The sequence below is a fragment of the Podarcis muralis genome, chromosome 6 (assembly GCF_964188315.1).
Source record: "Podarcis muralis chromosome 6, rPodMur119.hap1.1, whole genome shotgun sequence".
Classification (NCBI taxonomy): Eukaryota; Metazoa; Chordata; class Lepidosauria; order Squamata; family Lacertidae; genus Podarcis; species Podarcis muralis.
The window spans coordinates 47,175,534-47,319,712 of record NC_135660.1 but is presented as its reverse complement, the minus strand read 5'-3'; positions in this window follow the sequence as shown (position 1 = coordinate 47,319,712).

Here is a 144,179-nt window from a genome sequence, read left to right as displayed (position 1 = left end):
GTGTGACACTGCTTTTATAGAGTCACACTCATCTGCTGAGTTACTTACAGGAGGAACAGGAAAGTTACACTTCCCCTGTCCACTCTAGGAAGTAAAGCATGTTGTAATTGACTGTACTGATGTAACACATGCCACAACCCCCTGGCCAGCCCCAGAGCCATCATTCACCTGTGGAGCATGTAGACAGGGCTGCTGCCACAAACAGCTGTGCAAGCTTTTGGGAGGCAGAGATGTGAGAAGGCATCAGAGGAGGGAGGGAAGGAAAGAGGGACAGAGGCCAGGTTTGCCCGCAGCACCCCTGACCATCATTCAAGGCACCCCAGGGTGCCACAGCTCACTGGTTGAAAACCACTGGCACAGATCAGCAATCAGCTAACTGGGAAGAAGCTGACCATGGGAAGCAGGGCAAGTTTCTATGCTATATAGGCGCTATGTCAAAATCACAAAAGACAGAGCTTTAAGGCAGTCCTTGGGGTCCATGCTGATGAGTTCTCTAAGGTCAGCATGAAGAAAAGACACTTATGACTATGCGCAAGATGACGATGCACCAATTTGACAGGTGGGTTGCTAAGGTTGGGCCACTGATGGAACAAGGGGCAACATTTAGCTTGACAAGAGACAGATGCAATATCAGAGGTTCAGACAACAAGAAACACATACCGTTATTGCTAGGTTTGCACCGCAATACAAAATCAATTTCAATCCAGCCATGAGAGCATTTTGTTGCTGCGGTTGTAAGCTTTATTTATTTATTACCTCTGCGATATTTGCTATAGCCTCTCTGTTTCAGAGTGACGTTTCAGCCATGTCACAAGAGCAAATTTCTAGCACCACACTAAGCTTCCCTGCCTCCCCCCCCCACCCTCTGGCCCTATGACACTCCTTGGGTTTGTTAAAGTTTTTGAGAGGTTGAGAGAACCTTTTTCCCCTTGCCCATTTATTTTATTATAAGATCTGACAGGCCAGACAGAGATAGAGAAAATAGAAACTCACAGTGATTTTTTTTTAAGGCTCAGGATAACAGAACTTTTAAATGTTTTCTTTTCTGGAAAATCAATGTAGTCTTTTTTTATCTGATCGACTGGGCTCAGGCAGAGTGAAGGGCTCCCGTTAGTTACAATGAATGAAGAGAAAAACAAGTTTTCTATGCAGACCTTTGTGTCGGATGGACATTTATTTTACTCCAGATAGAAAGCATGAGACCAAAGCAAAATAAGGATTGAAATTGAAGCGGGTGGGGGTGGGGTAGGAGATGCGATTGTATACCAGCCTTGTTTCACATTTGATTAGATCAGCATACAAATGGTTCAATGTTACTTTACTTTGGCTCCTGTATGTACAACCATAAGCTAAAGTATCAGTGGCTATCAAATAACTTCAGCTGCATTTTAAGCCAATTAAACCCATCTATTATGTGTTGGCAGCTCCTCAGGGGCTGTTCTGCATGTTGTACACAGGCAAACTTAGCAAATTCTACACTAGGAAGCTGCAGCCAACCACAGCTCCCCAATGACCTGCATAGCCGCTTCCAGACGGTTTCATTTTCAGGTGAAAGCCAATCACATACTGGCGAATTCAGGTTTCATGATGAAAGGTGATTTGGAGCCCTTGCACCACAACCCAGCGGGACAAATTGGGATGAATGCAGTGGTGAAGAGTTTGACAAGACGCTGAAAGACAAAAGTTCAAATACCTACTCAGCCCATAAAGCTCGCTGGATGACCTTGGGCCAGTCACTGACTCTCAGCCTAACCTACCTCACAGACATGTTATGTGGATTAAATGAAGAGGGGGAGAGCCATGTACTGAGCCTTGAGCTCCTTGGAGAAAAGGTGGGAAACAAACAAACCTGCTTCTGCCCAACATGCTTCCTTGTGATAAGGAAAGTATTGGAAAACACATTGGATAGTGTGGCATAACACTTGCTTTGATGCAACATCATCTAGCCTCTCCACAAACAACTCAAAGATAATGTTCATTAAATAGTCAACATCATCTAATTTTCCTGCAAACAAATCAGGATGAATGCTTAGTAACCAGGTCACCTGGAAGCACCGGATGATTATATTTTGGGGTACACACTTTAAACTTATCTATATCCAGTGGTTCCTTGGGTTACAGATGTTTCAGGTTACAGACTCCACTAACCCAGAAATAGTACCTCGGGTTAAGAACTTCGCTTCAGGATAAGAACAGAAATCACGCAGCAGCGGCACGGCGGCAGCAGGAGGCCCCATTAGCTAAAGTGGTGCTTCAAGTTAAGAACAGTTTCAGGTTAAGAACAGACCTCCAGAACGAATTAAGTTCTTAACCCAAGGTACCACTGTACCTGTGTTTGTCCCATGTATTTAAACAAATACATACTGAAACCATATAAACTGCTCTGAGACTTTTGGGTATGTTGTTGTTGTTGTTTAGTCGTTTAGTCATGTCCGTCTCTTCGTGACCCCATGGACCAGAGCACACCAGGAACTCCTGTCTTCCACTGCCTCCCGCAGTTTAGTCAGACTCATGTTTGTAGCTTCGAGAACGCTGTCCAACCATCTCGCCCTCTGTCGTCCCCTTCTTCTTGTGCCCTCCATCTTTCCCAACATCAGGGTCTTTTCCAGGGAGTCTTCTCTTCTCATGAGGTAGCCAAAGTATTGGAGCCTCAATAAATTCAGTAAAATGTATCACTTTGAAATTGTAGTGCTTTATGTTTTCCTGAATGAGCTTTTGAGATCTGGAGTTTGCTGGGTGCCCTGGCCCAAGTTTAATGGCTCTCTCTGAGCACAGTGTTTGAGCTGCCTCACCTCAAAGAGCGGCTGGAATGATTGAATGCTCCTTCATTCAAAAAACCTCTATGCTTGTAGAAATATAGGATATTGTGAAGAAACTTGATTAGAACCGTACTCCTTGAAACACTATTTTCTACATGGATGTTTTTTGTTTTGGTACGGAGATGTATTCTATCTGATTGTCCCACCGATATTCTGAAGTGGCGCTGCCTAGATGTAGGTTTGCCACCTCAGAGTTAAGGCAAAACTGGATGAGAAGCTGGGGGAGGCCTGACTGGATCTCCAATTTTAATATTTCCTTTTTAATTTAAAATTTGTTTAGATCAAGGCTGCAGCATAGGATCTAGAAAAAAGAAGCTTCATAGGGGGATATTTGGACTGGGGAAAAAGGCTTAACTCCCTTTCTCCTGTGCTGCAGACCAATTTTTTTTTTGTGTGGGTGGATTTCAGCAGCTGCATTTAATTTTTAAAAGAACTTTCCAGTGATTCATTTGCAGATTTCCCATTGCCTTGTCCAGTTTGGCCCCAGATGTGAGGCCTCAGTTGTAGTCAAAGTGCTGCTAATTTCTTTAGGTTTGCAGAGCGTAGTGTCTCTTATATTGGAGTTGTACAGCTTTGCCTAATGTCTTGTTTAAATGAATGCATAAGTGCATCAGTACCTCTCTGTATGGTACTGCATGACAAATTTTTTCGTGGTTTGTAATTTAATAGTCTCGCTTAACTCTAATGTGTTTTCTGATTTTTCAACTCTCAAGTCCACAGATGGGTTCCACTGCTGAGGAAAACAGAAGAAATCGCTCTCCTTTATTGCTTTTCAGGGAAGGTGGGGGAGGAAGACACACATATTCCCTCCAACCAAGGCACGCCATCGACCCCCCTCCCAGTTGGGCAAACTTTTTAAAATGTATCATTCTCTAGACTTCCATACTTAGGCATGCAGAACGTAAGCCTAGAAATGCAAAAATTATCCGTACCAATCTGCTGCCATACCCTGTCCACATTACACTGATAAATCATGCAGGCAGAAACCATTAGTCAAAAACACATTTAACTTGAATCAAATTTGCTTTGTGTTCAAGGGGGGCACTGGCAAGGTTCATTCTGGCTGAATAATTTATCAACTCCTGATTTGTTTAAAATACAAAACAACAACAACAGCAGCAACAACAACAACAAGACTTCCTGTGCTGAAGTTTCAAGACTTTCTGGATATTTAACTCCTACATCATATCAGCTACCCAGGACATGCATAAGGGGCTTGATAGACATACAATGTCATCCCTGTTCTATGGATGCCTTTAGAAAGGAATGGGAGAAGTTTATCAGGGGCCACTAGCTGTGATAACTAAATGAAGCCCACAGTGGGTGATGGACAAATAATAGGGGATAAGCAGCAGGAAAGGTCTTCTATCTTTGTGTTCTTATTAAAAAAAATGCATTTCACAATATTCACTTTTTATTTTTTTAAATTCTTTTGAAGATAACAAAGAACAAACACAACCAACTTCTGGAAAGTCGCTGTAGAGATACATGCAAAAAATGGGCAAGTATGATTCTATATGTTTGTTTTATACATTTGTACCAATCAGGAAGTCACAATCTTTGATTTGTAAGTGGGACTGAGGAGCAGAAAGAAAGCACTCTCTTGCTTCTGCCACCATCAAGGACTACCTGAAGACATACTTTGTCCCATTCTATATTATTTTAGGTAGGTCCTAAAGACATTTCTTTTTCATTCCCCCTTTGATTACGTAGCTGGGGTGTTTTTAAACTTGTTTTTATTACTAGTATATTTGATGGTAAAGGCTGGCAATAATTATATTTGCTATTTTGGGGTGGGTTTCCCCTGTGCTATTTTTGTTTTTAGGCTGCCATGTTAGCTTTTAAGCTTTTAAATATTTCCAATTGCTATGTGGTTCCTATGATTAGATTGGTAACGTCATTCATTGTGTTTGTAATAATTTCTGATTGTGAGACTCTTTGAAAGGACCTAGGTCCTGATAAGCAGCATAATCAGTTAAATACACACATTCTTAGCTAGTGGAAATGAAGACTTTTTTTATTATGGTGGTTGTAAAGGAAAGATGTTGTTCTTGCAAATAGGAGATAAAAAGCCCTGTTGAGCAGAGCTGCTTTGGTAGAACACAGTTTCTCTTCACAGCATAACAGCTTCTTAGCAAATTTTAATCAAGAATCCAATATGCACTTAACCCTCTTGCTGGAAGATGGAAAGAAGAATCTGGGAAGATTCTGTGCACTACAAACACTCCAAGGCTGTAATTTGGGTCAGATGGATCTAGAGCACATCTGTAGTGTATGAAACCCTTTGGCTCAGAATTGTATTAATTTCAATGGGATTTAATTAAATACATTGTTTCAGAATAAAAAGTCAAATCCCTCCTCTGCCAAATCCTTGTTTGGATGATAAAATGCACAGGCATGTTATGTCTGCTGCAGTAATATGTGCTATCATTTCCCTGGTTAAAAAACAAAACAAAACATTTTCTATACCTATTTTCTTAAAAACCGCAATTGAGAATTATGATCATTTCTCACTTGATGGTTTAGTTATCTTAAATCATTTTAAACAGCACAGATTCTCCTACCTCCACCACACAATCTGTTTAGCTCCTTAGTGTGCCTTAAATGTTTGCTAATTTCCTATTTACCACTTTTTGTGTGTGCATGCCCAATTATAGCTGAAAATGATCTTGTTAAAAAAAAGAAAGAAAGAAAAGACAAAGCCCTTTGGGAGAATGCATTGATGCAGCTTGTGTCTATAGGCATACGCAATTCCTAATTAGCTCAGCTTTTTAGCAGGTTGCATAATTAAGAAGTATGCTGACAGATTCAAACTAAGGCCTTCCTTTGAACCAAGGTGGAGATTTGAAATGAAGGTTGAAATTACTATTATTCTAATTAGCACTTGTGGAAAAGGCACCATCAAGATCAAACACTACATTAGTCCTTGTGGTCTAAGGGAAGACTCTGTAGTTGACCTATTTGATAGTTTGTCAGATTTCGCCTGAAGCCATGCAATCTTTACTTGTAGTGGTTCCAAATCTAATAAGATATGCTGAAACTGATCTAATTAATATTGCATTTTGATGGCAATAGCATCCTCTTAAGGTCATGGAGATTCCATAAGGTGACACAAGCTCTACTTCTTGGGAATGATATTACTGGAAAAGACAAAAATTGTTCATGTATTACATGACTTTTTCTTCTTCTAAATTGAGATAACCTTTATCAAGGAAAGAACATGCACGTTATGCCTTCTTAAGTGTAGTGCAATGGTTTATTGGTGATGGAAACAGAGATTGGTGTACAAGCAGTGATTTTAACCTTTAGGTAGACCAAAAGCCAAAGCGGTGAGAGTATATACTCTGGTACATGTGTGTGTGCATTTCCTCACAATTTAAAACTCCATAAACTGCAGTCCTCATTACATAGCCCTGTTGGCACAACCTCTTAGGTGTGTCAGTGTTCACTAATCTGCTTATGGTACTCTCAGTACAGTGGCGAACTATGGGCTCTCAAATTTCAGTGGTGCCATGTGTGATTGAGAACCCCCTGCCTCTAATGCTCTCTTCTAGAGCATTGTTGTAGTGCCCCCTGCAGTGTGGCACCCAGTACGGCCACACCAGTCGTGCCACCCTAAAACCGCCTCTGCTCAGTGAAGTCTGTGTGCTTTTCCAGGAAAACAGGCCGTCCAAGAGACTGCATTGAGCTCAAGCGACTTTCCTCTGAGTACACATTGCTGCAAAGCTAGTTCTGCAGTGCACTGTCAAATCTCTTGAAAGACTTTCAAAAATGCATCTGTCATCCCCAGCCTTTGAGTCTTTGACCTCTAAAGGTCAGAGTTGACATTTAATTTAATACCCACCCATCCATATTCCTACCCATTATATTTCTATCGCTGAGACAGTGTTCTTGAGAGCCTTGACACATACATTAGACGAGTTCTGCAAGTGACAGATAAGTCTTGTCTGCCTTTGGGATAATGTAGCACCCGCCTAGCTTTACACAAATGAGAAAGGGGAAAGAAATCGGCAGGTGGTGCTTTCCTAATCCAGACACAACAAAACAGGCTTGGATTTTGCAATCTACATGTAGGGAGCGCTTAATAAATAAAAATTAGAATGAAATGGAACTAACCTCCTGGCATGCAGCAAAATAAATAAACAAGCAAGGATATGGGGGAAGAGGGTGATTTAAAGATATTTAACTTACTTAGAAGCTTTTACTATTGCAAGAATTTATGAATGTACAGAGGAGAAGTGAATGCACAGTTGTGCTGAGATTCTAAGTTGCCTGCTGTGGAGCCGAGAAAGATTAAAATTTAACAACACTTCTTGCGTACATAAAACAATAGAGATATTCTATAGGGAGTATAATTGAAAAAAAAAAAGGTTATTAGCATACAGTTCAGGGAGAAAGGAGTTGCTGTGTGCGTCTAAGAGGAAGAGAAGAAAGCAGGTTGACTTCTGCTAAAATAAAATAAAATAAAATTGGAAGTCAAATGCCATGCCTTTCAACTCTTCTTGTCCTCCACTTTTGCACGGGTGGAAATATTTCAAAATGTTGAAACTTAGGATTCAGCAGGCAACTAAAAATCCTTTTCAAATTCAGTTTAGACACTTCAAAACTTTCAAAATTTAGAGCCCAGTCCCATCCCTTTACTTAGCTGGTAAAGGCAACAGGATATTTATTTATTTAAAACCTTTATACGCCACCTTTCTGAATAAAAATTTCTCAAAGGTGTCTTACATATTAAAATAAGAGCACACAAACTGTAACATTAAAAAATAATTGTCCCCCTGAAACTCCAAAGAACAACTCCAGTACGAAAGGGTGGCATTCAAAGAGGCAGGTCTCATTCCCTGACCCTCAGGACTCCCTCCAGGTTATCCTTTCCCACCAGCTATCGCAGTCAACAGCCCTACTTCAACCCTTGTTCAAGTGTTTTTGTCTGGCTTGAATTCCAACAGTGCCTCTTGCTTGCCTGAACAGAATGTCCAAAGGCATAATCTACACTTGTTGCACTACCCACATTTGCTTCTGGCTCATCCCTGGAAGATTGCTCAGAAGGTGCTCCTTACCCACTGCTGTAGCCAGAAAATAAGTTAATATTCTTAGTTGATCAGGGTCCTGAAATGGTGGCAGTGTTCATTTATAGCAGGCAGGGAGAACCTGTGGTCCTTAACACTGGCCATGCCAGCTGAGGCTGGTGGGAGCTGAAGTCTAACAACTTCTGGAAAGTATAGGTTTGTTGTTCCTGAACAGCAGGAACAGAAGTTCAGCCTTTCTTCTTTTTTTTGCAGACGGGAAAAACAAGAGGGGCTGCCATTTTGAATCTCTGCTAAGTGGAAATGTGAATGCTGGCATTCTGGAAAGTTGGCTGTCTCACAAGAAAGGCTGAAGAGGTTTTAGTGTGCCACTGGCCCCATTAAAGTCTGAATAGGTTCCACGTTACTCCCATATTACAAATAATAAATGTCATAGCTCAAATCCATCTTTAATACTCACTACAATATGAAAGTACAACGAGATATTAACCTTGAATATATTAAGAGAGTGAAAGAGAGATGCTGGCACTTAGGATTTTCTTTCAGGTGAATCAGTATGACAGAAAATGGCTTCATGGGATTCCAAAGGTCTTACGTCTTGCGATTATTATATCTGTGTCAGTTGAAAAAGTGTGGTTTGACAGTGTCTTCCTTTTTATAAAGCTGCTCCTTGCCCACCCATTGAATTATTTAGAAAATAAGATATAAACTGTAATCTTGATGTAAAGTAATATTCCACTCAAGAGGGCAAGCAGGTACACTTAGGATGGTTGAATGCGAACCACAGTTCAGAAGACATTACTGTGAGTTTACTGCCTTGCTACTATTATTGGGTCTTTCATTATGATTTTGGCTAAAGTTTCACCTGGTGGGAATCAGGGCCTTTAATGAAACAAAGTTAAAAGGGGGTTCAAATGAGCACCAACAAAGCAAAGGCTGCACATGTTAGGGATTGGGGATGAATTCGATTCAGTTTGCATTTTAGCGTGAACCCACCTAGTTCACACTTCCTAAAACAATACATGAACCAAAAACAAAAAATAAATTCCTTCCAGTAGCACTTTAAAGACCAACTAAGTTAGTTCTTGGTATGAGCTTTCGTGTGCATGCACACTTCTTCAGATACAGTGTGCATGCACACGAAAGCTCATACCAAGAACTAACTTAGTTGGTCTTTAAGGTGCTACTGGAAGGAATTTTTTTTGTTTTGACTATGGCAGACCAACACGGCTACCTATCTGTAACATGAACCAAAAACAAAAAAAATGCCTTCCAGTAGCACCTTAAAGACCAACTAAGTTAGTTCTTGGTATGAGCTTTCGTGTGTATGCACACTTCTTCAGATACCATTCTTATCTGAAGAAGTGTGCATGCACACGAAAGCTCATACCAAGAACTAACTTAGTTGGTCTTTAAGGTGCTACTGGAAGGCATTTTTTTTGTTTTGACTATGGCAGATCAACACGGCTACCTATCTGTAACATGAACCAAAAAGTAACTGTCTTTTGAGATTCATATGTCTCTAGATTTTGTAACAGTTTGCTGACCAAAGAATATGCTCAAAATATTCATTTTGTGGGGGAAATTGCGCACATAAATGCTTATATATTAATGTAAATTGTATTATATCAGGAAAAAATGCTTTCTAAAGTGTGCATTTTAGTGGGAATGCTTGCAGAAATGTGTGCATTTGGAAAATTTTGCACGAATATATTGATGAATTTCCATGAGGATTTTTTTTAAAAATGCAAACAGATGTGGAAATTGGTGAAACTGAACTTAAGAATAGAAAAATGAGAAACCAAGAGCAACAAAAATTGACAGATGCATCCATCCGGTGGCCGGCTGGGCCTTGGAGTTCCCTAACCTATTGGTATTGGGGGACTTCAACATCCATGCTGATGCCACTCCCTCCTCACAAGCTCTGGACCTGGTGTCTTCCATGGCGACACTAGGGCTCTCCCAGTTTGTTTCGGGCCCCACACATCAAGCAGGCCACACGCTGGATTTGATCTTTGGCGTCGGTATAGATGTGATCATGTTTCCTTCGATGAAGGTGCCATGGTCTGATCACTACGCTCTGAAAGCCAGGATTGACGTTCCACCCCCACCCTGCTTGGGTGGCGAGCCGATTTGGGCTCGCCCGCGGAGGCTGATGGACCCTGATAGATTCCGTCAAGCCTTGCAGGACCTTGCTCCCCCTGGCGACTCATTGACTGAGCTTGTTGAGGGCTGGAATACCCAGCTCCTGGCAGCCATCAATGAGATCGCACCTAAGCGCCCTCTGCGACCCTGCAGAAACCGGGCTCCCTGGTTTACCGAGGAGCTCCGGAAAATGAAGCGGGACCTCAGACGGCTAGAGCGAGTATGGCGGGGTGCCCGTGACGGAGCTTCAAGAACATCCTATAGAGTTTTTATGAAAACCTATGAGATGGCAGTGAAGGCCGCTAAGAAGTCCTACTTCTCAGCCTCCATTGCATCCGCTAGCTCTCGCCCGGCGCAATTATTTAGTATAATTCGGTCTTTAACGTCCCTCGAAGGACAGCCAAATTTAAATAACAATTTGACACACAGCTGTGAGGCATTTGCGAGCTTTTTTGCGGAGAAGGTCCTGTTGCTCCGCCATGACCTCCCCGCCAATTTCGATACAATAAAGGAACTGGAGGCCCCTCGACTGTCCTCGGGTCCAGTATTGGACCACTTTGACCGGATATCCCCAGCCAATGTGGACAGACTCCTCCGAGCTGGAAAGCCCACCACTTGTCCTCTCGACCCGTGCCCGTCCTGGCTGATTAGAGCGTGTCCAGACGAGGTGCGGGCCCCCCTGGGGGATATCATCAATTTGTCCCTTGGCACCGGGACCTTCCCAGGGGAACTGAAGGAGGCAGTGGTGCGCCCGCTTTTAAAGAAAACATCATTAGATCCCTTAGATCTATCCAATTACCGCCCGGTTTCGAATCTTCCATTCCTGGGTAAGGTGATTGAGAGAGCGGTTGCGGAACAGCTTGGTAGGTTTCTGGATGAAACATCGGCTCTGGATCCATTCCAGTCCGGCTTCCGCGCTGGTCATGGGACCGAGACGGCTCTGGTCGCCTTAACAGATGATCTCCGTAGGCAGCTGGATCGAGGCGGGTCGGGGCTGCTGATTCTTCTAGACCTGTCAGCAGCCTTCAACATGGTCGATCACGAACTCCTGGACCACCGCCTTGCCGACGTGGGGATCCAGGGCACAGCCCTTCAATGGCTGCGCTCGTTTCTCTCTGGTCGGGGACAGAGGGTGGCGCTTGGGGGGGAATTGTCATCCCGCCACTCCTTGGTGTGTGGAGTGCCTCAGGGTGCGATTCTCTCCCCGATGCTTTTTAACATCTTTATGCGCCCCCTTGCCCAGCTTGTCCGGAGTTTTGGGCTGGGCTGCCATCAGTATGCTGATGACACCCAACTCTATCTGTTGATGGATGGCCATCCTGACTCGGCCCCAGACACACTGATCAGATGCTTGGAAGCTGTGGCTGGATGGTTACGTGGGACCCGGTTGAAGTTAAATCCTTCGAAGACAGAGGTCCTCTGGCTGGGACGGGACGATATGAGATTGAGGGGGCAACTCCCTTCTCTTGCGGGGGTGCAATTAGTGCCAGCACCGTCCGTTAAGAGTTTGGGTGTAATCTTCGATACCTCCCTCTCCATGGAGGTGCAGATTGCAGCTATAACAAAGGCGGCATTTTTTCATCTCCGCCAAGCTAAGCAGTTGGCTCCTTACCTCTCTCGCCCTGACCTAGCCACTGTGATCCACGCGACGGTCACCTCCAGACTGGATTATTGTAACTCGCTCTACGTGGGGCTGCCCTTGAGACTGACCCAGAAACTCCAGCGGGTGCAGAATGCCGCAGCGAGACTCCTTACGGGGTCTTCGCTGCGAGATCACATTCATCCGGTGCTATATCAGCTGCACTGGCTCCCGGTGGAGTACAGGATCAGGTTTAAGGTGCTGGTTTTAACCTTTAAAGCCCTATACGGCCTAGGACCCTCGTACCTACGGGACCGCCTCTCCTGGTATGCCCCACAGAGGAACTTACGGTCTTCAAATAAAAACATCTTGAAGGTCCCAGGCCACAGAGAGGTTAGGCTGGCCTCAACTAGAGCCAGAGCTTTTTCGGCTGCGGCCCCAACCTGGTGGAATGCCCTGTCGCAAGAGACAAGGGCCCTGCAGGACTTGACATCTTTTCGCAGGGCCTGTAAGACAGAGCTGTTCCACCAGGCCTTTGGTCAGGGCGCAGCCTGACTCCCTCCTTTGGCAATCTCTACAAAGCTTTAGTCTATGGTTGCCATCAATTTGTATTTTAATTAATTTTTAGAATGTATTTATAATGTTGTACTGTTTTAGTGTTGTTAGCCGCCCTGAGCCCGGCTTCGGCTGGGGAGGGCGGGATATAAATAAAATTTATTATTATTATTATTATTATTATCCCTATGTCATCATTCCCACTTGCCACCAATATAGTGGCTGGCTGTGTGCTTGGTAACTGTGAACTGGGGCCTTAAACACACATCATGCCAAGTGCATACCATGACTAGTAGGGATGTGACTAGTGGAGGGCTAGTCCACATGACCCCACAATATCCTCACATATGCCTTTAACTACCTCTAATTTGGTTACAATGGATCTTTCCTGAATGGGCTCTTCTCCAGCCAGGTGGGGCGGAGACCATGAATAGGATACACATGAGCAACAAAAAGGTATGCAGCTAGAATGGGCAGGAAAAGAGTGAGAGATCTGAAAGCTTTTAGCTGGATTGGGGGCCATCAAAGGAGGAGCTGCACGTGGTGCTTACTGCCTGAAATAGGAATGCCTGTTTGCTTCTTCTGTGCCCTATTTATATACTTGTAAATAAAGGAAATATTTCAAAGAAACCACTGTACTTTCATCCAAAGGAAACTAAACTGCATTATACAGCCCCTATATGACAGGGGCATGGATATATATATATTTGGTAAATAGGGAAGCAGGCAAAGATTTACAGGGAAACTATTAAAGCAATCAACTTTGCTTGAGGTCAATAGCATCTATGATATTAGACATGTGTAAGAAGACATCCATTTCCTTGCTTTTGCCATGTTTATGCCTAAGGTCTTTTATTTTAATATTATCACTGTTCTTTCAAACAAGGAACAACCTAGCTTTTTGGTGCATTGTAAGGGGGGGGGGGGGGAGTCAGGGAAGCATGAAGCATATTATGTGAAGAAGATTCCCTGCTCCAAGTCGTCAAGATCGACAGTGTTATTTATTGTTATTAGCTCAGCAAAGAGGAATATATTTCCTTGGAAAGCAAAAGAAATGAATTAAAGCCATCGACAAAAACAATGAGCTGTTAAAGAAGAGGGGGCAGTGGGTTGGGTAGCAAAACCCAGTTCAGGATGAACAAATGCATCACATCTGCAGTGCCCTTTATCCCAAGGAAACTGAACATGAGCTACATATTTGCAGCCTTGAAGTCCCTCACCACTTGGAGATTGGGGTACATCTAGTTTTTTGGTTTGTGCAAGGTTCTATGGTGTATATAGGATAAACACTGTAGTTGGGACAAACTCTTTATTTGGGATAAATGAACACGATCTACATTTCACAATAGAAAGTGGAGTTTAAATTGCTCCAGTTGCTACTAAAAATTTTATTTACTTGTGTACATTTTTTTTAAAATAAAAAAGAAAGAAATCCAAAAAGGTGAATTTCATATTCCTGAGTACTGTTATCTCTCTCTAAGCCCTTACGGTCCACAACATTCACATCTGAGATGGATAATTTGATGCAATAAAACTGCAGATGTCTATACACACATGCTGTTGCTGAAGGTACAGAATCTGTGGTAGGAAAAACATGGAGTGGGTCAACTCTAATTGAAGATATTACTTCAGTTAAAATGGAAGATATGCCTTCCAGTACACACACACACACACACACACACACACACACACGAAAGAAAACCTTTAAGCAGTTTACAGAAATATAAAACATTAAAATTCGATGAAAACAGTTAAACACAGGTATTTAAAACATTCAATATCTGATTAAATTCAACAGTATTTGTCTTCCTTATCTTTATATTTCTACTTCACTGAACACAAGTTGGCAGAAGGAACTGAAGATACTGCTGAAAAAATTTCAATATATAAATTTAAACCTGTCCATTTGAAATCATGGCCCAGTCTGCAGCTATTTAACATGCTTAGTAAAACAGATAGTTCTTAAATGGGCTTACATTTGGATGGATTGGTCCCATGCTGCCCAATCCTAATCACATTAGAGGAAAGGCCCACCTGCTTTGCATGCAGAAGATTCCAAGTTCAGTCCCTGGCATCTCCCAGTAGGTCTGTTAGCGATTCCAGTCTGTGTAGACAGTATTGTGCCAGATGGACCAATGGTCTGACTCCTTATAGGACAGCTTTCTATGTGTATCCTCCTTTTCACTTTCTTCTTGGTAGCAGAATGACATGAATTAATTTTCTCAATTTACTCTCTTGGGGAAAAGAATCTGCCATGTATAGCACAGAACCTCCTTGCAAGTACATATACTTAGAACTGTAGCTTAAGGGACAGTCAAAATAAATTCTGTTGAAGTTTGTAAGTCACAGTCCTGCAACAAATAGCAAGGAAATGCAATGATAGCATGTTGCACTCCTGTAGAAAGTCTGTGTAACTAATCAAACAGTGGCAAATGGCTGCCATATCATTTCTGCTGGTGCTTAACAAGCTATGTTAGTTTTTCTTCATTTTGAATCCATTTCCCCAGCATTTATTGGCCATCAACTGCCTAAATGAAGCAGATGGGAGTTTTACACTCTAGAGATTCATTTACTCTTCTCCCCAGATAGCTGTTTTAAATAAAGTTCTTTAAATGTTTGGATTGGATATGGATAAGGAGAGTCATTCATTTTGGAGACTTTATGTGTCCTCAATGATGGCAGATCTTGGTTATTGAAGATGGTAACTGAAAAGCCAAGGGTTCCTTCAGACATTCTCATACTATGTGGTAATAGTGTCAAGATGTGTCTCAATAGCCTGTATTTTATCTTCAGTAATATTTGATATTCAAAATAAAACATTTTCTATTTCAGCACTGATATTTATATTTTATGTATTCATTTTCCAGTACCTAGCATGCAATAACACAATTTTTTGATACAATTTAATATGAGAGTGGATCTATATCTAAGGCTAATGTGGGGACTTCTGCCAGGTTAGATTCTAATTAATCTAAATGGTGTTTTTTAATTTAAATCTTGAACTGATCTTTATCCTATTTATCGTAATAATGTTGTTATTATTAGTATTAATAATGATTTATTTTGAGACATCAGTTCAACACTGGCAGGGAGTAGTCATTGTTGTGCCCTGCAGATGTTGTGGACTAACTGGGAACTGGGAACAATGAAGATTTCGGCTCAGTGTAGAGCAGTTATAAAGTGGGGGGGGGATCTAATTATTTGGTAAGGATCATCAGGAAATTGGTTAGAAAAGAACTGCTGATATAATAATGCTGTTATACAAATCTATGGTACAAATGTACTGGGAATGCTGTGTACAATACTGGTCGCACCATCTCAAAAAGGATATTGTAGAGTTCAAAAAGGTCCATAAAAGGAGCATCTCCACCCCCATCGTTCTGCCCGGACACTGAGGTCCAGCGCCGAGGGCCTTCTGGTGGTTCCCTCATTGCGAGAAGTGAAGTTACAGGGAACCAGGCAGAGGGCCTTCTCGGTAGTGGCGCCAGTCCTGTGGAACCCCCTCCCATCAGATGTCAAGGAAATAAACAACTACCTGACGTTTAGAAGACATCTGAAGGCAGCCCTGTTTAGGAAATTTTTTAATGTTTGCTATTTTATCACTTTTTTATTCTGTTGGGAGCTGCCCAGAGTGGCTGGAGAAACCCAGCCAGATGGGCAGGGTATAAATAATAAAATTATTATTCAATGATCAAGGGGATGCAGGTCACCTATGAGGAAAGGTTTCAACATTTGGGCTTTTTAGTTTAGAAAAAGGGCAAGTAAGGTGAGGGACATGATACAGGTTTATAAAATTACTCAAGGTGAGGTGAAAGTAGATCGGAAGCGGTTTTTCTCCCTGTCTCATAATACTAGAACCAGGGGCCATTCAATGAAGCTGGATGCTATAAGATTCAGGGAAGACAAAAGAAAGTATTTCTTCCTGCAGTGCATAGTAAATCTATGGAATGTGCTCCCACAGTATTTAATAATGGACACCAACTTTGATGGCTTTAAAAGAGAATTAGACAAACCCACGGTGGACAAGGCTATCAGTGGCTACTAGCCATGATGGCGACGTTCTTCTTCCAGTGTGTATGCTTCTGCATACCGGCTGCTGGGAGTCACAAGTGAAGCAAACTGTCAAGGAGCTCATGCTGGCTGAGACTGCTGAGAGTTATAGTTCAAAATATCTGGAGGGCACCTGGTTGGTAAAGGTTGCTCTGTTCCCTCGAGAAAACATGTCCATCCATTACCTCACAGAATGTTCCTTTCAGATTCCTTTATTGCTCACAAATGACCCACCACCATCTTTGTCTAGCAATGCAGTTGCTTTGCAGCTTCTCTCCCTGACTCCCCAGGCCCTGGATTTATCTAGATGAACTGAGGCTTAGCCGGCATTAGTGTAGATGCCATATTTTTCCTCCAGTGCCTCCCTTTGCAAGGACATTTATGAAGCCTCCACTTAATACTCTGACTGCTTTACAGTCCCTCCCTGGTAACTTCATTTCCAATTTTCCACTAGCACAATATTCCCTTTTTTGCTGTATTGGTAGGATTTGTAATGTTGAGGAAACGCTTTATTGGAGTGGAATGCAGCATTTCAATTTTTTTTAAAACCACACCATATTTTCTTTACAAGCCTTGTGGCAACTCTTATTGCAGATATAAATCTAAGACCTTTATATCTTGAATTATATCTATGAAGCCTTCTAAACCTTTTTTGTATTTTTTAAAAAGAGGGAGCCCTTGTACATCATATTCATTTCGTGGTGGTGCATCATTGAGAGAAAATAATTTGAAAATTAAAATTGGATTACTGTATGTATAAGCACTCAGTTATCTCTGGACTTAACCCTCCTCATGTGGTGCCTGATCTACACATGGAATAGAATGTGGTGAGAATTCTGAGGTGGTAAAACGTTCTACCTCAGGTGCTAGATATGTGTGTCTCATGCTTTTGAATTATCACAATAATTTTCAAAATAGTCTCTACAAGTTGAAAACGAAAGAAGTAAGAAGTAGCTGGAACCATGTTCCTGATGTGCTGGTTAAGCATTTGCTGGCAGGTGTTATTCCCCACAGTATGGTGGTAGTGATTAAAAATGTTTTCCATTTTGGCCCATCTTAGGGCTGGATTTCCCTGGACATTACTGGGATTTCAAAGGTGAAATTGACATCCGGGGGGAATTTTGGAAAGGCGGTGCTTTGTCCTGGATCTTAGGCAAGTCAACTGAAAAAAACACCACGGCATTTTTTGGTGTTTTTGGAAGAAAAAGCTCAACATTTTTTTTTTTTTTTGGGGGGGGCTGATTTTTACTTTTTGACATATGGCACCCCTACCTATCTGAACGTAAAGGTTGAGGCTTGGTCTGCAAGTACTTTCATGTCTCTCTCACCTCATCCCCACAGTCATTTCCTTACCCTCAGAGAGGCACACACTGGTTGACACTCATTCTCAGTCCACGTTCTATTTAACCCCTCACACATTTAACCTAGTTCCACAGCAGGTTTGTACATGTGCAGAGGACACCCTTATGAATCCCCACTGACTAACATTGGCCACAAAAATAAGTATTATTTTTTTAACAAAAGCACGTTCCACAACGATTAGATAAAAGCACACACTAGATATTCCTTTTGACCTAAACCAATCATCCATTTCCCAAAGAGCACAATCCAAACAGAGGTTCCTGAAAAATTGTCCCAGGAAAGTCAATGGTAGTAAAAACACACCCCGTTTCTCAATGTCATGAAACTCATTCAAAAAAGCAATTCCTTATTCTTTTTACTCTAAATTTGGCATTGACCATCCTGAAGCATACATCTCGAGACTTCCAAGTTTCAAATCAGTCTACTGAACCATTTCCTATCTTATAGAAACTCTTCTCCCGAAAATTTTGTGTTGTAATGTCAGAGAGAGATTCAGTCAGCTCACCCTTAGTCACAAGTGTCACCCTATAATTAATTTTCCTGAGTGCTCAGTCAGCTTGTTTATTTTGATTTTCAATCCATACTAGCCTCAAAAGCCCTAGGAGTGTTAAAGCTTCCAGTACTGATAGACTAGCATTTTTAAAAATTAAATTTAAAATGCTAATCAGCAAAAAAATGTATTGTCAAGCTAAAAGCCACTTTTTTCTCAGATTTGTAAATGATATCTAAGTATTGCTTTCTGAAATATGACACCTCCATCCTAACAGCAAGTGCCTTGGTTTAAACCTATCGTCATCTGGGACCCCAATCTGGGAGAACACAGGACAATCCTGATGTTATCACATTTACTCTATCAAGGTTATGCAATGTGATATATCCCTTCCTGATGATGTGGACACAACTTCCATCAGCCCTGGTCTGCACTGTTGATGATGAGGGATGATAGGAATTGTAGTCCACAACATCTAGATAGCACCATGTTGGCTACCCTTGCACTAGGTGGTCCCATATGACTGATCCAAGAAGCATTGCCCTGACTCTCAATTTTAATGGTTTGCCCTCATGGATGTAATGATGTCACTAAATCCCATTTTCTATGTGGACCTCACTATGTGAGTAACCAAGGAAGAAGACAGATCAGAACTGAGAAGAAGAAAATGGCACCAAAGCAGGAACAGATAGAAGATACAATGCCAGCAAAAATTAATTAAAAAAAAGGTGAACAATTAGGTTTCAGAGGAAAACATTTCACCCTACCTCAACATTTTTTATCTGAAAATCAAAATGAGGCATTACAGTAGTCCTGTTTATGACACTTCTTTTGACTGGGAAAGCTTGAAGTGGGGAGATGTATATATCCAAACATTCAGAGACATTTGCTGTGGAGATGCAACCTACACCTTTGAAGATGGATATTTCTCTACACTTTTTATCTTCTGGTATGCAGCAAATATACCTTCTTTCCTAGAGCATGGATCAGCTTTCAGAGTATATGAGATTGTACGCCTTTCGATAGGCATGGTTGTGCATTTACATCACAGAGTGTTGTTACTTTAATAAAATATGATTAGATTGAATGGGAAATGCCAGTAAGACACATTTGAATATATCAGACAGTAAGTGAATGTATTTTTTAAAATAGCTTTATGTACTATCTGCTAAAAAAATAATTCCCTAGAAAGGTTTACAATGGGAAGAAAAGGCATTTCTGAAAATCAATATAATCCAATATTTTGTAAGATTTTTTTTTTTAAAAAAAGGTAGTCACATCTTGTTGGAGGAATAGCCAATGATTGGCAGTTTTCTATTAGCCATAATTTCACTCTGGTGATTTCTCATATGTTATAAGACATTGGATCAGAAAGGCGTTGGTGAGTAAATGGATGTTGTCATGTGAAAAGTGCAGGATATCAACAGCTTTTAAAAGGGATCTTATGTATGATAGGTAGGCAATAATTCCATGTGACAAATTTCTTTAAACCATCCAAATTTTTATATATGTGCAAGTCACCATTTCCTGTCAGATTTATAATCCATGTAACTCCAACCTTTCATCTGTCTCCGTTTTGACAAGAGGCTCTTGGTGAGTTGTTCACGGTCAATAGATTATCTTTCTATAAAAGCTGATAAGTTTTATAATCTGCTTTGGAGAATTTATCAAATGATTACAGCGGGGACTTGAGATAAGGAAATGTGAAGTATGTGCTACAGAAACACATGCCTGCCTCCAACCCCCATGCATCTTCCTTGTAATGTGCAAAAATCAACCTCTGATGAGACATCTTTGTATTCAATGTTCCCACCACCTCACCTGCAATGAATTGTAGTGGGAAGAGAAGAAATATTGGATGCAGTGACATCATGTCATACATATCTTTTGCCAACCATTATCAGGGAGATACTAAGGGTTTGTCTTCTTCTTTGGTGGTCACTCATAGCTGAGTAAGATTGTCTTCCATAAACATGGTTTAACAATGAGTCCTGTGGAAGCCAATTATGGATCCACACATCCTTCCACAGTGGGGTCACTGGTTTCTGGGCGGGAGTTGATCATGGTGTGGATTTGCCAAGCATGCCTTCCTCTTAGCACATTTCTCCCTTGCGTCCTGAGTGCAAGTGTCTTCAAAGCCCATGACACCTTTGGTAAAGGCTGTTCTCCAACTGGAGCGCTCGCAGGCAAGTGTTTCCCAATTGTTGGTTTTTATACTACATTATTTAAGATTTGCCTTGAGACAGCCTTTAAACCTCTTTTGTTGACCACCAGCATTACACTTTCCATTTTTAAGTTCAGAATAGAGTAGTTGCTTTGGAAGATGATCATCAGGCATCCGCACAACACGACCAGTCCAATGAAGTTGATGTTGAAGAATTATTGCTTCAACACTGGTGACCAAAACCCAGGTTCCCAATAAAGTGTAGTTAGGTCCTAGATTTATTTTGCTAGTGGATAGTCCTGAGCAGTGGTGGACTGACATTTTGGAGGCCCTGAAGCTTGAACTGTCACAACCAGCAATGAGGTCTGGGTCACCACCTCTAACTTATTCAATGGGGTTATTTACAATGACCTTTACAACATCTGTGCCACTGACTCTCAAACTTTGGGATTGTTGAAAAATACATACAATTTTTTAAAATCAATTTGAGTCCTCTGACACAAACTGGGTCTACTAGACTGAACATTTCAAAGCAAAGTGAACTGATGTCCCTTCCATGGCCCCTCTGGGATTAGGGGCCCTAAAGTTTAAGCTTCATTAGTTTCACAGTAGAGCTCCCCTTGGTCCTGAGTGTAAAACATAACAGACTGAACCTGGGAGGACACATGTTAAAATGCTCATTTTAAAACCAACTGGCTGGGGGTGGGGGGAATATTGCTACTTAGAATTAGAGGAAGGAAAAAAGAAATGTACTGAGTAAACATCCACCCAATGATAGCTTTTTGTGGGCTACATATCAAGCACTCTGAACAAGTAGAAAACAAAGCACAGCAGTGGTGGGATACCAACAAGCACTCTTTCATAACAGCAGGGTGCCCATCTGGGCACCATTTTAAATAAGGAAAGGATTTCTCCTTATCAGCCACTGAGGATTTATATGATACATGGTTCAAATATGGGTATAAACAGGGTAACTGTTGACTTGTCTGCCTTGGGTTCTCACCTGGAACTGTGTTAGTAGTCCTGAGTGCCCACATCACTTATTTGTGCAGTGAGGGTAGAAAAGACTTCTTTTTATGTGCAGGGAATCTCCACTGCTATACTTTGCCTCTCAGATGTGGAGATAGCAGCTGTCTGATGAACCCCAGAGGGAAGTTAGGGGGCATCTGCAATTGGAATCAGTAGTTCAAAGGTTAACCTATTTTAACTATTTCACCCAATTACTAAACAGCTGAGCTGCATGATTTCCCTTGAGAAGATGGACTGACACTTTGGCTGAGTCATCAGGACTGCTAAGCAGAGCCTGCTGAAATAAAGGTCTTGTATTTTCTCTTCAGAAAGAAAGCCAGTGTTCTATTTTAATTTGAAAACAACAGTTCCATAATTTATAAAACAAAGAACAGCTCTGCTACAAGCTGCCCTAATTTAATAAAATATCTTGTTAACTAACACAACAGTGTCTGAAATGGCTATTGATTTGCTTGCATTTCGTCTAGGGGCAATGCAATTTCCCTTGAGTGGGAAGATCAAGAGACAAAAATGAAGATGAACACCCAAAACACGTTTCTGCTCTCGCCACTCACTGTTTAAGGCTACAGTTAGTTAAAATGTCTGAGACAGCGGCTTCCCCGTTTGCCTGCAGATGTCACACAAGTAAGGGTGGGGATTGGTCAAAATTTTGTTGGGACACTTTGAAGTGCTGTGCAAAGCAGGAACCCAGCACTGAGCAGGATCCCTGCCCTGAAAAACACCAGAGCACTAAATTACCTGATGTCCTTGGAATGTCTGATGGTTGACAGGTGGCTGCTCCCAACCACCGTAAGAGTTGGCTCACGAGGTTGATCCTAAGAAGAATCTAGCCCATAGAATCAAAAAGGCTGCCCACTCCTTTTATAGAAGATGCCTACCAAATCTCTATTGGAAGAGCATTCCACAGGATTGGGCCCCTGACACAAAGGCTCGGTTTCCTGTCCATGCCAAATGAACCTCACCAACTCAGGGGGACAACCAAAAATGATCCTGCAGATGACCTCAGTGACTGAGCTGGGCAGGGGCAGAGGAAGGGGTGGGTGTGGGGTGAGGGCTGTCACAAATTCTTCATGGCGCTTTAGCAGAAATGCTCAGAGTTCCAGGTTCTTCAGTGCAGTATATTTATTATGAGCTATATATACAAATATCTACAGGCTATAATACACAAGCAGTTCATACAGTCAAACAGAGTACCTGGCTGCACCTTAAGGCAAATAGGAAGACCTCTAACTCTCTCTGTCTGACCACACTCTTCTACACCACCACCTTACTGCTGAACAGGTTTCCCTTTTAAACCGATGACAGCCAATCAACTGACAGCACATTACTGCTGAGTCATTCTGACCCAGCACCTCCATAGAAAGTACAGTGGTACCTCTGTACTTTAAGTACAGTACTTAATTCGTTCCGGAAGTCCGTTCTTAACCTGAAAATGTTCTTAACCTGAAGCACCACTTTAGCTAATGGGGCCTCCTGCTGCTGCCACGCCGCCGGAGCACAATTTCTGTTCTCATCCTGAAGCAAAGTTCTTAACCTGAGGTACTATTTCTGGGTTAGCGGAGTCTGTAACCTGAAGCGTATGTAACCTGAAGCGTATGTAACCCGAGGTACCACTGTATTGCAGGTTGATTGCATCAGCCAGTTGCATCAGCTAGCAAACTCAAGCCGGCAGACTTACTATCTCACACAGCATTCTGTGTATCCCAACAAAGGCTGCCCCGGGTGTCACCACTGAGGGGTGTGACAAAATGTCGGGTGGCACTCACCACGGGGCCTGCAGCGTGCCCAAGCCATGCGTCTCTCCTGGGAGAGATGCAGTGGCTTGGGCGTGCGCAGGCTCCGCGCTGCCCAAATGGTCCACCCGCTGCCTCCCCCCCAGCTGTAGGGCGGCTGAGTGGGAGGAGGCAGGCAGACTCCAGAGGTGCTGGAGTGCTCCCTGCCCCTACGGACGGCTCGCCCTGCCCCCGCCCAGCCCCTGTATGCCGACCCAGGCACCCGAGCAGCTTCCTCCGCCACTGGAGCTGGGACATAAGGATTCGAGTGGTCCTTGAGGTAAAATGCACTAATGCCTCCTAGCCCAGGGGTGAAGAATATCTGCCCCCCTGACATTGTTTTAATTCCAACTCCCAACAGGCCAGTGGTCAGGGATGATGGTAGCTGTAGCCCAGCAATGTATTTAAGATTACAGGTAATCTGTTCCTATTCTAGGACACACTGGTTCTTGATAACTTTACATGCAAATTCAATATGAATTTCACAGAGGTATTTTATCACAACATTTGTAATGTTATGTGACCAAACCCAAGTCTACACAGAAGACTTTAAAAAAAAAAAAAAAGATGGAACAAGCTCAGTCTTTGAAACAATGGAAGTAAGCTTTCAAAGCATACTCTCAAAGACAGGCATTAACTATGTATCTGCCCTCCTTAATTCTCCTGGGCAACGGATTTAACTAACTTAAAATATTCACTTTCAGTGCATCATTTTCAAGTGTCGCCTGTTGTCTTTAGAGAAATGATTCACGTTATTTTACTGCCTTCTCCCTTCCTGAATCTCTCTGCCTCATTGACTAGCCATCTCTTTTCAAATCTCTATCCTTTTGTGTGAGTGCGCATCTCTCTCCCCTGCTGTTATTTGTCTTTAATTTATTCACCATGGAACAACTTCAGACCCTTGTTTTCTATAATTTATACAATGTGCTATCTGCTGCCTTGAGTTATTTAATTCTGCAGAGCGCCTGAGACACTTTGCTATTGTGTATAGATTTACACACAGCTGTAACACCGAGCAGGAAGATGATTAGGCCCAGAATTTGGGAGGGGAAATAATTAAATAAAAAGGAACAGGTTAGAATAGGAAACACAAGAGTCAGCAGAAACGGAAACAGCTATTGTTCTTTCTTTCCCATCACTTTTGAATTGGTGCTTTCTCCAACTTTGCCCCACAGTCTCATGTATCAAAATAGACAAAAGGATCAGATACAGCCTCATTGGCTCATCTTTAAGGCAAGGGGAAAATTCCTCGTGGCAGCTCTACAAAAAAGGATCAATGGGTGGGCCCTTTCTTTCTTGCTAATCATCCAGAAGTATGGTTCCTTGGTTAAAAAAAAAAAGGTGGAAGAAATGGAGAAGTCGTAAGATAGCAAGTCACAGTTGCCAGTGCTTCGCTGTTTAAACACTTAAGACAGGATTTTGTACTGAAGAAAATAAAAACAGTAGTCAAAGTAGTTTTGCTAAGGTGCATTTCTTAAGAAAATGGTTTTGCTAAGGTGCGTTTCTTAAGAAAAAAAGTAGCAGAGATGAAACCACACTTGGAGTAATGTGTAGAGTTGAGGTCACCTCATCTCAAAAAGGATATTGTAGAGCTAGAAAAGAGTCAGAAAAGGCCAACCCAAATGATCAAGGGGTTAGAGCAATTTCCCAACGAGGAAAGGTGGCAACATGTGGGGCTAACAAAAAGGCAAGTAAGCGGGGACCTGATAGAAGTATATAAAATTATGCATGGTGTGAAGAAACTGGTAGGAAGACGTCCCCCCCCCCCCTCATAACACTGGAACTCAGGGTTATCCAATGAAGCTGTAGGATGTAAGATTTAGGACAGACAAAAGAAAGTACTACTTCCCTCTCATTATTTCTTTCTTAAGGAAATCCACTTTGGCAAACCTGCTTGCAGCTTTCCACCACTTCGTATAGGAGATATAAAGCAATCTAAATGGATGCATTTCTGTTGCACTAATTGGTTAAATACAACCAAATGCAAAAGGCTTGTGGCACTTGTGGGAAGAGAATCTAGCTGTTTACAACCCACAGTGACCTTTTCAAATTCTGATGGTGTTGTTTGCTAGCATAACACTAAAGCTGTGTGTGATAGTGGAATGGCATTCATTGGCAATAGCGTCTTCTTCTTCTTTGGAACTCTTCCACAGCATCTACCCCACTGTGAAGATTCTTTCAATTCCATGCGTGCTCTTGCATGAATGGTGCATTAATCACACCACAAAGAAACTCCTTATAGCTGGCCTGAAGAATTCACAAACTAGGAGTGATCATATTGTTCTTGGACAAAATATGAAGACTTCTTCCCTTATTATATTTTTAAGGTGGCATGGACCTCTAGGTACATACCGAGAACCATCTTCATGTTGATAGTGTTGATCACAGGCTATTTCCCCCCACTTGCATATCATTTCATATCTCTAAAGCCCTCCTTCAAGAGATTCCTCTTTTCAAATTATACCAAGGAAGCAAACAGTAAAATATGAAAATACTTTGAGCACTGGGGACATGAACTCTTTACCACCTCTACCTGCACCTAACTGATATCATTTTGTGCAGCTCCTGAAACTGCCCCATTCTTCTAACCCATCACAGTTCCTTCCTTTCTGTAAATGACCTCATTATTTCTACTTGCTTTTGGATGCATCAGCCCTTTTTTCTACTTCCACACTGGACATTTACTGTGGAATGGCAATGTTTTGTTCTCTCAGTGTTATGGAACACCTGTATGACATCATGAGCAAAACAAATTCCTCCTATGTTTTCTCTATTCAACTTCTGTTTCACCAATAAAATAAAAGAAGAACTTTTTAAAAACACAATAGAACAACTGAAGAATTTCTCCAGGTGCAGGTGACTCCATTGTGCAGCTATTTTGTTCAGAAAAAGTCTCTCAATACCTGATCTTTACTGATATGAATATACGTAGCTCAGTAGCCAACTGAGCATCTCACATCAAGACTACTACTACTACTACTACTACTACTACTACTACTAAGACTAAATTATTTATACCCTGCCCATCTGGCTGGGTTTCCCCAGCCACTTATTAATTGTACTTATTAATCACCTTTTTCTTTTTTTCTCTCCAAAAAGTAACTCCAAGTGACTTACAACATAGTATAAATATTAAAACCTATATATATTTAAAACAGACTAAAAACTTAAGAATACAGTGAAACATATAAAAGGCAGGTCTAACACATCTCACCACTGAAAGAGACCACACATATCTAAAACCCTTCAAATGAAGGGCCAAAAGTCTCAGTCAAAAGAAATGTTTTTACCTGGTGCTTAAAAGTAGATAGTGGTGGTGTCAATTGTATCATATGGACATACTTTGGATGTGATTATGGGATGGGGCCTAGTTAGGGCTACCGCTGGGTAAAACTGTTCTGGGAAAGCTGATGGAACAAGAAGGAGCCCCAGTCCCAGGTGCTGGACTTAAGCTTTCAGTCACGCTAGATGATATGATACTTGAAGCTCCATTCTGACCATTTCCCCATCATATCTCTCAAGTAAGGATCTGAGGCTTTTTCCAATCCTATACTCATTTACCTGGGAGCAAGTCCTATTGAATTCAACAAGGTGTACTTCTGAGTTGACAGTTATGGTAAAGGTAAAGGTAAGGACTGCTAGACGGTTAAGTCCAGTCAAAGGCGACTATGCGGTTGCTGTGCTCATCTTGCTTTCAGGCTGAGGGAGCCGGCGTTTGTCCATAGACAACTATCCAGGTCATTTGGCCAGCATGACTAAACCGCTTCTGGCACAACAGAATACTGTGATGGGAGCCGGAACACACAGAAACACCGTTTACCTTCCTGTCACTTGTTTATCGACTTGCACTGGTGTGCTTTTGATCTGCTAGGTTGGCAGAAGCTGGGACAGAGCAATGGGAGCTCACCCAGACAAGCAGATTTGAACTGCTGACCTTCCAATCGATAAGCCCAAGAGGCTCAGTAGTTTAGACCACAGCGCCACCCAGGTCCCTGACAGTTATGGTACTGCATTGTTAAACCCACAGATCTCTAGGGCAAGCACCACACTAAGTCTCACAAAACCAAAATATAACACACAAGGATCGACTAGACATGTTCCTCACTGTCTCTCCCAAGTGCACTGAGGTTTTGTTTGCCTGCTGCTGTTTCTGTTACCTTCCATAAACTAAGTAATATATGTCCAATATGCTTTGACCTTGGTTAATAAAAGACATAAAAAAGTAATTTAGATGAATGCCATTCAACCCGTCTGGTTTGATCCTGAAGTTAATTCTAGTTATGGGTTTGCCATGACTGGGTCCCCACCCCCATCTTTTTTCCTGGCGATCACAGTAGATGGGTGGAAATGATAATAGCTTTGCTTCTCATTTCCTATAATGAGAAGAAATTGTTTTTTCCTCCGCAGCAGGAAGGAACTTGGTGGCAATTCCTATAATTTTTGACTATTACATGACATTAAAAGAAGGCAATTTAGCCCCAATTAATGTAATAATAATTTATAAAATGCTTGTAAAATTCCATTATATTATATATTCTTTTTTGCTCCAAGGCTGGGATATCTACACCCCAATTAAGGGGTAAAGCAGAAGGTCATTTTCCTATAGTTCTAATTCATATCACACTGAAAGATTGCATCTCAAGCTGTTTCATTTTTTTTTATTATTGGTCAAGCACTGAACTATTCTCCATGACCATTAGCTCTGATTATTATAGAAAGGAATTAGGGAAATAATAGGATATCAGGTAATTTCTTAATTTGAGATTTAAGGTGTAAGAACACAGGAACTTCCTGGATTGATCTCTTGCTGTTTTAATGCTAAGTCATAATGGTGAGGGTGAGACAGATATAGCCAGTTGTGCAGTGTTTTGTATCTCATTCCATATGGATTTTGCCACCCTACTGACTGATTTCTTTCTCAGTCTACTTTCTCAGTGGACTCCACAGCCTGCTATGCAACTTGTTGGAACTGAGCATATTTAAAGAACATGTCCCTGGCAGAAGCTACATATCCATAGGATCTGTTGGTTCAGACACCTGGTCTCCTGAAAGTATTTAAATGTGGCTTCAAGGGAGTCACTTTGGCTGTAAGACACAAAACTCTGAAGCAGATGATGAGCAAGTAGGGAAGATTCTGAGATGCTCTATAGGAAGCTGTGCAGCCTCCAAACCACATGTTACACACATCTGCCTGTACAGAAAACCTAGGTGTCCTGCTTACTTGCTGCAAGGCAGCTTTGGGAAAGGGTCGAATCATAGAATCATAGAATCATAGAGTTGGAATAGACCACAAGGGCCATCGAGTCCAACCCCCTGCCAAACAGGAAACACCATCAGAGCACTCCTGACATATGGTTGTCAAGCCTCTGCTTAAAGACCTCCAAAGAAGGAGACTCCACCACACTCCTTGGCAGCAAATTCCACTGTCGAACAGCTCTTACTGTCAGGAAGTTCTTCCTAATGTTTAGGTGGAATCTTCTTTCTTGTAGTTTGGATCCATTGCTCCATGTCCGCTTCTCTGGAGCAGCAGAAAACAACCTTTCTCCCTCCTCTATATGACATCCTTTTATATATTTGAACATGGCTATCATATCACCCCTTAACCTCCTCTTCTCCAGGCTAAACATGCCCAATTCCCTTAGCCGTTCCTCATAAGGCATCGTTTCCAGGCCTTTGACCAAGGGTAGTTAACCACTAGAGAATAAGGATGGTTAAATCTGCCAATTTTGATTCTCTCATTTTTCTAGTCTTCAGTTCTTCACATTTCCACATAAATTTGCCTTTTTTAAAAGAAAAGATCCTTGTGAAAATTTATCAGCATTTAATGTGAATATATCCAAAACGAGCACTCACACTTTACATTGTGGGTGCCCTTTGCGGGATCGCACGTGGTGCTTCAGTTCCCAGGGAGGTCACTGGCAAACAGGGGCTGGATTGCCTCTCAGTGTTAATTTTTGGAGGTTCACGCCCAGCCTCAGTAATCAAGTTTCTTGCTGGGAGGTGGGGCCAGCCCCATTTATAAATAGGGGGTGGAGTCAACAGTAGCCAGGCTGTTGGCTCTGGATATTCACCCTCCCTAACCTCCCTTTGTTTAATATTTCTTGTTTGCAGGTTAACTTTTTTTTCCTGTTTAGTGGGTGCTGCTACAGTCTTTGACTGGTTGCTGTTGAAGGACTGGGAATATTTTCCCCCTGCATTGGCAGCTTTTGTCTTCCCTGTAGCAATTTGTCACAACTTTGGCGGTTATGGCCTTGGGGGGAATCCTTTAGTCTTTTCTTCCCTATGGGGGGGGGGGCGAGATGTGATGACTCATCACCCTGCGGCGGGGGTTCCAGGGTCCCCCTCTTAAAGGGGTTATATATATATGGGTGTCACTGGCCATACACTGAAAGGTAGTCAGTGAACTACCCTGCGTGTGGGGATATGGGCTTGGCTGCCTGCTACACTTATGTCTTGCAGAGCACCCCCATATCCCATTTACCCTGATGAGCCCCAGTTCCCCCCGGCTGTGGGGCTGGGAGGGATACACGCCCAAGGCCTAAGCCAAGGTCTTCCTATATTCAGAAGTTTAATAAAGTTGTGGCCTGATTTTAATTCCATATAACGTTGTCAGAGTCTTTATTCCTTCCTTATGTTCCCTGGGGCCTGGGGTTGTCGCCGCCTAGTCATGTAAATGCATACACATTTTTGTATGCATTTTTGCCTAATACACACAGAAATAGCTTTCTGTAATACAATATACTATTGTATGTTATTGCACATTCATCTTTGTATATTCATTTTTGTATGCATTACTTGAACAGAGAACTGCACTGCAAAATTCAGAGAAGTGTGGCTATTCTGTTTGATGTATTGTTTCAGAAAATGCAACTTATATAGGTTTGCCTTTAAACGTGAAATGAATCTATTTTCTCTGCCATCTCTACAAGGGAGTGGAGGGACAGTTGAATCAGTTTCTGGTGAAACTCTTCCTTCCTGCCATTGCCTCTCTTTGTCTGAGGTTCCAGATGTGGTAGTGATGAGGACAACTAGTGGAGCACTTGTGGTAGAAAAGCAGTAGGAGGGATGGTAAGGCACACTTCCTGGAACTTTCCCACTCACAATTACCTTCTCCCATATTGCTTTTCAATAGAAATAAGGCTTTCCATTTGTTTTGTATGGTCAGTTGCATTAAACATGCTCCCAAAATGCAAGGGTCAAAGATATTATCTTGCCTCACTGATGAAGAAGCTTTGCAACTTCTGAGCCATCCCAAATGAGCTGGGGGCTGAGAAGCCCATTCCCTCCAAAATTAGATTAGCAGTTGTGAAGACCCTGGTTCCATATTAAAGGAATCCCATATTTTGAGCTGGAATACACCTTATCCAGAATTTGGATAAATCATATCTGAAATTAAAAGGACAAACATTTTATACCTCCATCCCAAGCATATGTATTCAGAAATAGGACTTCTCGTGTTTAATATAATCTACATTAAAATGTGCCTAGGTTCATATAGAATTTAACGTGATTGATCCTTAAGAGCAAACACTTTGGTTCAAGGGCTGCATTACTAATGTTTGAGTTTATGGAAACTGACACTATTCATAGAATGAATTTTCTTGGAAGATCCCGAATTCTTTTACATTGAACATTATTTTACTGGACAGAAAAGAAGGTTCAAAATATCTGGCAGACCTCACTAGAATAAAAACCTGCAAATGTCATATTTAATAGATTACAAAGATGTAAAAGGGAAGACAAGTGCTTCCCTACCTTCATTGGTAGTAAGCTTTTGTTATCAGGCGAAATAATATCACATTCCTGATATTTTGTAAAATAATTTTAAATATTGCATGCTGTATAATTAATACAGTAGAGCTACAATGCAAAGCACATCAACAGGGGAGTAAGCACCATGGTAAAAAAGGTAAAGGGACCCCTGACCATTAGGTCCAGTCATGGCCGACTCTGGGGTTGCGATGCTCATCTCGCTTTATTGGCCAAGGGAGCCGACGTTTGTCCGCAGACAGCTTCCGGGTCATGTGGCCAGCATGACTAAGCCACTTCTGGCGAACCAGAGCAGCGCATGGAAACGCCGTTTACCTTCCCACCAGAGCGGTACCTATTTATCTATTTGCACTTTGACGTGCTTTCGACCTGCTAGGTTGGCCATGGTACATGCTGACTTTTAGCAAAATAGGCATTTCTTGTAGCCAACAGGAAAAGCTTTCTTTAAAATCAGAAGATTCTGGTCAGTGTAACTCTGGGTATACAGAGTTCATGTGCACTGTCATCCTGTGGATCAGATTAAACTAAAGCAGTTTAGGAATTGTGACTTTACTATCTGGGGAATCATATTCTTTATGGTTAAAAATAATTGGTAATCCCAATTGAAAATTCAAGCCTACAGCTTGTTCTGAACCTGAAGATTAAGGGATTTCAAGTGGGATTTTAGCCTCTGAGTTACAACTAGGTCTTTGCACTACCACTTAGCACTGGTTAAAGCAAGAAACCACAGAGTAATGATTTACAACAGCAAGGTCTGTGAAAGCCCCCCAATGGTCACATGGTAAGGCCAAATTCCAGCCAAGAGTTTCTGGTCAGTGGATGCTGCTGCTCCCCCCCCCCCCCCGTCGCCTTGGCAAAGACTTTCTTTCACCTTCTTGCACCCAGCATTGTTATGTCCTCCTCTTACTTTGTAGGAACATTGTAGTAGCCTCCATACCGACTGATCTGACGTAGAGCTAAAAGAGTAGCCAGCCACGGACTGTTGTTCGATGGTTCTGTTTTCATTCTATGATTACCATACTTGAGGCTCAAAATGGATTTTCACTGATCTCTTTGGTTGGCTGTGTTAAACCTTTCCCCCAGCTCTCTTGCTTATCTTACTTTTAGTAAGGGCTTGTTTAGATGTGCTTCTGGTAAGTTTCATTTCGGTTCCTTTTGTCCTCTGCCTGAAGTTTCTTGTGCAAAACCCTACCAAGTGTATGGTGTTCATTTAACTGAAACTTATTCCTTTTAGTTCCTACAATATTATCCCTTTGTGACACGTTACATAAGTGAATTTGTTTCTTTTGGTTTGTTCCCCATGAGCAAATTCTTCTTTTCTTTTGATACCTGGTATAGAAAATATGTGTGAAACTTTAATGAGCCAAGGTTTAATTATAGATGCAGAATGATCCAAACCTATATATCTCTCCCTGAAAACATTTGTTTTAACTCCTACGCTATTTTAATTTCTTTTTCTAACCTGATTATTTGGCAAGCTGTCTTGAATTGCTTGCTGCATCACATTTATTGCCAAAGAGAACTTTGGATATCAGGAGCCCCCTCTTTATCTTTTTATAATCTGCTTCAATGAGAAGTTGCTGTTTCTGTTATCAGTCACCATATGTTCCAACAGAGATCTGGATTATTAGAATCTTTGTACAGTGACAGAAATGTGCTCTCACCCATATGAATCAGCTTCTAAAAATATTTAGAACCAGCCATACACTGAACACATACAACAGAACCTTAAGATCAGCCAAACATGTGGTCAAGAAAATAAAAAAGGAGCAAAATTATAACAGTTTGTGAAAGCTATACGGTGAAGAAGCAAAGTACAACATTTCTCAAACCAGCTGGGAGATATTATAAAAATCACAAGGGCATTCAGTTCTTCCTTACTGAATGGGCACATTAGGATGGTTTGCTCCTGGAGATTTAAGGGATTCAAAAGATTCCTGGATGCTCAGGTAGGTGGCTGGTGGTGGTTCTGACTGGCATGATAGCACATCTGTTGAGGCCCTGGTCTCACTGTGGTCAGGGAGATGGCAGCTGTAGTCCAAAATATCACCAGGGATCAAGTTTGGGAAGGCTGCTCTGGACAAATCAAGGTTCTGTATTTGACATTCAAATGCTCTTGTCACATACACATTAAAGGTTAGAGAAAAGTGTGTGTCTGTGTAGTGGGGCTATGGTAGCAGCTGTATATGCATTGGGTTTTTCCAGACAACATCTGTAGATCAAGAACAGAGTCTGTGGCCTTAATCCTGCTCTCCCAGTAAACATCCAGATACTCTAAATGTGAATCAGCATTTCAGCTTAAATCCAGTAACAGTTGTTTAACTGGTGATAATTTTATTTGCTGTATATTATCATGAGCCTTGGTGCTTCATTTCATGATGCCTATATTTGTAAAAAAATGATATAGAATTTTCAAATGAAATTTGAAAAACTAAATAAACTTTTGTATTTGGCTAGTCAGTAGACAGATATACTAAATGAATTGGGCAGGGTTCAACTCTAGTTTCTGCTGATAATCCTAAACATTTTAGTGGCATTTCAATCAATTTATTTTAGCAGATGACTATCAAGTCCAGACTTTGGTAAACCATTTCAGTTGAAGCGTGAGTGAATAGAATAGAACTATTGTGAGGAACTGTAAGGGCTGTGTTTTCTGGGAAGCTAATAGAAGAGCAGAAATTTGGAGAAGAAAATAACTTTCATTTGCCATTTTGTCTTGACTCAGAACTCTTCTGGCATGATTAGAACCTGTAAGAACATCATTTTCAGGTCAAAGTAGAGAATGAAAGGAAGGCCGACTACATTTCTTAGCTGAGATATAAATGAGCATGTCCCAGGACCTAATCATACAGTGTGAGAAAGTTTCTTTAAAGCTTTCCTTCCATTCTAAATACATCTCGATTAGCATTACTTCCCTTTTCTTAGCAAAGAGTAAAACCCATCTTTTGCATAAATTAAACTGCACTTTAGCTTTCAACATGATTCTTCTTTGGATAGTGATTCATAATGGAACTCACACTTCTAACTTAGGTGTCTGCAAAATAATTTCTACTTCAGTGAAATAAAAGAGTGAGCCTTCTGGCCCTGCTAATTTCTGCTCAGTCTCATCCAGTGTTCTTAAAGATCTATCTCTGGAAGAAGCTAAATTGAATCAATAGATTCTTGAATATTCTGCAACAGATTCCCTTTTATGTCCCATTTTTCTAAAGAACAGTGGTGACAAAGCAAAAACTGTCTACTGTAGTGGTGGGTGGAGCCGTGCACTTACCTGACCTCCTGTAACTGGTACCCCTGTGGCTTATTAGGAAGGGGAGGGGCAAGGAGGAGGTGAGGTTGGTGCAAATGCACCAGTGGAAGTGCCAGATTGGTTCCAACATTGTATTTGCACTGTGCTGAACTCACAACTGCCTTGCCCTCTCCTCTTTTGATAAGCCATGACGATGCTGATGATGGGAGGTGAGTTAAGTCTGCTTACCTTCTGAAAAAAGGGTGTGCATGTGTGCAGAAACTAGTTGACTGTACTAAGAAAAAATGCATTCATTGCTCTGCTCAGTATTTGTCTCTAGCTCAACCTAGCGCAAGCATGTCTCCCTTGGAAGGTCACACAGAAAGGAATGCAGTGCTTGAACTGAAAGAAATCCCCCAACAGTGAACTAGAGCTCCCACCATTCCTGAACTTTGGTCATGCTGGCTTTGACTGATGGAACTCCAACAACATCTGCAGGACACTACATTAAGGAAGACGGGCATAGCACATGAGAGCTATGGGCACTTGGGTTCTTTCATGGGCGGCAGTCCACTGCTACTTGGCTAAGAATCAACATAGCATTAGCCATTAATATCATTCTGATTGATTCAAAGAAGTCACAGAAGATTGGGTGCTGCTAAGCTAGTGAAGCTAATTTACTGAGAACAGATCACGAATATGTAGGCATCACTGCAAGCAGCTGAGGCATGTGAACATCTTCTGCTACTGCTGCTGGTGACTCAGTTAAGTGGGAGGACCAGCCTAGAAGTGTTCACGACTCCAAACACATCTTCAAAGCATCGGATGGACAAACATGAACACAAAAAGCTGTTAGTCTACTGAAACCTGTAACTTCATGAGAAGAAGGGTCACCACTCCCTGGATCCTCTCTCAATGGCAACAACTAGCCCAACATATTGGAAGGAAAGGGTTCATAACTTGCCTATGTTTTATGAAACAAGTTATGAACCCTTTCCTTCTGATATGTTCAGCTAGTTGCTGCCATTGAGAGAGGGTCCAGGGAGTGGTGACCCTCCCTGAAACATAATGTACATATTGGGAGAGCCAGTTCCTGGTACCACCTCCATGGTTTTAGAACCTCAGAACTGTATGCTGGGATACCACTCCAAAGACCATTGCATAGTAATGGTGACAGTGTGATTATGAAAACCTCAGGCAAATTACAATACCAAACTACTTCAACTTTCTGAGTTAACGTGGTTTCCAATTTATTCCCTTTCCACCCCCTTCCCCTGCGGAACAATTCATATGGAAGTGAGCACCATACTGCCTTTAGATTCTACTAGATTTCCAAAAATAGCTTTTATGGTGTGTGAAAGATCATACGATACTCAAAGGTCAGGAAGATGGAATAAAGTGCCTTCTGAATGCAGCCATGGTTGCAGCACTAATCTTTGAGGCTCTTCCTGACTACTCCAACCGGGTGTGTGTGTGTGTGTGTGTACTGTATTCATGTGTGTGGCCTGTACTTGTACTGTATTGACTTTTTATAGAATTTGAGTTTTGATACAAAAGTTGGCATTTTTCACTGAACGATGCAGAGCACTGTCCTTATGTTTCATTTGGCAAGATTTGCCCAGCAGAGGGAAAGAGAAGAGTGCAGACCTGGAACTGCCACTATAAAGTAGGGCAGTAGGGCAGGGGTTCTTTTTGCCTCACTTTGTAAGCCTCAGTAGGATTCTGTTCTAGATAGGCTATATCTTATGGACAGTGGTGGGCACAAATCTCCTACCAAAAGACAGGCACTTTATGAAAAAAATACTTGGCTTTGAATTTCACTTTACAAGCTTCAAGCACTCACATTTTGTTTCCCAGCACACTTCAAACCTATTCATTCTTTTTAAAGTCCAAGGTGTAGGTCAAAATGTATTATATTCAACAAAGGGCTATTGGAATAGCTAGTTTTCACAGTTGACTCTTTTGCTTAGCCCTATCAGATTCTAACAGGGGAGAAAAATTGTAACCAGGAGTGTGTATTGAGAACGACGCAAGCGAGAATGACAGTAACAATAAACCAGATTATTTTTCTTGTGCTATAGCTGTGCATAATACAATTGATAATGTCATTTTTGATGGATAGTCACATGCAAGTAGAAAGCTCTCTGTGGGGTCCAAATAGAACAAAATCTCCTTTCAGGAGAGAAGAAATACCTTGCACTGTATTTATAGAGCTGTGCAAACATAAACGTTCCATAAAGGGGGAGGAATGTCTAGATTATCCCTATGTGGTGATGTACGACAAAAAAACATAAAAAGAGAACTCTCAGCATCTTTTAAAGCTATGCTTTAGCCACAAAAGGTTAGAAGTTCATCTCAGTGAACACAATGTTGCTATAGGAGCCTTGTTTGTCCCTGCTCATGTTCCTGCCAACTCACACCCACTTCACTCCCCCCCCCCCTCTTCTGGCTTGGGGAATGCGAGCAAATTAAAACACCCACATAGCTCAGTTGGTAGAGCACGAGACTCTTAATCTCAAGACTGTGGGTTTGAGCCTCACGCTGGGCAAAAAGATTCCTATATTGCAAGGGGTTGGGATAGAAGACCCCCGTGAACACCTCCAACTCTACGATTCTATGATTCATGCCCAACATAGAAACATGTGGTCTAGGTGAGGAGCTTGATGAGGTGCTTTGAATTAACCAGCCTCTGAATGCCCATTTCTGGGAATCACCAATGGGGAGAGCAGCTCCTGCTTTCAGGCTTTGCATAGGCATCTGGTTGGCCAATGTGAACAAAGGATGAGCCTATAGCCTGCTCCAGCAAGCCTTCTCTTATGATCTTGGAATGCCACCTATTTTCAGACTTCCCCAGACTGAATAGCTGAGGCTACACACTCCAAATGTAGTATTTTGTGCGGTAAGCATGTGTGGAGTCCATAGTTCTGAGGAAAACTGGGTGTCAAGGGAGAGCTTTCTGTGTGTCTGATCCATCCATATATGGAAGTAGGGAGTCTATTCTTTACATGAAAAGATGCGCACTAGTGAGGGAAATAAAACCTGGCCCTGTCCTTGGCCTTGCCTCAATGTGTTCTGTTGCTCTGAGCAATTTTCTCCCAGTCCACATCCAGCATCAGAGGTGAGCCAGCTTGATAGGAAATCTTTGTCCCCTCTCCCTGTTTTTTCCTTTAAAAAAATTGGTCCCCAGCTCCATTTTTAATATATAACGTATTTAGAAATATGTTTTTTCTTAGCCATATGGAATATTTTTTTTTAAATAACTAAACGGAAAGCAGAAAAGACATATGGAAATCGTAAAGAAATAATCAACAACAGCCCAATTCCACAGAAATGAATCTGTTACACTGCTACAGACATAAGGAATACATAAGGGGTCAGAATAGAAGGGACCAAAGAAACTCGCAGCACAATCTTATATGTGTCAACAGAAGAAAGCCTTTTTGGGTTCAGTGGAACTCACTTCCAGGTAAGTGTGCATAGCAGTGATCAACCTTTGGTTCTCATTAGACCTCCCCATTTGGCCCACAAGGAATTTTCAGTCAAGACGTGGCCATCTAGGGGGCAAGTAAAGACAAAAATGGTCCCAAAGAAGACCTGAAGCTATCACCAACCAGCTTGTATATAGCACAGTAAACAAGCCCTGATGTATAGCAATACTTTCACACAGCCTTCTGCCTCGTAGAATCACAGAATCTTTAGAGTTGGAAAGCACCTGAGGGTCATTTAGCCCAATCCCCTGCAATGCAGGAATCTCAGCTAAAGCATCCTTGACAGACGACCATCCAACCACTGTTTAAAAACCTCCAAGGAAGGAGAGTCCACCACGTCTCATGGGAGTCTTGGTCATTTCACATGGTGGAGAGAGAGAAGAAGAGTTGGGAAAACTGGGGAGGGATAGAAGGTGAAATGGATTGATAGAAGAAGGGAGAGACGCACTTTGTAAATGAACAGCTTGGACCACTGGCGAGAGGAATATATCCTTCACCCAGCAGAACACTGGCCCTCTGCATCCTAGTATGTAGGATTGGAGCCAGAATACTGGCACCTGAGTTTGCTTCCCCCCTCCAATCATCTCCCCTTCCTGTCCATTTCCCCTTATACGTCATGTCTTTCAGCTTGTGGACAGAGACTGCCTTGCTTTAACTGATTCTTAGTGAACTGCTCTGGGAGCCTTTTTGGCTGAAGAGCAGGGTACAAATGCTCCAAACAAATGCCCCAATCATTGTTATACACCCAAATATATGGGTCACGTGGATAAAACACCCATAGTTGTCCACCGCATTTATGTTTGCCCCAAGTCAGGCCAGAATGCCTGTTGAGACAGGAACATCCTCTATTTCTGTGAATTCTTCCTCTGAAAAGTAACTATTTAAATATAAGGGGAAACTTTGACAGATGTCAGATGCCTATGCTTTGTACTTGGGTCTGATCCAGAGTCAAAAAACAATGTAACGATGTTAGAATCAGAGAGAAGGAAGGAGAAACAATATTCACGGCCAAGTGGTTCAGAGGCAGGTTTTTCCTGGTCCAAAACAACAAGACATGCAAAACAAATTCTTTGAGCAAAAGCAATTTTAAAATGCTGGTAATGACCTCAGGTTCCTTCTGATATGGGATTGATTCAAAATGTTAATGACTCTGAGATAAAAGCCTCTGTAGCCTATCAATAATGCATTGAGTTTTTCCGTCCCTGGTGTCAGGGTGGTCTTCCATCTCCATGTTTTTTATAGCTCTCCGTTGGATAAATTCAACTCCAATTAAATCAAGGATATCTAGTATAAATATTCTATGGAAAGCTTGAACCAAGGAGTTCTGACTCAACCACTTATTATTATTTATAATTTCTCCTAACACATTTCCATTTGCTCAGTGCTTTCCAATTCTTATCTCATTTCTCCTAATGCCCGCCTTATAAAAGTAATTGAAGCTGACGGAAAGTGTGTTGCTCAAGGCATCCCAGTGCGCAAAATAGTGCTTAGGGCAGAGGCGGTTTTAGGGTGGTGCAACCCATGTGGCAGTGCTGAGCATTGCACTTCAGGGGACCCCGCAACAATGCTGTAGCACAGAGAATGTCACACAGGGCACTGCTGAAATTTGAAAGCCCCAAGTCTGCCACTGCTTATGGCAAGGAAATCTCATGGCACAACGGGGATCTGAATCTCAATCTCCTGCATGGAAAGGCAACATATTACTGTACATTACCATCATTGTCAAATGAAGTAACTCTGTTTTCTTTGCTGCCACTAAGCAGTGTTGAATGCGAATGTGCACCACTGTTCAATTACATTTGCTGGGAGTTTCCCCCCCACCTATTCTGAAGCTGCCTCTCTTCTCAGTTCATTGCTCTTCACTCCAGGGTGTGCCAAAGAGCTTTCCAAGCTCTGCCAGTTGAGAGGGAATGCTCAACACAATCATGTCAATTGCCTGGGCCATCTTTGTATTGCATAGGTCAATCAGGGCTTTGTTAGAAGAGCCGGCAATTCCAACCGGAAAACTCCTGAGAGCCCTCTGTAGACAGATTAGACCCATTAGTCTCTAGGGATGAACCATCTTAATAGGTCACTGCCCCATGCAGAAGGGAAAGGCCACCAGGGCTAGAGTAACTGTCCAAAGCTTTTATCCATTATCCCATGATGCAGCATGCAGTAAGTTTGTGTGGGAACTTCTGTCCATTGACATTAGCATCCTGCATTGGCTTAGGATAGGGGAACTATGGACCTGGGATAAATTCAGATAGGAGCAGGGAGAGAAAAGAAAGCAGCCTTGTGTTTAGGAGTTTGCCATGGCGGTTTGGAGAGAGTTCATATTTCCTTTTGGCGATGGGCAGTGCTTTTCTGGGGTGACGCAGGGGTATGCAAACCCCAAAGCATTTTGTGAATCGAAGTTTGGCCTCATTGAGGGGCAGTATTTCAATATGAGTAGGAAAATGAGACTTTTTTTTAAAGAAAAAAAGCACTGGTGATGGGTGAGAAGGAAGTCCTAGGGCCAAACTGGATAAGATACAGGACAAATCAGTAGGGATCTCTTACACCTTGTCGAGTTTAACTCCTAAAAGTGGGCGGGAGAACAGAATAAATGAAAGCAGGTTCTGGCTGGAACTTTTGTTTAGATAAAGCACAGCTCAAAGATGAAGAAAATGGGTTGGGGGCCACTCCCAAGGCCTACCTGCCTAGATAGCCACTAGCTGAGGAAAAAGTGCAAGAAGGAATCCTGAGTAGCTGGAAAAAATGTCGTGTGGCCTCTGGCCTCATCTCTTACTTACTCTGTTTCCTTTTCTATTATATGTATATCCCTTTCAGTTTTAATTCATGTTACGAGCCTGACCTGACATAGCCATTGAATGGGGAAAAATTACACAGAGACCTGCAGCCATTATTAATTTGGTACATGTTTTGCCTGAAACCCAGACAAGGTTATAACCAGTAAAATACACCAATATTTTGTTTGTTAGACATTGTGATATGTTTTAGTATCTTTTCCCCTCCAGCTAGGACCCTAAATCAATTCTGCTAAACCTTCCCGTACCTGTGGAATGTATTTTGTATACATTTTGTCTGCAAAGTAATGAAACAGATTTTTTAAAAAGAGGACATTGTGGAAGTCACCACAGTTTATTTGCTTCTGTCACACCATTGAACCAATATTCTCATGTTATCTGTCCATGGCAGATGTACAATATTGCTAGATTAATTATATTAGCTGAATTTCACAACTCAGTGCATTTGAATTAACACTACAGGACTGTAATCGTGTTTATCTACAGAAAACCTGGGGACATTTTCTTTCTTTCTCTGCCTCTGATATTTAGGAACTTTTGATATTAATTCAACCTTGAGGTTGTATATAAAATGACACATGATTCTCCAGGATCTCCTCTGTGCATATAAACTCTGTCTATTTTTCTCTTTTGGGGGATAAAGTTAACAATAAATATGATTTGGGAAGAAAATTATATGATTGCATACTTCCACATTTCTTGGAGTACAATTCATCAATACTGCCTCACTGAAACCATTAAATTCACAAATTTACATTTTAAAACATTATTTTATAATAATCCATCCTCAAATAAACAAAGGCTGTGCCAGGATTTAGCTCATGTAGCAGAATGGTTTAAGATAATGCTTGCATATAAGACATTACAGTTACAGTTAACTTTTCGCTTTGTCATTTTTGAGCTATGCAGAGACCTCTAGTGATGAGTTATGATTGTGGTTTCCAACATTATATCGTTAAGCAAAGATTCATCCTGTTGAAACTAGATGAATTTAAGTCCATAGAAGTCAACAGGATAAATAATCATGTCATACACTGCAATCCTAACTATGTCTACCCAGAAGTAAGTCCAATTCAATTCAATAGAAGTGTGGATGAACCCGAACTGCAACTAACTTAACCTGGATTCAGCCCACTGAGTTAATTGGTTGAGGAGTGGGCTAACCTAATTATTTATGTGGCTAGAGTTATGTGGCACATCACAAATAACAACATATGTTTTAAAAATACTAAGTCATCTTTATGTTTCCATTTCTTGAACAAGAACTAGGTACAACCTAAATTTTCATTTGTGGAATGAAGATAAGAAAGCTTTATAAAAATACAGCTTTGTAATAAATAAAATATTAACTGAGCAGAAAACCGAGTACAGCAGCTGTAGCATCTTCTACAGAGTTTAAACACTCACTCAAAGGAGAGTGAATGGAGGTGCTTCCTGATAGTTAACTCCTAGTGTTACCTAATAATTTATCTTTTACTATAACCTTTTGAAATGTGTTGGGGAGAGGGGATTATTGGGTTGTTCTTGCAGTACTAAGCAAAGTTGGTTCACTTGTATGACATGTCACTAAAAGCAGGACAACTATGTCTTTTGGGCCCGCCTTTTCAATAGTGCCTTCATCCTATGCTCTGCAGGCTTGTTTTAAAATAAAGTTATTGAAACACCTGACAATTCTCTGTTTGTAGCTGCAAATAAACAGAGCTCCTGTTTGAACATTTGTGCCTAAGATGTTTTTGTTGTTGTTGTTGATCAAACACCTCACATCCAGAATTGCATCTGATCCTGCTTAATAGATTTCTTGGCTAGATTGACTTAATAAGGTTTCCAAGATTAGAACTTCAACATGTTATGATACTCTTATATAGTATCTTAAAAAGCACATAAGATGCTTCTTTTATGAAATACAGACGCTTAGCTGCCCATTGTTTATAGATAAGTACCACTTTTTCTTGCCCTTTCGAGTACTCAGAAATTAACTGGGGGGCTCTAATCTCTTTGTAGCAGGGGCAGGGAATCACTGCCCTAGAAGATCAGCTTATATTCAGATTAAAAAACAAACAACCCCAAAACAAAGCCTGGCAATCATATTTACAAGTCTCCAGACAGACCCTTAATCTTCCTTATCAGAAGGATTATGCCACTTGGATCATTAAGCTAAGCTTCTTAAACCAAAGAGGTATTGGGATTTGTCACGCACAAGGACGTGGCGTGAGGTTAAACTGGCATTAAACAGTTAGAGTGATGTTAAACTGCCAAACAGAGCACTAGGAATTGCCTCTGGATGCTGTTTCCCAAATATTAGAAACACCGGTGCCCAACAGGCAGGTGTTAAGGCCTGTGACACAGCTCTCAGGTGGGGAGAGCATTACAAATCTTGCATGCCATCGCAAACCACCTTGCCGTGTAGCATGGCTGGTTGGGGACTCCCAGCACAATCCTTCATTTGACAGTACTGATGTCAGTAGGAAATGAAAAAGTAAAATAAAACCAGAGCGAAGCAGTACTTTAAAGAGCTCAAAATGAAGACAATAGTTTAGCCCTTGGTAGTCACAGGTCTGTAAGTTAAGTGTCAAGTGCTGTTGAGTCCTTCTAGCCTGCCAAGCCTGCCAACTGAATTTCCTAATGAATGTAGGTTTCTTGTGGATGACTAAAGAAAACAAGTCTCTGTTAGGAGCACCAGATGCAATGCCTAAAATTACCAAAATATAACAGGAGGATTGGCAAGGAATAAAGGGAGGAGCTAAGGGGAGGGGGCTTGGGGAATGAGTAAGGGGGAGGGGGATTTGGGGAAGGAAGTTGGTGGAATGAATGAATCGATTTATTTCGGTCCCTGATCAGAGTGCAGGTTGGTGGAGCTAAGAGTTGGTGAGTGAAGCAATCAGGAACATCAGCCCCTAGTGATGCCCTATGGCCACTCTACAATGTCAGAAGTTAGAAGCTTCATTGTTTACATATGACTGCATCATGTGAACATGCCCACCTGATAATCCTGCTTCCTGTCCACTCCAGTGCTTTTTCTTCTTCTGGGGGTACTCAGAGGTATGCAGTACCAGCACGTTTTCCCCCTAGAAAAAAGGCACTGGTTCTCTCTATACAGGAAGTATGGTCATCTACAGCAACAAGCAGGGCTTTTCCACCTATAGCTTCAGGATGGGGAATGACCACTGACAGGAGGTGCAATATGATGCATCTCTGCTGGCCTAAAAATGGTTATGCAAGACCAATCTTTTCAGAAAGGGTTCGGGGCATTAGATGAAGACTGACTTTTGGACTATGAATAGTGAATGGATTTTTTTTAAAGGAATTTTAAAACTTCTATTTTAGACACTGTATGGCTTTTGATTTTGAATTGTTTTTTTATTGTGATTTTTTGTATCAAAATGGACGTCACTCTGATATTTGGAAAGCCAATATAATTCAAGTAAGCAAATAAATGTGAACTGCATTTACCCTACAGCTTATAGGTCAAAAAGTGGGAGGTATTAGTGGGATGCAACTTTTCTCTCAACTTGTATTGGGCTTGTTATTTTTTGAACCTTTCTCATTTTTCATGCTCCGAGGCTTGTCCAGTTACATTTCCCAAAGATTGTTAAGCAAGACCACAAAGGGTAGCATTGTGGACTCTTAATGAATGCAGTGTTGTTCGTTCCAGAGAAAGGCAAATGAATCTTTAATTTGGAACAATGGGTGGGCTTGTAGCACAGGAAATGTCTGCTCCTTTAACATCTAAGAAATGAAGAACAGAGAATGTGGCATTATGGGTGCCCTTTCTACCCATCCCTGAGAAAGATGGCAGGCAGTAAGACAGCTGCTAAATATGTCCCATTATTGTGGAACAGGCTTTATACAAAACCCCCCAGAGAAAATACAGTATAACAGGTTAATTCTTTAGCATCAGTAGCATTTGATAACTTACTTAATGTTACAAGAGCCTTCAAACATAAGGGGCTGTTTCCCATTCCCAATAAACTCCATTAGATTTGTGTGATAAAAATGTATAGCTCTTAATTAAAGTCTTTCATTGCAAATCCTCTCCTTGTGGGTGAGGATTGTTTGCCAATGTAGGCAGCTGGTAGTTGGCTTCAGTCAGATGTTTTCAACTTCTGTGAGTTCACTGGTATCCCACCTGCTGTATCTAAATGGTGTACACCTGTTAACTGGCTAGTTCCAAAATTATAATGCTAAAGACTGCCCCAAAGCAGTCTTCAATTAATCTGTTCAGCTAAAGCCATAACAAGAAGTTGCATTAATCATGGTGTTTACACATCATGTAGACATACCCACATGGCCTCCCCTGAGAGTGAGAGGGGGGGGGGGAGCGAGTTAAAGATTACCTATGGTTGTGTGTCTGGGAAACAAAGGACGTATAATAACATGTATAACTATGCCAGAGAATAAGAGGAGAGGGGACATTTTGAATGGAAAAATCAACATTTCTCCCCACAATTATGTTGAAACAACCATGTAATGCTCAGGAGGTAACTTCACAAACACAGTTAGATATATGGAATTAGAATGGAGATAGGTTTGGGAATGTGGCGACTGATATGAGCATAATGAGTGAGAGCATTTGGAGCAGGTCTGGGGGCCAAATGCAGCCTTCTACCTGGCCATTGGGACTCTTTCCCAGGCCATCTCTCTTCCCCAACCACCCTATCTCTCCCAAGCCCCACGCTTAGCTTGATTTGCTTCACACCCATATTGACTGTTTTTGCCTGGCTTGAATGTGTCCTTGAACTCTGATCATGATTCTTGCTTACCTGGATAGAGAGGTGTGTGAGAGTATTATACAACCATTAGAGACTCCCCACTTGGCCTCATCATGCAGTCAGGGTACTTATTTAATGCTGAGAGCCTACAAGTGGAAAACAGGAATCTTACTTCAGCAGTTCCTCCTTCAGAGTACGGGTGGTGGCAGAGTTAGAGGTTGGGACTGCAAAAAAGAGGGTGTAGTGACAGAATTTTATATTGGGTGGTTCCTAAATAGAGCTTTAGTGTCTAGCTTACTGTTCTGATGACGTCCTCCATTATTTATCTAATATAATTGAGTTCTCATACAACTTCATTCACTCTGTCACGTGTAGAAGTGATTGTCTTTAGAGTTATTTATTTTCTGAATAATGCAGTCCAGCGAAAAGAGCAATGGAGCTAAACAATGACAGGAAAGTTGTTTTCAGGAAGGCATATAACAGCATTTTATGAGACGTTTTTGCTCCCTATTGTAAGAAAGATTCTATACTTTGTCTGATTGTGCTATATAATGTCTGATTGTGCTATATAATGGAAACAGTTTTATTTGTACAAAACTGAGAGTGGAAGATATCTCTCCAATTTCTCTGTGTTTTCTTAACTTTAAATAAAGCTAAAGCAGAAAAAAATAATTCAACCATAGCAACTCTAATTGGCTGTGAGTATAATCCAATAACCTCATTTCACCCATATTGTTAAACAAGTTAATTGGAGCTACATAGCCACTGGCTAAATATAGTGGTGTATGCAAACAATGAATCTAATTTCTTTTCGAAGCTTCCCTTCAGCCAGCAGACAATTTTGAGGAGGGGGAAATGAGGAGATGGTCACAGTGGTAGTGTTACTACAAATTATAAATTTTGTTCTAATTATCTGTTCTGACCAGACGGAGAGGACAGAAATTAACACCAATGTTTTAAATTATGAAATAAAGGTGGGGAAAGGCAAAATTTTCTTCCACCTGGAAGAAATGATGCCACAATAGCAACAAAATAATAATAAAGCAACTGGGAAATTTTGAGAGAACGAGAACTATGGAATATTGTCTGTCCTGAATTATTCAACATTCAGACTCACTAGAAGCTCTATTGTTATGAGAGAGAGAAGCTTTTATCTATCCACTTTCTTCATTCAATGCATAATTTTATAAACTTCTACCTTACTCACCTTTTTGCTAAACTAAAGGTATAGGGACCCCTGACCATTAGGTCCAGTCGTGGACGACTCTGGGGTTGCGGTGCCCATCTCGCTCTATAGGCTGAGGGAGCCGGCGTCATGTGGCCAGCATGACTAAGCCACTTCTGGTGAATCATAGAATCATAGAGTTGGAATAGACCACAAGGGCCATCGAGTCCAACCCCCTGCCAAGCAGGAAACACCATCAGAGCACTCCTGACATATGGTTGTCAAGCCTCTGCTTAAAGACCTCCAAAGAAGGAGACTCCACCACACTCCTTGGCAGCAAATTCCACTGTCGAACAGCTCTTACTGTCAGGAAGTTCTTCCTAATGTTTAGGTGGAATCTTCTTTCTTGTAGTTTGGATCCATTGCTCCGTGTCCGCTTCTCTGGAGCAGCAGAAAACAACCTTTCTCCCTCCTCTATATGACATCCTTTTATATGTTTGAACATGGCTATCATATCACCCCTTAACCTCCTCTTCTCCAGGCTAAACATGGTGAACCACAGCAGCGCACGGAAATGCCATTTACCTTCCAGCTGGAGTGGTACTTTTATGTGCTTTCGAACTGCTAGGTTAGCAGGAGCAGGGACGGAACAACGGGAGCTCACCCCATCGCGGGGATTCGAACAGCCAACCTTCTGATCAGCAAGCCCTAGGCTCTGTGGTTTAGACCACAGCGCCACCCACTAAACTAAAGAGCCCCAAATGCTGCATACTTTCCTCATGGGAAGTTGCTCAACCCCTTGATCATTTTGGTTGCTCTTTTCTGAACCTTTTCCATGTCAACAGCTTTTCAAGAAGAAAGTTTTTTTCTGTTTTGGCATCAATTTATGAGGGTTGAAAGGAGAAAATATATAAGGTATGATTTTGGCGTCTGTTTGTCAGCCATCTCTTCGGGACTGCTGTTTTGACAGTGGAAGAATTGTCTGAAACAACAAATCCCTGTCAGCTCTCGAGCCCATTCATGATGACATATCAACTGTTACGGTTAAAAACTTTTCCCTTCTCAGTGTTCATTCTGCTGCAGGACAGGTAATCCACACACCTCAACTTTCTCACTTCTCTCTGTCTTCCTTAATTCATGAATCTCACTCTAGCTCTTGCAAGAGCCCAAATCCAGCTATTTAGGTATGAACTTCCCCGCTTGCTGGTTTCTTCCTGGTACAAGTCTCCTCACAGCTAAGCTGGGTTTCCAAGGCTCTGCCTCATATTTCTTTAAAACCGTTCTCCATATCTAGCATCCTCTCACTATCTTCACACATGTAACTAATTATATAGGGAGGAACCTGTGTAATGTATAATCCCATTATTCACTTTTCTTTTTATATTTCTGGAATTGTACTTCAAGCCACAAGGTTTTTCTTTCATTCCTTTTAAAGCTATTTTTTGAATAAATATTCCAATTATGACAATTGTGTGTTATGGCTATTTTTTCCAAAGTAAGCAAGATAATATTGGTCTGTTATACATAGTTTTTCCATATAAAAAAATCTCAGCACGATTAATGAAAACCAATTTTATGCAAGTTTAGCTAGCGTTAAGTTCCTCAGCAGGGCTTATTGAGTCTAAGCATGTGACAGTTCTTAAAATTTTTATTTTTATCATTTTTTAAAAAGACAAAGCTATCTACCATAAAAACAAACATATAAGTTGATAATTAACAGTGCAATCCATTCTCATCTGTTTACACCTGTGTGAGTATTGTAGGAATGCAGCCTAAGAGAAATAAAATACATACTAGAATATACATATGATTAAAAACATAACCATCAGAAACAAAAATCAGTTCATATTATCAGATCAAATCTTAGTACAATGATATCCTATAAGAACACAGGCTCAGGAAAATGGGATGATTGTTCTATTTTCCATTGCATTCTCTAGACTCTTGACAGGAAAAGCTGCAAAATTTCTAACAGAAGCTGCATCTTATTAAGCTGCTGTACCCTCTAAGTAATAGCTCATGGTGTTGCAGTAAGGTAAAGCATCATGAAATAGATACTTCGCTGTGCTGCGCTATGAAATAAAATCAACTGCTGACTGCTGTGTACTGTAATGAACTTGCCTGACAGCTGGAGCATTAAGAAAGGCAGCTGGGAAATTTAGCAGAGTTCAAAAGAGAGTCATGATGGATGATACCACAGCACAAGACCACCTTTGAAGAGGAGAAGTGAAAACATTGCTGCCTTCTTTGCCCATGAGGAGATGTTGACCTACCTGAGCTTATTCTGAGAAATGCGGCAGTAGAGTGGCTAATGGCTGCTTCACACACTATATTGTATATATATGTCCATTTATTTGGGGTTATACTCAGAGGGTGAATGCAACACACAGAGTTTTGCTGCCTTCTCATATCCTGCTAGTTGGCCTCCCACAAGAATCTGACTGCCATGAGAACAGGATGCAAGACTAGATAGGCTGATCTAACAGGGTTTTTCTTACATGCTTAAAATTGCCTATAAATCAAAAGGTAGAATTAAAGATCCTGAATTCTAGAAAGTGACTGGTGCAGCAAGAGTCAGCCTACCTGTCAAGAGACTGGAGACAGGAATCTCTTTTTGGACTGCTTCCTTTAATTGTCCCACCACCCATTTTTGGAACTAGGGGCTATTTAATTCTGACAAGGAGTTTTGTGGTTATAACCTTAATATTCTTTCAGTTGCTTCTGCTGAAATGTTAAATAACAATAACAATAATGGTAATAATAGATTAAATTCTTCTCAAGCATGTTATAAGAGATCGTTTCAACAGAGGCTTTAAATTAATATCCTGGCTGCTTTCACAATTCTGACGGGAGCACATATGTAGGAAAAATAATATGATTAAACTCAATTGTTTCCATCAGAAGTTGTTTCAACTTCTATGCAAGGTTGGTATTTTTTTTCATACACATAAAATTTAAAAAACATATGAGAGGGAGATGGAGGATGAATGATAAGATATGAAGAGATAAGCAAAGGGTGAATAAAATGAGGGAATTGTTGAAGGAATTTTTTGAAATTAATGAGAGACATGGGACAGACCCCTTCATGGATCACTGCCTTGAGTCCCATGGACTGTAAGGAGATCAAACCTATCCATTCTTAAGGAAATCAGCCCTGGAAGGACAGATCGTGAAGCTGAGGCTCCAATACTTTGGCCACCTCATGAGAAGAGAAGTCTCCCTGGAAAAGACCCTGATGTTGGGAAAGATGGAGGGCACAAGGAGAAGGGGATGACAGAGGACAAGATGGTTGGACAGTGTTCTCGAAGCTATCAGCATGAGTTTGACCAAACTGCGGGAGGCAGTGGAGGACAGGAGTGCCTGGCGTGCTCTGGTCCATGGGGTCATGAAGAGTCGGACACGACTAAACGACTAAACAACAAGAACATGGGACAGACAGGAAAATCATTTTGGATACCAGTAAAGCCTATATGAGAGGAATTGGAATACAACAAATGGCAAGAATAAGGAAGGATAAAGCAAATGATACTATGGAAATAAATAAACAGATAAGGGTGAATGAAGCAAGATCCTTTTAATTTGGGGCACTCTAAGTCCCATAGATTCTTAGAGTCATGCTAATGACTATGTCCATTTGAAAACAACTTCCAGTCTTTATCAAGCTTTATGTTGTTGGACTACAACTCCAATCTTCTCTGACCACTGCTCCTCGTAGGTAGGATGATGAGAGTTGTCGTCCAACATCTAGGGATCCAAATTTGATAAAGGCTGGCTTAACCAAACAGAGCAGTAATAAAACTTTGTTATTTAATGTGAAAATAATACTACCAGGTGTTTTGATGTTTGCTTTCTTTCCCCTTAACATTCTAACAATTTTACCAACAGACATTTATTTGTTAAAACAGGGGAGAAGGAGGGAGAATCAAAGGGATTGAACCACCATATACAACCTTCTGTTGGGCTTGTGCCAGCAGGACAACAACGAAGAGGAACCAGAGCTCTTGCATTCCTCTATTCCTTTCTTGGAGGGGTGGGGTGCTATAACTTTCCCACTGGGAACCATGCCTGGTGTTATTTCTAGTACTAGCATCCTTTGGATCCACAGTCTCTCCTGATGTGCCCCTACCGTATCCCATTTTTGACCATACCAAAAAGGGCATGGCATGTTAGGGCAAGGTCTACAGAGGTTGCTAGCAGTGGGGAAGAGACATGTAGCTCTGGATCTACTTCATATGGCCCCCAGGGTGCTCTCTTAGTGGCAACAGTCTAATAATAATATTTTTTAAAAAAATATTTATTTATCTATAGCCCGCCCATCTGGCTGGGTTTCCCCAGCCACTCTGGGTGGCTCCCAACAGAATATTAAACAGAATAAAACTTCAAACATTAAAAACTTCCCTAAACAGGGCTTCCTTCAGATGTCTTCTAAAAGTCAGGTAGTTGTTTATTTCCTTGACATCTGCTGGGAGGGCGTTCCACAGGGCGGGCACCACTACTGAGAAGGCCCTCTGCCTGGTTCCCTGTAACCTCACTTCTCGCAGTGAGGGAACTGCCAGAGGGGCCCTTGGCGCTGGATCTCAGTGTCTGGTCTGAACAATGGGGGTGGAGATGCTGGGCAGAGGCAGTTTAGGCTGCAGGGCCAGCATTATAAAATGTTGAAACTGCATTTGATCACTTCTCTTGAGGAAACTGTTTAAAGAGGCATCCAGTAGTTTCTATCATGACCCTAGAGTTAGATTGCCCTTCTTTATTGGATGGGGTCAAGGACTCTGAACCAGATGGGGAAGTGGCACAGTTGGCCAGCCCCAGAAGAGCTTCCACCAGATGAACCAGTGGGGCCAGACCCCTCTGGCTTGAGGATGTGAAATTGCTATTCTTGGACTTGGAAGACTCCATTGCAGAAGCCCCATTGGGATCAGAGACTCCCATTTATATTGAAGATTACTGGAGCAGAATGGGGCTCTTTAACTGAGGAAGCACCTTCCAGTACAGGTAGGGCTAACAACGGAGATGTGGGGCTCAGTCTCAGTTTGTTGTTAAAGCAACATTGAAGCTCTGCGATCTTAAAACACAGAGTTTTGCATCCAGCCTGAGTTCTACCTTGCCTTGGCCTGCAGCCAGCCTAAGCCTAACTGCAGAACAGGACAGAGTTGCTTGCAGTTTGTCTAGGGCTTTTTTTTTTTTTTTAGCAGTTCTTTTTTCACATCCAAATTCTAAAGGCCAGATTTCTGCTCTTTGTTCTTTTGGGTTATTTATAAGCTCATATGGTATGTTAAGTAAACAAAACCCAGCTCTATTTAAAATTCACTTTCTTCCATCCAAACTGTGTGGGTAATTTCATCTAGATAAAAACGGATGATCAGATCAGAGGAACACAAGATTTGGGTTTCTGGAGGGGAAAAAAATTAAATAGCACAACCCAATATCCTGCTTGCTTACATGTGTAACATGGCAGGTGTGATGTTGGCAAGTGACTGAAAAGGACACCAATGATTGAAAACAGCCCAAGCCCGAATTCTCCATCTGTGCCTTTTTAATTAGCATTAATACACTGCAGAGCAGGGCCGTGGAAATGTTGTGAGGCTCCAGTCAGAGCAGCAGCTGTCTCCAACTTGAGCTGCAAATCACCTAGTAGAAAGTTTTGAAAAGCACAGTCTGCACAATTTCCACTTCCAAGTTTGCAGGCCTGCAAAGATAATTCCCAGTGGAAGGCCTTGGGCAGATGTGGAGCTGAAACTGCAAAAGGGTGCTGGCTTCCATGTGCTTCGTTAGTCTGACCATACAGACACACATGCAAAGCCCCAAACAAACAATTGGTTGACCAGATCTATTTCAGGAGGGGAAGCAGGGAGATGACTGGCAAAGCAATCTAAACCCCTCTGCCCAGGTCTGCCCAGCCCCATCTGGCCACTGCCTGTGGAGGGACACCAGCATCACTCCTCTAGCATAGAGCTCCCTCTTCTGCTTCTGGTGCTGCTGGTTATATCTGTGCCAGGGGTGCTGATCACTACGCCACCTCCAGAAAATGACGGACACTATCATTCCTTTAAATGCAGAAATCTGCCATTCTCCAGACTTACCAAGTAACTAGGAAATTCCGAAGAAGCAATGGGTACGCTTGATGAAGCAAGTTTGGGATATAAGACCCCCTACCTGAATTAACACATGAACTAATGCAGTGGGGAGAAGGGGAGAGAACAGGCCTGGTCTACCCATGAGGCTCCGTGAAGCAGACACCTCAGGTGGCAGGCTGGGGACAGCTGGGAGCAGAGCCATAGCTAGGTGATCTTGCGCCCCTGGCAGAACCATCCAGATTGCGCCCCCGGCCATGGACAAATGAACTCTTCTTTCCATCTCTCGTCCAACCCCGCCCCTCCACCCATTCAACTCACCCTCTATTTAAAACCATTTCTTATGAGGCAATAATCAATATTTATATTTATGGACATATTTTAAGCCGATTTTGCGGCCCCCCCCCCATCACCTGCGCCCCTGGCAGGGGCCCACCTGGCCACTCCCTAGCTACGGCCCTGGCTGGGAGTCCCTCTGCTGCCTGTTCTTTTCTGGCCTTTCCCCTCTCCTACCACCTTTAGCGCGCTGGGGTTTCCCGGCTGCCTCCAGTTGCCTGAGGTGATGGTGGCAGAGGAGGAGGTGACTGGAGGGGACCACTTTGTGTTTTGTCTCCAGTGGCAAAACATCCTGGGCCAGCACTGGGGGAGAACAATATTATTTTTATATATAGTGTTGGAGTGTTGAAAGTATTCAACAGACATTATCTTGTAATCATTACAATAAGCCTGTAAGGATGGTCACTATTCATCCCCCATTATTGTAGACATGGAATGAAATGCATTCTCTCTCTGTGTGTGACAGAGAGACTGAGTGTGTGGGTGTGTGGCTTCCTTACATCATACTTTCTTTCTAGTTATCCTGGGAATTAGAGTAGATAGCTCTGTCAAAACAAATAAATATTTCTTATCCTTTCCTTGGGGTCCTAGGAGAATCCAAAATACACTCAGGGATAGCAACAAAGAATTTGTGTGTGTTTCTTTGTAAATATTCTAGGCAGCAAACCATCACAATGTTAGTATGACGTTTTTATTTAAAAAAAATGATATTACTGATACTGTGTTTTTTTTACGAAGTGATGTGTAAATAGCATGTGAAAGGCGTAGACTGTTGTTTTATTTAGCACTTTAGTTATTTATTAACTTTATATCCCGCCCTCCCTCCCAAAGTAAAAACCTCATTTCCCCCCTCCAGCATTTAGTTGTTTGTTACGTGTACATATCAATATTTTATTAACTTTAGTGTTTTATTGCTTTTATTAACATAGACATACAAAAAACCCTATCAAAAACCCACTAATAATTTCCTTGAACATTTGACCTAAATTTCCACTCAGAAGTTCTTTACATCTCAAATTTTAAATATGATATTTCTGACTCTTTCCCCATCAAATATCTCTAAAACTGCTTTTGATTTGAACCAATTTGCATCAACAAAGCTGTCATTTGCCATAAACAAAATGATTTAATCTACCTAATTTACCAGATATTGCTCATTTGAACCTTTGGGATATAAGCTTAAACCCTAAAACTATTCATAGCAGCCAGCTTTCTAGGCCCTGCTTCCTAGGTTTTCTGTGGCATCAGAGCAGCTAAGTCCATGGCAGTCACTGGGACCATGACACTTCTTCACGTTATTATATGCAAAGACCCTGTGTGACTTAAGAACAGGTGAGCTAATAGTATCAGGAGTATCAAGAAAGCTGGGGGACAACTCAACAAATCCCAGAATGTAAAAATGAAGAGGTTAGTGGATGAGTAATTTTGCTTCTGGAGTGACACTGATACATTACAGTGAACTTTGTTTAGGCTAGGCAAGGGTGAATCTGTGAATTTTGGTTTCCCTTCAGTGCTCCTTTTTTCAGTCTTAAGTTTGGTTCCTGGCATTTTCACATCAGTTTGCATCAAAAAAAGAGTCCTCATGAAAACTCATCAATATTTTAATGTGACACATTTTTAATGTAATTTTGCCTAATATACACACATTTGCAAAAAAGATCCCAAATATTTATATTTTCCTAGTATAATGCATTTTTAAATTTATTTTCAACAACATATGGAAAATTGGGCAGTGTGAATTTTGAAAGATGTTCCATTTATTGTTTCACAAAATGCAAATGATGTAGATTCACCTTTAACCCCCCAAATCCCTCGTGAATTCGCCCACTGAGAATTTAAGTTTGTCGTAGTTTTCCGTTCCTATCTTCTTTTTCTGCAGACAATAAGGGGCTCTACTGCACATGTCAAATCATTCTGTTTTGCACTGCAATTCCATCAGTGCAGACATATACATGCATTGATCAGTCCCTGTAAGAAAATTAAAGACACAAGCTGCAAACTACAAAACATGCAACTAAAATTAATTTTAGGTGTTTCCCAAGGCAAGGCAGGTAGAAGGGAATGTGGACCCATGGAACAATAGCAGAATACAAAAGGAAGAATTCACTTATACCCACGTTTGTAGCCTAACATTGCCCCTCTGGTTTTTCCATGCTCCTAGCATGTAGGCTGTCAAATCAACTCAGTCTATGCTGATGAATCTGCGCATGCAGATGAATCTGTATCTGCAATGAAAAGGAGGAGGAGAAAAAAACCCAGCATCGGAGCTGCAGTAGTTTAGACATCATGCTGCGTCCTAATCAAATAAATCCACTGGGTAAATGTTGTTACTTTGAACATATTATTTCAGGGGATGGATATTTGAAAGATGAGATGGTGCATCAGGTTGCAAAAGGTGAAAATGAACTTTCAGGTATTACAGGAAATTAGGAGGAAAGAACAAACATCTCCCTCTTAGCTGAGGAGGCTGGATGTGAATCTATCAGGCAGCTGTGCTATCAATCTTATTATATTAAGCATAAGTGTAAACACTGAAAAATTCATGAAGCAGAATGAAGCAGTAAAGCCTAGTTAAAACCCAGAGCTCAGGTTTGATATATGCAGTGCTGACAGGATAAAGTGAAGGGAAGAAGAAGAGAGAACAAGGGCAGTTTTGCATGCCTTTAAAGAGAGAGAGAGAAAGAAAATTTGCATTCATAAAGTTCAAATGCTTGAGAAGTGGAGTTATATAATATCCACATAAGATGCTGCAGGGACAACCCTGTATTTGAATCACCTTCTGTTTTTCTTCCAGACTCGCACCTTGGAGTTTAAATACAATTTGGTCTTAAGAATTGGGGGCTGGGCATTTATTTGGTCAGAAGAGCTCATGCCCACAAGTAAGGCTTTTGAAATGGTTTGAATGCTAAAAGAATGGTCCAGTGAATGATTTTGAAAACACTCAATACTGTAGCATTGCTGAAATTGAACAGGCCTGATTGGCAGTCCAAGTGTGAACTGGTCTACTTAACACACTTTACCACATCCATCTTACATCCTTGTTTAAATGGAATCATCCTCACCGGACCTGTAACTGCAGCTTATATCAACTTTGGACTTAATATGCTCAGCCCCCTAAACCAAAGGAAAAAAGAAGGCAAAATACTCCTCACACAAAGGGAAAAAACAAAATGGAGGCAAGACACACACCAAACAAATAACCACAAATAAAAGCAGGCAAAGCAAGGATACACCCAGAGGCATTATGGGAAAATGTGGTAAGCAGGTAGGATGATTGGATGCTTGCACTTTGCTTTTTAGGTAGCCCATCACAAGCCATGGTAAAATAAATTAAATCTCATTTTTGTAAAAGTAAAAACAAAAATTGGGAGAAGCAGGAAGCCTTGGCAAGGAAGGTATCTGAGGGTGCTGTGTTATCCGTGGGTGCCATGTCGGACCCCAGTTCTAGAGGGAGCTTTTGTTTGTCATGTAGTTCCATACACAGAAACCTGATAACTAGCTGTATCTCCTAACTTTATTTCCACACTTTTCTTATTGTAATTTAAGCCCCTGACTTCACTTGTACATAATTTGCTCCAAAGTTGGACAATCCTGCTTGGCTCTGGTAAATTCATTGTGTGGATGCTTAAGCAAGGCCTTCTCCACATTATCTCCACCTGTCTTCTCTTGACAATATAATTCTTCATCTCACCCTACTTTTTGTTCTCTCCTTCTCCCTCCCTCCAAAATCAATGAGCTTTCTTATCATGTTGTTCCTACGCCAATAATAGCTTCATTTTTGTTCATCCCGTTCCCTCCACCTGCTCCTTTAACTCCCTCCTCATGACGCACTTCTTGGCCTTTTCCTGAAGTTTCTTCACTTGCTGTTCCGCTGCCACTGAAAGTTTTTCTAACGATTTCTAACTCCTATTGCCTACAGCCCTTTTCTTGTCTGCCTCTTGCAGAATGTAACCCTCCGGCCAGGGACCATCTTGCATTTTGTAGAATACATAGGACATTGCTAAATAAATGTCACAGCGTAAATCACTATGTGTTTAAGCTTAACTGAAAGAAGTCCCAGGTTAGCTGGAATAATAGAATAATAATAATAGGAATCATAGGAAGCACTCGTTCAGTTGCTCTACAGTATCCATTACACTGAACACCAATATTAACTTGACCATGTCTTTTTTGCTCTCTTTTTGGGGCAGGGAGGGATGGATGGAGTAGCTGTTGCTTCTTGCGGAGAGATCTCATATTATGAAGCAGTGAGACTTATTGCCAACCCAGTTGCCTGCTCAAGCTGCTGTGATCAAGCTGCATTTTAGGAAAAGTCATGGTGCTCAAGAGGTACTCTAGCTGTATTCAGTACATTTCTATAGAAAGGAGAATTAAATTCCTCTTCCCATCACGCTATAGCAGTTCTGCCATGGTTATATGATAATGAAAGCTGATAAGACTCTGCTTCCTACGGATGTGCAAACAATGCCAATGAAGTAGCTATAAAGGCTGATAGGGCAAAGCACAATGGAAACAGATGAACCCTGATTGGGCTCCTTGCTTACCAAGTTATCAAAAGAAACCTGGAAAGGAATCAAGGAACAGCAACAAAAGGAAAAGAAAACGTACTCAGAAAAAACGTATGTGAAATGCAGTAATAACCCTTTAGGTATTATTCTTCTAGAATTTTTTTTTTTTTAAAACATTAGATTGGCATTTGCTTATATGACTTTTGCCAGTACCAATACATTTCCCTTATGGCATCATTTGAAATGAAGCAAGAATATCAATTAAAATACTGTTTGGACTTTACTTATTTTTTTGTTGCAAACTTTTCGCTGCATCTGTTTCAGAGGCTGCCAGTGTCATTTTAAAAGACCTTCTTCAGATGTTTTAAGGAACCCTTGCCTCAGGAAATGTGAATGACCCACACTTATTCTCTGGTCTCTTTTGTAGGAGGAAAAAAAATGTATGTTTATGTTAGGGTGATGCATGTTCTGTTCCTGTACCAGAAGAATATACATGTATCAACATAAAGCACTGAGTGAGAAAGTTGCGTGCCTTCTCTTCCATAGCTTCTTTAAATTATCCAAAGTGTCCTTTCATGGGTCCCTCAAAATAGGCATTCTCTACAACCAGGAGTGAAAAGTGTGCTAGTATTCTCTTTGACAGTGGAATTTATTTTGTTCAGTGAAATGCAAACACACACACTGGAAGTACTTATCTATTTCCCATTGAAATCTATAGACTTTTAAAATTGCTAACTGTGGAGTGATCACACCCCATATGAAGGAAACCCAGAGAAATCATCGTAATGCAACCAGTTACTAACAAATGCTACAAAGGATATAAGATAAATAAGAGCAAGATCAATGATGTACTTGACCAACAATGTACTTGGAGATATCAAAACAAGGACCAAACAAACTGACAATCCTCCCTCCACCCCAAAGAAAATTACAGCACTTCTTTAGTTAAAAAAAGAAAGAAGAATTGTCATAAGAATTGCTTCCCTCTGCATGGCTGGATGCCATGTTTCTATGTGTATATCTATAAAGATGAACCCAGTGGATCAGAGGAACAGCATTTTCCCTGCCCAGGTGGTTAGTCTTCACAGATATGTCCAGGATACAGCTAAATGAAGACTTCTCCCACCCCAGTTTGGTAGAAAGAAAAGAAAGAAAGAAAGAAAGAAAGAAAGAAAGAAAGAAAGAAAGAATCACACAATGACCCGTTTTACACAAGTTTGTCTATTGAAAACCAATGGGCCTTCTGAGCTCAACCTCTTCATCATCTTGATTTGTTTGCACAAAGTTTGCAGGTCAGATGACACCCCATATGAAATGTAAAATTGTGATTTTACACTTTCCAGTGCATTTCCCTATCAACTTTCCTTCTCACAAAATAAACAGCCACCCAAAATCCATTGTTTCTGTGGTTTGATGTGCAAGACTGACAGAGCAACTTTAATTGTGCAGCCTGAATTTCCCGGTATGTGATTGAATCCGACCCAGCAATAATGAGTGTCTGGAAGTGCCCTGACTCAGTCAAGTCAAATATCAAAAAGCTGGCCTGAGATGGGGAAGAATCCAAAGGGTGAAGCCTAACAACTTCCTGTGTCTGCCTCGGGAGACCTTTGATAAGGATGGTTCTTTGCCAACTCATTTCCAACCGCTTCATGCTTAACATAAAGAACAGTCAATGAGCTACTTAGCATTCATTTGGCTGGCTGCATTGAGAGCGCCCTCACTGAAGGGTTAAACTTAATTGCATTTCAGTTGAACTTCTTACATGCTGAGGGACCCAGACCTGCTGTGCTTGCGCTTTTTAGCTGCTGAAGCGGGCACAAAGGTGCACTTTTTGCTTCACAGCCTGATGTATTCCTTCCCTCTTTTAGGGCCCGTCACTCTTCCAGCTTCCTGGAATTTTGAGGCACGTGTTTGCTGCCTCCCCTTTCTTCTAACGTAAGCATTTCTTCTGACTTGGCTCTGCAGCATTAGCCAGCTTCGCAGCAGGTGCCTCCGCCATTCTTGGCATCTCGCTGGCATTCTTTCAAGCTGTTTAGCACTGAAGAAAGACCCGCAGTGAGAAAGGGCACCAAGTAATGTTCATTAACGGGGAACACAGTTGTCATATTTCACAGACCTGCCGACAACATGTCTCATTACCCCTGACCTGCATCAAAACATAAACACTAGGAGCATGTTCCACTCCATTAAAGGTTGCAAATTTGCACTGGGGAAGAAAGGCTGGCACAGGTTATGCGGTGGCCGAATCTGAAAAACGTACTGGGCTCTAAGAAATAACAAATTTGTACTTGGATGGAGTCCCATTTTGTCAAAAGTTGCTCACCCCGCCCCCCAAAAAAGTTTAGGAATTTGTCACAGTTTAGTCCTTTCTGGGGAAAAAAGGGGGAGGGGAGAGTCTATGGGCATTTAATTTGGCCTTTCAACTTCTGGCATCAGTCGAGTTTCCTAAAGCCAACTCTATTCTTTCATACATTTGATAGTGACAGAAATTCAGGAAATTTACTAGAATATTAGCTTGCAGCCAAAGAACCAAAAAGCACAGACCCATCTATTTTTGATAGCATTTTTTTTTGCAGGTGAGAAGACATGGCAGAGGTATAATTAGGTATTGGCTGCATCAGGTAATAAACAGAGGTATGTTGTCTAGATAGACAGTACCTTTCATTCCTGACTACACAATCTATATGTTATTACGCTTGTGAAAGTAAAGCCTGCCATGGTTCATCGAGCTGGTGTGATAGCGTGGAATTTTCACCAACATTCCAACTTCTCAGAGAACAAAACTGTCAAAATGAAAGCTCTCAATCCAATTATTTCTCAGAGAGCAAAGGCTCTAAATTCTGGCTACCAGAAGTGAGGGGGTACAGAGGATGTACTAGTATCATGTTACAAACTATAGCATATGTACTTTTGTGATGGGGGGCGGGAGAAGGTGACATTCACTGACAGAGTGACCAACACATCCATGACCAGTGGCAGGGCTTCAAGCTCCAGCAGGGGGGAGGAGCGGAGAGCAGGCGGGGGTGTGGCTGGCACAGGTCCTGGAGGCGTGTCCCGGGGGCGTGGCACGCTGCCTGCAGGGGTGTGGTGTGAGACCCGGGGGCGTGGCGCACCGCCCGCACCCCACCGGGATTGTGCCACCAGGGGCGGTGCGCTCCCCCCGCACCCCTGTTCCTCTGCCACTGTCCATGGCCCTGCCTTTTTGCCATGAGCAGAACAGGAAATGAGGGCCTTTTCCATATATCCTCTAACTGAAAACAATAGAAGAGAATTGCACTATTTCTGTGAACATGTCAGGACAAGTAAGGGATTTTGAATGTGGTGCATCCATGCAAGACAGTTGCTACTCTTTACCCCTCTCATTGTACCCATGGGACATCTACTTCAGCAGAACTTTTCAGCGGAATGGGTGGTGGGTGGTAGTTCTTCCCTGAGTTTTCCCACTGGTCTACCTCTCTCTCTGCTGGCAGAACAGCAGTTACAATGCTTCCTGTTGTCCCTCACCCAGTTTGCTAGTGGGATTTGGACTGCAGCTTTAATCAAGGCTTCCAATTGGTTAATTTGGTTTTGGAGGCTAAACCACCAGCATCAGTTTGTAAGACTGAACTAGGGGTTCCACCAGTCACTTTCTTCTTGTTGTTGCTGCTAGAATCTGTGGCTTTCAAACTAGAGGAGCTATGGCTCCTGAATTTCTCACCCTTAAATGCTCTAGCAATCTCAGTGATATGGTTCTGAATTTCTGTAAATTGCATTATTATTTTTTAAGGCATTGTTGCATTTCCTCTCAGAACCACAACTTCCTAATAGAAAACATCCAGTAAGGGAAAATGCTTTCTTTGTTCTTTCCATTTCCATCTGTAAAGCCTAAAAGAATAAATGCTTTGTGCCTTATTATGAATCATTTGTTTTTTTCTAGTTCTGTCACCCTATCCCATCATTCCTTCTACAGGCCTCCAAAATGCAGATATGCTGTAAGATATTAAGAAACAAAAAAGCGAAAAGATGAGCATAAATGAATAATCATGATTTACTAGTACTCTCTGGAATATTCTAAATGCTTGTTTGTTTTGTGATTTTACCCATCTGGAGACCTAGAAGTATGTATCACTATTCTAACACTGCACAGTTTGGAAACTCTCCATCTTATATATCAGGCAGCACTACTAATTCTTTTGGCACCAGTATGGACCAGCAATCCCCCGCCTATGTCCTGGTAGCATATTTGATCCCTGAAGTGTCCCAGCCAATCTGGGCTGTGATGGAGTCACTGTGGAGCAGCAGCCAATGGCTTGGGGAGTGGTCCCAGTCTGTGGACCACCACTTTGAGCAGCACTGTTGTAGGGAACAGCTTGATAGAAAATGTTGTTCCTCTTTGGTCTTCCTCAGGAGCCTTGTTCTGTGATTGATTACCTATCTGAAGATGCAAAAAATCATAATGATTTGCTTCCCATGGACGTTTCTGTTTTTAACTACTGTATATTGTTATTTTTAGTCAGGAGACTACTTATTTGTGGTTCAGTGTTATAAGGTTGTGATATCAGTAAAATGAAATATGTTACATTACTAATATGTTGTCACAATCATTTTATAGTAGAGTACAGCTATATGTTAGCTTGATAAACCACATTCTTTGCACTTACATGAATTTAAGGAGAAATTTGGACGATATAGCAAGCCATCTTTTACACTTCAGTTTGTTTGGTATTGCAGAGGTTAACTGACAGGGTGCACTAGACTTTGATTTGGTGGGTGAATTTGTATGCTGGGCTAGATTCCAATTTCTTGCTAGCTTCTTGTTTGAGTGGGCATAAATTTCTTGAAAAGTCATTTTGATTTTTGCATTCAATAAATGACTCCTCCAGATCTATTTTTCTCTTCTTGTTTTCAAAGTCTGATTTTTCTTCAGCAATAGCCATTTATTTCCCCCTGGTTATCACTGTCTTGACAAGTGCCAATGCTTTACGTTTTAGACAGGAATTGCTGTTGAGTTGCTCCTGTCCATTCTCTCATTCCAGCAACAATAGAGAGTGAACAGGATTTCAGGAGCACCTTAATTTCTCAAGTTAAAGCTTTAGCATTTGAGACTGACTGAGCTTAAAAACAAACCTATCACAGATGAACCTCATCTGATATATTATCTACCAAGATAATATAATGAACATCTGGCCCAGACTGAAATCTGTATTCAGTGCCTATTAAAACTACTGAGTTGTAGCACATTGGGCTTAAGACAGAGGAGGAAAACGATCCTCAAACTCAACCACCATCACCATTGTAATAATGATATGTACATATTCAAAGAACTGCTGAGAGGAAAGAAGAATTAGAACCATTCAGCAGTATGGAGGCTGAATTTGGCGATCATTTTGGCAAATATGGCACAAAAGACTACTCACGAACCCAATGCTTTTACTTCCTTTAAAGAAACAATAGCTACATTTTGCAGGTGACAGTAATACCTTCTTATTTGGACCCATCTGGTTTATGGCCTGGACCTAATCTAGTGTCTCCAGGCTTCACAGACTTCATAGAGCTAGAGGATAGCTCAGTTGGTAGAGCATGAGGCTATTAATCTCAGGGTTTTTGGTTTGAGCCCCATGTTGGGCAAAAGATTCCTGCATTGCAGGGGGTGGGACTAGATGGCCCCTTCCAATTTTATGGTTCTATGTGAGGGAAAGAACAGAATAAAATAAAGTGGAATATATTGGGAAGAATTCAGTGTAGCGCTAAGGAGATCATTCTATAAGCACCAGAACTTCTGCTTGCCTGACAGAATGATCTCCCTTCTCCTTCCCCTATGTACTTTTTTTTTTTGGAGGGGGGAGCTCCAAAAAAGTCCTTGCATGGACTTCTGCTGATGGAACTCAGCAGTTGAACCCGGCTTTATTAAACTGGAAGTGTCTACAATGTAATATTTTGGGATCAAATATTTTGCTTTGAATTTAAAAAGGCTCAGTGTGAAGGATCATTTTCTTTTTCTGTATTCCCTGTTTTGTTTGCATGCTTTATTGTCAGCATAAATGTGACCTTGGTTTTTCTATGTACCTTTTGTAATCTCTTTAATATCCTATTGTAATCTTTTGCAAATTTATATCCTTCGTAATTAGATACACACACATGAAGTTGACATTCATATGCAACAAATCTGCCCTCCCTCCCCCAAATTAGGCCTTTTACATTAAAGAAAGTGCCTGGAAAGTGCACTGGAAAATGTGGAGTCACAATTGTTTGATGCAACATGGTATAACTGCTTTGCAAACAAATCAGAATGAATACTCAGTAAACAGTGGATGCTATATGACCTTCCTACAACTTTGTGCAAACTTACCAGGATGAATGCTACATAAACAGGTCTGTTTGATTGTTTAAGGGGTTATACTGAAGAGGAGCCAGTTGTAATGGCAGCAGGGGCTTATTGTAGCTTGGAGAAAATGAAGAAGAAAAGACAGTGGGTGGAATGGTTTCTTAGCAGAGTTTTCAGTTAAGCCTCAAAACACGAATAATACCGTATATACTCATGTATAAGCTCACTTTTTCCAGCATATTTTTTATGCTGAAAATGCCACCCTCGGCTTATACTCGAGTGAGGGTCCCACTTACTGTTTGGTGCCGCCACTTGTGCCACCGCTGCTCTGCCAAACATGGCTCCTGTGCCTGCCCTTGTGAGTGGCAGAGGCTGTTGTTGGCAGAGGAGGAGGAACGAGCAGCCCGAAAACAGTCCTTTTGGGCTGCTCCTTCCTCCTCCTCCGCCTTTGCCACCCTAGGCTTATACTCAAGTCAATAAGTTTTCCCAGTTTTTGTGTGGTAAAATTAGGTGCCTTGGCTTATATTCGGGTCGGCTTATACTCAAGTATATACGATACTTGCATTTTGTGGGTGGAAGATTCAGGAGGTTACCATAGGGGTAGTCTGCATGCAAGGAGGGGAGATTTACACTAAAGCAGCAGCAGAAGAGGCACAGATGTGGGAGAGACGATGAGAATAAGGGTGCAAAGTGGGGCCGCAGAATAGAAGAGAGAAGTGGCTTCAAAAAAATAGTTGAGAATGTGAAAAGTAGGATTAGTGGGGTGGGAAAGGGAAGCTCTGGGGGATTAATGTGGGGTGAGTGTTGGTGGGGTTGGCCAGTGGAGTCAGAACCCCTAGTTCTTCACTCTCTGAGAATTACATTGACAGTACCCGCCAACTCTAAAGAACAGTTTCTTATGGTATTTAAGGGCCACCAATACTTGACAGTTCTGTAAAAAACACACACACAGAACGAGGGTTGTCTCATACTTTTTAAACTGGCTTGAGCATTATGTAAAAATGTTGGTAAGGCTGGGTGGCAAAGCAAGCTGCCTTTGCTCACTTGGTTGTATGCCAACTTAGCTGCATTGTAAGACTGCAAGGAGAAGCTAGTTTTATACAACATTTTTAATAGGCTGGTACCCAGCAGTCTTTCACCCTCCTGCTATGTTTCTCCAGTGTAGTGAGAAACTCTCTGCTGTGTTGATTGACAGCGTGAAGCGTCAGGTGCTCTTTCACTTGGCGTGGGATTGTGTTTATCTTCATTATCAAGTCTGATCTGATACACACACACACACACACACACACACACACACACACACACCAGTGCCTCCCCCAAAACTAGCTTCTTTGCTCAAGGTAGCAAGAGCTCCTACAGCAGAAATTCAAAACCTGCTGGTGAAGAACGTGCTGGTACAGAAGGTTCTGGAGGTAAACAGGATAATTACTGGTGGCCACCCCTTCCCCTTAATTGTATGAGCACTGAATGCTTCATTTAATATGAGTTCAGCCATTAAAAAAAAACCAAAACATTGGCATCACAATGCAGAATGTTAGAACTGAAGTATCCCTGTATCACTGTATGCTAATTTGCCCATTGGGCAAACAAAATAGTACAGTGTATGTACTATTTTGTTTTGCTGGCTCCCGGCCTCTTAAGCGAGATGAGCACGCAACCCCAGAGTCGGACACGACTGGCCCATACGGGCAGGGGTACCTTTACCTTTACCTTTATGAAGCTGTTTTGGAGCTCAAAGGGGACGCTGGTGGCGCTGTGGGTAAAACCTCAGTGCCTAGGACTTGCTGATCGCATGGTCGGCGGTTCAAATCCCCGCGGTGGGGTGAGCTCCCGTCGTTCGGTCCCAGCTCCTGCCCACCTAGCAGTTTGAAAGCACCCCCAAGTGCAAGTAGATAAATAGGTACCGCTTTATAGCGGGAAGGTAATGGCGTTTCCATGCGCTGCGCTGGTGCTGGCTCGCCAGAGCAGCTTCGTCACGCTGGCCACGTGACCCGGAAGTGTCTTCGGACAGCGCTGGCTCCCGGCCTCTTAAGCGAGATGAGCATGCAACCCCAGAGTCGGACACGACTGGCCCGTATGGGCAGGGGTACCTTTACCTTTATGATGCTGTTTTGCAGCTCAAAGGGTGCTAGCCCAATCCTCCTCAACCTCCAGATGTTTCAGACTATATTGGCTTCTCCCCCCACCCCTAACTCACAAAGCAGAGGAGGCTCAGCAACAAACACAGGGCTCAGAAGTCATGTTCAGGAGTAGGGCAAGAAGTTCAACTGGTCAGAAGTGATAAAGATGTCCCAACAACTTTCCATGCACCTTCCACCAAATTTTGAAAGGGGAGGTGTGAGGCATTCACTGGAGAGACTTGCTTGCCGTGCAGGAATGTCAGGACTGCAAATGCACACTCCATCAGGGTGTGTGGGTCAGCACCCATCTGTGAAGACAGTGTGTGGTTCTAGGTGACAACTGCACCTTCCTGTTCAGGCTCTTCATGATTCCCTGCTGCTAACTGTTCTGCTTCCGTGCTCATCTGCTCAAAGCCCTCCCCATCCTCCATGGAGGATCTCGACTCTGCAGGAAGGTCATGGGGTGGGGCCAGCATCCCTGCTCCTCCTTGCAAAGCTGCTGAAGTCAGGGTGCAAAGAGGAGACACCCTTCTTCCAACCCAGGTTTCCACCATTCAGTCACCTACATTTCTTCTTCCTCCTGTGTCAGAGCCTTCAAATCCAAACCTGATGCCAACTCAGGAAACAGAACACATCTCTCAGAGTTCAAGGATGGTCCAAACACGACCTCTTCTTCCTTGTGGCACAAAGTGCTTGCTGTTATTTTTACAGATATGGTAGTAAACAAAGATGAAAATCATTTCCCCAGCTTGTTGTTCATGAACGTGAACTTGCTGCATCACAGACTTCATAAGAAGATCAAAGGGAACTCTCAGGGAAACATAGTTAATTCAAAGAAAAACAGTCAAGGTTGGAGCAAAATAACGTAGAACTGGTTTGGGGGAAGAAGAGCAGCTTATTCTTTTACAAAGCTCTTGGGTTTTTAAGGGAAGGGCCCCTCCTTTTTTGTTATAAGAATAAAAGTACTGTATTTTTTAAAAGTCTTATCCAACTGTCACCTGGCTTCCAACAACTTTACACTGATTACACTGATCAATGGATGAATTATTTCCTGCACATGCTCTGTATCCAAAAGGTCACAGATTGAATCTCTGGCATCTTCAGGTAGGTAGTGAAAGACTCTGGTCTGAAACCCTGGTGAGCTTCTGCCAATCTGTTTGGACAACACTGAGCTAGATAGACCAATCTCCTGATCCCCAGCTGAGGCTGTAAAATTACAGTGCATTGTGACTATGTCCACAGCTGCAGTGTGTCTCCATTGCAGTTGTGTGTCATGGACTCTGTGATCAGCTACGTATAGCAACTCTCTAGCAGGTATTTCTTCAAAGGATGCAATATCCAGTGTGTGTGTGTGTGTGTGTGTGTGTGTGTGTGAGAGAGAGAGAGAGAGAGAGAGAGAGAGAGAGAGAGAGAGAGAGAGAGAGAATGAATGCATGCACACTGCTAGACTTTCCAGCAGTAGCTCAGTTTCAGTTAGACCTCACAGAGGATTTTGCAGGAGGAAGCCAGTAACCGCTGAACAAAAATGCTTGCACAATTTTATCAGCAGCCATCTTCATTGGTTTCTCCTGTGTGTGTGGTGGCTTTCCTAAATTTTTAACACTATACTCCATGTGGAGCTGCCCTTGAATATGGTCCAGAGGCTGCATCTGCTGCAAAAGTAACTGTTAGGTTGGGAAGTGGGGCAGCCTGGCAGGATGATGACCACTGATCCTAAGAGCACTGCATTGGCTCCCAATGAGATACTGGACCTACATCCAGGTGTTAATACTAATGTACAAAGCCCTAAACAGCTTGGGACCTTCCCCAGTGTCAATCATCTTGGGCCTTGCTATTGGCAGGTGAGGTCTTGTTGGTGGGGCCACCACTGGGTGCTACCTGGTTGGCATTGTACCATTTCATGGCTTGCTCAGTGGTGGTTCTTCATTTGTGGAATGGCCTTCCTGGTGAAGGGCATCTGTCTCCCTCATTATCGACTTTCAGGAGGAATTTAAAACATTTCTGGGTACCCAGCCATTTGATGGCTGAAAGATACAGCTCCTAGCAACCTTGACATTATTAACAGAGAGCGTATGTCTGTAGATGTTTTTAACCTTTTAAAAATGTTTTAGAACTTTAACATTGTTTTTAAGTTCTTTAAACCTGCCTTTATGCTTAAAAAATTGGTTTCAGCACTGTTGTGTTTTGACACCCTGGCGTCTTTTATGAGGAAGGACAGGAGAAAAGTTTAATCAATGAATGCATAAAATAATTTTCGATTTTGATGCCTCATCTGTTTGTTTTTCATAGGGATAATTGAGAAATTTGTTATGTGCCCATTCTACTGCAAATCGGCCTGTACACATCACCTGTATTGATGCGTGAATTGAGGGTAAACTACGTTTTTGCACTTTCTGAATATTTCAGTGCACTTCTTGGCTCAAAATGTCAAAAATATCAAAATGTGTTTTTAAATGTATATTTTTAGGGGGAAAATGTGTTTAAAGCACATATTTCAAAGTGAATATTACAAACTGTTGTGGGGGTCATTTTGAGGGGTGATTCTGCATGCATGGTGCTGGTGATCATGCCTAGAAGCTGTGTAATGGAATAGAAGCAGACTGCGGTCAAGAGGACTCTGTTTCATTGTTTATGCAGGTCTGAATGTCTACTTTAATGTCAGAAATGTCTCTGTTTGCATGTCCCCTGTGCTGGAAAATGAGAACAGAAGGCTTGGCAAAGCTTAGACAAGCTGAGATCATGTACCAGGGTCCTATTAGCAGCTCCAAGACTATGTACACAATCCCATTTACTCCACATCCAGTGCATTCCAACCACTAGCTCAGGAAGTGGCGTACTCATGCACACCACAATCCTTATCTATCCTGTATTGCTCTTCTGCATAGAGTTAAGCTTAATAGTTAACTTGCATATTCATATTCAATTTACTTTTTAATGTAATCATTATTTGCTTGTTTCCTAGTTCTGCTGGATCTCTCAGCGGCCTTTGATACAATCGACCATAACATCCTTCTGGACCGTCTAGAGGGGTTGGGAGCTGGGGGCACTGTTATACAGTGGTTTCGCTCCTTCCTCCTGGGCCGTGTTCAGAAAGTGGTGGTGGGGGATGAGTGTTCAGACCCCTGGGCTCTCACTTGTGGGGTGCCTCAGGGTTCTGTCCTCTCCCCCATGCTTTTCAACATCTATATGAAGCCGCTGGGAGAGATCATCAGGGGGTTTGGACTGGGTGTCCATCAATATGCAGATGATACCCAGCTCTACCTCTCTTTCAAATCAGAACCAGTGAAGGCGGTGAAGGTCCTGTGTGAGTGCCTGGAGGCGGTTGGAGGATGGATGGCGGCTAATGGATTGAAGCTGAATCCTGACAAGACAGAAGTACTGTTTTTGGGGGACACGGGGCGGGCTGGTGTGGAGGACTCCCTGGTCCTGAATAGGGTAACTGTGCCCCTGAAGGACCAGGTGCGTAGCCTGGGAGTCATTTTGGACTCACAGCTGTCCATGGAGGCGCAGGTCAATTCTGTATCCAGGGCAGCTGTCTACCAACTCCACCTGGTACGCAGGCTGAGACCCTACCTGCCCGCGGACTGTCTCGCCAGAGTGGTGCATGCTCTAGTTATCTCCCGCTTGGACTACTGCAATGCGCTCTACGTGGGGCTACCTTTGAAGGTGACTCGGAAACTACAGCTAATCCAGAATGCGGCAGCTAGACTGGTGACTGGGGGCGGCCACCGAGACATAACACCGGTCTTGAAAGACCTACATTGGCTCCCAGTACGTCTCCGAGCACAATTCAAAGTGCTGGTGTTGACCTTTAAAGCCCTAAACGGCCTCGGCCCAGTATACCTGAAGGAGCGTCTCCACCCCCATCGTTCTGCCCGGATGCTGAGGTCCAGCGCCGAGGGCCTTCTGGCGGTTCCCTCATTGCGAGAAGCAAAGCTACAGGGAACCAGGCAGAGGGCCTTTTCGGTAGTGGCGCCTGCCCTGTGGAACGCCCTCCCATCAGATGTCAAAACGATAAACAACTACCTGACATTCAAAAGACATCTTAAGGCAGCCCTGTTCAGGGAAGTTTTTAATGTATGATATTTTAGTGTTTTTTGGTTTCTATGGAAGCCGCCCAGAGTGGCTGGGGAAACCCAGCCAGATGGGCGGGGTACAAATAATAAATTATTATTATATTGTATAATATTCTTTATTTCTCCTTTCTCCAAGATTTATTCATGTATCATGTGCTGTTGATTTCTGTTTGATATTTTTATGGTTGTATATTTCATAAAATGAAATGCATTCACTGGTCTGCTGATATGATTAAAATAAATCTTTCCAATCAGATTTTAGCCTCCTGAGTCCTGTCTGGTCACCACTTCCCCCCCCAATGCGGCAACTTAAGAACCTCATTATCAAAAACAAACTCAGATGGAACCAGATGGAAAAGAGGGAACACATGCACTAGAAATACCATGATTCATCTAGCCCTTGTATTTTGGAAAGCAATTTTCTTTCCTAAAAATGAAAAGAAAAGAAGGTAATTTATGGTTCTGGGAACATCTCTAGAGGTCTTCTGGGAACAAAACAAAATATGCTCCAGGCCCATAGAAGTAAATATTTGCCTATGGGCTTTCTTTTCACTTTTCCAGTTAACCCAGTTCACACAATAGAACATTACACCCTGGCTGAAGCATTAGTTAAACTGGAATACTAAGATTTCAGTTTATTTAATCCCATAACCTAAAAACTAAGTATTTCAGTTTACCTGGTTTACAGACTGCAATCATAGACTTTTTAATATAATGTCTCATTTAATTCTTTTACACCCGGCTGAAATTTAACTTGAGCAAAAACATTTAAGCAAGTGATAGCAGGGGCTTCAAAATTGGTTAAAAATGAAAACAAAATAGCTATTAGTCTATGCTGATGTGAATGGTAAAATATGTAATAAAGGGCTTGGAGTAAGATTGGAAAAAAGAAGAGGAAAAGCTATGCTCCCAGCAGGCAAAATATTGCTGACATTTTTAATAATAATGAAACATAAGACCTCACCAGGGCAAATCTAAAATCCATTTTGCATGTCAAAGAATAGGTTGCATTTAATTTGTTTAGGATATTTTGCCAGGTTTCCCATTTCATATGAAATAAGTTGAAGGTTATGAAGAGAGTTATTAAAACTAAATGATTGCAAGGAGTTTGAAAGGAAAAGGTGGAGGAAAAGCCGAGAGAAATGGCTTTCTAACCTGGTATTTGATTGATAGCAACCTTTATAAAAAGGTACTCTCTGCTGGCTGTTTAAACATCACATTTTATTTCATATGCAGAAAAATCTAATGGGCAATATTGGTAGGTTAAAAATTCTAATTCATATGTAATTCAAAAGTTGTTTAATTTCCCCTCATTTCTTTGGATAGCTGGAATGGACATGTCTACTGTCTGAAAAAAATCATTTAATTTAATCATGAGCCTTCCTGCATCTATTTTATTGTATTTAAATATTTTATTCAAGTAAAATTCAGTCCCCCCCCCCCTTTAGACTAACTTACGCATGTGGCCCATAGATACCAAAATCAGCTAAGGGTAAATTTGAAAAGGTTTTAAGAGGTGATGCTATGCCCCTGAAATCTAGAAGATTTCAAATAACCTTATTCAAACAGTCAGAGATGGCTCCCTGGACTCAGGACAAATAGGGCAAATGAAGGAGAAGCAAAGAAAAGGCTGGTCTTGCTCATTTTACTTATGCAAATAAGGCTGCTGAAATCCATAGGCTTTGATCCAGATCTGCTGCACTGCATTCAGTTGAGTCAAACTGCTGAGAGTAGTATGATATGATAACACATTGGGTTCCTGAATAGCGAACCATGACAAAGAAAGAACGTTGGATGGGATTTTTCAATAATCCATCTGACAAAATGTCAGGCCTGGCTATCACAACACAACATTTTTGGGGCTCCAAGCATCCTCTTCTGCAAAGCAAGATGGGACTCAGGCTGGGTAAGGTTCGGGCTGGATGAAAGGGAAACTTAGGCAACACTAGATACAGAAGGGTTCAGACTGTGCTCCTGGAACATGGGGCACATGTCATGGATGCCTCCCTGGTGGTGGTAAGTGGTGATGCTCCCACCCCCCACTCCAGTAATCCATGTCTCTTAAGCCTGGAAGCTGCAAAAATGGAAATCAATGTGGTGAAATCCCTGTCCCCTGAAAAGGCAAGCAGGGAGTATAATGGTGCAGCAGATGTAATTGACAGAAAACTGCTCAGCTCCAGATCTCACAGCAGCTTTGTGGGTTGTAAGCCATGTCCCTTGTGATCCTGTTTTAATGCAGTGGTATCCTACAAAAATTGGGCAGCTCAGTTCATGGATTTAAATTATTCTCAATGACTATCTTGTTCTCCTTATTATTTATTAACTACTTACTTTTTTCATTTTATCTGAAACTGCCTATCCCCCAAATGCTGGAAAGAATGGAACCTGACCTTTTCTTTATGGATGAATTAAAGATCTAATAAAGATCTGAACATACCAAAAGTACATTCAATTTCTCACTGAAAGGGTTTAATTTTAGTAGGACATGAAAACAGAGAATCACAATTAATGTGCTAAAGAGAGAATCAATACAGATGAGGCATGTGTTCTGGGGTGAGAGTAGAGACTTGAGAGATAACAAGTTGCTCTCTGTTTTCTCCTTGCAATTGGAATCAACAGCAATGCAGAACGTTAATCGTTCTAATTGAGAAGGGGAAGGTTGGCTCTTAGCATTCCCAGCACTTGTTTTTAAACAGGCGGCTTTGATTCAACGTAGCTTTGCACAGCAGGAAGATGTCACAGCTGATTCCAGTCTGTTCTTTCAACTGCAGCACATGCACACAGATAGACACGTGGGACAACAGGTCACAAAACCTGAACTATTCATTAATGTGGAATATCAGCTTTTTGTATTGAGACTGCAGCAGTCTCATTTTTCTATGTTGTTGTTGTTTAGTCGTTTAGTCGTGTCCGACTCTTCGTGACCCCATGGACCAGAGCACGCCAGGCACTCCTGTCTTCCACTGCCTCCCGCAGTTTGGTCAAACTCATGTTGGTAGCTTTGAGAACACTGTCCAACCATCTCGTCCTCTGTTTTCCTCTTCTCCTTGTGCCGTCAATCTTTCACAACATCAGGGTCTTTTCCAGGGAGTCTTCTCTTCTCATGAGCTAGCCAAAGTGTTGGAGCCTAAGCTTTAGGATCTGTCCTTCCAGTGAGCACTCAGGGCTTATTTCCTTCAGAATGGATAGGTTTGATCTTCTTGCGGTCCATGGGACTCTCAAGAGTCTCTTCCAGAACCATAATTCAAAAGCATCAATTCTTCAGCGATCAGCCTTCTTTATGGTCCAGCTCTCACTTCCATACATCACTACTGGGAAAACAATAGCTTTAATTATACGGACCTTTGTTGGCAAGGTGATGTCTCTGCTTTTTAAGATGCTGTCTAGGTTTGTCATTGCTTTTCTCCCAAGAAGCAGGCGTCTTTTAATTTTGTGATTGCTGTCACCATCTGCAGTGATCATGGAGCCCAAAAAAGTAAAACCTCTCACTGCCTCCATTTCTTCCCCTTCTATTTGCCAGGAGGTGATGGGACCAGTGGCCATGATCTTAGTTTTTTTGAGGTTGAGCTTCAGACCATATTTTACACTCTCCTCTTTCACCCTCATTAAGAAGTTCTTTAATTCCTCCTCACTTTCTGCCATCAAAGTTGTGTCATCTGCATATCTGAGGTTGTTGATACTTCTTTCGGCAATCTTAATTCTGGCTTGGGATTCATCCAGTCCAGCCTTTTGCATTATGAATTCTGCATATAAGTTAAATAAGCAGGGAGACAATATACAGCCTGGTCATACTCCTTTCCTAATTTTGAACCAAGCAGTTGTTCCATATCCAGTTCTAACTGTAGCTTCGTGTCCCACATAGAGATTTCTCGGGAGACAGATGAGGTGATCATTTTTCTATATAGAAACCTAATTTGTTGTTGCTGTTTTGGCAAGACCACGCTCTGGACTTTTTCAAACAATATATTAGCAATAAAGCCAATCCTGAGATTTGAGTGATTTTACCAATGTGACATACTAAACAATATGATGTATGATACAAAACATGCTTCTTTTTTTGGTGTACCAGTAAACCATTTTAGTTGCACGTCTAATTCAAATGGTCCAGACAATATTATTTCCCATGTGCAATGAAAAGAAGTATTTTAACTTTCTCCCTCCCTCAAATGCATAAGGCACTGGGTTCCTAAACCTGGGATGATGGGATTGAAGCCCATCTGGGGTGGGCCATGGCTTAACGATGGAACTCATGCTTTGCATGCAGAAGGTCTCAGGCTCAATCCCTGCATCTTAAGGTAGTGCTGGAAATGCCCACTGCTTGCAAGCCCATGGAACCACAACACCTGTCAGTGTAAATGGTTCTGAGCTAGATGGACCAATAACTTGGTATAAGGAGCTTTCTTTGTTCACCCACTCAGCCTTGATTCTGATACTACAGGACATTCATGCATGGGTGTAATGTTTGCAATGCAGGATTCTGGCTAGCTTTCATAAGACAGAACTTTGGCAATTGTTACATGGGGCAAACTAATAATCTAACCTGGGTAAAATAATGTCTGTCTAACCCTAACATATAGCATCTTCCAGGTCTGCACAACCTGGTCACCAGATGATTGGCAAGCCCTGTTTTGCAATCCAAGGTTGGCATCAAAAACAATGAGTTTATTAAGTTCGTGTCAGTCTCTGTTCAGATTTGCAGATCAGATGTTGTGCAATCATGGTCAGTTCCACCAGTGTCCCTTTTTCTACCTGTGGTCATCTCAATGGAAGTTCTCTCCCTGCTCCAATTAGAATTCGTGTTTAATGTTCCACACAAATCATTTTTTCCTTTCTCTCTAGCTGGAAACAGCATTGGGAGAGTGCATAAACCATGCAGACAATGCTTCTTTTCTTGTTCAGCCACAAACACATCATTTCATGTTAAAAAAAAAAAAATTCAGAGAGGGTGAAAGTTCAATTGCTTTCTGTGTCTGAACCCAGTTGTGACCCAATGATGAACTGCTAGCTGTGTCTCCAGTGCTTGCAGCATTATATGTATTAATAGCCAACCAAATCACTAGTGACAAAACCTAGTTACGTTTGCAGTTGATCTGCTGCAGGCAACTGGTTGCAATCAGTTTTCAGTTCTAGGCAGCTACTTGCCATGCAGATGGCAAACTGTTTGCTTTGTATCTGAAGAATAGGTGGCTTGAAGCAAAGGGAAAGCTAACGACTATAATGCGAAACACAACACGAATGTCTGCTGAGATATAAGTAGCTCTGCTATCTGAACAAGATTCATAGCATGCCCACTGTCTGAAACCATAACTACTTCTTAATGGGGAGCAGAGTGACAGTAGTATTAATTCTCTTGCAGGATATGACTGGAAGTAAAGCAAAGGCATTCCACAAAAGCTGAAGGCAATGGTTCACAATCTAATTGCTATAAAAGACAATGGCATTGACAGTAATCACTGCCATTCCCAGTCTGCCAACAATTAGGCATGGTAAGCATTCAAGCCATTAGGCATTTTTGTTCTCCCTTTGTATTTGTCTCAATTGGCAATCAGATTCTGTAAGTATAGACTTGCCAGTAGGCAGTATCCAACCTGTATCTTTCCCAACACATCAGATTCTATAGACTAGGTGATGCCCAGAACCACATCACATCTGAAAATGCAGGAAAGTCATTGTCAGTCAAAGTAGAAAAGACTGATGTCATGGACTGGCTGGATGCAGAGGAGTATGAGAAGCACCAGTTGGGGAGACCCCAAGGGACCCCTCAGGGTAAGAAGGCTCAAAGCCAGGGAATTGGTGGTGGGGCAACAATGAGTGGTCAGAGGGAGAGGAGGGAGCAGACGGGGAGGAGGGAGTGCTGGAACCTGAAGGGGTAACAGGGTTTAGTGAGCAGGAAGAGGCTGTGACAGAGAGCAGTCCGGAGGCAGAAGTGGAGGCAGGCTGCTGAAGAAGCCAGTGAGTCTCCCCCTCCTACTGTGATCAGCTCCCTTCCGCACTGGAATAAAGAGAGTGGAGCAAAGAGAGACAAGATGAAGGAGCCTCAGGTTGCTGGGGAAGGACCATGGGCAGGAGGAGCCTTAGTGGACCTTAGAGTCCTCACAACTGCATCATTGGGGCAAGATCTACTGGAAAGAGTTGCGATCATCAGACCTGAGCTGTTTTGTTTCTTTAATTTCAATGACACCTTGTCACTTGCTCCCGACTCCCGCTTTGACAACTGAGCTAGATGTATGAACAGTATGAATCAGTCTAAGGTAGTTTTCTATGTTCTATTTGGCTTTGATTTGCCCAGTGCTGAAAGAATGATCCTTCAGAGAAATCTAGATCATTTGGTGTGGCTAAAAGGAAGAAGGGCACAAGAAGAAGGGGATGACAGAGGATGAGATGGTTGGACAGTGTTCTCGAAGCTACAAACATGAATCTGACCAAACTGCAGGAGGCAGTGGAAGACAGGAGTGCCTGGCGTGCTCTGGTCCATGGGGTCACGAAGAGTCGGACACGACTAAACGACTAAACAACAAAAGGAACCAGTGTCATGCAGTCTCCCAGTTGAGAGCTGGCTGTGAGCAAAGATTCATTGAGGTGGGGGGGGGGGGCAGAAGACAAATGAATTCTTCTTGCCATTTCACTTGTAACCGCAATGAATTCAGAATGCGCCAATGAAAGATTCATTAGTGTTGTACAAGGCAGCTTGTCCTCATGCTAATAAAGAGATTTGTGCTTTCTAGAGAACACTCTGCTGTTTAGTCGATTGTTAAGAAGAAAATGAGACGGTAATACAAAAGGGATTTTAACCTAATTACTATGGAGACTAAATCATAATTTTTAAAGGTCTTGGATAATAGTAATAATAAAAAAGAATAATTAACAATTAACTAGGCTGTCTCTCTCCCCTTTGCCCTTTTGATGATGCATATTTGGATATATTCTGTGTCTGAAGGCTTGGGAGGTGTAGTACTGCTCCATCTACACATTCTCAAGCAGGAACACCTCCTGGGCACAGTCAATAAAACCCATTCACTGGGGAAATGGGGCTGTAGGGTCAGAATGGTATTGGAGGCAGTGAAGAGTCCAAATGGGATAAAACATTTGCACTTTAGAGGGACTTTTTGTGCATGGATACAATATAATACCAAAGTAATGATGGGCATATCCACATTTAAAACACACCTCAAGCACATGTCCCCTCCCAAAAGAATCCTGGGAATTGTAGTCTAAAGGTGCTGGGAATTGTGGCTTTGTGAGAGGTAAACTACAGTTCCCACGAGTCTTTGAGGGAAGCCATGTGGTTTAAATGTCTGGTGTAGATGTGGCCAGGGTCTACACAGCTCCCCTGATTTGGGTCAGTCCATTCAGCTCCATGGGCAGTTGTTGAGTGTGATTCAGATTAGAGTTGGTGGTGAAGGTGGCGGGAAACAGCTGGAACTTTTGTCAGAGGCTAGACCTACTATGTGAGCCAAAAACCCTCATGTTGCAACTTGAGAGAGGATGCCCTACAAAAACAAGAACTTCATATCAGTGGCGGAGCTTCATGCTCCGGCACTGGGAGGCGGAGAGCAGGCAGGGGTGGGGCTGGCGTGTGTCCCGGGGGCGTGGCGTGCCGCCCAGCATTGGGGGGGGGGGGGCAACCATTATGGTACCCCACCGGGATCGCGCTGCTGGGGGCAGTGCTCTCCCCCCGCATGCCTCTTCCTCCACCAGTGCTTCATATTTCCTAAAGCTCTACTCAAAAGACTCTACTCAACCAAGAAGGCTCTGTTCAAAGCAAAGTTGGTTATTCAAGTTTTCCTCTTTTATTTTTACTACAAAAATCTGTAGTAAATGCAAGCTGAAAGTGACAGGAGCCCTCCAAATAAAAGGTCAGCTATTTTAAACAATTCAACAAAAAAATCCCATAGTTTGTCTCCTCTTGTCTCTTTCTCTCGACAGGCAGACAGACAGGCAGGCACTCAAACCCAGCTCTAACTATTATGTGTTTCCTGCTCAGCTGTAACACCCTTCTCCTTTCTATCTTCTTTATTATTAAATATTTTATTTTGGCTTTCCATGTAGAATGGAGCAAGGTTAAAGAGTGAAAAAAGAGAGAAAACTATCCCCTTCCCCCAACAATTTCCCCAACAAGCCCATTTGAGGATAGCAATTGTACAGTATAAGAGATATTCCCAAGCTGCAAAAGCATAGTGTTCTATAATGTTCCATGAGTCTTTGGTGGTCGATATATGTGTTATTTTGTTAAAACATAAGAAATAAAATTAAACCAGTTAATGCCAAAGTTTTTCTCTTCTTCAGGCCTGTTGCTATATATAGTTTCCAGAAAAAAAGGCAAATATAGTTGCCCTCCTGCTTACTTCTGAAATGGCAGGACACCAGGCATCTCAAGCCTGTTATGCTTTATCAATCTGACCATAATGACCCTGCTCTGCTTCCATAGCTGGAGACAGTAATGATACCAAATAACTGTTGCTGGAGACCACAGGAGAGGAGAGTGCTCTTCTGCTCAGATCCTGTTTGTGGGCTTCCCACAGGCATCTGGTTGGTGAGAACAGGATGATGGACTAGACGGGCCATTGGCTGGATTCAGCAGGGCTCTTCTTATGTTCTTGAAGCAGTGGTACAATTTAAAATCAAATAATTACAATACCAAGAATACAATTATAGGTTCTATTATACCTCATATACATATACCACCATTTCCCATCAGTAGATTCCAAGGCAATGAACAAGTACAGATAATGAATGGTAAAACACCCGTAGATACCAAACACACACTGAAAAGCAGCTGTGTTGGTCTGCAAAGTCCAGTATAAAGGTGATCGTGTTTCTTTCTACAGCTTTTCCCCTAGCCAGGAACCTGCGTATTTTGCTTAAGGCGTGAGGCAGAACTGTGTAACAGCTGGGCTTTGTGTTTTCCAAAAATGGGGGATCAGCCATAGCCCAGAATCCTAGTTGTAACATAACACATGTTCAGTCTTCAACCTCCAATTTCAGACTGAAGCTAATTAGAAACTTCAAGGCTTCAATACTTCTTGTAAAAATAATAATGCAACAACCTCCCCACATTCTCTTCCTGCTTTGTGTAACAACACACCTGAAGACATCTTATGCATCATTTTGTGACATTTTGGTTGTTCCTAATAAATATATTGCTCAACAGTGGGCTTTAAAATAAACCATATATACTGCGTAGTGAAGCAAAATCAGATTCTGTCTTCTCCTTAATAAATATGTAATAACTCAAGAGTTATTATAGATAGCTGCTTTATTTTCTTCTCCAGAGGGCTTATTTGTCTGACCTCAAAGATTATAATTATAGCCAATCCCATAAGCATATGCAACTCACTTAGACCGTGACTGGCTTTCTCACTTCAATTTGGAGTTTCATTCTGGATACACACATATTTGATTGTGTGGAATGCATTCTAAGTAATTACAGTGATTTGTGTTAGTGTGAAAGTCTTCAAAAAAATGGGTAAAAGGTTTGTGCTAGAGCAAGGAGCATGTTCAGTCTCTAATGTAACATGAACTTATTCTGATATCTCCTATATCAGGCACGTCCAACTTCCAAGAGACTGCAATCTACTCCCACTATAAAAAAAACTGGTAGTGATCTACCCATTGACCAGAGTTGTTGAGTTTTCTTTGATTAGGGTTGACCAGAGTTATTCAGCTTTTTTTTTTTAATGGGCAATCAATCAGGATCCAATGATCAACCAGGATCACCCAGGGACACCCAGCGATTAACTGGTAGATCGTGATTGACCGGTTGGACATGCCCATCCTATATCAACCACACACAAGTAGATATAGGTGTTGAGATGAAACAGGTGAGAGAGATGCAAATTCAGCCATGGTTGGCTCATTTTCTTAGATTCCTTAATGCACCATGACAAAAGGTACCAGCTAAGAAATCAGCCCTTTCACAATTGATCTCCCCTCCAGCCCTTTCATTGATTGTCAGTGTTAAGAATGTAAGGGGAGCTGGATCAGGCCAGTGGCCCATCCAGGCCAGCATCCTGTTCTCAACAATGGCCAATCAGATGCATGTGGGAAACCAGCAAGAAGGAGTCAAGCACCAGAACACCAGGAAGTGTTAGGAAATGGCCAAATCCATTTTTTTAAGGGTGTGTGTTTTTATTATTCTTTTTTTCAGTATAGCAACACAAGAAGCCCCCATCCAATAAACCTAATCCTTTCTCCCCTCATGAGAATAAAATGCAAAAGTTAGCAAAAGAACACAAAGAATGTGTTCTTGGGCTTTGAGCTGAACTAGGAAGAAAGTTACCTCTGTAAACAAGTTGGTATACTCAGACTGGGTAATTATTAGGGGTCAGAAGAAAACCAAAAAAGTTACTGAAATGACTGAATTTAACTTTTCAGAATGTAAACCTTGGGAGTCTTGAGCACTTGGTATTCCCCTGAGGAAATATCATGCAGCAAAGTGGAATGGCTTCTGAAATCTTAATATTAGATTGTTTGTTTCTCAGCTGCCACACTATGTTTCTTTAGAAAGCTATGTATTTGGTCTGGTTATAGTGCTATTACATTTGAATATTTATATTGGGGCTGCATTCATATAATCCTGGGAATCAAATGTCACTATGATGTTCTTGGTTTTTGTGTGAAAATCAAATTATTACAATAACATCACAGAAGAAAGTCTAGCAACATTAGGCAAAGTCGGTTTGTCACGTCAGTTCAACATAGTGATGTGTGATTTTCACCAGCAGAACATGTGCTATCCTTAGAGCTCATAAAGGACAGTATGGAATATAACCAACCCCATTTGGAACCATTGCCTGTATGGCATTAAAATGACTTCCTGTCAAGCAGTTGTTTCTATAAGAAGAGTCCATGTGTGTCAGTTCTAACGGCAGAGCAAGCTGATTTCTTGTAGGCTACTGGGCTCTAGGAGTGTGGTATCATGATTTGTTTCCTACTCAACTACAACTCACAGGTAGGAACTTCTTAAAGAAATGACAGGAAGTGGCCATCTGTTTCCTTCTCTGACCTTGGCTGAAGGAATGAGAAAAAGCAATAATGAGGAATGGTTTGAGACTCACTGTTAAGACTGTGTTCATGGAAGACATTCCTACTCAGCTACGAGTGATCACCAAAGAAGGTAAGAGCACAAGGGAGGTGTTCATGGTGAGTTCCGGCACCTCTTTTTCTAGAAAAATAGCGCTGAGTAAGAGTTACCAGGGACGCAGGTGGCGCTGTGGGTTAAAGCCTCAGCACCTAAGACTTGCCGATCGAAAGGTCAGCGGTTCGAATCCCTGCGGCGGGGTGCGCTCCTGTCGTTCGGTCCCAGCGCCTGCCAACCTAGCAGTTCGAAAGCACCTTCGGGTGCAAGTAGATAAATAGGGACCGCTTACTAGCGGGAAGGTAAACGGTGTTCCGTGTGCTGCGCTGGCTTGCCAGAGCAGCGATGTCACGCTGGCCACGTGACCCGGAAATGTCTGCGGACAGCGCTGGCTCCCGGCCTCTAGAGTGAGATGAGCGCACAACCCTAGAGTCTGGCAAGACTGGCCCGTACGGGCAGGGGTACCTTTACCTTTACCTTTAAGAGTTACCAGTTTACACCCACAGACAGTGTTTTGGTATGCTAAGTGAACATACTGAGAGGGACAATTACTTTCAGCACAAGGAAAGATAACCCCAGCTGCAATTCAGTCTGAATTCAATGAATAAATAATTCTGTGAATTCTCAGTGTAATTATTTAATCATGTTGGCTGCCCTCTCCTCCCCTATAACTCAAACTAAAGTTTCCTATGATGTTGTGGAGTCTGCTGGGGGAAAGGTAGTCCTGTAGGTAGGTAGGTAGGTAGGTAGGTCATTTGGTATTGCTCAGTGAACTGTAAAGAGATCAGCACACAGACACACCACACCCCAGCTATTGATGTGTGTACCTCCTAAGAAGCACACTTCAGAAGATTAAACTGAAATAATTTCACTTTTGGCTACAAAACCAGAAGCAACTAGAAGGCAAAGATTAATGGACATTTATATAAACACCTTTCTGCACCAAAAGAAACCTTCTTAGTTTAATGATGTGCAGCCACAGTTCTATTAAGGGAAACCTGGGCTGTTCTTTAAGACTGGCTCCAAAAAGCAGTAAATTTTATGTGTTTGACAAAGATGGGAAGCTTCATTTTTGTTTCTGTGCAGTTAACATCTGAGTAAGTTTTGCCAACCACACAAAGAGACTTGGGAAAGTATTTACTCATCCCAAGTCTCCTGTTTTAATTGCTGTGTTGTTTTAATGGAACTGCTTTACTTCCTTTATTTAAATTATGGATGTTTATATTTTAATGTTGTAATGGGATTTTATTTAATTATGGATGTTTATGCGTTAATGTTTGTGCCATTGACTTGTATACTTGTAAACTGCTTAGAAGCCTATTTTGGCAGTAAGAGGCATATCAATTAAATAATAATAATTATATCACCAACCCTCTATTCCTTGTTGCTCTATAAAAGGTAAAGGTAAAAGACCCCTGGATGGTTAAGTCCAGTCAAAGGCGACTATGGGGTGCAGCACTCATCTCGCTTTTCAGGCCTGGCATTTGTCCACAGACAGCTTTCCGGGTCATTTAGGCAGCATTACTAAACCACTTCTGTCGCAACAGGACACCGTGACAAGTGCCAGAGCGCACAGAAATGCCATTTACTCTACACCTGCATATGGAATGACTAAATAATTTCAAAGTCCATTTGTCTTCCTCTTCTGTTATTTCCCCTAGACTGATGACACTTAATTCTTCCTTAGACTACTTAATTGTTGGGCTTGTACAACCAGAACTTTCCTGCTTAATCACTGGGCTTGTATAACTTGGTTTACACCATGCTTTTCTCTGTCCCTTTCTATGTCCATATAGCAACCATAATTCTCCGCTATCAACTCTCCACTACATTTACTTATCCATTAAATGAAAGGGAAAGCCAAAGAACTCTGGATTTATTTTGTCTTGTCACCTGAAGTAGCAATGAAGACGCCAAAAGGCTAGTCATACATTGCATACCTAAATAAGTTTCTAGAAGCCTCCCACAAAGCCTCTTCTATAAGCAGATAAGTTGTGGCTAGGCTATTAGATCCCAATATGTTTTTAATGGTCCATCCCTTCCTCATATGCTTTCTGATGCTTCCAAATTCTCACTCTCGGCCCTTCTGCAAGTATGGAACTGAGTCTGGGTATTCCTTAAGTTGCTTAAGAAACTCCACCTGGGGATTAAAACATCATGGGAAAAATGTTACATTTATTAGAATATAATGTTTCTAGCAAACCTTTTATCTTGTTACCTTTTCTTAGCTTATTTTTTAAAGTGATGTTGCCTGCTCTAAGGTCTCAAAATGGATACATTAAATGGGGCCAAAGCCTACTGTTTCCATGATGTCTAACAGGAACAGGATGATTATGTCATCCATAGTGGCCCATGCCCCACTTCTTCATTTTCAGTCATGCTTTCATTATCTTTGCAATCTGCTGAATTGTCTCTGGACAGTCTGGTGTATATGACAAAGTTACTGTAAATACAAATGAACTTTGTCCATTCTTATGCCCGTGCTGCAGGATGATCACTGTTTTAAATATAGTGTCATTTCTGCTTAAAAACCAGTGACCTGGAAAAGTCTTTTATTGCTACAGATTACAATAATTCAGTTGAGCTCTAAAATTGGAGTACCGACCTCATATCACTGTTAAAAGTCTCAGGATATTAGCTGGTGAGGTGAAAGTGGACGTCTTGGCCAGATTCCATTTTGAACAGCTACATTCCCGTCTTCTGAACGTCATTTTTGAGGTTCCAAATTTAATTGGATACGGTAGCCTTTCTCAATTTCCTGCACTGAGATTTGCACTGTTATGCCCTTGCAACGGATGACTGGGTTTCTCAAGTGGAGGCAAACATTACTGCACATACTTTCTTTGGCACTATTCAATATTTATGTAATGTTTTTTCTCTACAAGGCTGAACAGAACAAGCAAGCTTTAATTCAGGCCAGACTCTGGTGGAAACGAGGCCATTTCATATCTAAAGGAAATCCATTTTATGAATGTCGGTCCATTTTGGCACTCTAATACTTAATTCAGCCTTCCTCACAGGGCTAAAGGGAGTTGGAGTTCAAAATCTTTGCAGGGTACTATGCAGGGGAAGAGTGTCAATGTATTGTAAGCTATTTACCACATGTAGCAGCCTGATTATATGAAGAGACACTATCCCGGTGTTAGCAATCACTGGGAACATACGCTTCAGCCAATATAAAACTTACATTACTAGAATCATAGATTTTTATTTTAAATTCCAAGAAGCTCTGTGTGGTGTACAAGTTCCCCTTCTACCTTCACAATAACTCAGCAAAAATGAATGGTGGTCACCCACTGTGCTTTAGGGCAGTGGTGGGGAACCTGATCTGGCCAGAGAGCCAGACCCTTCTCATGTATTCCTTGTGGGCCCAATTGGACAGTTAGCTGAGGATGCTAACCTGACAATCCCTGACTTGGGACTTCAAAGCACTACGCAGGTTTGCAAAGAGCCTGGTGCAGTGCTCTGATATGCTGCTATTCAGCAGACTTCAGTCACCACCTATCAGCTGAGGGGCAGTGACTGCAATCTGCAGGGATCAGCTGTGCCATCAAGTATTCCTGGCAAAAGTCCTCCCCTCTAACCTAGCCACTGTGCCAAATATTGGTTTTTTACATTATAGCTCTCTTGTGGAATACCATCATAGAGAAGTCCTTGTTAGGACTAGGATGTGGAACCTGGAGCTTTCAAGCTGGCTCAGAGTATGGGCTGGTTTTACCAGGCAACCCTTCTTCAGTTCAAAACACACTCTCTTGCAGTCTATTGTTCAGGATTGAGGAGGCAAGAAGTGTAAAACATTTTGGATACGAACAAGTGCCAAGGAGGTGATGGTTCATCAAATTATCCCAACAGGACCGAATTAGTTGTCGCTTCTGTGAGAAGCAAGGTGTCATTTAGAAGACAACAGCACATCAATAAAAGAGAAAAGGGACCATATCTAGTCTTGTTCAGCATTTACATTATTCTGAGGCTGAAAATAGAGCAACAGGTTTCAAAGTGAAGCAGGACAGCAGGGAGCCAGCAAACTAGGCCAGGTGTTTCATGTAACCCTGGCAGTCCTGCTGTCTGGCGAAGGACTGGAATAATTCAGCATGGATAAAGATGCCAGAATCAAGCTTGCCATGGCAATTTTAAGAACAACTGAAACATTTTGAAGGCGGCTGCCTTATCCAGTTGTGGGGTTTTATATCCTTCAAATTGAAATCTCCCCTTGAAATCAGTAATTATCTGTGGAAATGGGGATTTTGAACAGATGTATTGGTAGTATAATCAAAGGTGAGGGAGAAGGTCCCTTCTGATCATCCATATGCTTCTTTTCTCCTTGTCTTTCCCCAAACCAGAGCCCCTGCAAATCCCATTAGTCAAAGCTAAGTAATTGATGCGTTTTTGTTTCAGTCCATTTCAGCCTTTGAGCTACACTTGGAAATCAGGACTTAATCCCATAAACTCAGAGCACATGTGATGCCAAAAACATAGTGGGGTGAGGGAGGGGGGAATGAAGAAGAAGTCACGACACTAAACATGTTCATCTTTCAGGTGACACAAGACTCTTTCCCCCTTTTGCTGCAACAGATGAACATGGCTACCCCCTGGAAATTTCGTGCCACTGTAATTTATGCACTTGCCCCTGCCCTGTCATTTATCCAACCTTTAAGGGTAGCGCTGGGTTGCTGATCAGACTGGGAGAACACTCTGTGCTTACAGCTGTATGTGATAGGGCACCTAATCTTATAATTAATAATCAGAGGCAGAGCATTTACTATCCCTCTCTCTACTTCCCTGCCTGGTATGCATTCACATTTATCTCTGAAATGGGCATTAGGTCAATGCTTTGTCATTCTTCTTTGGCGATCACTCTTAGCTGAGTAAGATTGTCCTACAGGAACACGGTCTTAAAAGTGTGTCCGTAAGTGACTGTGAAGGCCAATTCTGGATCCACGCATCCTTCCACTGTGGAGACATAGTTTTCCGAGCGGAAGTTGATCATGGTGAGGATTTGGCAAACTTGCCTTCCTCTTTGCTCGTTTCTCTCTTTTGTCCTTCTTCAAAGACTCTTGAAAGTCCCATGGACTGCAAGAAGCTCAAACTTATCCATTCTGAAGGAAATCAGCCCTGAGTGCTCACTGGAAGGACAGATCCTGAAGCTGAGGCTCCAATACTTTGGCCACCTCATGAGAAGAGAAGACTCCCTGGAAAAGACCCTGATGTTGGGAAAGATGGAGGGCACAAGGAGAAGGGGGCGACAGAGGATGAGATGGTTGGATAGTGTTCTCAAAGCTATCAGCATGAGTTTAACCAAACTGCAGGAGGCAGTGGAAGACAGGAGTGCCTGGCGTGCTCTGGTCCATGGGGTCATGAAGAGTCGGACACGACTATATGACTAAACAACAACAAATTCTCCAATTGGAGCTCATGCAGGCCAGTGTTTTCCAGTTATCTGTGCTTATACTGCATTTTTAAAGATTTGCCTTGTGAGTGTCTTTAAACCATTTTTGTTGTCCACTGGCATTCTGCTTTCCATTCTTAAGCTGGGAATAGAGCAGTTGCTTTGGAAAACAATAATCAGGCATCCGAACAAGATGACCAGTGCAACGAAGTTGATGTTGAAGAATCATTGCTTGAAAACTGGTGATCTTTGCTTCTTCCAGTACACTGACGTTAGTTCACCTGCCTTCCCAAGTGGGAATGTCCTTGTCCTCAAACACTCTGCACCTAATTGGGAGAAAGCTGCACTCACACAGCTCAGGTGATACTGGATTTCGGCATCAATGTCGGCCCTTGTAGAAAGATAACTGCCCCGGTAGGAAAAGTGATCAACACTTTCAAATGTTGGAAAGTGCTGATCACAATGCTTTATAGCCAGCTGTGGGAGAGAGTGTAAGAAGCTGCAGTTGGTGTGGCAGTTTATGGGTTTGTGGGGCAATAAGGAGATAAATCATATCCTTTTTGCAACCACGAAGAGGCAGTGGTGGAAGGAGGAGTAGCTTAGCAAGCAGTGTGCAAGCACCTTGCTACTCTTGCATTATAATAACCCAGGAGGATAATTTTATCTTCCTTAGTCATCTCTGATAGGATACAATCCAGCTGAGAATAAAAAAGGTCAGTTCCACACCATGCATTTAAAACATATCCAATACATATTTAAAGCACAATGCCTGCCCACAAATAATCTTGGGAACTGTAGTTTCCCTTTTGCAGAGCCAGAACTCTGAGTATTCTTAAATGAAAGCTCCCAGGATTTTTGGAGGAAGCCATATGCTTTAAATTTGCATCAGATGTGCTTTAATTGTGCTGTGTGGCTCTGCCCCAAGTTTCCTCTTGCTATCACCTCTGCCTCCTAGCTTCCTCCTTTAATTGTGTGTGCCGTGGTGCATGAGTCCCACAGGTGAACCGCCTCACTCAACTGCACAGCAGAAAACTGGAATGGGAAGAGAGGAGGAAAGTCTTGTCATCTCAGGTCTTTGCTACGTGTAAAATCTCTTTGCCAATTTTTTAATCACTTTGCACCGCCATTTTGCCATAAGTTGTTCCTCTGCCATTACTGTTCTTTCCCACACATTGCATAGATTAATGAAATTATCCCTTGTGTAGAATAAAAAGCCATATTTGTTGCAGCTCTGGCAGCTTCTAAGCCCCTATGGTTGCCATCCTTTCAGAGTACAGTACTTCTCAGTAGTACTGATGTATCTAGCCATTGTGATTTACCAGTCATTTGAAATGGGAGTGGAGACGGGTTCTCTACACAAGGGGAGGAAACATACATAAGAACCTACACTTTTCAGACAACAGTAAGCCAACCAGCAGGGAATCACAAGCACGACTAATTTTAAAAGATAGTACAAATTATAACAAAGGCTATTACATTTTTTAGCATGCAGGAGATAAGAGGGAAAGTGTCAAAGAGCACAAATGTTTTCTAGTAAGACGGCAGATAAAATTAAATCATGATTTAATAGAGGAGCAACAGAAAGGCTCTTAAGTGAACTCACATGAACTTGCAATTGCTGAGTGATAATCTTGTTCAAGTATTGAGAAAGAAACTGTACCATTACATATGGTGGTTGACCTCATGACACTCACTTATTTTGAATATGTAGTGCTATTTTTTAGGGAAGTGCAGCATAGATTAAAAGGTGGGGTTCTGTGTCAAGATCTCCAGCTGGAGAGCTAGCAGCAGCATATTTCAAGACGGAGGCTTATTTCATTCAAGAATGTGTTTGCATCAGGGATGTTTTAAAGAAAATAAAGTCTTCCCCAAGAACTCCAGATTGCATAACATGATTATTTAAGATTGACACTTTTATATATTTATATAGAAATGCTCACATTAATTTCAACTATATGAAAACATATAAATATTTATTTCAAGGGGGGAATACTAATCCATTTTCTTCCTCGTTTTGAAATAAGATTATTTTTTTAAAAAATCCTCTGGAAGGCTTACATTAAGAAAATGAAAAAATAGTTTCTGCCCGATTGCAATCTCTGTGGGAGCTCCAACACATATGCAGGATCTTTCCTCAAGCAGGAGCTTTCTATTGACTTCTGGGTCAGGAATAAGGGCAAAAGTTCATGCAAAGCTTTCCCTGGCACGCAAATGAATGAAACCCAGCCTTGAGCATAATGTGCACATGCACTGTCATTCCTACATGTGTAGGGAATTTCTAGATCAGGGTTCTTAGTTCAAAAATAGATTAATATTTCTACCAGCAATATATTGCATAGGTTTTGAACAGGCATTGTTCAAATAATTTCTGATTCAAATTGCACACAGTCAAATAATTTCATATACAGAAATAATTTGATTTCCGTGCTGTTTTTTGGTTTCCATCTCTACCTTACAAATGAACTTCAGCAAACGAATTCTAAAGAAAGGACTCTTCTGCAAGTGGTTCTCTTACATATTGCCCACAACACATTGTAGACCCAAGAGCCACACTTATAGAGGCCTTCTGCAGCTTCCAAACACCACATTAACCACAGTGTTACTCATCCTCCATTGGCCTGAATTTCCTAGCATCTACAGAAAGGAGATGATGCTGGGCTTGCCCCCACAGGCATATGCTACAAATATATGTCACATGAACCATGAACAGTCTGTATATGGTTACAGACAAGATCACTGGATTTACCGATGTATGCATTCACCCACCATGGCAGTAGAACTTGTGACAGCATCTGAAAGGGAGTATCAAGAATGTTAAGGTACTGGCAACTTCTTCAGAGAATTGTTTGTGTACAGGTCATAGCCATGTACTCATCCATGGAAGCTTGAGTCCAGTTTAGAATTCCATATTTCATGGGTTGGTCCACCAGAGTGTTATCAGTTTCTGTATTTTTGTCATAAGTGTGTGCAGATATGGAGATGGCTCCAGCAGCTGGAAAATCTGAATGTGAACCTTTGGAGTCCTCTCACTGTATTCTGACTCATGGCATTCCTTCAAGTCCAGATGTGTGCTGTGTAGCATCCGGCAATATGCTACTTCATAACTACACCATAACATTCATGGCTCTATATGCTGAATCCAGATGGTACAGAATTGCCAGTAGTGACTGAATTGGATGCCTTTCAGCCTCTTATATGACCCATCATTGAAAGTCACTAATAAAGAGAAAACTCAATAGCATTGGTGTGATAAAGTGAACACTATTAATTAGAAAAGCAACTTCATCATGCTCATTAGAACTGAATGCAAAGAAAGTAAGTAAGTGCATAACTGGGGGTGGAAGAAAAGAAATTATATTACCAGACCAATCCATTTCTTCATGGAAATTTTGTTTTTGTGTTAGTTAGTAATTAGTATGAATAATGCTGACTGTATTTAAATGTTGCGGATAGGAAGACAAATAGAGTAGATGATAGCAAGCAGATGAATCATTTAATTTATTTTCCAATTACAGCTGACATGTTGGGTATAGAAATATGCAAATCATTTATTATTTTTATGGTCCGTTTACAGCTGTGTTTATTGTTATAATAAATAAGTATATTAGCACATTAGGTTGATACTGTAAAAGCCTTATGATAAACAAATATTGCATTTTCTTAATACCTCTCTTTCCTCCCACACTTGTAAATTGTTAAAACAATACAGAGGTGGCTGTTGTTATTGTTATTAACCCACTCTTCAATGTCCTAGGACATGGAAACACCAAATTTAAAACAATTTAAAACTTATAATCACAAGATTAGGCGGGTCCTAAAACTATACACCTCAAGTGTCAAAAGCCAGAGTTACCTTCATCCATTTTTACAATTTCATTCCACTTTTGGCCGCTTACTGTTGCAGACAGGCAACCCACTTACACGTGACATACTCCTGCTTGACCTTGTATATGTGTGGCACCAGGAAATAAATAAGTAAACAGATTCCAACCAGGAAATGGGGGGAGAAAGCTGGAGAGTCCTTGTGGCTCATGAGGAGACCTTCCCCGGAGCCCTAAGAGGACTTCAGTGAGGGCGGAGGAAGCCGCAAAGCGTCTAGAGGCACAGCATGGCTTTGTTTAGGCTGGTCAGCCTTCCTGCCTAGCAGCTGACATGTGGGAGAGTGCAGCAGCAGCCGCCACTTTCCCGTGTGTCCTCCACGCAGCCCCAGAGCTTCAAATCTAGTTGAAGAGAGAGTTGTGTGGAGAGAGAGTGAGAGAGTGAGAGCTGGGAATCAGGAGAAATGGTCGTTTAGAGGCTTTGTAGAGGCTGCTCCCCACTTATGCGCACAGGGGCCCAGAATATAACCCCCACTTAAGTGTACTGCCTTTCCGTATTGCTATACACAAGACAGTTTACAAGCTTAAGAAACAACAAAATACACAACAGAGACCACACATCTTATAACAATCTGATCCAATACAAATAAGTCATATTAAAAATATGAGTTAAAATAAACAACTTATATCAAATAACGTAATATTCAACAATCCATTAGAATATAATAGTACACAATAAAATTAACTCTCATAATATCAGCAAGTAATATAATAATAAAATTTTGTTTGGGGTCTAAAGACAAAGCATTTTTACATTTTTGGAGCTGGCTAGCTGAAGCTGTCTTGGGGGCCTGGGAAGATATTGTTGTATTTGAAGAATGATAATGCTTCAAAACTAACAAGGGCTTCCTGTGAACCTACTTGCCTCCCGTCTGCTGTATGTCCAAATTGCAATTATATCACAATTGCCCAGTGTATTCTGTTTTGAGGGGTTTTCTTTGTCTTTATTGCATCAGACGGTTTTAAAAATGCATTTGTCATTATTTCTCTCTCTAGGGCATAAATCTTCATTGCAAATAAACATCTGTGACCACAGATCAGCAATAAACTTTAATGTGTTTAGATTTTAGGCTGCGTATAAAGCAACCATCTGAGCTATGAATTCCCCCTCCCTCATATGGAGCAAGCCTCTGAAATGATAAAGTTTAAATACTATTATTTATGTAGAGTGACAGGTATTGTATATATTTTTTGCATCCAAATTGGCCTTCCCCCCATAATGCATTATCATTTGGGTAATCAGAAAGCAAAAAGGGATTCTTTCAGGAAACGTGCTGAACTTGGGTTAGCACTCGAGTAAAGATTGTAAGTACAAAATAGATGTGTATATAATAAACATTATGAAGGGCAAATTTGTGCAGAAGCTGTGACTTCTAAAAGAAGTCAAGGAAGCAAGAACTGGGTCCCTGTTTAGCATTCAACACTACAACACATATATCACAAACTGGCCCTTGTTTGATCCAACACATAGCTCCCAAAGCTGATGTCTCCTGAATTAAATAAACAGAATACAAAATGCTGAGTGATGAGCATCCCATCTTTACATATCAAGAAACCCTGTATTATGTTAATCTAGAGAGCCAATATTGTTGCGACCAATATATAATCAGCAATTTTCAAAAGTTTTGATTTTGCAGAGGGCAACAGGTGCCACTAGTGCAATGAGACTTGCCCCACTGCACTTTCCTCACTGTCAGTGGGCCAAGGGAACCCCCAGAACAGCACATGGGATGAGGAGAAAGGAGATCATTCCAACAAACAAGCTGAAGGAACATTTGTGTTAGTGTGATATTGAATTCCTCCTAGTATTTCCAGCATGGTTGCACCATAGATTTGTATAGTTGCATATGAGACTTGTAGTTTTATTTTCTTGAAAGAGGAAGTTCAGTAGGCACCAGAAAGACAAAGGCGATGTCACCTGCCAAATATGTAATTGGAGGGGATTCCAGAAAGTGGACACCACCATACTAAATGTCCTATTCCTATATCATAGGGAACAGACCTCCTAAGAAGATGGTATCTGTAGGAGGTTCTTTCCTACATAATGCAGTGATCCATTGGGTATACAGTGGTACCTTGGATTAAGAATTTAATTTGTTCCGGAGGTCCGTTCTTAACCTGAAATTGTTCTTAACCTGAGGTATCACTTTAGGTAATGGGGCCTCCTGCTGCTGCTATGCTGCTGCCGCCCGATTTCTGTTCTCATTCTGAAGTAAAGTTCTTAACCCGAGGCACTATTTCTGGGTTAGCGGAGTCGGTAACCTGAAGCATCTGTAACCCGAGGTACCACTGTATAATGAGGCGATCTTTTAAGTGGAAATATAGAGATATATGCAAAGGAACTTGCTAAATAGCATGTTCTATAGACAACAGAAGGAACAAACAAACCGGAAACTTGCCAACATTTCCCATAGAACCTATACACTGGTCCACCCTGTGACATTTTAGCATAGACAACCAATTTATTCTGAAATAATGAAAAGATTTTGAGAACAAAATTTCAAAAAATGGAGGATCCATGTAACTGGAGAGAAGAGTTGCAAAGCATCGTTCTTTTGAAACTTACTTGGTCGTAGGTAGTATTTAAGCTGTAAATGAGTTGTTTTCTTCTCATCCTAGAAGGAGCCAACAGAGAAGTTGTGCTGTAATGGAAGAAAACATCCAGCTTAAATCCAAACTTGCCTCCATGCCACAAAGAGGAAGCAATACTAAGAGCAGTACAAGCAAATCTTTAGAATGTTCCAAATCACCTAACAAGAGTGGTAATTTCATCTGTGACAGGAGAGGTTTATAATTTGAAACCATAAAACACATTCCTGACACAAGACTCATGTTTACCATCATATAGTCTTTCAGTGAATATTTAGTACTGGTGAATCATGGTTTCTTATTTTTTTTTTTTTTGTAAGCACAGCAACACGAGAATGGCTCATTCACTCCCATCATTCCTATTAGAAGAATAACAGGATATAGCAGTTACCTGTATTGTCCTGACTTGTTGGTAAATTGAAAAGGATGCTGCTATTTACTCCATCAGAATGTGTTTCATAAGTTACAATGGCTACAAAATTGTTTCATATGGACTGAGACTTCTATTCCTTTCTCTTTTGAAGGCAGGTCTGGTTTGAAAATGGCTTTTGCAAGATAGAGTTAAGAGGGGGATATTAAGGTCTTGCACATGGTAAAGACATTTTTAATACCTACCATCAAGTATCAATGCATGCTCCTAGCGTTTGTGAGGCACAATAATAGCAGGGATGCTGTATTGTGTACCAGGTGAGGTTGGAGGCTGAAAAAAGTTGCAAGAGGGTGTTGCCACTTACAAAAAGAATGAGGCCATTGGAAACAAGATCATCAAAGGCAAGGCTAACCTATTTAGAAGAAATCTGTATTGTTTGTGTGATATATGCTATGTTAGGGGAAATATATATATACAGTATTACTTACACACACATACACATAGGTGCTGGCTCCGTGGGGCCCTGGGTGCCCAAGCATCCACAAAATGCCCCATGAAGGGACCAGGGACCCACAAATTTTGGCTCTAGGGCCATGCACGTTGCCTGGCACCCACAGCCCTGGACTCTCATGGTTACGGGGCCAAGCTGGCACTCCTGTACACACACACACACACACACACACACACACACACGAAACAACCTTGAATCAAAAGGCAGTGAGAAGGTTAATATATGGTTAAGAGAACACCATTTGTGTTTGCAATTCTTAGAACACCTTGGCATTTGAAATAATAAAATATCTCTCTCCTTTGAATTGCCTTTAACATTTTGATTTTAATAGTGCATTACTGTGGCCCAGCCATCTGTGTTTAACTTTGAAGGATGCTATATTTGCAATTTTTCTGGTATTTAAGGTTTGTGTTCATTCATGTCATTCACCGCCTTGTTCACAAAAGCATTATCTGCACACATGCAAAACATTCAGAACTTTCATCCATTGGTCATACGGCGCTTACATTCAAGAGAGCCAAATGTAAGCTTCCGCATTTGAGGAGGAGGGCAAATGAACAGTTTTAGACTGGGAGAACCTGGTTTGCCAGCAAAACACCTGAAAAGTACCTTGAGATTGCATTTGACACAAGCTGATGATGATGATGGTTGGACCAGACGACCCACCCAACTGTACAGTTCTATGATTCTATGATATGGCTGCATGAAAAGCACAATATGATTTTAGGCTGCGTTAACAGAGCCATAATTTCCATGATCTGGGAAATAATAGTTCCACTTCTATTCTGCACTAATTAGACTCCATCTGGAGTACTGTGTCCAAGTCCGGGTGCCACTCTAAGTTTGAGGACAACTCAGATTGGGTTCAGAGGAGGGCAATGATATAAAAAACAGCTGTATGAAAACTATGTTCAGTGGTACAGAAAACAAGTCCTATGAGGAAAAGTTGAAAGAATCAGAATAGCATTGATTGAGTTAGTCCATAGACCATAGCAGAAGGTTGAAAGAAATGTGTTTGTTTAGGTTGGAAAAGAAAAGTAAGGGGGGGGAGCTGAAATATGATAGCACCCCACAAATACCTAAATGGCAGTCCTATCAAAAAGGACAAAGACTTGTTCCCTGATGACCTAATGGAATTAAGTCACTTTTTTTGTTAAACCTGAGGAAAATTATCTTCATGGTAAGAGGAGTTTGTCAATGACACCTGTTATCTAAAGGAGTTGTGAGTTCCTCTTCAGTGGAGATCTTCAAGCAGAGTCACGTCAGATATCTGTTGGGGATAATCTAATTGACTTTCCTGGGACAATCAGGGCCCAGAAGATGCCTCCATCCCAATGATTTTATGACCTCTGGGCTTACACACACACACACACACACACACACACACACACACACACACACATCATGACCAGGGTACAGGGATAAAAATGTTTCTCAGTTAATGGATCTCTATTGGGTGAATACATGGGGTGGGGGACACACCACACCTCTCGGCCCTGTTCCCAGTGGCTACAAGCAGTGTTAGCAAAAAAGGACCATCCATGGTTTGGCCAGGGAATGTGTCAACAGTTTGAGGCAAGAGCAACCAGGAAAATCCCACCGTTCTTCAGAGTGAATGTGTGAGCTCCAGGGGTGGAGGAGTTGTGTGTGCAGTGCCTGAAGAGGAATATAAGGTAGTATGAACTCCTCTGGATCCTTCTCACTCATTGTCTTAGCCCCACAGTGGAGATTACATGTCCAGATATGAAGCACAACCAGTGAAGGGAAGTAGATGACAGACCATGGAGAGAAGGGAGTGAAACTGTAACTCCCTGGAAACCAGATTTTAACTTGAGATTTAACAGGCAATGATCGGTGTTGTGGGTAAGAGATGGCAATCGAATCTCTTGTTTGTAATGTGGTGACAACAATATATGAGAATGGCCAATAGGCAGAGCAGCTAGCTTTCTGTAATAAGTCAGGAATGTCAAAAATGAACAATAGATAATTTAAGGAACTGCTATATGCAGAATTGCACATGGAGATAATTTTTAAAGAGAAGAGGCAATTGCCCTGAGACATAATGCTATTTGCCACAGCTGACAAAAATTAAGTCAGCATTTTTAAAGAGGAGAGCAACTCCATTTGTTGTCAGTATTGGTTAAATTTAGAATAGGTTTCCTAAAGGGGAAATTAACCAAAGCAGTGTATATTAATCATTCCCACCTGTCATTTGCTGAGACAGGAGTGACTTGCGGGAGCACTCTGATGCCATTAAATCTAATGTTAGAAGTGGATCTCTGTAGTCCCTGAAATCAGAGTGTGCAAAGCAAGGATTCCAGGTTGCTGAATATGTGGATATTGAGCCACACTAGGGTTTGTAATTGCTTATTGTATTAGTTTAGTTGCTTGTACTGTGTACTGCAACTGTAATTTAATTCAATTAAGAGAAGATGGATGGCCAAGTAAAAAAGCAGAAGATCCACTGTATAATAGAGAATTGCCATAGAATTATGTGATTGCAAGCATCCTGCTAGGGTGAAAATAGCTTTACCTATAAAAGAGGGACCAGACAGGGCTGGCCCAGGATATCAGCACCTGAGATGAACCACAAAATGGTGTCTTCCCCCCTCACCAGGGAAGAACGGGTGAGTGAAGCTCTACATCAGGAAAAGGGGTGGAGGAGGCCAGCAGCACCTCCTATTTGCCAAGGGGTGGCATTGGGAGGGGGGGCTGCCAAGGAAACAGCAGATCTGGCCTCCAAGGACTATGCATCTGCTGTTGCTGCCACCACAGTTGGGGCAGCAATGGTGGGCGAGGCAGGATTTGTTGCCTCTGTGGATTCTGTGACTTGAGGTGGTCAGCTCAACTTGCCATGTGGGCCAGCGCTGGGACCAGGATATGTGTGTGTCACGTGATGTGCATGTGTGCGTGCACACGTGCGCCAGATCAGCGCATTGTCTCCAAATAGCATTTCCCCTCAACTATTTCCCCATGGCTTCATCAGCTGTCTACAATACAAAGCTCTTTTCATGCAAATGTCAGTTTCAATAAGAATTCTTAAGAGGAAAATGCAAAGTACACTGTTATACAATCAGAATGGTTTCAGAACGGAACCCTTGACAACTTGAAAATAAATATTTTCTTTCACTTCACTGTGGATTACTGTTCACGTTGGCATCCCAGAAAGGGTTGAAAGGTAAGGAGGCAGGCTTAGGGAGTTTTGGCAACAGGAAAAACAAATTGGAGGAAAATTGCAAATCAAGTACAGATTGTGAATAGTTGTAAAAGAAAACACACTGTAATGCTGGCAAATTAAACCAATGAAAGGAATCCTAAAAATACTAAGTATTGAGTAAATGCAACAAAGAATCCCGTGGCACCTTCAAGACTAACAAATTGAATTGTAGCCCTGGGGATGAGAGCCCACATTATCAGATGCATATCTTCAGTTGTTGGGTATATACATTTGTGTGTGTGTGACTGTGTATGTGTAAAGAGAGAAAATGCAAAGGTTCAAATTAAAAGTCTAAAACAGCAAGGAGACGTCTGGGAATGAATCTGTGATGCAAAGAAATTCATTGTTAAGATATGTGGGTGAGGGTTTCACACATTTACGTTAAAATATATGGCAATTTCAAATGAACAATTTCCATCTTTAGCCCTTATTAGACGGCCTTGAATTTTACCCTACTTGGTATTGAATGCATTTAAAAACAAACAAGTAAGGAATTTCAAAATTTCCACCTTTGCCATGACAGCCTTGCAATACAATTTGTGTGCAAATGTCACACTATTACCTTTTATACACACTATACACGGTTAATTTAAATTTTCTCCATATCCTGTTGCAAAAATTCAGGGGGAGGGAGAAGCCACTTATGCTGTTCAGCTTCATAACAGCCTCTGATCCAGTACCAAAACCCTGTTAGATACCTGTTTTATCTTTTTTAAAAGTCTGGGGGCCTGAAGGCTGAATGCTACATACTGAATACAGACATTTTTGTTCCTGACATATGTAAGATATAAATGAATTTCTTGTTTGAGGCCAATGTCACTAATGTTCAGAATTACCTCATGAATTGTTCCATTTCTAATGCATAAGTGGTATTATACATAGAGTGGCATTTCCACAAAGGTTCTTCTCTGGCTTAGTATGTGAAATGAGTGTTCAATGTTTACTCTTTTATTTATTTATTGCTATTATACCCCAACTTTTTCCTGAAGAGCTCAAGGCGGCATACATGATTCCTATTTTAATCACCACAACAATCCTGTAGACTCAGCGCCATCTGCTTTGGATATGTATATTGGGGGGGAAATCTATAATATGAATCCCTTCCTCTTGCTGAAATGCTTGTTGATTGCTGTGCAAATACATGGGTTACAAAGCCATCTGATCTGCAGAAGCATTTGCAAAATTTATTTAATGCTAACCCTACTCAATAATGTTAATTCAATGTTACTTTAATATTAACCTCACCCAGTGTACATTAACTTATGTTAACATTAACCTTACTCAATATCTTCTCTCTTGGGGGCAATATATTTCTTGCACATCCTTCAAGACATTCATTCCATACACATAGGTGGGGAAAAACTTGTCCATCCTTGTTGCAGCTCTTGGATTCATTACCCCCGATTTCTATGCCATCTGGTGAAGGTCAGAAAGGGAAGCCTGTGTACAGTTGTAGAAGCATGGGCCAATGACCAATACTCAGTTGAAAACCACAACAATAATAACCCTATTGGAACCTTATTCTGGTTCCCTTTGCTTTAGTAAGTGGATGAACAGATGAGGCAGAAGACAGAACTCCTATATCTTTCATGGTAGGTGAGTTCTATCCTCTGTTGCATCTTCCATGGCTATATAGAAAAAGGGCTACTGTATTTTTCCGTGTATAAGACTAGGTTTTTTTACCAAAAAAAAATAGGTTTAAAATTGGGGCTTGTCTTATACACAGGTAGTGCTGAGGGATGTTTTCTTAATTTGGAGTTCCCAAAAATAGGGGCGTCTTATACATGGAAAAATACAATATTTCTCTGTCTACTATAGGAGCCAAATCCTAGGGGTTGAGTTTCCTTCAGTTTCCCCAATAAAATATTTGAGGGGGCTGGGTCCCCCCAAAGTTGACGGACATTGCCATTCAAATGGTATTTGTGTACTGTATCTTGTGACTGAATATGCGGGCTGAGGCTCACCTGGACCCCCTCAATATTTTGTTCAAGTTGGCACCCCTGCTCCCTATTCACTTAACTAAGCACACATGAAGTTTTAAAACCCTCAAAATATCCACGAGTGGAGTATTGTATACAGATGAATAAGTATGGTCTTCCAGGCAGCAGGGTGAGATAGTGGGGGGGGGGGGGGTTGGTGACAGGGAAGGCTCTATTTTTAGATACCCACCACGGTCAGGAAATAAACAGTTGATTTAATGATATTTCTGTCCCACCATAAATGTAATCATAGAGGGAGGATGTGGTAGACAGGCCAGGGTTATAACCTGCACATCTATAGGTCATGCTTGGGGAAATGATCAATGACAGTTAGTTGTTGACTCATTGGAACTTGATCTCTTCTAGAATTGCACGAATAAGCTCAATTTGAAAGGCAGGCTCAGCATGTTCACTGTATTGCCTGGTGAATTTGGGAAGCTCATTTAAGACAAACTTGAACATGAATGATTCAACACCGAATCGGGCTGCGTCATGGAGAATTGTGAAAGGCTGAATATTAAAGAATAAATAATAATTGGTTAGATTTTCCTATTAAGTTCTTTCATTTGGAGGCTGCATTCAGCTTTTGAAATGTGTATTATGTCACAATCCATTAGTATTCAGTCAGAAAAACTTGAAAACAGTACTATTCAGCATTTTGCATTGACAGTTTGTAGGTTTTTGTTTTTTTTTAATGTAAAGATTCACTTTTGTCTTGGCTCCATTGAATCAGGACATTTGTCCTGACATCAAATCTTAATGCTGATGTCAATTATTTCTTTCTAAGAAATTAGTGATTGCTGAACTCTAGGCATAGTCATAAAAAAACTCACTTTGGAATCCACATTGATGCTTTGGATAGGGTACTACTTTGCTTAAGATCTCTTTTGACAAATTGTGCTTCACCTTATATTTGATTGGGCCAGAGCTTCACTTAAATTAAAAAAGAGAGCTGTAACATTCTCCTTTTTGGCAGAAATGGATGGAATGTGTAGGCACAGCAGCAGCCCTTTCTTTGGAGGATGAAGTCCGTCAAATTTCAGACAGATAGGTCCAGTGTTTTTTGTGAATATTAACTGGTGAAATTCACCTCTGCCTTTTCTCCCACAAACTATCAAAGCCTGCTTCAGCCTTGATGTAGGGAATGACACTTCAGAAACTAAAGCAGAGCTTGTGTACAATATAACACATTCACAATCCCAATTCAGGCATTCTAGTCTAGGCATTTTAATTAGTGAGATGATGAAGGAGAGCTCTGACCTTCATTGCCTCCCCTGTTTCCCTCCATGTGTTGGAGTGATAACATGTGAAGCAGGCTACTCCTTCCTCCAGCAAATTCTCCCTGCTGCTAGTTGACTCTTTGGCCTTTTGCTTTTGCAAAACAAGCTTTTGCTTGTTTACAACAGAGAGGGATGGGCCAGAATGGCTGGCTAATGGGGACAGTAGGGAGAAAACACATTATAAGCAACACCAAAACATGGTGAGATCCGGGTCTGCCTTGTAATGGAGTGAGAATTTCCAGATGGTTCTGAACTCACTGCTACTGCTTGAATCTGTGTTTACAAAACATCTCTTGCCTGCACACGTCACCTTTTAGGAGAAGGTAACTTCCCTGGGGATTTGTGGTTTCAAAGGTTAATTCAAAGTGAAGCCCAAGGTAGGCAATACACTATAAATCATGCGAAGAATATAACTCACTTTATTCAGAACTTTATTTTCTTCACTAAAGCTGAAGTAAATATGGCTTTTCAAGTTTATGGATCAAATTAGAAGATTCATTTCTTTGAAGGTCTTTTCCAATTTTAATTCCCCTGTCTTACAACATTCCAACAAAATTCAGTTTAATTTATTTGCCATGTTTAACAAATCTGATTTTGAGGCCTGCTTATTTTTCAATAGGGAGCAGAAGGAGTCCAATGAATTTCAACCCTGCCAAACATGCCAACTCAGCTCGTTAAACAAAGCTGACATTTTATATCTACTTCTGCTCATGATGTGCGCTGACAACAAATGAAGATAAATAAATGCAAAATGTCTTACACTTAAAGAAATAATAACCAAAAATAATGAGTTAGTAAATACCAGAGCAAATTTACATCTAGGAAAATAATATAATACCAAACTAGTGACTTAATGACTAGTAATAAACACCTAATTAAATAAGAGTCTAGAAACCTCATATAACAGATATGCATAACTGCCACAGGGTACAAAACAACATGCCAAAACAGAGCAACTTGTGTGATGGGCAAGACATTCTCAATATGCTTAATGGAAAATATTACTATCGTATATCCATGTGCAAAGGTACACAGGCATCTCTGGCTCTCTATTATTGTTATTTTATTAATTATGATTTATTAATATAATTAATGTATTAATATAATTATGATTTATTAATATATAAAATGAGAACACGAAATAGAGAATAAAAACAAGAACAAAAAACCCTCATGGCTGGAGGAATGGCATATAGATTAACTGTGCCTAGTTTTGGCCTTCTGTGTGCCACCTTGACCTTATTTTGTCCCACATGGCAGTCTTTTCACAGCACTGCTCTGCTATACCCGGACATCGCCTACCTGCAAGCCCAACATCCTAGGGCTGGATCTACATTGACCTATCTAACGTTATTAGAACAATATTAGACATAGCATTCTAAAACGTCACAGGGCATACTTGCAAATTAAAAGCGTTTCTTACCTGTTTCCTATGTCAAAATGCCGTTTCCCTACTGCTGGTTCCTTGTTGCTCTACAGCGTTCTCTGGTGTCACATTTTAATAATGCATTAGAACATTAAAAGTAGGACATAATGTGTCCATCTATGTGTCAAGATACTGTCAGTGGATCCCGGTTGGTGGCCCAGGAAAGTATAAAGACAGGGAAAAGTTTCTTACAGTCCTTTTTTATTTCAGTCTTTACAGAGAGGCTATAGAACCCAGCCTCTTGGATAATGGCACTGTCCTTTGTGAATCTCCACCCCTTGTCTCTCCCACTTCCTCATTTGTCATCATCATCACCTCCTCTATGGGTGCTACTAAGTACCCTTTGTCTTTGAGCTCTTTGCTCTCCTACATTTAAGGCTCGCTGGGTTCTGGGAGATGAAGGGTCAGGAATGCTTTCTAATGACAATGTGCCAGCCAGGTGTTGCTCTGGCTCTTCCATGATTTCCCAACTTCCCCCCTCATCTGCCTCTGAGCTGCCGCCTCCTTCAAACCCCTGTTGTAAATCTATACTGTCTTCCTCTTCGTCCTCCCTGGAAGGATTGGGAGGCGATTTCCACCATTCCGCCTCTGCCCAGTCCCTGACACTACGTTATGGAAACCATTCCTTAACCTTTCCTTAACATTATAAACCATAAGTGTAGGTCAGCTTGAGATGAGGTTGTGACATTGTGTTGTTATAGCCAACCTTGTTCCCTTTGGGGGAAAAATATTATATGGGCAGTAGCTCACACTTCGTCAGAGGCTAACAATTTTTAACTGCCAATATATATAGGAGGAGCTTTTATTGTGATATTATGTTGGCCCAGAGATTTATAATACATGTTAGGTGATAGGTCAGCCCTGCTGGGGGTGGAGGCATAAGGAGTGATGAAGGGTGGGAAAACATTGGAGCGCAGTGGAAGTGGACACAAAGTGGAAAGACAGGTGGTTTGGGAAAAGGTTTGCTGTAGAAGGAGTGATACTTCATGCTGAAGAAACAAAATGGCAGAAACAATCATGAATGTTGATAGCCATAATACTCTGACATTAAATTGAAAGTTCCAGGTTAATAAGAACTAGTTGTTAATTCTGAATTAGTTGTAGTTTCTGAGTTACCTTCAAAGGTAGCCCCATGTAGTGTGCATTGCAGTAGTCCAAGTGGGAGATAACCAGAGAACGTACAGTGATACCTCGGTTTTTGAATACCTCCATAGTTGAATGTTTCGGAATTCAAACGCCGAAAACCTGGAAGTAAATGCCTTTGTTTTTGAACACGCCTCAGAAGTTGAACAGGAAACACAGCTTCCGTTTTGAGTTTTCCATATTGGGTCTTCTGTTTTGAGGCTTCTGCTTTCAGTTTTTGGTCTTCAAACGTTTCGGAACCCGAACGGACTTTTGGAACGGATTATGTTTGAAAACCGAGGTACCACTGTACCACTCTGGTGAGGCAGTGTGCAGGCAGGTCGCAGCCAGAATATCAGATGGAGCTGGCAGACAGCCACCCTGGACACAGAGTTGACCTGTGCTTTGATGGATAGCCGTGAGTCCAAAATGACCACAAGGCTGTGCACCTGGTCCTTAAGGGGCACTGTTACCCCCATTCAGAACCAGGGAGTCCCCACACCCTGTCCCCAAGAAACAATACTTCTGTCTTGTTGGGATTCAACCTCAATCCATGGACTGCCACCCATCCTCCAACTGCCTCTAGACACCCACACAGGATGCTCTGGGCCTTCACCAGTTCCAGTTTAAACTAGGGGTAGAGTTGGGTATCTTCTGCATATGGGGGAACACTCAGCCCAAACTCCCTGACAATCTCTGCCATGGTTTCATATAGAGGGGGAGAGGACAGAGCCCTGAGGCACCCCACAGGTGAGCACCTAGGGGCCCGGACACTCATTCCCCGACACCACTTCTGGACACAGGAGGAAGGAGTGGAACCACTGCAAACAGTGCCCCCAACTCCCAACCGTCCTAGGTAGTCCAGAAAGATACTGTGATTGATGGTATCAAATGATGCTGAGAGATCCAGCAGAACAAGAAAACAACTTTCACCTCTGTCCCTAGCCTGCTGGAGATCATCGATCAGTGTGACCAGGGCAGTTTCCAATCCATGGTGGGGCCTGAAATCTGGAAAGGATCCAATCTCTCTCCAGGGAGCCATGCCTGGTTCCATGCAAAGACTTTGCTCTTTAGCCAGGGGTTTGATCCTTAATTTGAAGGGTTTGGGGCATTAGTGGCCTCTTTCAGTGGGGTGGGACCTGAACAAAAATAGTATAAACATTATAACAAACATCTGTGTTTATCTGTGCTTTTAGGTATTGTTTGTTATAATGTTTATACGGCCAAGGTGATCCCGACAATTGCTTATGCCATCTCAATTTGGGGGACTTTTGTCAACCTATCTCACCTAGAGGTTATTCAAAATCAGTTTTTAAGAGGGATATTGAAACTGCCCAACTATGTAAGCAATACAGCGTTACGCATGGAACTTAATACTGTATCCCTGGAAAACGCTCTGTGGAAGCACATACTTTGTCACTGGTTATCTCTATGGCACAATCTCCCAAACTTGTACTTGATACAATGTATGTGGAGAGATGATTTCCAGAGCCCATGGGTAAAAAATTTACAGCTGAAAATTACAGCAATGGGAATCTCCCCATCCAAATTACTAGAGCAGGACATAAAGGTAAAGGTAAAGGTACCCCTGCCCGTACGGGCCAGTCTTGCCAGACTCTAGGGTTGTGCGCTCATCTCACTCTATAGGCCGGGAGCCAGTGCTGTCCGCAGACACTTCCGGGTCACGTGGCCAGCGTGACATCGCTGCTCTGGCAAGCCAGCGCAGCACACGGAACACCGTTTACCTTCCCGCTAGTAAGCGGTCCCTATTTATCTACTTGCACCCGAAGGTGCTTTCAAACTGCTAGGTTGGCAGGCGCTGGGACCGAACGACAGGAGCGCACCCCGCCGCAGGGATTCGAACCGCCGACCTTTCAATCAGCAAGTCCTAGGTGCTGAGGCTTTAACCCACAGCGCCACCTGCGTCCCTAGAGCAGGACATAGTTCCAGCTAAAAGAACAGTAACCTGTAAACTAGAGGAGATGGACTTGCAGCAGAAAATGGTCTTGGGCAATGGTACCTGCTCACCTCTAAACCTTGGTTTATTACCCCTCTTAAGGCTCCCAAACTATTTGAATTCCTTAACTTCTTCGGCTCATAGATATGCCTTTGTAAAGGCAAGATTTAACACCTTCCCATCGAACGTGCTGAGAAATAGATTCTCCAATGGACAGATATCGCTCTTATGTGATTGTAATTGTGGGGCACCGGAATCGTTGCATCACATAATTCTTGATTGTGCTTTTCACTCATCGGCCAGGAGCAAGTTTCTTGCTCAATATCTAAAGGGAATTGCCGATGATACGATTGAAGCCAAACTGAGATATCTATTAAATGATGATGACCCCCTAAGATCACTCACAGTTGCCAGATTCTTGATCAGTGTCCTATCCCTAAAGAAGAGAAACGGACTCCTGTGCGGCTCGGATAATCCCTTTAAACCATGATCTATGTTTTAGGATGTAATTAGGTGATATCACCATTGATGTCTTCTATTAATTTATGAGCAGAGGGCGACGTTTATGTTACAAATTTATTGTAATGCATGATGTTGGCCTTTTGTTTTTGTTTTGCTTTGGTTCTTGTCTGTTTTTTGTAAGTTTTGGAGGTTTTAAATTTGGAGGTTCAAGTACATTATGTTGGTTGGTATGGGAAACTGTCGCGTGACGGGCCAATGGCCGTAATAAAGATCAATCCAATCCAATCCAATCCAATTATAATGTTTATACTATTTTTGTAAGTTGCTTTGGGTCACTTTCGTAAATGAAACAACCAAATGATGATGATGATGATGATGATGATATAGGTGATGGGAGGTAATAATATGGTACAACAACCATGTTTTTACATCATAGTAGGTAAATCCCTCATCAGAGAGTCCACAGAGGGCACCCTGTTGTTAGTGGGACTAAATAAAAGACGTGGCCAGTGAATCACACTGTGTTGGTGCAGACATAGAAGAGTGCAATGGGGCATGTGCCAGCAGAATCGTTTTATTATTAGGCCATTAGCCACTTTGTAAAATTTCACCGAAGACAATAAATGAGCCATCACTAAAAACTGAAATAGGAAAATGCTTTATAGATGGGCCATTAGGTGGTGAGCAGAGAAGTCGGTGTATTTGGATACAAGCCATTTTAGTCCCACTAAATTTAGCAGTAGGTTTTATAGGAATCACAGAACTGTCAAGGAGAAGGGCCTGAAGATCATCCAGTCTAATCCTCCCCCATCATGCTCACACGTTCCTAAGCAGGTTTGCCTGCTTCCAGTGAAAGAATATAGCCTCTTAATCTACTTAGCCTACTCTGTTAAAAATTGCAAAAAAAAGCAGCAAGGTGAACTGTTCCAGATGTGTCTGTGGGATAAGCTACACATTTAATAGAACTGCAAAGACGGTTGAAGTGTGTGAATCGGCAACATGGCGCAAGTGAATGCAAATGGGAGGGGGGAAGAGAGGTAGAGAAATGTTTCATCTGTGTTGATTGGAAGAAGAATAGAAAACCATTTCGCACCCAGCCATATAGTGGCCAGTTGAACTCTGAGGATGCTGATTTATTGAGCCACTCTCCCTGTCCCCCTCTTTCTCTCTCTCCAAAAATGCAGTTCTGCAAGGCTGAGATTGTGTTTCTTAATCGTGATAAAAGGCATCTCTCTAAGTGGTACATGCTTAGAAATACATGTTCTTTCATGCTGCTTGAAGCCAGCTGAGTTTGACAGCTCTTCTTTCTGATATGAATCGATCCTACTACCCTCACCCTTGTTCCTTTACTGGGGTTTTTCTTTGGGGCGGGGGAGATTAAAAGGTAGTTCCTTGAGTGATGTGAAAAAATAGGTTATTTCCCCCTCATTAATACAGAGAACACATCTTCTGTGAAGGCAAAGATAAATGGGAGGCAATGTATGATATTTGCAATCCACGTGCTTCAGATACAATGAAACTTGCTTAAGGCAACTTCCAGCGTGGTTGTAGAAAAGCTTATACTTAGACCTAGCAAAATACTCCCAACACAGCTTTTTCTCACCATTTGCAAATGCTAGCTGCGATACCAGATACAAAATATATTTTCCATCCTAGGTTCAAGTAATTTTCAAACTCATGTACATACTAATTTCCAAATCTTTTCTGCAGGAAATGTTTACTATTGGAGGAACAGCTTTTTTTTTAAAGGGATAATCATACGGTATCATATATGAAAAATATGTTTGCTTGTTTATTTGATTTATATACCATTTTTGACTCCACAGTATGCAAGTGCTGTATTGGTATGATAATCAAAAGTACTCCCTGGAATAGCCAGTGATAAGCTACAAAATGTATTAGGGCTACTCCAAGTATTCACAGTTTTTGATATATGTAAATCCACAAATTGCAGCAACACTCACCTTTTCTAAACCTATTGTTCACCGTTATTGTTTCTGTGATACATTGCTGCTTTGGTGCTGTTTTCTTTTTCTGAGAATTGGGTGATCCCAACCAATCAGAGATCACATACTGAATGGGATGGTGTCATGACAAAACATGGCAAATCAGATTATGGATATGTGCTGACATCACTGAGGGCAAATGAAACAACTTTCAGAAAGCATCAAAAAGATGGAAATAAGTTGAAATCAACCACATAGAGTTATCCATTGCTTTCATCCCTTTCATCCATTGCAGAGAGTATGGTGCACTACCACCCTGTCATGCAGGTCACTTGTATGACGCTATTGCAGAAACAGTGTCAGTGAACAATAGGATTGGAAAGGGTGGGTTTTTTTTAATAATTGGTGGATTTATTGAATTCCTCATCAAAAATCCCCCTTACTTCTCAGGCAGCAGCAAAGATCAACCTACTTAAACGAGCTTCTCAAACCAAATCTTGCATTCAGTTTCAAACAGAAGTCTTACATTTTTTTTCTTATTCCATAGCATGCTGAAGCCTCATGCTCTACTAATAAAGAAGTTTTGCAGATGGAGAAGTGCCCGAGTTAAGGCAGGGATGACTGTCCTTGATGTTAATTTAATGCTGCCCCCCTCGGCCACAGGCTCAGTTAACATACACAACACTGCTGGTCATGACTTGTTGAAAGTATTTGTGAAAAGCACCTTTTGGGCTAAGTCAAAAAGATGAAACCTCACATAACTGATGCTCCACGTGAAAATAAAATAAAGCAAATCCCTGCTGACAGAATACTAGCAGGGAAGAGAGAGAAATCTAATCTATAACTCTTCTAAATGAAATCTAGTTTTCTAGGTGCAGGGATTTATGTCTTTGATGTGGTACAGCCTGGATACAAAATCTCCCCCAAGAGAGAACTAAACATTTCATTGAATGAGAGGGAGGGAAGGTTGACACTGAATAAGCTAAAAATAAATACAAAGAAGCTCCAAGTCATCATATTTTCACTAAAGTCATGACTAGGGAGCTCATTTCAAGCTTGCTGACTCTGTGACTCGTGGTATTCTTCAATATATATATATATATATATATATATATATATATATATATATTTGAGGCAGCTTCAATGTGGGGATCACAACCAAATGCTTTTTGCCTGCCTGCTGCAGTTTGGCACCCAGCTGTGTTCACACAATAGGTGTGCATTTTAACAAGATTTTACATTACATAACACTAGGGAAGGTCAGTAAATGAAAATCTTCTGCCTCTTTGTGATAAAGCGGCATTTACTCTCCAGACTCTTGCTGTAGAATTTGTTACTGTACTGGAGAAAAGATAGTTGCTCAGGTAAGTTGTTAAAATAAGGGAATGAGGACGAAGTAGGTTGCTAATGGTAGGATTGCCTGTTTATTTTTACATTTAGACTTCTCATTTCCTGTATGGGTCTCTTCCGCTGCAGAATCACAAAGCTGTGTGTGACGCACTTCCCCGTTTTGGCATACTGCAAAGATGGAGAGAAGTTGGGGAGAACAGAGCAGCCACAGAAGCAGCCTATATTGAAAAGCTGGAAAAATGGCATTACTTGGCTGGTCACTGTTAGAAATGGAACACTGGACTGGACTGAAACAACTGAGTTGCCCACAGGGGTACCAACTTGAATAAAATGTTTTGGGGGGCAGGTAAGCCCAACCCCACATAATCAATCACATGATGTGGCACACATACACCAATTGAATGGCAATATCCATCAACTTTGGGGCCTCCAGCCCCTTCAAATATTTTCCGGGGGTCGGGCTGAAGGGACCTTGGACCCTAGAAGTTGGTTCTTATGGTTGTCCCTAACTACAGACTGAGTGCAAAAGGTGGTGCGAGGCTGAACCCCAAAATACCAATTGCTTCTTTTGAACTTGCATTTGCTGCTTCAACACAATGACTGCTTAACAAAAAAAGAAAGAAAAAAAAGTCAGTGATATCTACTACAGTAAACAGAGAGGGTGGAGGGAGAAGGTATGTAAACTTTTTGAAATGGAATATAACCCAAAATTCAATTTTATAAGTCAACGTGATTTTATTAATGTGGTAACAAAAAAGAGAAAGTAACCTAAGCAGTGGGGTGAAGCTAAAGAAAGAAAATAAATAAATTTAAAATCAATCTTATTTTAGCAGTGACTGTTCAGTCGCTCGCATATACAGAAATTAATCTTATTTTGGAACAACAGGAAACACACAATAGAAAATAAGGTTAAGATTGATTCTGAAGCTAGACAGCTTTGTTGCCTGGCTGGGAATAGACAAATGAAGGAGCAGAAAATATATTCAGCTCATCTTAGATAAATTATTAATTTTTTTATAATATTGTTAATGTTTGTGGCATAAAAGAAAAAGATCAAAGGAAGAGTTTTCCAGTCAGCAGCCAAACATTGTGCGAAATCATCTATCCTCAGAATAAATGTGTTTTTTATTATTGGGCTGTTTATGCTGCAAATAAGAAACTTATTTTCCATTTCCAAGCTGAGACTTTTATTGCAAAATATGTCAAAGGCTTCCTCTCTCTTGGTTGTTTCTTGAATTGCCATTCTTCCTTTCTTCCTGATTATAAATGGGTTGCAACTTCTATGGAAGTTCAAAAGAGATCTGTGTTGCTGCAAATATTGCTATTTGTTTCTTAAATGTGAAGCCTAAACACTACCAACCCAACAATATGGAATACCAATACATATCCTGATCTCCAGCAACTCAATATTAGTTCAATTTTACTAAGGGAAAACTGAGACCAAGAGACTAAGTCTCATTCAAGATATAAAAGGAAATCGTAGTTTGTCATTATGAGAAGATGTCTGCATAAACCTTTCATTAGGAAAAGAAGTGGTCAGGGAACACCTAGTTTCCTTTATATGAATTCAAATCCCCAGGGCCTGATGAAATTCACCCAACGGTACTAAAGGAACTTGCAGAAGTAATCTCAGAGTCTCTGTCTATAATCTTTGAGAATTCTTGGAGAACAGATGAGTTCCCTGCAAACTGGAGGTGAGAAAATGGCACCCCCATCTTCAAAAGGAGAAAAGAAGGCCCAGGTAACTACTAACCAGGAAGCTTGACATCGATACCAGGAAAGGTCTTAGAACAGATAATTCAACAGTTGGTTTGTGAGCATTTAGAAAAGGATACCTAAAAGGGGATGCAGATGACAGAGACCTTCAGTCCTGGCAACTGCTCAATGGAAGTAGTGTCAAGCCGCAAGCCATGTTCTTGAATAAAGAATTAAAACACACTACTGAACTACATGTCTTGTGTGCTGAGCTGCATTGGAGAGGAGGGGAGGCTGCAGCTGCCCTGGGCTGGAAGAAAAGGGGACCAGAGTGTAAGAAGTCTTGATATTTTAATTTTTTTAATAAAAAATGTGTTATGTACTGAAGTTCTCACCCTGGGCCAGCAGGGGGATACTGTAGATAGTTTTCACTCAAGTCCACATATGCAAATAGGGGATTGAAAGTGATGTTCAGTGATTGGATAGTTACAGAAAGTGGTTACTGTTGCGTTGTAGTGGAGCTCTATATAAACAGACTGGCAGAACCCTTCAGTTCAGTTCTGTTCTGGCCTGTGAATAAACAAGAGCTGTTTTAAGAATCGCTGTGTCGTCTGATATGTTCACCCACAACTTAACAAAATGCTTTGTGTGTCCGTATCTAATCTTGGCCCTTTCTAAAACTGATTTATTGGTGTGTGCCTTTCTTTTTGTAAGTCTACCATGAGGTAAAGAAACCATACCCGCCAACATTTCTCAGAAGAGCGCCACTTGTAATTCTCTTTAGTCCCAATATAGATGGGGGTTCATCAGAATAGAGTTGTTCTTTTCAGTAGTGGCACCCACCCTGTGGAATGCCCTCCCATCAGATGTTAAGCAGATGAGTAATTGTACAATATTTAGGAAACATCTGAAGGCAGCCCTGTATAGGGAAGCTTTTTAAGGTTTAATATTTTGCTATGCTTTTATATGTGCTGGAAGCTGCCCAGAGTCACTGGGGCAACCCAGTCAGATGGGTGGGGTACAAATAAATTATTATTATTATTATTATTATTATTATTATTATTATTATTATTATTATTATTATTATCATTATTATTTTATTTTATGTCTTGGATGTGTAGAAAAATACTTATCCAGTTTCTTAAAATCCTGTACTTGAGTGATGTGAACCAAGAAAGAGGTATGTTTGGGAATCATGTAATATGAATGGGGAGGATGAAAAGAGCAAATAACTCATACTTACCGGTTGCTGTACATTTCATAATGACCAACACAAAACTTTCACATATTTCTGACTCCCACTGTGAGAAGTTCTTTCATTAGGAGCTTGAAAGTTTCACTTTGGGAATTACAAAACTGTGAGTAGACCACCAGCACTTCTGTCTTCCTTTGCATTGCATCATGTTCAAACACCCAAAAAAGAGATCAAAGGCTTCATAATTATAAATCACTCCATCTGCTCACTTCATTTATCTGCATGTAGTTGTGGTGCTTTTTGTGACATTCTCCTCCTCAAGCATTCGTAAGCCCATCAAACTCTTCGACATGTTGTCGCCCTCACCAACATTCATGACTAATTAATGGTATTTTTGTTTCACTTCCCTAAAGGACCCATGTAGCTGTTTCGAGGTAGCCATTTCGAATGACACAAGGAGCTCATTTTGCTGAAGTGACAGTCAGATAGAATCCTATCTCTTTGATCTTTTACTCCATTGAAAGGTAATGATGGGAAGATTTACCAAAAGATCCCTGTTGCCACTTTTGATTAACTTTCACTTCAAAGACATTTTCACATTCTTAAATTCAATTATATATCTTTTTTTTTTATTTCTCTGCACACAAAGCTTCTGTGGACTATTTAATTATCATCACTTTGTAATTACAGCATTACTGAAGTATTAATTGATATCCCAACAATTAATTCAGTCATATTATTCCTGCATAAATCTCATTATATTAGGAAAATGCATAGCAACCGATTTTGTTCAAAGTTCCTATTTCTAACTTTATCTTTGAAAGTGATTAAGAAAGTTTTCCCCCTCCTACTTCCATAAAGGACTTTGCAAACATTGTAACTTCTATTCCATGATGAAAAATCTAGTTTTATTCCCAACATATTTCCCAGTGATGTGCACTGTCTCAGACAGATGATGTCAATAGACTGCAACTTAATAGGGATATTAAGAAGTAAACCCATTGAGCTCAGTAGGAGCTGAGTAAAGAAGCTTAGAATTTCACCAATAGTCTCAGAGGGGTCACGTTATGATAGGTAGGTACGGTAAATAAAAACTGAAGAGTAAAGTTCTATCTTAAAACCCTGTTTTGCAAAGCTGGGGTTACTGGATTACTGGATTATAGGAGGTCAAAAACACAGACAGGGTTCAAATTAATCAAGCAACAGGTAGCAAAGGCTACCACCCATTTTTTTTTAAAACAACAACAACAACAACAGCTGAAGTTACTTTCCTTATGTACAATGTAAAAAAGTCAATTCTTTCCTCCCAGCCCAGAAACAGATACTGAACTGGGACACGATTCAGATTTCAGTAGAGGAGCAGAGTTGTTGGTGCAAAATTGTCAACTCCCGCTGGATTGCTTTATAATCCATAATCCAGGTGTATGGTTTTGGGAGAAAAGTTTTTGAAAGATATGAAAAGTTTGAGGAGCTGTCTGGAAATATGAGGTTCTGAAAAATAAGCATTAGATAAGCAAACCCCAGCCATCTTGATTTGAAAAGACCTGAGAGCATGTAACTTTATAATGATCAAGCTGACATTTCCTCAAGCCTTTTAACGAATTGGTTTAGGGGGCAGGAAGGTTGCCGGGGGTGGCGGGGTGGAGACATGATTGAGGTTTATGCATGGTGTGAATCAAGCTGTTAGAGAAATACATTTTTCACCCTCATATGACTAGAACCCATGGCAAGCCAATAAAACTTGCTGACTAGAGATTCAGGAGAGACAAAAGGAAATTAAGGGGAGATTTAAAAGCTACATTTCCCAGAGTTGACATCAATAATGCAGGAATAACATAGAAGAACCCTCATCTTAGCTTGAGACTTGTCTATTTTCCCCCTTCGCTCTCCTCATTTGTTACTGGGAAGAGGGATAAAGGATGGAAACTTGGAGGAAGGATTGGACACAGCTTCCAATGCCTTGGGATTTATTAAATTATTCTCCATTCCTAATAAACTAAGGTTGCCATATTTCAAGAGGAAATCAGCCTTAAAATTGTTGATACTCAAACACACCTTTCCTGGACAAACACACACCAACACTTCCTGGACAAACTCACAAACACACATTTGAATCCTGGACATGTCACATCTGAACACCTATGGGGAGCAGTGTCCCTATTTATTCTAGGGTTCCCAGTAGATCTGTGGTGACTGACCCAAGCATATCACCTGCTTTGGTCAGGAGTAGGAAACTGGAAGCACAGCATACTGCAGAGCGATCCTGCATCTCTTGTAAAACTTGAATCGACTGTCCCACAAGCAATCACCATTTAAACAGGCGCTCAAGGGCCTTGTTCATTAGCAAATATCACATAAACTGCCCAGTTCAATGAAAAGTATCTTTAAATCAATCTCATTTCATCTCAGACCGGCCTCTAATCTCAAGGCCACATTATCAGCAGCTTTATCAAGCGGGAAGCACACTGCTTGGCGCCATGAACCACGTCAACATGCACATTATATAGTTACATGCTCTCAGGTCATTGAGCTAAATGAGATGTATTATTGATTGTGCTTTACATTCTAAATAGGCTTTACTCTTTAGTGCTTTAAAATGGGAAGCTTAGGAAAATCCATCTCAGCTTCCTAAGCAACGTGCAGAGGTTAAGCCCAGCTTCAATGATGAATCAAGCATGGAAAGAAGAGCGTAGTCAGGATAATCTGCTCCCCGACAAGAGATTTCATCTTGGAGGGAGATTTTAGAATAAGGGAGTCATAATAATTTCACAGATGATATAGGACAGTTGTGTCAGGCAGATAAATGGGAAGGGTGGGCCATTATTTCCTCTTCCTGATCTGAAGTTCATATTGTTTTCAGAGGCATCAACCTCTTCTAGCCTTCATTTTGGAACAATTAGGATTCTTTGCCATTGGGAACACTTAATTATTGTTTCTGAAGGAGATAGCTAAGTTAAAGGTTTGGGGGTTGGCCAATTTGGAATGTAACTGAAAAAGATAATAGTGGCTACTGGTGGGTTCACATAGTCTACAATTCTATTTGCATTTGCCACCTGAAGTAATCACCATTCAACACAATAGATTTCTTTTTCTAAGTAAATCTTCATAGGATTGGACTACTAGTTGGATTCAAGGATCAGGAAACTTTGGGCCTACCACATGTTCCCACACTTCCCAGATTTGGATGTTTGGGGGTTTATGTCATGCTACAGATCTTTCACTATTGCTCTAAAATGGAATGCATTCATTGTCTATGTTTGGATGAAGCCAGAAACCTTGTTTGTGTCTTGGAGCCATGTTAAATGAAGGTCCCATGGAAAGCGCAGGCTTGCTCTAGGCATACTTAAAATGTCACCTTTTGCTTTGTATCTCTCTTAATATTATTTGCTGTGCAGCAAGTCAAGAATGGGCCTGTGAGGAGATAAAGTATTGCGAATGGAGCAGAATTACAGAGCATTGCCCTTATCCCACTAGCAATATCTCCCATTGTTCTGCCCTGAGGCAAAGCAGCGCGAGGTTCAGACTGTGCTCAAGGACCACAGAGCTGCAACAAAAAAACAACTGAGACTGAGCTTTCTATAGTAGCAACAGCTGCATCCCAATTGTTACCTCTGCCTGTGCTGAAAGATGTTTCTTTAAAGGGATTCAGCATGCTCTAGTAGTCTCCTACTGTGGCGGAGAAGGAGACCCTATTGCCTCACTTGCCTTCTGTGATAAAGTCCTCAATGTTTCTGTCTGGCACAGCTACATCCTCATCCAGTGAAAGAGCTTCTGTGGCTGTAACAGTTATGTCCTTCTCTTTATGGTCCAGAGTTCTCATCCCCTGGAGAAGGGGAATCAGACTCCAGGTGTCTGACACCTTCGTCACGAGGTGCCTGTCTTCAATGTAGCAATAGGATTGGTGGTATATAAGATATCACACACACACAAGACTGATTAGGCCTGTCTTCTAAACAAGCCATTGCCAAGAACCAAGGAGGCAATGGCAGACACAGACTTATGTGCCTTTATTTTTCTCTCTCAGTCTAATGTGTATGTTTGCTTCTCCGAAAGCAAATTTAATAGTTAAACTATTTTGTAGAATGAAGAGAAAGAATCATAGAATCATAGAATCATAGAGTTGGAAGAGACCACAAGGGCCATCGAGTCCAACCCCCTGCCAAGCAGGAAACACCATCAGAGCACTCCTGACATATGGTTGTCAAGCCTCTGCTTAAAGACCTCCAAAGACGGAGACTCCACCACACTCCTTGGCAGCAAATTCCACTGTCGAACAGCTCTTACTGTCAGGAAGTTCTTCCTAATGTTTAGGTGGAATCTTCTTTCTTGTAGTTTGGATCCATTGCTCCGTGTCCGCTTCTCTGGAGCAGCAGAAAACAACCTTTCTCCCTCCTCTATATGACATCCTTTTATATATTTGAACATGGCTATCATATCACCCCTTAACCTCCTCTTCTCCAGGCTAAACATGCCCAGCTCCCTTAGCCGTTCCTCATAAGGCATCGTTTCCAGGCCTTTGACCATTTTGGTTGCCCTCCTCTGGACACGTTCCAGTTTGTCAGTGTCCTTCTTGAACTGTGGTGCCCAGAACTGGACACAGTACTCCAGGTGAGGTCTGACCAGAGCAGAATACAGTGGCACTATTACTTCCCTTGATCTAGATGCTATACTCCTATTGATGCAGCCCAGAATTGCATTGGCTTTTTTAGCTGCCGCGTCACACTGTTGGCTCATGTCAAGTTTGTGGTCAACCAAGACTCCTAGATCCTTTTCACATGTACTGCTCTCAAGCCAGGTGTCCCCCATCTTGTATTTGTGCCTCTCATTTTTTTTGCCCAAGTGCAATACTTTACATTTCTCCCTGTTAAAGTTCATCTTGTTTGTTTTGGCCCAGTTCTCTAATCTGTCAAGGTCTTTTTGAAGTGTGATCCTGTCCTCTGGGGTGTTAGCCACCCCTCCCAGTTTGGTGTCATCTGCAAATTTGATCAGGATGCCCTTGAGTCCATCATCCAAGTCGTTGATAAAGATATTGAATAAGACCGGGCCCAAGACAGAACCCTGTGGCACCCCACTAGTCACTCTTCACATTGTCTACAGTCAGATTTATTAACAAGCTGGTTTCTAACATTTCTCAGTACATATAAAACAAAACAGACAACTGTGGGGAGAGCGTAGGAAACCTAAATGGAACTCACAACCACACAGCAATTGAATCATTCAATTTTAATATAGTGATTAAATTCAACTATGATATACAGCTCTTATTTATAAAGTGCACAGCATTCCCCAAGAAAGACCATGTAGGTCTGAACTACATTGGTGTAAGATATTTTCTGAAAATCACATAACTCAATGCAGTGTCATACGCAAGACCTGAGTTCATAACTAAGGACTCAGCTATATAGCTGCTTGCAAATAAAATGTTTTAAGTGTGTTGCAAAGTGCATTATACAAATGTGACACTATATGGCGATGGTGCGCTATGACAAATTCAATATATTTTTCAAAACACTTTTTAAAAAAGCATTTTCATAATCTTTTTTTATATGTGTCTAGATTCTACCTAAGTGCTTTCTGTTAAGGAACAAAGTGCAAGACGGGGTTCAAGCACACTCACCCACACATTAAAATAACACAAAGAAGTCATTAGGCTTAGTTCAGCAAACATGAGTACAAGACCTAAACATAAACTAATATATGCACATAGAGCTTCTGTGTGAAACAGGAGATCAGGAGTGGTCCAGAATTCTTCCTTCACTTGGAGGAGCTCTATGTACATATGTCACCCTACAAAAATACATTACAATAATTTGAAAAATGTGACTGGAGGGCACTAGACAAAGCTTGGGGAAGGTTACAGACACATAAATTCATCAAGTGGATGCTCAGCATTTAGGGAATCTCATCCACAAGGGAGGACCCAGCTTTATTTTGAGAAATTTATTTTGCTTACTGAAGCAAAGCCACAGGTTGTAAGAGGCGAGAATAACTATGGGAGATGCTTTTAGCCTGAGATGAAGTATTAAGCGACCGAACAATACAGAATGAATTTGCTAAATTGGTTGACATGCTGCCTAAAATGGATATTGTTTCTATTTGGATTGCTTGCAGCAGTTTAGCATGAGCTTAAATAATTTATTTCCTGTTTATGACTTTAAAAGAGGTTTTTCTAAATATTAGCATGTGAAACAAAAAAGCTAATTTTTCATGAGCGATTTCTAACAGCAGTTAAGCCCTCCAGTGCATTCCAGGAAGAATAATGCTTTATTTTGATTCAGTTCTCTTCTTATTCCTGAACATGTTGGGTGGGGAAGCCACTTTTAATGACAGAAAGCCAAATGTACTTCCTTTCATTGCTCTGTTGCAAAAGAGGTTGATGGGTATTTGTTGGAGGAGATTGACTGGATAAATTTTTGGCAAGGAATTTACTCCATCTTCCAACTGGCTCTCGGGACATCTTCCTATCCAGTGAGGTTGCAAGGGGAGAAACCCAGATCTGAAAATTATCCACTGGGTTATCAGCACTTGTTTGAACCAAGCCATCACAAGCAGCCATTTATTTTTGACTGTTCTGATTCCAAATGAACTGCAGCAGAACAAAGAATGTTTTTATTTCTATATTTAAAGCTGCCTTTTACAGAAAATTTGTTAAGCCAGCCTTGCTTAACCCAATGCCTTCTTGGTGTTTTGGGTGGAATCTACACACATATAAAAAACGCTGTGAAAACACTTTAAAAAAAAGTTTTGAAAAATACATTGAATTTTGCATAGCTCACTGTCAACATCTAAACAAAATTTAAAAATTCCTTCCAGTAGCACCTTAGAGACCAACTAAGTTTGCCATTGGTATGAGCTTCCGTGTGCATGCACACTTCTTCAGATACACTGAAATAGAAGTCACCAGACCCACCATCTAGTGTCACATTTGTATATTGCGCTATGCAACACATTTAAATTGTTTTATTTGCAGCTGTGTAGACGAGGCCTTGGACCACGATTCCCATCACAACTGTGCTGGCTGGGGCTGATAGGAATTATAGTCCAAAACATCTGGAGTGTACCAGTTCAGGCAAGGGTGCACTACACAGAAGCTTACATAAAACATCAATATACAGAATGTGAGCATGTAAAACACAATATCACAGTTACCAAAAGCAACCATTTAAAACTATTATAATAATATTATGATACATTTTAGTATAATGCTACAATATTTTATACTAAATAGTGATTGTATTAACAAAAATGCTGAACAACTGATCTTCTCTGTTGTCTTTGTCTTTCTTAAATCCCAGTGTTGCTAATTAGCCGATAAAATTACTTGGTGGATTTTATACTGAGTTGGCAGGAATATAGGCCACTTGTGATGTGTGTGTTGGGAGCATTTTTATTTTTTTTTAAAAAAAGAGCAGACTATGAATTCCTAGCTGGTAAAATTGAACATCAGTCATTACCATAGCACTGCCTCCAAGGCGCCGCTTCCTTTCCATCCATATGTCAGGTCTCCATTCTCTTCTCTGGGGTTATGTTCCTGTGATTTGTTCATTTATTTTCCCTACAAACCAATAATAAGCCCAATAACAGCAAGGGAGAGATGACAGTGGTTCTATCTGTCTTTAAATCTTTGCCTCCATAATTACTCTGACTTGTAGAGATACTGTCCTTAAGTTTAAATTCAGAATCAGCAGAAAAACAGCCGTTTCCCATTTGCAGTCGGCCACAATGAATGATTGGAATAGGTATAAAAATCACTTTCTGCTTTATGATGTGTGGATTAATGAAAGTATTAAACCATTCTAAATGATAGATAAGGAAATTATTTCCACTGTAGCTTGAAAGAAATAAAACCACTCTGTCTTAAATTAAAGAGCCTTAAAAGTTTGCCAGCTCATCAAAAGTACATGGCCACCAAAATGGGGGCAAGTTTATCACCATTTATGGATCACCTTAATTTTTTAACATTCATCATTTTTCTGCTTCATTACTGTTAGTGTTTCCCATCAACTTCAAGAAACACACTAATTTCTGTACAGAAGAAGAGTAAATATGAGTCGGGCTAATATGGTTTTATGAGGAGAAAGAAGATTTACCCATTTTATTAGCATTTTGCGCTATTAATTTTATTTCATTGACATTGTTGTCTTCATTGAGAAAGTCTCTCTGACTGGAAGAGCATTAATTTATGACATTTAGAGATTCAGACAGAAGCTGAGTTCAGTTAGAGATGCCGGTATGAGAGGTGTTTGTGAACGCATGGGCTTGAGTGTAGCATTTTGCATGAACGTATGCATGTCCACCTGAATGTGAATATTTTGTACTTGCTTTGATATATACAGACCAAATAAAGCAATAGAAAAATGCAATGCTGTTAGATAACTGAAGGCAATGGGTAACTGATGCCATATATATTGTTGTCCTTTCTAATGCAGAGTTATTCTGGTGTCCTAAAACCTGCTGAGTCAATATGCATAATAAGATTCATGGCCATAGATGTCCAGAAGTGGGACTGAAATAAGAAGAGAGGGGGGGGGGAATTGATTTTTAAAAAAATGTTGAATATTCTTAGATTTGTGATTTGGAAATTTAGCTTTGAAGGATACTTCCATGCCAAGACTTTGTGCAGGCCACCCAGACTGACCGCATAGAATAAGGATACCACACACTTGACTTTGGATTGAATAAGGTCACAACTTTATTGAATACATATGAAAGAGGTTTGGCATAATAACCATTAACTTCCGGCCTGCCTGCCAGAAGTGATGCCAGGGACCAATCCAACGGCAGGGGTTCCTAAGACTTACATCAAATAGGGGCACCCTCACAGTGATTGCTGCCTTGGAGAGTGCTATAGGCCCCAGCCCTCATCTGGGAAACTGTCCTTCCAATGCTCCAAAATGGTGCTTGCTTAAAGCTGAGCTACAAAATGGCACCACCCTTAGTACTCAAGCTCTGCTTCCTGCAATGTCATGGGAACAGCCTCCAAACCCTTAAGTGTGTCCGCTAGCTGGAACAAGGGATGGGCTGCTAACAAGGCTGAGGACAAGGCTGTGGGACACTACCATTGGCACCAATGATTTCAGCTCTAAAGAGAGGGTGAACCGCAGCTGGGGCTTCAGAGCAGGTTCACTCCATGTCCCACAGCAATAGCAGGAGACCCTGACCTGACGTGCTGATGCTGACCCTGAAGATCCAAAACCCGATGAGCAGCAAGAATGATTCAGTGATCTGACACCCAGGTGCTGAGTCCAGGTGCAGGGTGCTTAAATTCCCTGGAAGCGAACCTGAAGCAAGCCTACCTGCTCCATCAGGTCTGCCCCCAAGGCCAGACCTGCATTTAAGCTTGCCTGCCATCAGCCAATCACACAAACAGGCTTGGACCCAGCTCCTGATAGGTGCGGGGGGCATTCTGCCCCCTTCACCTTTTCAAGCAGGATCCCAGCATCCTAAGCTTCAGGCCTGTGGGAAGCCAGTGCTGGCCCGCAACGTTGCCACACTGGGGAGGGCAAGCAGACTTGTGAGAAAAGCTTATATTCCAGCTGGTGATGTTGTTGTAGTTTGTAATTTCCGGGCTTGGAACATGAACATAAAGGTTGCCATCATTATGACCCCTGAGCTAGAGCACTTTAGCTGACCAAGCTCCTTTTGTTCTGATGACTATGGCAGAAAGTGATGCCTTTCTCTTGTTCCCACTCTCTAATGTCAGATTCTGAGAAACATTGCATGTCCTACAACATGCCATATCAGTGATACAATCACCAGGGATGGATTCATGACCCTCACTTGTTACCAAGTCTGCATGTACCCCTGATTACATATGTAAACATGTGTCAGCATAAATATGTGATATTTGAAATTTTGGGTCCAGATGGAGATTTGTATTGTTCTTTAATTACTGGGGACATTTTGCAAAAGGTCACTGAATCCAAAGTTTGGTTCAAAATAAATTTCATTTTACTCAGTGTCAAATTGTCGACAGAGAATAAAATAGCTGTATGGCTTAAACTGCCCAAAGGGTTACAAATAATTAAATGGATAGTTGGGACAATACACCTGCGTAGATTTCCTCAATCCCACAGTGTCTGGACCAACAGCATCCCCTGTCCTGTTACTAGGATAGATGTAGAGGTGGTGAATATTCCTCTTGCAATATGGTGAAGGGCAGTAGGATCCAGCAGGTGGCAATGGAAATCTAGATGCAATGGGGGAAACTGAAATGCAACTGATACAGTTTTGGACCACATGAAGGTAGAAAGTACAGTGAACTATGGGAAATGGAAGAGATAGAAACTGAAAGGTTGAAATGCTAATAGTTACCTGTTCCAAGGGGAGTAAAACAGCAGGTTTCTCAAGTTCCACAATGGCCTAAGAATCTGGGGTCACTGCTGTATAATGATTTTCTTGAAGCAACTAGGCATGATTCTCTGGATAAAAGCCAAAGTCTACCTTTCAATATTTGCAGACTCTAATTGACCCAGGGAGCCCTGTATAGTGTGGGACTGGATTCTCTAACTTTGATCCTCCAAATAGTTCAAGGACAGGGGAATTGTGTTAAGGGAGAGCACAGGGCTATATGGCTCCTATAAGCCAAACATGAATGGAGGCAAGGGGTGGGCTAGAGGAGGGGAGTTAGTTATACTTGGAGGAATCTGTTGTAGGAAATATCTCATGAAGAGTGAATATTATGTAGTCCTTTGGGGACAAATGCGTGAGGGGAAGGGGTCAGCTGAGATGGAAGCTCATCAAGGTTCAGCCACAGAAGGCTAGAAGAGGAAGGGAATTGCAGAAGAAAGGTTGTTAACCACTGGAGGTCAGTTTGAGCACCAAGTACAATATTGCAGATCATTCAGACACAGCACTGGCACATAACATTCTCCATTTGAATTATGAGCAGAGGAAGAACTTCAGGGCAAGGCAGCTCTTTTTGGAGTAAATCTGAACATCCGAAGTTTGTAACATTATTTTCAAACTTTAGGGGCATCACTAGAATAGAATAGAATAGAATAGAATAGATTCTTTATTGTCATTACACAAGTGCAACATTGCACAAGTGCAACGAAATTGGATGCCATCCCTTAAAAACAACAAAAGCAAAACAACAACAACAACCAAACAAACCACATTCCAGCCACACCCACACCAACACCCATCAAACTCCCAGGTCACACTATCGAGTTACAGCATTCAAAAAGGCCACAGCTCTTGGATAGAAACTGTTTTTCAGTCTATTTGTCCTTGACTTGATGTTTCTATATCTCCTGCCAGAAGGCAGTAGTGCAAACAGACTGTGTCCCGGGTGAGATGAATCCTGCAGGATGTTGTTTGCTTTCCTAAGACAACGGGAACCGTACAGTTCTTCCAAAGATGGGAGAGGATGACCAGTAATCCTTTGGGCTGTGGTTATGACCTTCTGGAGCACCTTCCTCTCCCTAGCTGTACAACTGGAGAACCAAGCACAAATACAGTATGTAAGAATGCTCTCTATGGAGCCTCGGTAGAAGGACACCAGCAGTCTCTCACTCAGATTGTTCTTCTTTAAAAGTCTGAGGAAATAAATTCTCTGCTGGGCCTTCTTCACCAGAGCAGTGGTATTTGCGCTCCAAGTCATGCCCTGATCGATAGTTACTCCCAAATCACTAGTTGAGGCCCCTAGAGTTTTATCCTTCAGTATTTGTGATCTTGAAGGTTTGTGCATGTATAATGACTGAATGTCGCCATGAGGAAGTACATTTGTATAGTCGGCCATATGTTTGTATTATTATGTATACAAGACCCCCCTTGGGATATGCAAAATATTCACGAAAGCCTAGCTTTCTTTAAAGCTAAGGTCCCATTTATTTGAATACAACTTCTGAAAGCAGATTTTTGAAATAACGTATCTTTACTTTCTTTCAGAAAAATGAGCAGTGACTCTCTAGAGCCAATTGAATAACTTCTGCAGTGTATTGAAACACACTGTTGTAGCCCAAGTCGCTCTCTATTTCGCATAGAAATAGCAAAACAGGGCTAATTCTGTGATGAGAAAAAGCTAAAATTGCCTTCAAAATGCATTGCAAATAGTGGGAAATAATTTGTATCTTTTCGCAAATTGTACTCATACAAGAACAATCCTATGTTGTTCATTGTTGAAATGTGTAATCGAATAAGGACTGGTTCACTAAACACCATATCCATGCACTAGCCAAATTTATGGACCATTTTATAATTCCATGTGATTAGGTTCTAGGAAGGTCTGTCATATTTTTTGCTTAACACCTTTACTGTGTGTGGATGAAGAATATTATCCATATATGTTGTCCTACCAATTTCTTATGACAGTAATCTGCCAAAGAACTACCCAAACACCTCTCATTTAGCCAGCATGAGGCCTGCAGTGTGTGTTCAATGTCTACAGAGTATACAATTGAAAGGGCACCTGAGATTTTTGCTGCTTAGGAAATGAGCTTTTGGTGGTGGTGGTGGGGAAAATATTTATTAAAAATGGGGGGAAATCATGTCCATATTTGAAGAGGCTTTCATTTTTTTTTGAAGAAAGAAAAATGTAAATAGTCGTGACATTTTCTGTAGAAGTACTCATTTCTTCCAAAGAAAACCTCTTTTGTATCAATAAAAGCTTTTTGATGGGCCATTATTGACCCTCACAAGTGCTGCTCAAGGCTTAATGTTAAGGTAATTTATCTTTTCAAGTTGGTTTCCTCTGCCAAAAACACATTCCAGACTTTGCCTGACTGACATTTTGGTGATGTGATGAATGCACAAAGTGGAGAAAAGTGGCATATAGTGCAGGTAAATAGGAATTGCTAAATAGGCTTTGTATGAAGAGAGTTCCATTAGTCTACAAATCCCAGAAGACCATGCTTCACATTATAAAAAACTTGCTTGGATCTGAAGTCCCCATAGTTTATTCCTACAAGAAAGGCTGCTGTGACCGGTTATGCACGCACACACGTCAAATATGTCCATCCCATGTGGAAGTGGGTAGGACACTGGAAGCCCAGTATTCAGCAGTTGTCCTCCTGTAGAGGGCATCAGTTATATATATATATATATATATGCAGGTTTTGGTGTCCTCGGGTGTCTTCCCGTGTAAAAGTTGGGGTGTCTAGGCGACGTTTCGACGAGGTCTCACTCGTCATCTTCAGGCTGGTGCTTTCGGCTTCTTGTTACTGGAACAGAGCAGGATCTCAGTGTTTGAGTTCCTATAAATACTGTTGAGGAGGTGTGGCCTCTAATGTTCTTGGGCAGAGAGGAAGTTCCCAGGCTAGTGTGCCTTTTATTCTTTTGTTTCTTAATTACTTGAGGGATATCTTGAGTGATTTCTTGAGTTGTATCCTGAGTACCACTTAGGTGGGTCATTAGGTGTGGATTAGTTGCTAAAGCCTTTGTGTCTTGACCTCTTGAACTTTGTGAAGAGTTTTTCTGGGAAGATGGTTGTACTGCATTTTGTTGTGCTCTGGCTTGGCTTCGTGTATAGGGGCGAGCTGTGGTTTTGTGGTCTGTGCCAGCCAGATCTGTGTAGGGATTGCAGGGGGGTGCAGCATCCGGAGGTGCCACCATGGTTTGGCTACTGGATGGTATCTGTAATTCATCTGTGGAGAGGGTCTGGGTTTGGGTCTGGTGTGGTTGATTGGTGATGGCGTTCTGTGTGCCTCTGGCTCTGGTGTCAGTTTTTGTGGGGAGGGCACACAGAACGCCACCTAAGTGGTACTCAGGATACAACTCAAGAAATCACTCAAGATATCCCTCAAGTAATTAAGAAACAAAAGAATAAAAGGCACACTAGCCTGGGAACTTCCTCTCTGCCCAAGAACATTAGAGGCCACACCTCCTCAACAGTATTTATAGGAACTCAAACACTGAGATCCTGCTCTGTTCCAGTAACAAGAAGCCGAAAGCACCAGCCTGAAGATGACGAGTGAGACCTCGTCGAAACGTCGCCTAGACACCCCAACTTTTACACGGGAAGACACCCGAGGACACCAAAACCTGCATTCCTGTACCCGTGAAAATCTACGAAAGCAAATATATATATATATATATATATATATATATATATATATATATTCATTTGATGAGTGGTAGGCTATAAATATGCCTAACACCCACCCACACTCACACACCCCTCTTCATTTTGTTACCAACAAAGGTAATCTGGACTGGAGGCAAGTGAAAATAAGTTTACAGTTTATTTACTGTCATGAGGCCATGACACTTGTGTAGAGAGAGAAACACGAGTGTCGAAAATGCAGGAAACATGATCCTTAGTTTGCTAGGGTTAATTTGTGCAATTAAGTAATTGGCAGTTTATGGCCCTTGACCATAACACAGACTGACCTCTGCAGGAAAATATGCTTGCCATCAGCAAAAGTCTACTTGTATATGCTAATCCAGCACAGTTGTTCATCTTTCTTCTTGCAATACATGACATTGTTAGATGCGTCCAACACAGGGTAAGCTTTGGGGTTAATTTTGTGCTGTGTATATTTGCAAATTATACAGCAAAACAAGATGCCAAGAAAGGCAATAAATTGATCTTGGTTGCCACAGAAGGAAAAGTGGAACTGGTCTACAAGGGAGGAGGGAAGGTTCCAATTGCCTTTGCAAAGGACAGAGGAACATATTTTTAGAGACTCTTTAAAGATAGGGTTGGGGACGCGGGTGGCGCTGTGGGTTAAACTGCAGAGCCTAGGGCTTGCTGATCAGAAGGTCAGTGGTTTGAATCCCCGCGATGGGGTGAGCTCCCGTTGCTCGGTCCCTGATCCTGCCAACCTAGCAATTTGAAAGCGCGTCAAAGTACAAGTAGATAAATAGGTACTGCTCCAGCGGGAAGGTAAACGGCATTACTGTGCGCTGCTCTGGTTTGGCAGAAGTGGCTTAGTCATGCTGGCCACATGACCCAGAAGCTGTAGGCTGGCTCCCTTGGCCAATAAAGCGAGATGAGCACCGCGACCCCAGAGTCGGCCATGACTGGACCTAATGGTCAGGGGTCCCTTTACCTTAAAAGATAGGGTTGCTGAATCTGAGTCCTTGTAGGAATCCAACTCATTTCAGCCCTAGCCAGCATGGCCAGTGGCCATGGATGAAAGGCCACATTTTCTCTTCCCCCCTGTAAGATCTCTCATTACTAAGATCCAATGGGATGTGGCCTGTTCTAGGCAGGGAACAGGCAGGGTGGGAAGGAAGGAAGACATGGCAGGGATTGCGAAAAGAGATGTGTGACACACCATAAACAGCTTTAGAAGTTTGGCATAGTACAGGCAGAACAGAAGTGAAGCAGATCCTAGCACAAAACCTCTACGTGAGTTGGAGATTTGAAAGTATCATAAAACTGCAGACATTGAACCTCCAGTCCTTGCCACATATGCACAGTCTGTTGGCTCCCTGCAGAGGAGACAGGGATGAAGACAAAAGGCAGATTCAGAATGGTGTAACATCAGGAACACTGATCAGGCTGAGGGGCGAATTGAACAGAAGGCAGAGAACTTTCCTCGCTCGACTAGCCCAGGCAGAAGGAGGTGGGGGAAATTGCAGGTGGTGACTTATTCCCTCCCTTACCTGAGGATGACCACCTTGTGAAAGAATTTGTAGGTTCTTTTGCCCATCCATCTGCCTTTCCACGATTGTAAACACCTGACTTTATTCCTCATCCAGCCACCTTGTGCATTCCCCTAATTAAACTAGGGAAAATGCATGCGATGAAGAGGGCTGCCGGAATTGAAAACAGAACTTTCTTGCATTCCTGGGTTCCTTGGCATCTTGACAGGTCACTTAGCCACCGTAGGGGATGAAGGTAATTGCAGCCAGGAAGTGATTGTTAGAATCTTCCTTTTGATATCCAGACTCTCGTTCTGCTTCGCTGCCCTTTTATCCTCTCTTCCATGCGCACCTTATTATTCTCCCAGCAATGCCTGTGTTTTGAAAGTCAGCTTTGTACAATTAGCGCTTTTAAAAGGCAGTCTTTCAAAATCTCTATTATGGAGGAGGGTCACTTGATGGAATACACAGTAGGACATACAAGGTGAAGCTAGTGTTTCAAAATATATTGGCTATGAATCTTCTTATCATCTATATGTAGCAGCTGTATAAAGGGCTATGAGGTTGCCCCCAACGTCAGAAGCAAGAAGGACTTTCGGATTCTGTAACTTGTGAGCCAAGTTTGGGTTATTTGAAATACATCACCCAGGGGCTTGTTTTTGCAACTTTGAATCTTGGACTTCAAAACATGGCCATTTTCTAGAGAGAGAAGATGCAGAATGGTTCAGTAGAAGTGGCATTTAATGGGCAGAGTTTACTATGCATTTGGTTAATTTATATTTGTATCAATGAGTTTAATTCATATTTCATATGTTACTATCTCAATGTAAAATGTGGTTTCCTGTACCATCAGCTGCAGCAGCATAAAGAAGAAAAGAGCTAAGCAGGTGAAACATTCCAAGTGATTTCTTAAAAGAAGAAGAAGCAATGAACCATCATTTTACCTCCTCATTAAACAATTATTGCAGTTTGTATCAATTTCCCCACTTTTATTAAAGCTTTTGAAAATAAGCTAAACATTGAGTAGTTTTGCTTTCCGTATTGTGTTAGCCTGGATAATTTCCCCCCCATTTTAACTATAAAGTGTAGCAATTTTCTAGTAATTTTAATGATAGCACAGTAGTATTCCATTCTCAGTGGATCTCACATCTGGATTCTTTCTGTGGTTTTAAAGTAAGTATTGGTAAGCCAAAGTGCAAAAAATTGATTCTCCCCCCCCCCCACTTCTCTTATTATGAGAATCCATCTCACAGCTGGTATTTTCCTTCTGTTTTCTCCACAATGAATACAATAAATTGCACTGATGTCTTTATATTTCTATCTGTATGCACGAGGTTGTTACACTTCATAATGAAAAATATCACAGATGAACTAATTTTATGTTCCTGGAGACTACTATGGATGTTGGGGTAATGAGTGAACATTAGCTGCATATGGAGAGCGTGACTGTGACTGCAATGGACAGCAGTCATTTTCTCACTTCTTTCAAGGGAAGTTTACCGGAACATCGATTAGTGGCAAAAATAGTTAGCAATAGGAAATGGAACCAGAAGGACACTGTAGCTTGGATGCAATTAACTTGTTAGAAACCAGAAACCTTTATGAAGAAAACAATTCCTATTGTGTCCTTTTTATATTTCCATTGCCCTCATCAAGAAACTGCTGTTAAGAGGTACAGTGGTACCTTGGGTTAAGAACTTAATTCATTCTGGAGGTCCGTTCTTAACCTGAAACTGTTCTTAACCTGAAGCACCACTTTAGCTAATGGGGCCTCCCGCTGCCACTGCGCTGCCGCTGCACGATTTCTGTTCTCAGCCTGAAGCAAAGTTCTTAACCTGAGGTACTATTTCTGGGTTAGCGGAGTCTGTAACCTGAAGCCTCTGTAACCCGAGGTACCACTGTATATAGATTATTAAAATTAATAAATAAGATTAAATAAATGAATGGATTGAAATCTAAAATAAACAGCTTAAGAAGAAAAGGTTTAGGATTTCTTATTCCATGCTATTTTCATCAGTGCAGGCATATCTTTATACCGGTATATGAAAACAAAAGTTTTAAATTGTGTTTTTTTTAAAAGTATCACTCCTCTTTCACCTCTCTGTAAACTGCCACAAACAGAAATCAGACAGGAGTGAAGTTAGCGTTATTAAACCATTTATTTGATTTCCTCCACATTCTCCACCCCAAGGCTAGTTTCTTTCTTTCTTTTGCTTTTCTATTGTTACTGTGCGATCATCATAGCATGTCTCTGGTCAATCTACTGCCAGACAGAATTTTTGTGCAGATGGTCAATAGTTTGCTCGAACAGGCAACCAACCATGTAAACAAGGACTCTGATACACATTATTACCAGTCCGTTTCTGTAATAAAGCAAACCCCTCGGAGAAATAGCTTGCTGGTATCTCAAATTGATGATATATAAAATAAACTTCATTGCTTGAAGTTTCAGCTTTATGTTTCCTTTCACAGTGGGCCATAATGAAAAAGGGGGTGTTTTAGGCTTCTGTTCAGACATACCTAAACCCCACTGAACTCATTGTGACTACTTCTGCATAGACATGATAGGATTTCACTGTAAGACATCAAATCAGAAGGCACTTTCAGCTACTTCCTATTTTTAGAAGTTCTATGTGTGTTTCTGGCATTGCAAAAGATATGTGTTAGAAAGTTCAAGGGATGAAAAACAAAAAAAGTGTGTTATATAAAAAAGGATAACATTAACGCTAAAATCAAAAGGAAGTAGTAAAAGATCTGACAAATCTCACTCAATCAGAGGAGAAGTCTGTTCCTATACATCTATTTGTTGGTAGCATTTCCCCTGAATTGTATATGTCTCTTTCTTTTTCATTAAGGCGTGCTTCATGGGAGCATTGAAATGATTGTACTTGTTTTCTTCCAGCAGTCCTGGTTTCCGATCTGTGTACCTCCGCTCTTGCACTTTAGCTTGAGGCATGCTAATTGTTTCCTTTGGTCATTAGTGCTGTTTTTTGACCGTGGGTGAGCATATTTATGCCAATCATTTTATGCCAGCTCAAAGCAGTGTCATTCACCTGTTTCTATTACATATACACTTGCTCTCTGGGGCTCTCATTAAAGGTGGAATGCATAAGTCTGTTCTGTGATTTCTAGCTCAATAGTGGTTTGGTACACTTAAAGCACACCAATTTCAATGTATCACAAGTTACCTGATGAAGCGACACGGCCTAGACCAAATGTGAACAAAGTAATAAAAAGACGAAGAGAAGAGTGCAAGGTTAGACCAAAGGGTGAGAATGATATCAAATCAAGACTAAATTATACTGCTGAAATGAAGAAAGCTGTGGGTGACCAGGAACACAATTTGGGTGGAAGGTCTGCGAGCCCCATTCAGTTTTGATAATAAAAACTCATTCCTAGGCTCAGAGTTCTTTAATTCCAACTGCTAGTCTTGCACTAAGCTTCCAGTAGGTGGATCTAGTAAAAAATAAAGTAGATCTCACAAGCCTGCCCCCAATTCAGATCACAGAAATCACACTTTCCTCGCACCCTATGTGCCCTCTTCCAATTAAGGAGGCAGGACAAAGCCAGTCTGCAATATGCAGGTAAAAAAACTGCCGCAGCTAGGAGGAGTCATATTCGTTATACATCTTTTGTCCTTCTCTCACCACTAAATTGCTTTTGAACTTGGCAGACTTGCCAGGGAGCTCTGTTGATCTCCACTCTGAATGAAAACTGCCCAGTCTCTCTGGCTCCAGTTTATAGAAGGCAAGGCATAATAAATTGTCTTCTTGCAAAAAAAATAAAAATAGGGGTCTTAACCTTTTCTAACGCAACCTCACAAGGAAAAACAACAACATGTGTGTATCTAAAAAGTCTTTGGTAATATGGCACCTGAGCGAGGACAAAATTTGGTGCCCCCTCCAATATTTCTTCTTTTCACAATAATTCCTTTTGGCACTGTTGCTTTTTTAATGGATCTTTTCAGTAGGTATCCATATAAATATGTTATCATCATTATTTTGTGCACCCTTGGCTCAGTGCTTTTTGCAGGAGAACCGCCCACAGCTCCCTAAATCCAGTGCTGCCGATAGGTTCACTGTGAAACATAGATTCTGGTTTTGGAGAAATGTTGAATAACCTCACCTGCCTTACCTGGGAGCTTTGCTTTCCATTCTTTGCCTTGCCAAGTAAAGCTCTGATCTGAAATATCTGCCAAGGAAACAGCCCACATTTGTTGGGAGGAGAAAAAGGCAGTTCTGTAAACTGTCATGATTCTTCCATGAAAGGGTTATGTTGTGCAAAGTTCTTTTAAATTTATCTATAAATTCCCTATTATTCCTGTCACTGGGTGTTTGATTGGTCTTGGGTATTTTTATGATAGCCACAAACTAGAGGAAGGACTTGATGCTGGCTGTGATGGAAAGAAAATATGGAAAGGAATTCTCAATGGGACTGAGAGCGGCTTGAGCACAGCAGAGATACAGTAGATGGGGAACACAGAGGTATGCAGCTCTGGTACCTTTTCAGAGGAGAAGCAATGATGTCATCTTCCAAAGTGATTGACAGACTCTCCTAGCTCTTGCTAGTCAATGAGATGATAAATGAGGCTTTTGTTTGTTGGCGTTTAACTTAAAAGGAAGTCAGAGAAATCATACAGAGGCTTGATACAGTATTTCTTTCCATTTCTTTGATGCGGATTCCACTTCATGCTGGGTGCTAAATTGCAAAATTGTGTTTGCGTTTTTAATTAAATACAATGAAGGTTCCATTTCAGCTGGTTGAAGATCTTATGTTAAAGCTCGATGCATTTTTGTTCACCTATTCAGTTAGAACCAGGCAGCATTACTGAGTTTAATGGAGCTTATTCCCAGTAGGCTGTTCATCGGATTGTGGTCATGCCTGGTCCTAATAAATGGGCTATTATTCTATGGACTGGTCCATGTATATATAAAAATGGATCAACACAGTTGCCTTTTGGACTTACCTTGAGCGCATGGCTTTGGAATCTTCTTGGGGTCACTGCTATGGGGGCACTGCTATGGGAGAGCCAGTGTGGTGAAGTGGTTAAGAGCGGAGGACTCGCAATCTGGTGAACCGGGTTCGCGTCTCCGCTCCTCCACATGCAGCTGCTGGGAGACCTGGGGCCAGTCACACTTCTTTGAAGTCTGTCAGCCCCACTCACCTCACAGAGTGTTTGTTGTGGGGGAGGAAGGGAAAGGAGAATGTTAGCTGCTTTGAGACTCCTTCGGGTAGTGATAAAGCGGGATATCAAATCCAAACCCCTCTTCTTCTTCTTCACTGTTGAAAAGAATCAGTAAATGTTGGAAACCAGAGAATCATCAGGCGTGCTCTGGATTTCTCCCAGGCTGCTCCAGTAAATGTTAACATTTTGTTAGAAAAACATGCACACAGTGAACATGTTTCAGGGTCAAAGTTGATTTACTTTTAAGCACATTCCCCCCCCCCCATTTTCCCCTTCCCCCTCAAAAAAAAGATATATTGCTGTGTCTAGATTCCTCTCCTCAGTATGAAAATACACACAATCTATATGCATTTTTAAATATTCCCAGGGGGGGGGGGAATCCGATCACTGTTTGCTCTGAAAGCAATTCCTTTAAACTAAAGATGCACAATCAGGAGAATGCATGAATGGAGAAAGGGCACATATTAATCTGATTCGCTGGGTTGTGTTGTTTGTGTTTCACTTTCTATGCAGCTCAGGCCAACATTCTTCTATGTTGTATTGTAGCAGGCCAGGTCAAATGACTTGCTGACATTTAAACGCACCATGATGTGAATTATATTAATTGAAAGACATGCTGCCAAACTAGTAGGGTCCTTTGGGATCAAAAAAGTGCAGTATGGGGTTAACCTTTCAAAAAGCAGCCTGAAGTCATCCATTCTCAGTTTTACAACCAGCACAAAGAAATGCAACCATTTCTGCTGTGGATTTGCTGCTAGCGTCCAGCTCCTAGAGGGTGTTGCGCCTCAAAACAGATGTTGAAAAATATATATAATATTAAAGGAACTGATGTTGATAAGCCATGTGGATGAAACAATCAGCATGTCATGTGAAATTTTAATGTACAGCTGGCTTTATTTGTTGCTGCAGTTCTTACTTAGGATCTGTGTGATCTACTCCTGTTTTTCATAACAGTTCACTAAGCTACCAATTTATTTATTTATTTAAAATATTTATATACCTCTGTTCCCTAAAAAAACCCCAGAATGCTTTACAACCATTTTATATGTATAACATAAAATTAAAACTCTATTAAATTGTTGAAATCAGAAATAAGCTGTTATGGGGGGGAAATGTATTATTAATTGCCTACATAAACCTGATTGAATAGAAAAGTTTTCAGGAAGCTTTTTACAAGTTGAAACAGAAAGTGCCTGCTGAATCTCAACAGTTTGCCATAAACACTAAATATGTGAGCTTCTCTGTGAAGCAATAAAGGTAGTTACAAAAACTGCACTTTTGTCCTAACAATTTGTCCTAACAATTTATGGGACCACACATTATTTTGATTTGAACTTCATCTCCAGGGCTTAAGACAGGGAACAATAGTTCTGAATAAAATCATTAGCTCCCTGTCTTTTAAAGGGCTCGCCATAAGAGCCAGACCAATACACGGCCTGGAGAAAAGGGGAACACAAATTGTTATGTGTTATGCTAAGGTTAGACTGAAAACATTGAAAATTAAGATTGTGGGGGGCCGCTAGGGGTGCCTTGGAAGATGGCCGACAATACCATCTCTCCGGCTCACACGAGGTAATTAAGGGGCTGATGATGGGAATAAATCAGCCTCCCAAATTCTTCTCAGGGGATGGGAAGATGCAGCCTCATCCGCGGTTGTCCATAAATCACCCCCAAGTTCGAAAGAAGGAGGGGGTGGGGGCACTGGACGGAAAGCCCTCGAGTGAGCTCTGGATCTCCCTGACGCTGCTTCTGAGAGCGACGCTAGTTGCATTACTTAAGATTAATAATTTGGTATAAAAGTAAATGCAGCTTTCTATCTTAAAGTGCAATCCTTTTGCCATAATCTGAAAGGCATCATTATGAATGCTCAGATGAAACCCTCATGCTTAACTTTCATTGGGAGGCAAAGACTTGCTGACCACAAGTGCAGTAGAGGACAATGTCCTGTTGCCAGTTTCAATGTAAGATTTAACTCTTATACATTTAAGAAGGGGAGGAGACATCATTTTATCCTTCGCCTCAGGCAGAAAAATGTCTTGAACCAACCTTGTGTATAGGGCTAACATGTTTATTGATATAAGCTTGGCAGCATGCATGTACCACAGATTTGTTAAATGCATAGTAGATTTCCTCATGCTAGGAGTCCATAAACCTGGCTTTTTTACTTTTTATTTTTAAAACAAATTTCAGCTGCAGGTCTTAAAAATGATCTTGACTAAATATTGATATTGGTTCGTAATTGATAATTGCAGCTGCTTTCTGTGCGGTAGGATAACGCACAATAAAAGTGAAACTATTACTGAATGTCAATATAGATTTGATGCAGTAAGTTCCAATTATTCTGCCATTAAATCAGACAATCCTGAAAACCTAATTCATATGCTACCTGCTCAGGGGGCTGAAAATTCTTCAACATTAGATCTGTGAAGGGAAAAAAAAATCTTCTCTTCAAGATCTCTGAGGGAATGAAGCTTTAAGATTGTTTTCATTCCTCCTCTTAATTTTCCCTTGCCACGTTATCTACTTACAATTTTTTTAAAAAAAACCAATTTGAAACTGAATCACAGAACACATCCCAGGCCTCATTGAAAGCCTACCAAAATCAAAGGGAGATTTTGTTGGTAACTTCAGTGAAGTTTTAGGCATTCTGTATTGTCTCTCTCTCTTTCTTCCTTTGTTTCCAAGACTGTTTGCTGTCAGGTGCAATCAAGCATCACTAGCTGTCAATACGGATGTGATAATGATCTGAGCTGGCAGAAGACCAAATTTTAGCTTGAACTTGCACACAAAAGGGAAAGAGAGAATGAACTAGAATGAGTAATGAACAAAGAGGTTATCAGAGGATACCAGGTAATATATATAATTCATGGGCAAAGTTATGGAAACATCCGTTCCTAACATTGATCTTCCAGCTCTGTTTTGTCAGGAAAATGGAGCATTTGATGGCTTTTCATACTTCTCCAGTTGTATGCAAGTATGTTTTTGTAAACCTTCCCAGTCTGTCTGTGGCTTTAGGATTCTAGTCTTACATCTCATTTGTAAATATCACTGAGATAATTCATCTATTTCCAATTTCATCCTGTCATTTCATGCCTTCTGTTAATATCTGTAATCTTTTATTCCCTAAGCTTCTTGGAAGATTGCCGCCCTCCCTCATGATCTAATGCTGACGTTTCATCGTCATCGTTATTGAGGGCAGCTACTTATGTCTAAAGCAGTGCTGTCCTGAACATTTTTTCTTATCTCATCCCCTCATCCCCGCCCAGCCATTCTTCATCAATTAATGAGAAAATAAATTGTATTACCAAAGATGTCCTCCTTAGAGATGGTAGTCTGGCTCCCTCCTTGCTGTCCTTCTGACATGAGGTGAAGACAGGCCTTTGGGAATTGACTGCTTTTAATGAAGGACTGGTGCTGTGCTGTTTTTCTTGTAATTATTGGTATGTTTTAAACAGATTTTATATATGCATATAATTTTAATTCTACCATTGTTCAATTACATTTTTATGATTGATTTTTTGTGTTTTTAGTAGTTCTTGTTTTTATCTGTAAGCCTCCTTGAGTCCCATTAAGGAAAAATAGGGGTATAAATAATTTTATTATTATTAATGTTTCTATGAAATATTCATAGAATGGGATTTGCGGCTATGGGAGTCTTCTTGTGATTCTTACTTTTTAGGTTTTGTGACTCTTACAAGCCATAATACAAACTACATTTCCTGTGGTTCACATTCTGCAACCTTCCCAGATGCCTAGACAAGTAAAAACCCCATGACACCCTCAGCTGGGCTTTTAAATGTGAGAAGCTGGGGCAGCTGTCTACCACGCTCCTGGCTGGTGTTCCTTGTTACTGTTGTTGTTGTATAAAAAGTGACATCTATTTTTCTTTTAATGAAAGGAATGACATTTCTTAAAACAAAATTAGCAAGCATGCTTATCCCAGTCGATGGGTAACCAGCCTCCCTTGCTTCTCATGCTTCAATGAAAGCCCTGGATACAACCAAACATGAGCATGGATTTATTGAAGTGAATCTTTTTCAGTGTTTGTTTGTTTGTTTTGCAGTCCTTCACCTGAAGATTACAGTTCACAACAAATAAATACAAAATTCAGTAAAGCTTTCACTGCATTCTATAACCTGTTGATGCATCTTGTCCATCTTTTTGAAATTGTGACTAGGGACACAGCTACACTAATAAAGAAAAAGCATTTTATATGCGTTATAATGCTGTGACATGATATGGCGCTGTGGAGTTCCGTCTTTCATCAACATGATTTCCCACATTGGGGTTTACAACACATTTTCTTGAAACGCTTTTTGGATGTGTCTAGATCCAGCCTAGGTAATAAAGATCTGTGTTAGCTGTGGTAAAGGTAAAAGACCTCTGGACGGTTAAGTCCAGTCAAAGGCAACTATGGGGTCGCGGCGCTCATCTCGCTTTCAGACCGAGGGAGCCGGTGTTTGTCCAGACAGCTTTCTGGGTCCTGTGGGCAGCATGATTAAGCCACTTCTGGCAAAACCAGAGCAGCACACGGAAACGCCGTTTACCTTCCCACTGCAGTGGTACCTATTTATCTATTTGCACTGGTGTATTTTTGAACTGCTAGTTTGGCAGGAGCTGGGAAAAAGCAATGGGAGCTCACCCCATCGTGGGGATTCAAACTGCCGACCTTCTGATCAGCAGGCCCAAGAGGTTCAGTGGTTTAGACCACAGAGCCAAGCAGATGTTAGGCACAACCGGACAGAGAATTCAGTACACTTAAGCCTATTGAAGACAAAAGACTTAAGCACTCATCTTTGTTGGAGTGTAGTCATCATCACTGACATTTCTAAAATGGAAATGTCACTACAGATTTGTGAAGGAATATCCCACACGTGAATTCTCAGTGTGGATTCTCTAGACACATTTCAGCCTGACTTCAGACATACGTTAGGCATTGAAATGGCCTTGGGTGCCTGATAGATTACCTTTATTGGAAGAGAGATGAGGTAATGTAACTCTTTTGGTTCTTCTCAGTCTCTTCTTGGTTTGATACTAGTGATCACAGCCTTCTCCTGGATTTGCTCAGTGGGTTGCGAATTGGGCCCACAGTATTATGGTGGTTCCACTCCTATCTGCAGGACCAGCACCAGAAAAACAGATTAAGAAGTTCCCTGCTCAGCTCCTTGGCATTTGTGCTATAGAGTTCTACCCGGTTTCTAAATGTCTTTATGAAAATATTGGGAGCTATCACTGAAGGATCTGGAGTGTGGTATCATCATTATGTGGAAGTCTCCTAACTCTATCTCTCCATGCTCCAATCAGGAGATACCATGTGCTAATCCAGTGTCTGGAAGAAGTAATAGGCTGGATGAGGGCCTATGACTGAATTCTTTTAAGAGGAAGGCTCTGTGGGTGGTTCTCTGGTCTGGTACTTTGGTAAACAGCCTGCTCTGGATGGAGTTTCACACTCCCTGACAAAGCAGATGCATAGCTTGGGGAGGTGATCTTACAACCATCATTGTTGCTTGAGACATAGGGAGCCTTAGTGGCTATTGCCCCTCCCAGACTGAGATAACCACAACAGTACATCATTTAGACTACTGCGTTGTGATTCCCATCAAGACACTCCAGAATCTGCAGCTGGTACAGTTCTGCAAATCTGTATCATGTGACACCAATACCTCTATATCGTCATTAGCTGCTGGTTTGCTGTTAGGCCAAATTTAAGATGCTGACATTGGTGTATAAAGCCATGTATTGCTTGGGATCCAGGTATATGAATCATTATCTGTTGCTTCATGCCACTGCCCCATACATCAAAAGTGTAGTTTTCAGTGTCAAAGCTTAGAGTAGGGCCTTCTCTGTTCATGACACTCAATATATGGAATTTCATTTCTCTGGAAATATTATTGTCCACCTCATTTTTTCATTTTAAGTTATATATTTTCCATAAGGCACCTGGGGAACATTTAGCTGAAGAATTGGTCTTGCATTCCATACTGCAAAATCTCATTGTAGACCCCATTTAGGTTTATGTATAATATTCTTGAAGTCTACATGCTATGGACATAACAATATGTATCAGAGGATTCTAAATCCCAAGCGTAATTCAAAACTAATTTCAGTTAATTGTGGGAGACTGGTGAATCAATTAGGCTACGTTAAAACAACAGCTGTTCATGTAACTCTGTGGGCATGAGAAATTTTTTCTTTATAAACCAAAATTTTACTACCTGACACCCAAGAAATGCAAACAAACAAACAAACAAACAAACAAACAAACAAACAAACAAACAAACAAACAATGATTGGAATAGTCATGCTTGCCCCATCTTCAGGCATTCAGAAATAGTTTGTAATTCCTTCCTTCCTTCCCATATTTCTCTGTATTGATGCACCTGCCCCACGACCACACACTTAGTGCAAAAGGGGACTTATATGTATACAGATTTACATGCTCAGTGCTACCCTCTGTGACTAAGAACTCTGGCCAATCAAGGAGGATGAATAAAGCCTTAATTTGTACATGTTTCATTATCGTCAAATGTACAGATAGGCTATTGGATACAAACTCGCTACCCCATCATGTGGTCACTAAGCATGTGGGGAGGGTTGTTTGAACAGTGTTTCCAAAGATTTTAGAAAGGGAAAAAAGTTGTGACACATTGCTTCAAGGCTGTGTTGAATACTGTGAGAGTAAAAACATGTAAGACATTGTCATTTTTCATTTCTTTTGGAGTAGAATGGAAAATTCAAATCTCCATGAACTTCCACCACCCATTATTTCTACATACCTTAGGTAAAGATTTTACATCGTTGTAAACTTCCCCCAAACACATAGACAAGTGTTAGGTAAACGAACCTATAATATGTGTGATATGGTATCCTTATTACACAGATGTGGAATTCAGAGTGAAGTATCCCTTATGAAAGCAGGAAAGAACAGTTAAATATAACTTGGAATATGTGTTGTTGTTTTTATTGGGGCCACCTATAGGTTGGATTTGAGAAAACCACCATTCTATACAGTTGTGAAGATAGTAGAGTTGTAGCCACTGGGCTGCCCACCTTACATGTAAGGCATGCACATGGATAATTCTGAGATCTAATCCCTTGTTGAGTGCCAGAAATGGAAAAACAGGGTTAACACACACCATGTGGACATTTCAGCTTAGTGTAAACCAAAAATAAATAACGTGATCTTCTACTAATCACATTTGTTATTTCCCACATTTACTTTTTCCTTCACTGAATTTTGTATTAAACCATCCTAATAAAATTGTTTTGGGAAAGCTTTAAATTACCCACATGGTGATTACCAGAGACATTGCAGAGAAGGGAAGCCCCTCACCCTTCTTTTAAATGCCAGGTAGATGTCCTGCCAACAGATTTCCAGGCTTCACATTAATGAGGGCTAGATGCTTGTATTTTGTTATAAATATGTCGTGAGATTCTCAGCAAGCCAAAATCTAGACCCCTCGATTCTTGCACTGCAACAAGGTAAGAATATATGGAATGCACATGAGTACCTGCAAGTCACCATTAGAGGGGGATAAAACACCACAGTCTTGCCTCCTCTTAGCACTGATAACATCTGCACTATTGAGCTGAATGTCATAGGTAGCCATAAATAAGGTGGGCAAAGCTATAAACCAGTTGTTCTTTCAGAATTGCCATACAGTATATCTAGTAGTTGATTTCCTCCCATAGGCTGTGTAGCTACTCTCATAAAAATTACCAACGATGGATGGATCATATTAAGAATCTAGCACACCATCATCTTCAGGGCCTGCCCCTTCAGTGGCAGTGAGAGCCAGTAAGGCCCCAAGAGTTGATTGCTTGATTTGGATGTGGTAAACCAGGTCTGCTGTCAAGCTCAATGGGTAGTCTAAAGAAAATCACTGGGCATTAGACTAAGATGCAAGGTTGCTGTAAGCTAAGATGTGTAGACCCCAAATCCAATTCTTCATCTGTTGATCGCTGAGGAGATGATTCTCATGAATCTTGCTTCAAAAATCAAGAGAGAAAATCCAAATACATAATTGCGCATTGTGGGTGTGCTAGATAACGCTGTTTAAATAAAATTCAGTTAGCTGACCTCAAGTAATCAAAATCCAATGCAAAGGTACTTTTCCTCTGAAGACACGCTAAATTTAGCCCTTTGAGCTAACTGTAGGCAAAGGAAGATTGCCCAGAAGAAAGAAAATGTGGGTTTTGTTAGTGATTTCAGCAGAGAACTGCACCCCATATGTTTAACATATGGGTTATCTTATAAAATATTCTGTTTACCCCTCAGTGTTCATAATTTTGAAAATGCACAGCTCTGGTAATTGACTGGATGCCTGCTCAGTGAGCACATGCTGAGCACATGCTTAGGAAACAGAGAATATATAATTTTGTATAAAGCGCAAAGTGAAGAAAGACAGAGAGATTTTTGCAAAGGGAAAAGAGAAATGGGTACAAAGGGGCTTCCTTTTTATCCGATAGCCTATAATAAAAATATCCAGGAATAAGCAGATGGGAAACAAAACCTCATTTCTCACCCCCCCTTTCAGATTAATGCCATACTTGTCTGCAAACAGGTATCTCCTGTGGCAAAGGAAGAACTCTCAGCTGGACTACAAATCAATCCTAATTAAGATCACTATGATGATTAAGAGCTTCCCACCCAGGGTGCATAATTAGGATTTTATTAATAGTCTGGGAGATGCATACGCATGAAGCATTTTCAGCAACACCAACTGTGGATATGTTACATCTCCTGCGAGATTAGGTGGTTTTGTTATGAGTCACTGAAGTAATACAGATTTCCTCTCCCCACCTTTTCTTCTTCTTCTTTTCAGTACTAATATTGTTTTAGTTAAGTATAAGGGTTTGGATGACGTGAAGTAAAATATGATTCAGGGCCCACTGCCAGGTGTGTAAGGGCAGAAAATCCTGTTCTTTAATGAAAGCAATTCTTATTGTTTCTGGCAATTTTTAGTGCCTCAGGGCAGGGGTGGGTGGGATGGATCAAATCTTAAGTCCATCTGCTCCAGCACCCTGTTTCTGGTTGTCACCAACCAATTTCCTCTGGGATGCTCATAAACAGACTTGAGGGCAGTATTCAGCTCCTGCTATTGTCCCCCAGCAACTAGTAATTCTGTAGTTGTTGATTTCCTGCATTGGCAGGGGGTTGGACCAGATGACTTTTGATGCCTCTAACCTCTGAGCCTGATGGTAGCTCTGGGAGACTTTCTGGCCAACATCGTTGGTACTCCTGTTGATGCTCTGGTCTCACTGTAGAACTTGTAGATGGAAAGGGCTCTTGACAGGATCACTCCTAAATGCCTTCTCTGAAATTGCAGAGCCCACAGAGTCCCCTGGTATTCTGGGGAGCTGCAAATGATGAAGGACAACTGTTAGGTCACATGTGCCTACCATGTGGAAGTTGTCTCCTGCACCATTGCATCCTCAAGTAAGGTAAAGATAAAGGGACTCCTGACCGTTAGGTCCAGTCGTGACCGACTCTGGGGTTGCGGCGCTCATCTTGCTTTATTGGCCGAGGGAGCCAGCGTACAGCTTCCGGGTCATGTGGCCAGCATGACTAAGCCACTTCTGGCGAACCAGAGCAGCGCACGGAAATGCCGTTTACCTTCCCGTCGGAGCGGTACCTATTTATCTATTTGCACTTTGACGTGCTTTCGAACTGCTAGGTTGGCAGGAGCTGGGACAGAGCAATGGAAGCTCATGCTGTTGTGGGGATTCGAACCACCGACCTTCTGATCGGCAAGTCCTAGGCTCTGTGGTTTAACCCACAGCGCCACCTGCATCCCAGGATCCTCAAGTAGCTGTCCTATAAAGCTTTCCTGAGTAGAGAAAGTGCCTTGTGGGAACTGCCCAGGAAGAAGAGTTGATGGTACCCTCAGTAGTCTTCTGTGACCAGTTTTCTAGGCACTTTGAAGATAAAATTGCTCATATTAATTCAAAATTGGACACTACAGTTTTGACATGTCTGATGGAGGCATCTAGAGCACCATTTGGCTCAGTGATGCTGGAGTAATTTCAATGACTGTGGCCTGGTCCATTTAGTTGTCTTTTTCTGTGCTTTCCTTTGCTCTGCAATGTGCTTTTTGAGATACAGTAAGCAAAAAAATACACAGTATTTCAAGTGCATATTACATTACATTATTTTTATTTTGATATCCTTTCCTAATGGTCACTAACATGGAATTAGCCTTGGCCACAGCTGCTGCATAGTTATCAAGTTATTAAGTTATCCACCTAGAGCTCTTACCTAGTTAGCCTGCCAGCTCAGATTCCATCAGTGCATATGTAAAGTTAGGATATTTTGCCTTACTGTGCATAATCTTACACTTAACGTACATTAAATTGCATTTTCAATTGAACTGATCACTTGTCAACACTTTGGAAAGATTCTTTTAGAGCTTCTGGAGCCCATTGTATTCAGGACTCCTACTGAAATTCTCCTGATCCAGCAATCCTCTGTTGTCTCAGGAACTCAACACTCCAGGATGACTTTTGGCTTCCATCCCCCTTCAAAGGCTGTCTCCCAAAAAGTATCCTAATCCTCACAGCTTTCTCCTGTTCTAGCCAGTAATTGCAGCTATTTGGGTTATTCTTGAGGCTCTCCAGGCCTCTTTAAGCCACACTGACCCTTACCTGGTCCGGCTTCCATCTCTCTCTCAGTTAAATCTCCTGACCTCTCCTTCAAGGCTCACACAGATTCCCTTCCACTGTGGTCAGGAATGTCCATTTCTTTAGCCAATTAAAGACACCAGATTTCAATTCTCTGTATTTATATAAATAACCAGGACCTCATTTATGAAAGCGCACATTGATTTTGGTATAATGCAACCAACCATCCACTGGCTCTTCTCCTGATATATTGTATATATAGGTGGAATCAAGACACATATAAAAAAACGCTGTGAAAATGCTTTTTAAAAAAGCGCATTGAAAAATAATTTGCCATTAAGCTCACCATCGCCATCTAATGTCACATTTGTATAATGCACTTAAAACACACTTAACATCGTATTTGCAGCTGTATAGCCGAGTCCATAGTCAATTCAGTTATATGAAGTAAAATGGCACATATGTGAATCCTTTATAATTCACAATAAAGAAAACTCTATTAGGAAACAAAAAGTGATTTCTCCACAGAGCTGTTTGTGATCCCTTTCTGTTTCTACCCCCGAATACCTTGGTATTCAGCAAACTTGGCCACCTCACTGCTCAGCCCTAATTTCAAATTGTTAATGAACAAGTTAAAAGGCAAGAGTCCTGATACAAATCCTTTGTGGACCTCACTTCTTTCCTTCCATTGTGAGACATATTATTCCTGCTCTCTGCTTCAGGCTCTTTAACAAGTTACTGTTCCATAACTTATCCCATCACTACTACATTTTTCCAGGAACTCTGGCTCCTAATCTGTCCCTCAGGCCATCCTTGACAGGTGGGTTGTCCCACACACTTGTCAAAGTGCCAAGCAAAATGACTCCCAAGCCCTGTCATCAGCGCTCCCCAAGTGATGAGCATAGGGCTAGCAAATCTGCTTTCTTCGGGGATCGGCTGCATGATCAAATTCTCAGGTGGACAGCTAATCTAGGCAGCTCACCAACACAACCTGTAAGCACCCTAATCCACCTTCAGCATGTAAGTAAAGGGCATTCACCCAAAGAGAAGAAACGCTGTTACTGTGGAATTCTTCATGCAGAGAGGGTGCTGTGCATGGCTTTAAGGACACCTTGACCTTGGCTAGCAGCATTCTGTCACTCTAACCTTAGGGGGGAATTCAGACACTGAAAGTCATTTTGTCTGTCGGTCTGGATTGCTCACAACAAAAGCCAATTAAAGAATAAAATAAATGTTCTGCATCTGCTTCTTTCAGGCTCCCTCTCTGTTTCATAAGCCAATTGAGGAGGTCAGGCACGGCATACCATTATAACACCAAGCTGATCGCAGGGGTGGCAGTGGGCTGGGTATTAGTCTGAAAACTTATTTACTATTTATTAGTGGTGAAAATTTAAAAAGAAAGCCACCATTTTAGTGCTCTGCACACCCAGGCTATGCAGGCTATAGTAAAAGAATTATTAAATGCAATCTGGAATGCATTCTATGTTTTAGACTTATTTAGGATGAATGAGACTGCCAGTTCCCATTTTTCCAACAATACTTTATGTGGAAAGGCTTTCCAAGTTGATCTTGTGCTACACTTGGGACTACAGCTGAGGTGTCAGTTAGATTTTGAAAGCAGGAAAGGCAACCCCCGAGGTCAGGATTGTACAGATAAGAGGAGGCAGGTGAAAAAGCCCTGACTCCGCTCCTCACTGCTCCCTTTGACTCTCCCCACGTATTTTCCCCAAGTTTGCTTTTATTCTTGCATCATAAAGCTCCTGTGTTCTCTGAAATTGTCTCTGGGATTGCAACTGGAGCACTGAACGACTTATCTTTGGGGTGACACTTCTGTTTCTGCAGGGCTAAG